Genomic DNA, 144,179 nt, shown 5'->3' with positions numbered 1-144,179 from the left:
TGCCCCATGGTATTTGCATGGGAGAATGATCTGTTTTCCTGGGTAAATCAATGGAGAAGAAAGAACAAATAGAAAATGTCATTGCACCACTGAATACTGTGGGCAGTTCTGCCCCCTCACCCAGCTCAAAAAGGATAGAAAAGGATGTCAGGGATGGGTGAAGTTATGAAACTGCTCCCATCTGAGGAGTCTCTAAATACTCAAAGACAAAGCTGGGGATGAGGAGGAAGGTATAATAGAGCTCTGTAAAGTCAGGAATAGTACAGAAAAGGTGCACACCAAGTGATTATGGAGCATCAAGTGAAATTCCCAGGTAGCATTCTGAATATGAACAAAAGGAAGAATTATTTCAGACAGCACATAGGAAACTGGAACTTATTGCCACAGGACATCGTGGTAGCTCAAAGTATAGATGGGTTCAAAAAGCGTTAAGAGAAGTTCCTAGAGAAAATGATCATCAAAGGCTGTTAAAGTCCTGGATACAACTCCGGCTCTAAAATGCCAGTGGACAAGACCAGGAGAATATACTAAGTATGCTTTGCACGCTTTAGTGAATCATGCTTATCATTGCTTGAGATTAGGTTATTGGGCTTTACATTTAAATTAGTAAAATCATTCCTATTTTCTATTCTCCAACAGAGTTAACTATGTAGTTAATTACAGAGTTAATTGTTAATTACTGCCAGGCCATAATTTGCATTGCCCGTTATATAATGACTTTCCACTGACTGTTTCATAAACTGTCGGTCTGTTTTAATGTGTGTTAATTAATGCAATTACAAATTGTAGTGCAAACACTATTTACATATTTGTCCCATGACTCAAAAATTTCCTCCTTAAACATGATTAATCAAAAATGTATGTGTCCAGTCTATAATATAATCATCTTAGTTAATTAATGTTCATTAAGTAGAGCTTAAACACTAATGAAAATTCAAGTTGGCCTTATCCAAAAAAATCTTTGGTTTGGATCTTTGCCTTACTTAAAGACAAATAACTTTGAGGAAGAATTGTAGCACTTCATCAGATACTGGTCTGCCAGATATCCAAGATGTGCAGTTGAATACTTGCTAGGGACAGGTTTAGAAGAACAGAGTAAAGCTTTCATGCCTGTTGTTAAAGGGATATATCATCATTACTGTAGCTCAGAGCTGGATTAACTTTGGATATACAAAAATAGCTTCAGCGGCTGTGTAAGGTGAGTTTTGACTTTGGAGATTAGTGTTTCACAGGAAGAAAAGATATTCTAACAAAGTCTCTACTCACAACCACGTCTCAGGAATTAATGAAGTCAGGCCAACTAAGCTGATGATTCACTTCAGTAACAACACTGAAAAAGCTTGACTTAACGTAGCTCTGGACCCTATTTCTGCTAAATTAGACCCTTAGTAAGTGAGTTACAGAAGAACGGGTATCAACATAGCTAGTTCTGGGCACACGACATCACACGAAGTTTATTTATTTAATATCCTGACAGACCTTAAAGCTGAGCAGAGAGAACAAGTCTGCCCTATTTCTTTCCATCTGTTCATCATACATACATTTTTCTTTTTTCATATTTCTCCTTCCTTCCTTCAAACCCTGGCAGAGCATACATGTTTCCGAGTCTGACAAGAAAAACACTACACTATCTAAAACTATACAAGGCAAAGGAGGCTTTTTTACTTCTTAACCACCTGAGAGCTTGGCCAGTGAGCTTGTGCAGATCTGTACTTTCTAAGTATTATCCCCTCTGTAGGATATAATTTTAAAGTAATATTGCTGTCAGCACAACCTTAGACTTAAAGGTTTACACCAACTCTCGGTCAGCTAGGCTTTATTGCCTCAACTTTCTTTTGAACTGATCTGTGCAATTACTGAATCCTCAGCCCACAACGGAATAGCCTGGGATGTAGGCATAGAGTTGTTACGATGTGTATTAGTGGAAGATACCTTGATGGAAAAAGTAATCTCCTGGTTAAAGAGAAAAAGAGTATCTTAAATGTAGTCCTATGAAATTTTGGGTTCCAAATATGGCACTAAAACTGTCCCTAGAAATGCTGGAATTGAGTCCTGCAGTTTATTCCATTCTTGAGCTCATTTGTATATTAATATCTTAAATAATCATGCTAGAAAAATATGTAATTATGTGCCCACAGGCGCTGAGAGCAATGCAATTTACCATCAGTGAGGTGGAAATGCTGGCTCATTCAGAGATGGGGGGGGAAAGAGTGGAACTGGCAAAATTGCCTGAGAAGACAACTAGCAGAGAGATATAAGAGGGCAGCAAGACAAGCACTTGAAAACGTGTAGACCTCCAAGCATATTGCCTTGACATCCTAAAGGCATTAAGTTTTCCATTCCCTTGCATCTCCCTCGCGCACATGCTGTTTTCTCCTCCCTTCTTGTTCCATGGTGTGTAAATCAGTAGCCATCCCTAAGTGCTTGTGTGTACTAGTGCAGGTGGTGAGCTCAACAGCACAAATGAATCTTCTCAAATAGGCGGTCAGGGAAGAGCTGTCTGTGCATAATTTTTCTTATCCTTTTTGTACCTCAAAGACCAAATTAAGAAGCCTTCTGGGTGGCACCTTGTAGATATATGAGTTTCTTGGGGGGGAACAGGTCTGAGGTGAGATACAGTTCAGCTGAGGAAGAAAACTCATCCTATACTTGGTATTTAAGTTATATGTTTTTCAATACTTTCCCACATAAGTCCAGATAATTGACAGGCTTAAATCCAGAGAAAATAATACAGGTTAAAATATTGTTTTTCTTTTCTGGATGATTTTTTGGTCTTACTTTTCAGCCAGGTCCATTAATGAAAGTTTCACTGGCCAACTGCACGAGCATAGGCTCTGGTGTAATGCAGGGAAAGATGTAAGCAGAAAACTTGGGAGTTTTGCTGATATGAATTTGAAAGTGAGCTTCCACACCAAATTAAAAAAAAAAAAGAATTATGAGTAAATTTCACCAAACCTCCAACCTTCTCTTATAAGTTCAAAAAACTTTTGAGGAGGCATTTTCTGTTTGGTTTTTATGAAGGAGAGCTGATGACTAGCTTCAAGAGTATGCAAAAATCTGACACTATAGAAAGCGCAAGAAAGCACTTTCACAGTTATGAAACATACTCCTGCTCACCAATTCCTTTCCTGTTGAAATTAACAATTTGGTAGTTGGAAAACCTAATTCCTGTAGTATTTTGATAGGTGAAACAGTTATCAGGCAACAGCAGAACAAAAAATTCTTTAACACTCTGTTTGAAGAAAAAAATAATTGAAGTTAGCATTGATCAGTGTCACAAAAGATGGAACAACGTCCTTAAAAGAGAAGGGTTGGTGGCATTTCCTACTCCAGATCATCCTCTTTTCTGGAAGTTTGCTCTATCTCTGTATCTCTTTGACAGAGAAAGTTTTGTCTCCAGCCCTTCCTTACTTCAACCACAGCTTTGAATTGCCCAAGAGGAGCACAGCTGTGCTGATACTTCAAAGGTCAGGACATAATCTGTAATGTAGGTCACATTTGACAGACGAATTGGTTCAGAAGTCAGTGGAACAATGGTACTTTACTCCATGAAAGTTTGCCTCTAACTACTTTGGTGTCTTTCATACACATAGCAAATGGTTGTCCCAAGTTTCATTTACTTTGTGCTCTGCTGTGGTCTTGTTTGAGGTTTAAAGAGGACAGGAGAGTTGGTCTGCTGCTAGACTCCTCCTGGTTAGGTAGAGTTTTTTGGATAAAAATGAATTGATTAGCAACCATTATGTAGTTTGCACATCACTCTCCTGATGGCCTGCTGGTTTTTCAAAGAGCAGACTTATTTGGCAAGTACCAGTGAAAGTCAGTAGAAAGTGTGTCCAGCTTCATTTAAGACAAAATGTAAGTAGGAAAGGGATAAAAGATTATTTAGTTTCTTCAGACTATGTTGAAGAAAGGCTCTTCACTTGCCTTGCTGAGTGCTGGGGTAGACATATTGGAAGGCTGAGACAATAGCAGCATTGTTTGATGGAGTCTCTGGAGAGAAGGGACAATTAGCTTTACACAAGATTTGGAGGATGTCAGGAGTGCCTTGGGGTGGGGGAGGAAGGGGGGAATAAGAAAGCAGCTTCATTTCAGAGTTTGATTTGCTCCCAGTCTACTTTCTTCTGTGTCAACAGGGATTCAACAGGAGCATTCATGCAGGAGAGAGCAGGTGACAGGACTGCTGGCTCTGGGAGAGGGCAGTACTGTCACATCTCCGACTGCCATTCCACATACTGCTCCCCACTGAACTCAATTTGTGGTGATGAAGTCATTTGTTAGTAAGATGTCAGTTCCTGTCTCAGGTCAGGCTCTACATTGCCTATTTGTTAAAATAATTTAAAAAAAAAAAGCCAGCCCACAAACACAAAACCAAAAAACCTGTGATTTTTCCCATGCTGTTCCTTGCACTTAGTAGGAGCTCTCTACTGCAAGGCCATTTCATTATCCTTTTTTAGATAGGTCCCTTACACTTCTTCCATGATGCCTGCAGAAAATATAAGTTAGATTACTGGTGTGCTGTGATCACTGTTATCTCATTGTCTCCTGATACCTTCTTATCAATCTTCATTCTTATTTTGAATTGTAAACTCTTTACTGAAGATACTGTCCTTTTTTTTCTCTATTTGCATGAACCCTTACACAAATAGACTTGACACTTAGACATCAGGTAGGAAAAAAAAACAAGCAAGAAAAAGAGTTCACCCCACATAATCTAATTCACCTATTCTCTGCCTGCTCCACTCACTTTGTAAGCTCTAGTCCCCTTAAATAAACAAAAGTTGTAGAAGACTTGCATGGCTACAGTTCAGCTTTCATGAACAGAGCCTGAAGGATGAATCAGTGCAGGAGGATGCAGGCTCAGTTGAAAATCTCTTCTGTTTTTAATAGACCTTTTTTTCCAGACCATAGAGATAATGAAGGGATAAAGCCCTTATCTCCTCCTTTCCTTATTTTTGCTATTTCCCCCCTCATAGTTGCTGACTGGTTAGTTAAACAAAATAAAAGAAAAAAAGGAATCCTTTTTTCTTCAGACTTCCAGCTGTGTTAGCATATCTGTTATTTAGATGTTCCCAGGTCTGGTGCAGCACAAAAGGATGGCTCTGCAGAGCTGTATGAGACTTGTCTCCCCTTATTAAGTGTCACTTTATGGTTGAATGGCAGAGGAATTTATAAGCAGAGTTAGATATCCAGACCTGGGAAGGGCTATAATGAAGGGCAGGAAGTGTTCTGTATCTATATCTGTTAAGGAGTTACAGAAAACTCCTCGTTGTGGTTTGGTTTCCATTTAATTTTCCTCTGAGGGTTCCACTATTAGCTGTTAAGTAGCACTCACAGCATGTCATCAAGCTGAAGTATGTGAATCCCAGTATTTGTCACTTATACTAAGAGAATGGCATGCTGAAGGAGACAGTTCTCTAGGCTTTCTTGACTCTTCCTCAGATTGGCAATTATTTTTCTAGAAAGGCAGTGAGAATTGTGGTTTACAAACTTTGTGAGAAATTCTTTTCTCTAAAGTCTTTCAGTAAGGGATGTTTTTATTCTCGTGCTATAAAAAGGGAACAGTGAGGGAATCCAATTCCCATGAGAGAGCGAATTTTTAACAGGCGGAATGGATTCCCCACATTCCGTTTGGGGATTCACTGAGTGATGCTGTACAATTTATTCTTTTATGTCTTAATTTCTGTATCCCTAGAGTGAGGCTAATATTTTTGTAAGTACCAAAAGTAACCCACTAGAAGGATGCTAAATGACAAACAGCACTGCTACATAGTGTAGTACGTACAATTAGGAGAACACTGATCTTATCTGATTATCACCTTAGAGCAGTAACCAATAAATAAAAAATAACTTCTTAAGCTATCAAAAAAAATTCTTCAGTCATTCAAGGACTCTTGAACTACTCTCATGAAGCACTCCCAATGTACACTTAATTGCCATGAACTTAGGGTAGTGAATTTACTTACATTTAGTAAGTAAAAGTAAGCGTATCTGTTATGTTACACCTAATCTATAACTTTGGAATACTTTCCTTTTTTAAAATTGACATTTTTCTTCAAAACTGGTCAAATATTCACCCCAATTTTCTTGATGTAGGGTATTTATTTCATGTAATTACAGTGATGTTCACTCCTGCTCACTGAAGACATCTTGTGTTTGATGTGTTTGTGTTTAATGCACTGTGAATTTTACAATTTTTTAAAATTTATATCATACTGTTGAGGGTTTTACCTCAAATCAGATCATAATCTGATGTTACAATATTCCTATAGAGAACTCAAAGAACTAGCATATGATGACTTAGTAAATCAGTGGTGTAGAAGTTATAACAAAATGTGTAAACATATGTACACATATTTTTTTTACCTGAAAGGTGATGAAAGCTGCAGAAACTTGTGCTTATTTTATCAGGTCAGATCTGCGATTCCCTTTGGCTTAATGCAAAGCTGAACACTTTCTTAAACATAAAATTCTACACATGTTGTGCTCAGATGTTCCCTCAGAGCAGCATTCAGAGTTGATGTTTTATTTATTCAGATCTCTGTGATCTATAGTAAATCTTTAAATGTTCAGTTGTTTCAGCTTTGCTAACGACCCAGTTAACCTCTTAATTTGTATAATCAAATTTAACTTGCTTAACTTTTTAAGGTTTTACTTCATAAATAAAAATAGCCTAATGAATAGGCTACTGGGCTAAAAATGAAGTGATAGTAGTTCGCTTTCCAACTCAGGCCTATAGCCATCAGCAACAACAAGAAAATACATCTTTTTAGTCTATATCTCCTATCTGTAGAATTAGAAGAATACTTCTTTTTCTTTCATGGCTGTCATAAGAAATAAAATTCATTAATGGCTATGAGGCATTCAGATACTGGGATGAGAAACATATGGATACACATACAGTAGTAAACTAAACAGAGCCAGAAGATGGGTCTGAACACAGAACTTACATACACAAACACTGAACCAATTAGCTCTTTTCTCAGGAATTTTAGGGCACAGCTCAGAAGTTAGCAAAGGGGGGACACCATTTCCAATTATGAGGTTATATCTGGCCACTATTTGAAATCTAGAGAGTTTAATAACACAGACCTTGGCTTGGCAACCCCAAGCCAACTGGCCAAGAGGCAGAGAAAGACATGGAGCCTGAGATGCATTGTTTTCTCTGTTCCGGTAGGACTTATCTGATGAATATATTTCCTGGTGACAAAATTAGATCTACATACCACAATATATGGTATATCACTTTTTTATGTGAGCAGATCTGAGGCAGAAAACAGTTTCCCATTCCATGACAATCAGTTTTTTGAAAGCTCTCTGCTCTGCACTGTGAAGAAAACAAAGGACTTTCCAATTTTCCTTTATTTTTTCAATTGAAAGACAGAGAACAAGATAGCCACGCTGGTTGCCTCAGCTCCCCAAAATATGTTTTAGAGACCAGTTTAAAACCATGGTCTGAATTTAGCAGACAATTCCTTACTTACTTGATCAGCTCCAATTTGCACAATGCACTTTAATTGCACTAATTCTGTATCATATTCCACCACTACAAACTCTAGTCAGACAGCACGGACTTACCCAAGTGGCTTGGCCAGATGAGTTCTTAACCTAAGTTAAGAAGAACTTAAGTTTTTCTCACTTGTCTTAATTTAGACACAGCCTTACCTGAGCACTGATCTTGTAAGCTGTTCCACCCAGATGAGCCCACGTGGCTACATAGAGCTCCAGCTGAGCTGCAGATATCTGCCTGGCTCTGTCTTCTCTCCTCCCCATCAGGTATTTATACTCATTGATCAGATCTCCTTGAGCCTTCTCTTCTGCAGGCTGAACAGTCCCAGCTCTCTCAGCCTCTACTCATACAGCAGATGCTCCAGTCCTTTAATCATCTACGTGGCCCATTGCTGGACTCACTCCAGCATGTCTCTCTTGTACTGGGAAGCCCAGAACCGGATCCAGCACTCCAGATGCTCTTCCTTAATGCAGCCCAGGATACCGTTGCCCCTCTTTGACACATTGACTCATGTTCAACTTGATGTCCACCTGGTCTCCCATCTCATTTACTGCCAAGCTGCTTTCCAGCTAGTCAGCCCCCAGCATGTGCTGGTGCATGGCGTTGTTCTTTCCCAGGTGTGGGACTTGTCACTTCTCTTTGTGGAACTTAGAGGATGCCTCTCAGCCCATTTCTCCAGCCCATCCAGGTCCCTCTGAATGGCAGTGTAACTATCTGATCCATCAACCACTCCTCCCAGTTTTGCACTAAGAGCAAATAAAAAGCTCTTGTAACACTCTCATATCTGAAATTCATCTTTACAAAGCCACTCATTTCTCTAAGACACTTTTTAGTCTTTGTGCAGGCTCTTTCTGGGGTTTGTCTCATAGAAAGAATAGAGCAGCCCAGGTCTCCCCCTGTGAAAGCCCGTATCAAAGCTAGCATGACTTCTAATGAGAAAAGGGATAGACATTTTTGTTGTTTTTTCTTTATGTCTGTCCCCTTTTGTAGAATGCATCCCAAGTTTACAACTCCCATCAATCCTGGGATATGCTCCTAGAAGGACCTGTTCTTCAAGCAAGATTGTTGCAAGCTATAAATCTGCCTTAAAGTGTCTTTCGTTGCACAGGGGAGCTAACTGATGCCAGGAAAAAAAGCCTTTTCTCTTAGTAACTCTCCTTTCCAAAGTAAAACTGCATCTTTGATAAAATCCTGCAGGTTCAAAGGAACTTGGTAGAGACCAAGATCTTGGAAGAGATATTTGCAGTGGTTTTTTTAGGTTCTCCTAGAAACAATCAGTGTTTGAAGAGAAGCTGGAAAAGGCAATACCCTAGTTACCTTCTATATATGGCAGGTTCTGAAGCAATGAAGGTTATCAGTGCATTTGAAACAGTAAGAAGAGCACTGCAAGCTGCTAAACAATGTCACATACTTGAAGTATGCAGTTAGACCAGGTGATTGTTACCTGGGAAAGGCATATGTTTCTAAAAAGTACTTGTCAGCTGTGACTATTCACTGTGATGTTATAGTCCTGTGTATCTATAGAATAAGGTGAGCAGGTCCCGCGATGGGTCACTAAGATGATTAAGGGATTGCAGCACCTATCATACAGGGAGAGGCTGAGAGCTGGGGTTGTTTAGCTTGGAGAAGGCTCTTCTCAGTGGTATCCAGTGACAGGACAAGAAGCAATGAGCACAGACTGAAATATAGCAAATTACATTTAAACACAAAAAACATTTTTACTGTGAGGGTGGTTGAATGCTGGCACAGGTTGCCTGGTGATGTTGCAGAGTTTCCATTCTTAGAGATATCAAAACCTGACTGGACATGGCCCTGAGCACCCTGCTGTAGGTGACCCTGCTTTGAGCAAAGGAAGTGGATTAGGTGACCTCCAGAGGTCCCTTCCAAACTCAACCATTCTGTGATCCTGTTGGGGGACTGTTTTGTTGAATGAGCACTGAAGAACAGGTATCCTAAAGACCTCTTCTCTTTAAGCTACTGAGCTAAACTGTCTTACTTGAAAGGGAAACTGAGTAGTAGCTGCATCATGACAGAATGAAGTAACAGATCTGCAACACTCTCTCACCCAAGCCTTTGTCTCATCATGCCGTTGTCACAGCTCAGAGCCTGCTATGTCCGCAGCAGCCTTCAATAGATCTGTTCCTGCCTTATGAACACAGCAAGTCAGGGACTAAATCAGACATGACAGGTGGGGTTGTTTTCCCCCTCTTCCCTTCCAACTCATCCTAGTTCACTTGCACAGTGAACCACAACCACAGGACTCATCTAGCTGAAAAAATCACCTCTCTGTAAAAAGCATGAAAAAAAATGGACTTCAGCCATGCCCATTCCCCAGGCCAGTTCCCAGTGAGGGATGGCACCATTTGTGCCAGAATCAGCTTGAGGCAGAATACTTTTTTCAGTGGCCCTTCCAGCTTAGTGAATGGCTCAAATTTTGATGCATGAGAAGCTGTCCTTATGAAAAGAGACTAGACCTGGGAAAAGAACAAAGACCTACCTCTGAGGCAAGTATCTTGTCATCTAGACTACACCCTCTTCCAAACTGTACTCTCATTTGTGAAAACAGATCGTCTAGGTCAGGACCAAAAGGTGTTGGTGTCTTGCAAGAACCCAGCTACTTCCCATGTTCAACTACTGTATATCTGATCATCTTTCAGAGGATTGTCAGTTTGTAATCTTTTATTGGTGTTACGCTTGATTATGCAAGGAAAAAACCAAAGCAAGTACAAACCCTATGCATACCAGCAAATATCTTCTGCTTTTTCCAAGAATGTCTTACCCACTACTTGCTTTGTATCTCTTCACTGTTTCAGGCTGAAGAGAGTTCAGTTTTCATCTCTCTCATGAATGCTTTATCTTTTTACTTCTTTCCAGGCTTGTTTGTTAGCTTTTCCCCTTTCTTCAGAAGAAAGCAAGCTTGATAGGTTTTTAATAATGATCAAATCATCTCCTCTCCACTAACTATAACGCACGTATAATTAACGATGGAAGCAAAAGGTTGAGTAAACCAAAGGTCATGGCAATTGAGGCTGATTTCATTAGACAGTGTTGGTATGTTATTGTTCCCAATGCAAAAATCTAGGTTTAAAGGAAGATAATGCATTCATGAAACTGGGCCACAGGAAATGATCATTCTTCCGTTACTTTTGGGTCACCTGCAACTATTACTTTAATTAGGGTCACAAGCAGCCATTGCTAATAACTAACCAGAAAATGATATATGAATGTGCTTTCATCAAAATAATTCACAAACAATTAGATTCTTCCACTTACTTCTTGGGTAAAATTTTCCAGTATGAATAATTAATCATATGTGTAAGGGTGGAAAAGTCTCTCCACTGATTTGTGTCACTCCCATTTTCATCTCTTGGTAATAAGAGAGGAACAGGAAACTCGGGTCCATGTGTTTTGATGAATTAAAATAGAGCTAGGATTAGGATGGGATACTTTATCACATGAAAACTGAAGCACAGTGCTTAAAGAAACACACAAAAAGAGCAGCTTTCAGCTCCTTAGATGAAGGATGTGTTGCTGAAATACAGAAAAACTGCTTGGGGAAAAGGATAGGGTTTAAAGCTAGAAGTTACACACTTGGCTACTTAGACACACATCAGTCTATATAAATTGCAGTACTGGTGGTCCAGAATAATTTCTTTGATACTTCCATTGCCTGCAGTGGAGTTTTTCTAGTAATGGCTTTAGCTCTGCACTTTAGTAGCCTATATTACTAAGCTTAATAACTTCAGAGTATCGATCAGATGATGCCAGTGCTCTGTTCCTGAGAGCGAAAAATGCCAGACACCTGGGTGTTCTTTATATATTCACAGTTCATCACCCAGCTTTCCAGCTGCTGCCTCCTTTCTTCCATGTCCACCTGGCTCTGGCATGGAGTCTTCTCTTCAGTGGCTTCATTAACCAGCCAAATATTGCTGGTACTCACACTACTCAGTCCTTCAGTGATGGTCAGATTTTTGACGCTCCAGTTTCTCTGCCCTCCTTTTCATCATCAGTAATTCTTCCCTGATTGCGCAGAGAATCTTTGCCTCCATTGCCATTCTGTAGCTAACCGATCTGTTCGCTTTATTTTGAGCCGCAGACATGCCTTTGTTATTTATACTCCAGAATCTGTTGGAAAAAATCCCGAGATCTTTCTGTTCCCACAGCAAGCTGATTCTCCACTTCCTAGCTCAGCTTTTACTTTGGCCAACGGGCACCTCTTTTGCTCTTTCCATTCTATGGTTTTTATCTCTTTTTTTTGCATATCTAAAAGGTTAAATAAGTAGGATTAGCTAAGATCTCCATTCCATGCTTCCTTCCCCACTCACATTTTGACTTGGACTCTGTCTGCCTAACTGTTTTCCAAATTAGTTCTGATAGCAAGTACAATGGGACTTAAACTATACTGACTTTTAAAGAAAGTCAGAAAATAACTCACAATCTATTAAAACACCATGCTTCTTTCCATTGTCTTTTCTTTTTAATTTATTTAAAAGGGTATGGGAAATATGAAGGGACACTCTCCTGTATGAAAGCAGTCTCCATTTGAATCAGCATAGCTTTCAATCGGTTCACCTTTTAGCAACGTGGTTTACTTCTGCAATTAATCTACAAGTGAATTCTGATTGACTCAAACTGAAGTGGCAGAGGTAAGCCAGGAGGAAAACAAAATCTTTTGAGACAATATTTTTGAGCACTTTAAGCCTTGCTTATCAGTTAAGGTTTCACTCTTAAAATTCCTGATTAACAATAACAGTGATGCTGAAAATGAATGTTTGGAAATTATTATTCTCGTTGCATATTATTCTAGTCCAGTTGAGATGCAGAGAAGCTCCTTCTAAATCATGTTAACTTCTCTACCTGTTTTTTCAGTACTCAACAGAATAGAGAAATGTTGACCCAAATGACTGTAATTAGTTCTTGTGATTGGAGTAATGGTAGATGAAGAAACAAAGCAAGTGTATAAACCAACTGTGGCTTACCACCCACGGATGCATGAGGCAGGCACTTTCTCACTCTACGCCCCCAACTCCAAATAATCATTTCCTTTCTTCACCACTGTATACTTTGAAAAATGTTCTGTAATTTTTTCTTACCAGCTAACAATTCAATTTTTTGAGCCTGCAGTTCCCCAAGGAAACTAGTTCAAACTCCTTAAATCAAGCTGCTATAAGGAGCCAGACAGTTTTAGCTGATGAAAACTGCATACACTGTAATGCAATAAAACCCACAGACCAGTCTCAGTCATAACAAAATAAAATTTATTCCTAATGTTAAGCTAACATTTTCTTATGGTTGTTATTCTTAAAGGCTATACACACTGATTTAAAAAGCATTAAAATGTTAATGGTTAACCAACTATATGTCGCTGAATTCCTAAAAAAGTATTTGAACATGAATGTGGTCCTTTTGAAATAATTGTTTAAGTCTGAAGTTCTTGTGCACTAATTCAGCTTTACCATAAATCCCTCATCCTGCACTACACTCTTTGCTGTTGCTGTTGCTTTTGATGAGCATTAGATGAAAAGCTACATATTATTTTTCCTTTTTAAAAAGTGCCATAACCACCACTGATTATTATTCTGTAGAGGAGCATGCTTAAACCTTTCTGTTTGAACTGGACCGAGCAGGAATCAGAATCCTGGGATCAGAAGTAGAATACATTTAAAATCTTGGCTGCAAACTACCACTTTGGGTAGTCAGCTGGACACAAGGAGACCTGAGCTCTTATTCCCTCCCTACTATCTCTTTTTCCTTCAGTGACTGTGTAATGTAAAATACAGAAGCAATTCAGACCAGCAACTACTTTTTGGAGCTGGCTTTTACAAAAGGGGTCCTCATAGTAGAGACCCCCTTTCCCCTCCTCCTACCAACCTCATTGTGGGGTCAAGACCTAAAGGCCATGTCTATACTAGTAAAAAAACAGCACAGGGCTCATTTTCTGACCCTGTGGCTAACTAGTCTGGCATATCTCACAACCGTACAAGGGTTTAAACCAGCTACCCCTGCCACTAGGTCAAAAGCAATCCGTGTATGAGGGCTTGGCTTTGACCCATGCTAGTTCGCCAACCACAGCCTGGCACCGATTGTTTTGGTGAGGCCTGGTTGGCACAAAAAGCACTTCATGGATGGTGCACAACCAGTGCTCTGGCATTTTCCCTGACCCTGTTCACTTTGCTAATTCAGATGTGGCCAAAGAGTCTTCATATGCCTGAACAGGCAAATGGGCGGTGAGGACCGCGGCGCAGGATTTTCCATCCATGAAACAAAACACGGTGGGGGGATCAGACAGATAGAGAGCAGTAGTCCAATATACTCTGTTTTGTCAGGAGCAAAATATTTGTCTTTTTCTGTGATGTAAAACCAACACCTGTGTGACACACACGTGGCGCACTCGTTCACATTAATAGGAAAGCCCAAGCCAACAACGCTTTTTCTGGAATTGCATGTGTAGCCTCGGTTTAGAAAGCAGCAAGCAGGATCTGCGCTGACTGAGGGGGTTCACAGCTTCCTCTTCGGTTTGGCCTTCCTGATCAACCCATCACCAGCTGATGCCATGGCAAGTTTCTAGATGCACACAACTCAGTTTCTGCATCAGCTTAAACAACGAGCATAACCTCAACTTTCAAATTAGTGTATTTGAGCCACTGAACAATGACAGAAATGATGAAGCATTTGAAGGCGGCAAAATAGCTACTGGTTTGGAATTAAATGTAGTCTTGTAAAGGTGGTAAATACTGGTTTAGAAAAGGCATGGAGAAGTCAACAGTTGAGGCTTGGCAGAGTGCTCTTAGTGTGCCTGAAATGCATTTGACTTGGCTGCAACTAAGCAAGTGTCTAAAAAGGCATTTGTGATAAAATACTTTTCTCTGATTACCATATTGAATGATCATGTGCTTAGATATCTGTCTAGGTTTGCAAATGGAACACTCCTGAGAATCTTTTATTAAAATTTAAAGCTTCATAAAATGCTGCATGATTTTCACAAGGCCACAAAATAACGCAGAACAGCGTATTTTGGCACAGCTTTTCCAAACTAACTTAAAAAAAATCACTTCCTTTCTTTGGCCCCACTGGCAAAAGCAAATAAAATAGGAGGAAGACAGAAGAAAAATAGGAAACTTCTCTGTTACTAACATTTTCATTGGGTCATTAAAAAATTAGAACAATCCCAAAGGGCAAAGAAGGAGACTAATGGCTAAAAGAAGAAAAGAGAAAGTTCTGTAACTGCATACAGCCATTGCCAGCTAAGAAACAGAGCACAGTTTGGACCTTCATGAGGCACAAGCAGTTCTGGGGGAAAGAAAACAGGAAACAGAAAACAAGACCCTCACCAGGGTCATTCTATAGCACATTTTATATCAGTTTTGCTGCCAACATGCAGGGAACACTCAGCTTTGCAACTGCAGTAATTTTCCTTTGGTTGAGTTTTACGGTATGGTACACTTGATGTGGTTTTGAAAAATAAATTAAAAAGGGGTTAAATGGATTATATGGTAGTCGTATGATTTTTCACCAGGCTTGAGACCATTTGCGTATATACCTGACATACACCTTCCAAAGCTGAAGGAGCAATCTTACTGCAATCTTACTACATTACTGCTCCTGAGACCACTGGTGAAACATGAAGTTGTAGGAGAAGGTTCACGGCAACTCTGCAGTGCCGGGGGCAGTGAGGGGAGGCTGCTCCACTGGGGAAGGGGAGCCAGGAGCCACAGGTGACAGCAGGGCCCGCAGGGGAGGGCCTTCACTGACAAGGGCGCAGAGCAGGTCTGTTGGTGGCAACCAAGGCCAGCCAAGAGTCCAGATGGCCAGACAAGCCCATGGGGATGAGGCAGGTCCGAGATCAAGCCTGTCACCCATCAGGGTCCAGATCAACAGGCATGGCCATGGCTGCAACACAGCTGCAATGGAGCTGAAGCCGAAAACAAGGGTGAGAGCCTCAGCTTAACAACAGCTCCTGGGCCAAGGAGCAGCAGGCCCTCACCGAGATTTCTTCTAGCATTTTCTTTCAAGGCTACCAGCTATACTATCTCTAAGCTGGCCCTGAGCCCAGGCAGCCACATACTCAGAAGGGGGGGATGCACACAGGGCTCCCCCCACCAGCCACGTATACTGTTTCCACTCTCAAGTATTTTCCATGTTTCTGTCCTGCCTTCGTCTACCACAGTTCCTTATCAAATCTATTTCAATACTCTTGTAACCCCCATTTTGCAGACAAGCATCTAAATCATTTTTTTCCTTCTCCACTGCATTCCCAGACCCTTTTTCTCTTCCTTGTTTTAGTGTATCCTATTCGCCCACTAACTTCCCATGCTTCCCCCTCGGTTTTGTAGTCAGCCTTCCCCACGCATACTCCCAGCTCCTGCCCCTCACAACTAATAGAAGAGATGCTGCTACTTCCCACAGATAGGTATGACAGCTCTTCCAGCCAGCAGTAACCCTGGTCTTTATTAACTCATACTTCACATATTGTGGATTACACTATGTTGGCAAATAAACATGCTGATATGAGGTGAAATGTTCTTGGGCAGTGAGTCTCTGCCTCCGCTCCCCAGTTTCTAGACTTAGCTTTTTGCCCCTTGAACAGTCCTGATCTCAGGAGACTCTTCCTCTTAATCTATTTTTTTTCCTCATCCTGGTCTGGCATTTGTCTTTTTTTCCATTTGACTCAGACAGCTTCTTCCTTCACGCTTCCAGGGTGTTAGCAGTAGGGTCACTAAAAGGACAAGAGAGAGAAATTCCTTGTTCTTAGTTCCCAAACAAGAACCTGTTTGGGAAAAGGAGCGGCTAAAAGCATCCATGGAAAGTTTTCCCTGAGATTCTGTAGCCCGGACAAGGAGGGGGAGTATGTATGTGAACTACCCATTTGCTGTAGAAGACCCAATGCACACAGGCTGCTCGGCGTTCAGTGTTGGAAGTGACTTGGGTTTTCGTTGGACCCAAGGCTTTGTAGACTTTAGCTGTTAAGAAAGTCTCTCAGTGTGTGCAAACTGTGGTTTGGCAAGGGGTTATAGCTCAGCCAGATCTGGACAGAGTACCCGCTCAAGCAACAAAAGGCATTTTCCTGCCATTACACCAGATTTGAAGTACCTGCTCTAAATGTTGGGACAGCTAGATCATTTTGAAGAAAATAATATCTTAGCATGGACCAAATATATATTTTTTAGTCTTCTTCCTGGAAATGACTGGGCAAAAATGTAAACAGCCTATAACAGGAGGCATGAAAAATTTCATACCAAAGAGCTAGTTTGCCAAAGATACAAGCAACTGGAAAACTGTCTTATAATGGGAAATTTTTAGACAATTTTAGTAATAGCTGACACAAACACACCCACTTATAACAATTAACAGTTCATAGAGATATTGCAGATAAACCTATACACAATCTCCAGAAGTGCCTACTCAGACCCTGGTTAAGCTGGCATAAAGCAAGTCTAATGAAGGGGCTGGCAACTGGGAGATAATACCGTCGGGCAAGAAAACATAGCATGATTGAAACAGAATGCCAAGACGATAAATGTGGAAGGACAAGAAACCTGAGGCAGCACAAAGCTGTGGGGGCAGAAGACTCTCTCCGCAGGGTAAAATGAGTAAATGTACTGTCTGGTCTGAGTAGCAGTGGGGGTGGAATCGGAGCAACCACTCTCGGTCTAAAACCTCTGGCTTCGGACTGGTTTCCGAAACCTGGAAATCTGCTGGAGAAGGTGTCACCTGGAACCTCAGAAATTCCCTCCCTACATTCAATGTCGCAGCTCCTTCTTTTCAAACATTCAACGAATATTTCCCACAGTTGGAGACAGCATTACAGAATGGAAAACAGCGCTGTTTACTGATTTTTTTTTTTTTAACTAAAGTGAAAAAGCTGTTGTAGACCTCACTAGAAAAATATTACATGTAATAATTTTATGACATATTTTCATGAACTATTCCAGAAACTATTTTTTACACCAGCACAGCACAAATAGACTAAATGTTTTGTTTTACTTTGGGTGAAGCATAGAGCATGAAAAATTAAAAGTGCTTTTTCAAGCACTAATTTTTTTTACAAAATATCTTCAGTGCTTTTTCTCTTTCACCAGGAATGGCAGGTCACTTTAACAGGTCACCTTAGGAAAAAATCCTGTACCTCATGAAAATGCCTAGAACTGCTTAATCTGCATAGAAAGAAAGAAATTTTTCACCAAGTTCTCAGGGGAAACCCTATGAACAAGCCCAGTGAAAAAAAGCTGAGAAATGGAAAGTAATAGAAAAGAATGTGCAGTGTTTTCACAGCCTTTCAAGCTGTTTGCAGTTCAGTTATTTATTGAAAGAGTTCAATTCTGCTTATGTTCCATATATAATTTGTTTTATACAAACTTGCTATAAAATTAGATTATGTCATATGCTGAGGGTACAAAAACAAAGCAGGTGGGTAGGTTTCTTTTTCTGCAAAAATATCTCAGCACAAATACCGGGGACCAGGAAGGAACTCTTCCTCATCTATCAGAAATGAATAAAAAATTAAGTGAGAAATCAAGTTCTGAGTGTGGTTTGGTTTTGTTTGTTTGTTTTTCAGAAAGGATCATGCGTTCTCAAACTATTAGCAAAATATAGCTACAGCTGTGTTAGGGTAATATAGCTACACCGTGGGCTAGACTTATATATATATATACACACACACACAGAGTGCACACTGAATTTTAGGTAATAGAGTCAAATATTAGGAGTACTAGCAAAATGTGGCTACTTAAATCTCATCTGGGAGACATGAATGAAGTAACCTTCTAGGGCTGCGCCTAGATATGTCTAAGTGGAACGGCGTCATTTGGTGACTCCCTGCACAAGACGCTCTCCTGTGAAAATATTTCTCTGTCCAACACAAAACCTTTCTCAGCTAAGTAAGACACGGTATTTGAAGGCTTGAGAGACTCCATAGCTTCTTTAATCACAGGCTAAGATCAAATAGCAAAACTCTGTAAAGCTTCTTTTGTGAAAAAGAAGACAAAAAGCTATGCCCGGTACGTATTTTAACACTGACTGGGCCCTTAATTGCACTTCAAACAGTGCTGATAAATTCTTGAAAGTCTTACTGGAGCCTCAAGAATTAAATCCACAAAGGAAAGGCCAGGTATGGGAAGTTGTGATCAAGGCAGGCATACTAATGCCTAATGATAGAAACCCATGTGAACTGGGCTCGCTACAGAGTAGGAAATCAGCGCTTCAAAAAGCTATCCTTTCCACGTGCCACATTTTCATCTTGGTCTCTTACAAAAACGCAACTGCATTCACTACCCATCTCTTTGCTCCCAAATAACTTTTGAACCCTTTTTACAATTTCAGCCAAATTCAACATAAGGGACCCCCAAAATACTAAGTGCCATGAAAATCAGCAGTCAGATAAAAGAGACTGCTAATCAGTGTCCCCACCAGAGGAAAGACGGTGTGACTTTGCCCGTTACCTACTGCTTGACTTACCAGTAGGCTGATCCTCAGCACAAGCGCCTGGTGAGCCTGCCAGCATACACACCGCCGGGAACCATCTCCATTTTGCTAGTGCACATGGGAGGTGGGGACTGCTGGAGCCTATGTGGAAGGGATGGGTAGAAAAAGGATGTGGAACATTAATCCATAGGTAACCAAGCTTTGTTAACCCTGCTATTTCTAGAACAATGTACTATGCACACTTGGGTGAAGTGTGTTCATGACGGTACATGAACTACCATTGGGGTATTCTGTGGGTAAGTCAGAACGAGCTAGAAAAACGGAACTTTGAGATTAATAGTCTCACGCGCCGGGAAAGGAACCCGATCGTGGTGCAAGACAACTGGGAACCAACAAGCTCTGGACAAGCCACTTGTACAGCTAGAAGCAGCGAGCCTGCTTCAGGGATGCGGACAGCACATCGTGAGACCCACCACCAGCAGGTCACGGCTGCAGCTGGTCAAGGCGGTGTTAAGCTGTGCAAGACCCTCCACACAAGAGCGAAGGCCCACCTGCCAGCGGCTGATTTGGGGGTAGACCGGACTGGACGCGCTGCAGCCGGGGAGTCCGGTCCTCGGGGTGGTGGAGCCAGACGCAATCACAGGCGCCGAACGGCCTCCACGAAGGGCAGCCGTGAGACGAGGAGGTGGTTGGTGGGATGCGGTGAGCAGGGCCCTCCGGGCTGGCTCCCAGAGGAAGAGGCCCTCGACCTCTGCGAGCGGGAGGCCGAAGGGCCGTGAGGTGACCCGGGCCAGCGCCGTACCGGCACGGCGGGAGCGGGTCGGAGGGGACGGGAAGAGGCCTGCGGAAAGACAAAGCCCAGCTTAGCCCGGCGCCCGGGGGTCGGCGCCGGAGCCGGGAAGGCGGGCGGGCGGCACCGGCGGGGCGGCGCTGACGGGGCTGCGCGCGGGCGCCGGGGCGCGGCGGGCGGCTCCCGGGGGGGGGGGGCGTGGGCGGCACCGCCCCGCCCCGCCCGCCGGCTCGCGCTGCCCTCGAGCGCCCCCGCGCGCAGCCGCCGGGCGCCCGCCCGCCCGCGGGGAGGGCGGCGGGCAGGTGCGCGGCGGCTGCGGCGGCGTGAGCCAGCGTTGGGGCCGCGTCCGCCCGCCACCGCCGCCCCTCCTCGCTGGCTGCTGCCGCCGCCGCCGCCGCCTTCCCGGCGCGAGCACCGGTTCCCTCCCGCCGCTGCGGCTCGCTTTCTCCTCCTCCTCCTCCGTTCCGTCCTCCCAGCAGCTCGGGAAGGCAAAAGCCCCCGGGGGTGCCCGTCGGTGGGTGCGTGCCCCCCCCCCAGCCCCTGCCCTCGCCTCCCCACCGCGGCAGCCGTCAGGCGCAGCCCCGCTTAGCCCGGCCACCATGGCGCGCGGGAGGTAAGCGAGCTCCCTTCACCTCTCCTTCGCGGCGGGGCCGCCGCCGGGTCTCGCCCTCCCGCCGGCGCCGCACCTGCCGGGGCGCGCGCGGGTCCGCCGCCCGCCGGCCCCGAGCGGCGCCGCGGGCGGCTGCGGGGAGGGGGCGGCAGGCGGGTTCTTCCGATGCCGGCGGAAAAGTTGCGCTCGGCGGAGGCGGAGTGGCTCCGCATTGTTGTGTTTGGGCGCGGGTGTTTCCCTGCGGGCGGCGGCGTGGCGGGTGTACTTCCGGGTTCGCACCTTTTTTCCTTCGCCGCCGCTCTGCGCCCCCTCCTCCGCCGGCTGCCGCTGCCCTCGAGCGGAGCCGGAGCCGTCGCCGCCGGCTCGGCTGTCAGCACCTGAGCCGCGGCTCCCCCCTCCAGGACGGGGAGGGGGGGGGCGGACAGGGGCGCCGGGCCGCCTCGCACGTCAAACACCGACGACGACGGCGGTCGCCGTAGAGGAAGGGTGAAGAGTCGCAGCCTCCCCCCGCCGCCCAGCGGGGCGCGGGGCGCAGCGCCCCGCCGAGAGCCGCCAGGGGCCGAGGGAACGGCCGGGCAGCGGCCGCGGGGACGCTGCGGCAGCCCGACGCCAGGGGGCGGCCCGCGCCCCGCCGCCGCGGCCGCCGGATGGCGGTGACCGCCCGGCGAGCAGCTGCGGCCGGTGGGGAGGGGGGGGCGGGCGGGGACCGGCGCGGGTCGCCCGCGGCCCGCCGGCCGGGGCGGAAGGGAAGGCCGGGGAGGAGAGCGGACGGACGGCGGCATGGGACCCGCCGGGCGGCGGAGGATGGGGCCGCGGCGGTGCGCCCCGAAGGGCGCGGGGTTTGGCCGCCCTGTGGTAACTACGGGCGGGGGCGAGGGGCCGGGGCGGGCGCCGCCGCCGGGTGTCACGCGCAGCGCCGTGTGCGCGGTGCGGGGGGTTTAAACGTGAGTGGTGGCGGGGCCGCCATTTTGAATGGTTCCCTGCCGCGCCGCAGGGAGCGCGGGGTCGCGGCCGGCCGCTGCCCGCCCTCGGCGGCGGCCGCCCCGCGGGGCTGCGGGGAGAGGGCCGGGGCGGTGTGGAGGTGCGGGGGCGCGTCCCCGCCGGCGGGGGGGGCCGGGCGGGCGGGCTGGCTTTCCAGGTAACGGTCACATGTAGCCTCACGGCTGGCTCCGACTCGGAGTTACCGGTGCCGACGGGACGCAGTGCGAGGGAGAACAAATAAAGTGCAGAAGTGCCTCCAAAACGCCTCGTTTCTCCTTGTCTGGTTTCCCGCCCGGGGGGAGAGGCGGCGGAGTCGGTTTGGCCGGTGGGCGTAGGCTGGGCGGGCCGCCCGCGGCGCTGGCCGCCACCGGCTGCCGCCGTGCCGGGAGGTACAATGGCATTTCCCCCCCCGCTCCGGGGCTCCGCCGGCGCTGAACCTCTTCTGGCCGTGCATCGGTGTGCGTTTGTGGCCGAACGCCGGCAGCTTCCCTCGGCTGCAGTGGCGCGACCGTAGCGCATCCTACGGTGAATCAGACAAACGGCTAGTAAATTAGAGATAAGCAAACAACAGCGATGCACGTAAGCGTTTTGCCCGAGCTCCTGCGAAATAAATTGGCGTATCTAAATAAATCTGAGAAGTCCAGGTTAATTTTAAATCTTTTTGCTCTAACGCGAGGGAATTACCCATTTTAATCTGATAAACATACTACCTAAAGGGATTTGATTCATTTACTTGTTTCTTTCTTACCAGTTGTTAGCTTGTTAGTGGTTGTGAGTAAATTATGTATGACGTTCTTACAGTGATGGGATGAAACAGTAGTACGCTCTGCCAGTTTGTTTACAGACTTCACGCCTTTTCCTTATATAACTGCACTTGCTGTTCTTTTTAAATAGGCCATATGCAGGGCTTGGTTTTTCTCCCCATCTAACAGCCTGTTTTGGAATTTCACGTCTTGCATGGAAACAGTATTAATAACTGCAAGGACAGAGGAATGTCCTGTTGTGAACAAGTCATCAGATACTAAGAAAATAATTATAGTTAAATTTGGTTGCAGTTCATTTAAATACAGCTGTGTATAGTTTTAGTGGTACCCGGATATAATATTCTACTGAAGTGCAATAGTGCGTGTTTACTCTTAGATCGATACCTTTATGCTGTGCTTTACAAAACTACAGGTCATTTATTTTTTAAAGCACGCTAAAAAAACCTTAAAGCTTCAGAGGAGGCAACACCGACAAGCTTGTTTGGAAAACTATTTATAAGATACGCAACTGAGCTATAGTTCCTTAAAGAGTGATGATTCCCCCCCCCCCCCCCCCCGGTATAGAGTAGTAAGAATCAATATTGAATTAAATTATGACCTTAATTATTAATATACCAGGAAGCCGAGTTTCCTTTTCTGTAGTGAAATGAATCATGTATGTAATGGCAAAAGTAGTGATTACAGCTGATGTTTGCCCCGTGTAGTAGTTACAAAAATGCAGCTGTAGTAAAAACTCTGCCCATGTGTGCATGACAAAAATAGCTGTCTTCTACTGTTTTTAAAATACGTTCTGTAAAGGGCATGTGCTGCCATCTCAGTTTTGGTAAAACTTCTTTTTCCTTTTTCTTTTTTTTTTTTTTCCGAATCTGCAAATTCATTAGCTGGCACGTATTAAAAATTTCAGAAGCGGCAAAACGGTGATCAATAAACGAAGACGGAAATCCCAAACCCTCTCCCTCCTGGGCCTGCACGGCTGCCGCCCAAGCCATTGCTAGGATGCAGTGGTGGGTCACGAGCAGTGTTTCAGATTGCACCCGCAACCACAGCAGTGAGGTTTAAAGCCCAAGCGGTGAAAACGCTTGTTCCTCCTCTTTTTCCTTTTTTTTTTTTTTTTTTTTTTTTCTCTAACGCCGTGGCGGCGTTTTGTCCGCCCCGCGGCGGACGCCCGCGGCAGGCAGGGCGAGGGCCGAGCGGGCGAGCGAGTCTCCCGCAGGCGCTGGGAGCAGGGCGCCGGGGCGGGAGGTGGTTTCCGAAGGAACCGCTTCTGCCTCGGCGCGGAGCCCCAGCGTTCTGGGGCCGGGGCCGGTGGGCGGCCCTGCGGCGTGAGGGGGTGCCGCTGACCGGCCGCGGCGGCGGCCCCTCCGCGGGCCGCTGGCCGGGGTGCTGAATGGCGCCAGCCATCTTGGTCCCGGCCGGCGGCCGCTGCCCGCCCGCCCGCCCTCCCGGGGCGGGTCAGGTGTCACGGGCACGGCTGCAGGTCGTGCTTCCCTCTTTTATTCGCCTCGTGTATTTTTTTGGCGTCGTTCTCAAGGGGTCACGGTAGGGAAATGCTTTCAGCGAAAGCCTGTATGTCATAGGCTGTGTCACTTCGGTGGTGAACGCTGGAAGTAAAATCAGGGACAGAAACGCTCTGGCGCTTTCTTCTTGAGAAAAGGAGCCTTCCCAGCGACAAAGATTTTTTGTAGCCAACTTGCGAAGCATAATGTTACCTGTATGAAATGGAAGTGCCGCTGAAACCAGCAACTAGACAGGAACTTGCTCTCTGCTATTTTTAACCACAGGTTCAGTTTATGAAAGGACGGTCTGAAAGCTAATATCAAAACAGCATGTCATCAGCGAGAACGAAATAACCACTGATAGTATGGGGAAGGTTCAAGAAAAAACAGGTATCCATTAGCAGCAGTACAAACACAGGCATGAGCTTTTTTGCTTTCTTCAAGAAAAAACAGTTAAATTTCTAAAGGCGTGCAATCCAGAAGATTTTTTTTTCTAAACTCACTTTAATGTGCTTCAGCATCTCTAGTACATTAACCACCAAAAAAAAAAAAAAAGAGGCTTTTTTTCACCACAGAGACAAGTGTTCATTTTCTGTAATTGCACACTGAGTGTTTCAAATGCACTTGCATAATAAAAAGCAAATATGCTACTCTGGTTTGATGCGTAGCAGCTAAAAAAAGACAAAAACAACCTGATGTGTTTCATATGGGAGGATAACAATTTTAAAAATATATAGACTTTTTAACATTCTGCTTCTAAAAATAGCGTGAATTGATATGCAGGGGCTTCAAATTAAAGGTCAGAGGTGACAAACCGGGACAAAGGTCATGCAGCTCATTTTCAAGCAATCAGTTTCTAGTTTTTTATGGTTGAACAAAAGCTTAATTATACAGAAAAGCGAGGACTGTAATATTTAACTAGTCAATTTTAACAGAGAAACAGAGGTAGTTTCACACAATTCCCTCTGTTCTTGAATGTGGCTGTAATATGGAATTATTTGTGCTACTGTTACTGATATAAAAATGGGTCTGTCTAAATTTAAACATTTAAATTCACTTCTTAATTTAACATTTAATCTAAAATCTATATTTAGTATTTGTGCTTGAGAACTAAGAGAAGAGAGTGTAGCAATTTTCTGCTTTTTCAGTGATCTCAGCGAGAAAAAAGAGGTCTATCCTGATGATACATACTACAATTTCAATAAAGTTAAATCACAGGTCCATGCGTTTTGGCATTTGTGCACATGCTTCTTATTTCTAGCAAAGCACTTTCCTTCCCAAATATCCTACTTCCAGACTGCAGCATTCTCTATGTCACTGTGCAGTAATTACACAGACCTAAAACCTGACCGTTTAACTGGTACATGTACGTGATTATCATTTTATTATATGCAGTGTAGTATTCTTTCACTAATTAAGATTCAGGGTTCTTAACAATTTGAAGAGATTGTTTCAATGTTTATATTAATAATACCACATTTACACTAAACCATCTTTTCATAAATATTGTATAGATATTTTAAAAATATTCTATAGGAAACATATGATACATATTTAGACCACATGCGGTATTGCAACACCTAAGGATAATGCCCACAAATTATACTGTTAAAATTTGTACGCTCACTAGTATTTCTGTATCGCATAGTAGGTTTTCACTTTTCTTTCAGACACTGTGTCTCCTGTACCTACTTCAAATACTGATGTGTGTACTGGTTTTAAAGATTTTCCTCTTTGACTTTAGAGATTGTGAATTTTTAGTTATATATCACTGACGTTCCTGTGTACTTTTTTGTGGTTTGAATTAATGACCTATCTGCACTAAAGTTTATAAAAAATGACAATTGCATTACTGTATTTGTTCAGTTGTTTTAAACAGTGACTTGGTCGGAAAGTATGATGTACAGGACTGCTGTCCACTTCAGTTAAAATGAGAAAAATGTCATACACCCTGTATTATCCATACTTCTAGGGAAGTAAATATTGGTGTTTAAAATACAGACACTAATCTGTTGTTTTAGTTTTATAACCCTTGGTTTGATTGTTTTAATCCACAATATCCATAGCAGTATTTGGTGAGTGTGTTATGAAATACAAATGATAAAAAATTTTCCATCTTTATTAACACTCTTGAGTGTTAATTCAGTGATAATTCAGTGATTTAGGGGGAAAAAAAAATCAAAACAAGAAAGAAGATTCTGTGTTTTGTAGGGAAATGGCTCGTACAAATAAAACAAAAATTCTGTGCAAAGGAAAGGATATGTGAAAGATGCATAGATTCCATGAAAACAAGTCTTAGATTAATGTAAAACATCTCAGAAAGGAGGTCTGAACAAAGCGTACTAAAGTTGGCATAAAACCAAATAAAAATCTATAGAATATATTTTTAAAAATAAAACTTGTTGTAGTGCCATCACTTTTGAGGGGATGATGTTAAAGTCTTAATTGGTTAGAGTATTTTTATAACCTAAATGAAAGTTGTTGTAAGTCATACCATTTGTTTATAGAACAGATTTAATCTTGGTTTAATAATGGTTTTACACTGAGGAAAAAGCATGTACAATTCTGGATTAAAAAAATGTAATGTCTCTACACTGAATGTGAACAATACACATTCAATTTAGTGTAACCAGGGAGAATGGAAAAAATTTTTCTTTAAACTAAAACCTTAAATATTGAATTCACTTTCTTGCCATAATGCCTCTTTCTTAATTTGGCCTTTAATATGTATCTTTTCAGGGCTTCGTTTGGCATTGTTTTGTTTGCAAATAGTTTTCAAGTGGGAAAATAAAATCTTACTCTCTTTCTTTATATATATAGTTTCTCATAGAAATAAGTACAAAATAAATTGTTGATCAAGCTCTGAAAAATATGTTGGTCTATCTATGATTTGAGAATTGTGGCTTTTAAAGGTTTTTTCCTTACAAAGTACAGATACTAATTAATTTAAAAAGTACAAAGAAAAATCCATCTGAAAACAAATGTAATAAGATCACAAGGTAGTTTTCTTATTGTTTCATTTGTTGTATAGCAAATCAATGTGTGGCAATTTCAATATGCGCATGCTAACATTAAACTGGGAACAAAATAGTTTAAATATGAAGGAAGTAGAAAAACAGTAGTAGAGGGTCATGTGTTTTATTTTTAGATTGTGTATTTTTAAAAGTTCATCTTTGAATCTTGCAAAATACTGTTTGAAACATACTTATTTTACATTGCTTTCTATTAAATAATTATCATAGTAGCTTAATATGTGTACATTCAAATGCAGACTAAATGAAATTGCAGCTTATACTAAATCAAATACACTAAATATGAGAATTGTATATACCTAATTTAAATCCTTAAAACAAAAATAATCTTGGTCAGCATGTTCCTTTAGTACGTATTATTGAAGTTTTAAGCTAAATAAATCCTAAATAGTTTTTGATGCCAAAATAATTGTTGATATTAATATAATAATAGTATTTCATTTTGAAGGGAAACTTTGATCCTATTTAAATAGTTAGCAGGCTTTCATTGCTCCGGTTCTGATACGGTGGACTTTATTACTCCTTTTGATCGCCCAAAAGAACCAGATTTGTAACAACGGTAGAAGTACATTTTATTTTTCTCTGTTCCTGTTCTTACTGTAGTCAAATGACTTTCTTACAAGTAGTTAAAAGGTGCATAACTGGATGTTTGATCTTCAAAAATATGTACTTCATTTCTTAAAAACTAATGTATGCTTAGCCTTTTTTTTATATCTGAGAAAAGCACAGCTGGACTATTGCCAAGCTATTTTATTTACTTCAGACTGTAATTACCCTCCTTCAGATCAGTGACAAAATTGGGTGAAATTAGTAAAGAAAGACTAAATTTTAATTTGCTAGTTGTTCAATTGATTTTCCTGAATCAGCCTTTTTAAAATGTTTCAGCATCTCACATGCACTTGCTTTTATCTTCACTTGCTAGAAAAATATTGTAATGGTGTAAGAAGAAAAGTATGGAGCAAAACCAAAGAAAATTATGGCTAGACTAAGTATAAAATTGTGAGAGCTTTCAGCTTTTTTTTTCTCCTGTAATGACATAAGGATGTTGACACCTGAGTGTACATTTTCAGGAAATTCTAATTTTTCTTATTTCTACATTTCAAACTAACTATATTTTACTGAATGAAACAAAAAGAGAGTTAAAACAATGAAAACATCTCAGGAGGAAATCCATTATTTAGAATTGTACATTAAGGAATCCATGTACATACTCTTAGAACAAGTTAATTCAGACTGTAAGACAACACTCATTTGTGATGTTTGAAATCAAAATACTCTGTGCATAGTGCTTCTACCAGCAGTCAAGAACTGCAAACGAGAATAAAGTGTTAGTTAATTTTTACTGACTGGTTCAAAAGATAGACAGCAGAGTTTGTTAATTAAAAAATGCATTTTCTAAGTTAATGTATCTGACCTCTGGGTGTGTGTATATGTATTTAAAAAGCTGATGGTTTATGCTTTTTCTGTGCTTGGGTTCTGTACATAGGAGTTTTAAAATTTTGTATATACTTTGCAGCATTCATCCATTTAAGTCTTCACTCCTGATGAGTTAACTAAAAGAGCTCCTTTAACATCAGAATGTTTTCTCCTGTTCCTTTGCATCACTTTCATACTTGTTTGTTACAAAATAAAGTATTTATGGGTTTTGTTTTCAAGTTCTTCTGCACTCCAATTGTACTTACAGTATCCAGCATTCTTTCAAAAAAATACTGCTGGCTTTGCTCTGTGGAAGAAATCAGTCCTCTGGCTGCCACTGACTGTGAAAGAAACAGGTTTAACATCTGAATTTTTCTTTTCAACTTATTTTTGGAAAGCATGTAACTTATGTAAATGTAGTAACTATGTCTGCTTTAATCGGAGCAACTTATGTTTCTGAATCTTTTGGCAGGAATCTTGCTTAAGCTAATGAATTCAAAACAATGCTTATCAAAGACAATTATTTTCTTTTTAAATAGGTAAAAACTTACTAGTATTTTCCACTGACCAATAAGTTGTCAAAAAATAAACTATATAAGCTCTCAAGTAAGTTGAATTACAGAATGGGCTACCTGTAAGGAAAGGTGGACCGCCTTTGTTGGATGTCTGTCAGTGTGTCTTTAACTGGTACTACTCCTTTAATGGTATTTCCTATCCTGCAATAATTCCATATGGTGTTCTGTTGCATTATTTTTTGTGCCTACTGTTACAGTATCCTTCCACATGCTGTGAATGCATAGTTAAAAGGACTGCTTTCAAAGCAAGTAACTTTTTCTCTAAAACCATCTTGCAGCCTAGTACATAATTCCTAAACAGCATTTGTTTGGTTATTTGCAGTTACAGAGTTCATGTAAATGCCAAGATAGTTTCAGAACTAAAATGCCGAAGTATTTTTCTGTTTTGTACAGCATAAGAAGGCATAGGAGAGTTCACCATGAGCCATTTCAGAGCCCAAACCTGCTTCCATTTAAGTCAGGGACTGATTTCTTATGGCTTTCAGTAGGATGCAGTAAAATACATGCCAAATAGTTTCTCATTTAAACTATCTGGTTTAAATGAGTTCATAGAATTGGAATGCCCAGGCTTTTCTACACTAACGTCCCTTGTGCCAAGTTTTGTGTGTCATATTGGGAAGCTTTTTATAATAACTATTAAAAAATTACATCTCCTTTTTTCTACTTAATAATCTGACATTATGTGACACTCTATGTGATGCTTACAAATGTGTTATGAAATGGTGATACTGGAAACAAGACTAACTTGAGCTTGTGCTGTTTTCTGGTACAATTTTTAAGAACTGTACTTTTCCCCTTTGAGTCCCGACACCACTCCCCCAAATATTTATTTTTAATCCCTTCCTAAACTGAAGCAGAGCACCTGCCAAAGCCAAGAACGGATCCTTTACTCTATGCTTGCATATTTCATTATGTTGCATAAATAATGCAAGTAAATCCGAAAGACACAAAAGCCACATAGCCACAGGTTGGCAGAACAAAGAACCAGACACAAGAGATTGGGCTTCAGTGCTTGAAGGTGTAAAAGCAGAGCTAGGCAAAAGTCCACACAATTCCAGCAGAAAAATTAGTTACTAGAAAAGAAGAGGAACCGAATCAGCTTGCCAGTGTTGTTGCACTGAAAAGAAAGATTGTACCATGCCCTTTCTGATCCCTGGTGTTGGAGACAACTCAGGATAACTGACTGTAGGGGAGAAGAAGTTAGAGAAATTTGATTCTTGTTTTGTCTTTGGTCATTCTTCTTCTGGCTTTGCTCATTCCTAGTAGAATATCCCATTTTTTTAGTAAGAGAGCAGGATAACTATCAGGATGTGCTCTTAAACTGGAAAAAGACAAACCTCAGATTTCTCTAAAAGAGAAGAGAATTGGTCTTGTATCTTAACAGGAGGATAATGCAATTCCTTGTTTGTTTTGGGTGGGTTTTAGTTAAAGTAGATTATTCAAAAGACAGTAGAGGGTGACAAGAGGACAGGCTTGTAGCAGGTGAGTTTGTGCATGCTCCTATCTAGTCATCTTTCCTTTATTAAACAAACTGGACAGCCTAAATAACAAGCTTGCTCCAAAACCGAGGTCTTTTCCTTCATGCTTCCTACCATCTGCGGTACTCATTTTCTGCGTGGTATTTTTGTTGGCATTATACAGAAGTAGCCAGGCCTTGCTCCACTAGATCAAAAATACACCTTTCATGTAGTTTCAATCAAGTCACATCTGTATTTTTATGACTAATTGTGTTGTTCAGATAGAGGCCTAGAATTGAATGTTATTATGTATTATGCTCTGCAGTTTTATAACTGACATAATTGAAAGCACTTTTCTGTTGATACACATAAATTGGCATCAAGTTAGAATTTTGACCATGAAAAAAATACCAAAGAATCATTTTTATTGTTTTTTTTAAATCATATACAAAGTATGGTTTAATTTCTACAATTTAAGCGTAGTAAAGACAACTCACTAGTTCTTAGGTTACCTATTGCAATTAAATATTGATAAAGGAAACAAACACCTTCCACTATCCTCCAAATCTGTGTCTTTTCCCTCTCTTGTCATCACCTGCATAGCTTTCATAGGAGACCAGTGAAAGGTGCAATGCCTTTATAGTTGCTTGAAAAAAAGAAAAAAAAGCAACAGGTGATTTTTATCTTATGCCCTGGTTATCTCATTGTGATTCTGATGAGCTAGGTAAGTCTCAAACAGTTAATAAGTTTACAGGTCACTTCACAGAGTCAATGCCCTGGCATTTTATGGCCTTCTAATGAGCCGTTAAACTGGAGAAGAGGTAATTAAATGTGGTACTCTGGTACAATGTACACAGTACTGACTCCAGCTCTCTGATTTTAGGTTCCTCAGAAGACGATGAGGTCATTCAAGAAGGTCTCCTCAGGCTCAGGTCAGTCTTCTCTAGCGTCTTACATGGCTGACTTAGTGTCTCTTATTGTTAAACTGAGGTGTCCCCCTGACTCTGATGAACTTAGTTCTTGGGGCGGGGGGAGAAATCATTAATTTTGTGCACAAGCCTCAGAGTTCTTGCTTGATGCAGTTTGAGTGTTCTGCTTCTGTAAGACAAATAAACAATTATATAAGGAAGGTTTATTTACAGTAACCCACCATCAGGTACCTGGAGTAAATCCTAGGCGCCCGCACGTCCCTAAGAACGCTGCTGGACTACCACCGCAGCGTACGCACCGATGGCCACGCACATCTCGGTTGCTGACTACAACTCCAACTCCTCGAGTAATTTCCATGCCGCTGTCACGTTACCCCCAGGCAGCCCCCACCCCGATCGCGACGCCGCTTCTCTCAGGGGCAGCCCAACCGGCAGCGGTGCCCGCCCGTCCCGGCCTCCCGCGGCGGCGGCGGCGCATGCGCGGGGCGGCGGGCAGGGGGCGCAGAGCTCCCCCGCGGAGCGGCGCTGCGTGCCCGCGGGATGGAGCCTGGCCGCGCTCCGCGCCCGGCGCTCGTCCCAGAGGCACTTGCAAGCCATCCGTGCCCCGGCTCCCCTACAACGGGAAGCGCTCGCTGCGGCGGTGGATAGCCCGGGGCTGGCGCTGGCAGGGGTCGGGTTTTACCTGCGTGCTGGGGCGGGAGGAGCTCCCCGTGTCACCGCCGGGCTGGCGCAGGCTGCCGTGCGGCGGGCGAGAGCGCCTGGGCGGTTTCGCGGCGGGGAGGATGCGCGCCCCGCCGGGACACGCACACCGAGCCCGGCGCGGCTGTCCCGGCTGAGGAGACGGGCTGGAGCGAGAGCGCCGGAGGCGCGGCGCCGCCCGCTCATCGTTCTCCTCCTCCTCCTGCGCCTGCACCGCGGGAGGGGAAGCGGCGAGACCGGGCCGCTGGCCGCCGGCGCGGTTACTTGGGGCGGGCAGGCGGTCCCTCCGGAAGGGCCGGTCTTCCCTGCGGGGTTTTAGCCCTGTCAGACGGTCTCCCACGACGACTGGCTAGAACCTCCTTAAATCCGCAGGGGAAGCGGTCGCTATCAGTTGCAAATCCACAGCTGAGAGACTGTTAATGTACGTGAGACCACATCCTGCGGCAGAGCTCTCCGGGTGGGTGCCCCCCGCGTCCTCCTGCCCTCGGATCACGCGCGGGATTAAGAGCAATTTCCAGTGTTTTATACACCACCACCACCCCCACCCGCAAGGCGCCGGCATTGCCAGCAGAGATCCACGGAAGGCAGGGCGCACCGCGCCAGAGGGCTGTGCGGCACCGGCGGCCGCCGCGTTTCATTTCAACAGAAAACGCCAGTAAACCCTCGTTGGAAACCACGCTCCGGCCGCCAATTAAAACAGCGGCGCCTGCAACCGGCGGCGGGATCCTTCGGTGAGGGCCGCCCCGTCCCCGTAACGGAGGCAGAGGCGGGCTCCGGGGAGCCGCCCGCGCCCGGCGCCTACCGCAGGCGTAACGGCTGAGGAGCGCCGGGGCAGCCGTTGCGGGGCTCCCGAAACGGAGCTGCAGTCGGCGGGCGGGGGGGTGAGGGGGAAAAACGGCGTTTCCCGAAAAGAGCCGTCGTTCGGGACGGGCGCGGTGCGAAGGCACCGTTACAAAACCGGTAACTTCATACCCCGCTGAGGGACGTCGAGCAAATCCCGTCCCTCATCGCCCCTAGCCACGGGAAGCGCGCAGCTGGGTCGGAGCTGTGTTTCGTTGAAAAGATATTTTTAAATAATAACCCCGCGGGAACAATACGGAGGGTAATAAGACCCAAGCAGGGAAAAGGGGAGAGCTGGGCGGTGGGTGGGCACGACCGACCCTGCTCTCCGAAATGCGCGGGAAGGCATGTCGCCACATTTCCCGGCGGAAAGAAACCGCGTCTTCTGGAAGCGTTAAAGCAAAAGCCCAAAGGCAAAGCCCCGCGCCGGGGGAGGGTTGCGGGGACAGAGCCGCCGCCGCCGCGCCCGCGGGCACTGACAGAGCGCGGCCGTTGGGCGCCGGAGCCCTCACGCCCGGGCGGACGCCCGACTTTCCTCGGCGTCCCGGCGGGCGACGAACGATTGGAAACGGCCGCCCCCCTCCCACCTACCCCTCCTCTTTCCAGAGCGAGACGGCCGCTGCCGAAAGGAAAGCCCGCCGGGTGGGTTGGCAACCCCCGCCCTCGACCCGAGCGCTTCACGGCGGCGGAAAGGGAAGGCGATTTTGGCGCCCAAACTGTAGGTGAGAGGGTTTTGGCGGGAAGAGCTTAGCACCGGCAGAGACCCTTGGCCTGGGGGTCGGTGCGGCCCCTCAGGGGCCGCACCGACCCCCAGGCCAAGGGTCTCTGCCCTGAGGAAGCGGCCGGAAAGCCCCCCCCCCGCCCTCGTTCGGAAGAACCGGTTTCGGTAGATAGGAAACACGACGGGCGTCTTACTCGATTAAAACATCAGCGGCAGCGTTGCGCGTGGGCCGGCGCTTAGTCGTGCGTGGGGCGGCCGCGGCGCAAAGTAACCGAGCCCACGAAGTGAAGAAGATGGGGGGGGGGGGGGGGTAGGGGCTTTCCGGCGCCTTTCCTGCTTTTCCTGCCTGCCCGTCGGCGAGAAATGTTGGCCGGGCTTTGAAATGGGAAGTGGTGGCAGCACCCCGAGCTCTGCTTTCAAGTGTAAACCACGCGTTTTGTTTCAGATGCACGCCGGTCGGTCGTTTGTTCGGCTGCCTTTTTTTTTTTCCCTGTTTTGTTTTTTGGAGGTGGGGTCTTTTTTGTTGTTTTGTGGAATAGGAGAAACCAGAGTTAGGACTTTAAAAGTTTTAGGTAGGTGACAAATTGGAAATCCAACACCACTGGTTTTGGTTACATAGTTTCAAGTGAGCTCTTATTGTGCGTTTAGAAAGACAAGGATTCCAGCTTTCTATAGTTGTCTTTACCAAAATTAGCATCTATTTAGCGAAATGTAAAGATAGAAATATCTTTTTTAATATGTGAACTATTACCATTAAACTATTTTTTCCACGAACTGGCTTGTTCTGTAGGGTTTCTTTTCCCCCCCTTTATCCTCTTGGCCCCCCCCTCCCCCCCCCCCGATTCTTTGCGAATGAATTTTGGAAGGGTGTTAGTGGCTTGGGTTCTTTTTTTTTTTTTTTTTTTTTTCCTCCTCCCCGAGAGTTCCCAGCTGGCAAGAGCTCTCTACCTTCCACGAAACCTGAAAGGCTGATGTCCCTTGCAGGAAATGAATGAGTCGATAACATCTGACACCAGTGACCAGTCCAGTGACCCCAACCTTAATTCCACTAATACTGGAGGCCTGAAAATCTCAGTAAAGACCCTTTGCAAATCCCCCCCCTCCATTTTAAAAAATCTGCATTTATTTTGCAATGTAAGAAATACTTTGCAGCAAGTATCTTTACGTTCATTTATTTACGTGGTTTTGTAGTCTTTCATTTATTCATCGAAGAACCTATAGTGAATTTACTTTTAACTAAAATTTGCTAACGAGACATTTTGTCCATTTAATGAACTCAGCCAACTCGTTTGTGTCTGTTTAACCAATATTCTAGCCTCTAAGGAATTTTTATACCAAGTGTCAGTAAAATAAATCAATCTGGAAAAAATAAAGACTTTTAAAACGGTATTAAACAGAAGACTTTCTGTCTTTTAGAAGGGAGGGGCAGAGAGAGCTCGTATTTTATAAATGTGCCATTCTGCTACAAGAAATGTAGTCTTGGGCACTTCAAGTAAGTGGTGTGAGCATTTTTTTTCTTCCAGTAACCTTAATTTCTTGTGCATAGCTGGGGTTTCACACGTGTTAAAATCTCGTACATTTATTATATATTAGACACCGTCCTGGTCATAAGATCCAAGCATATAAAATTACTGGTGATTTAATATTGTAAAATAATAGCTATTGTAAAGGGGGAAGGGAAGTTAGGAACAAAAAGAAGTGGTATGTTGCACGAATGCGTAAGGCAGGTCAGTGTAGGAAGTCGACCTCCACTGTTGAAATAACCTATAGGAAATTTACGGTTGAAGACTGCAAAGGAATTTCAGGATTTAAAGCTTCTGCTCCACTTGCCAAGCTGCTTGTATTTGTACACTTTTGCCCACCCTCCCTTCTCTCTAGCAAGCGATCAAACCGAGCACCTTGGTATTTCACACAGAAACGAGGCGCTAGCAGGGGAATTTACGCTTTCCTGAAAGGCAACAAAAGGAGTAAACAGGCCCATCGGGGCAAAGGCGTCCCCCTTAATTGGGCAGACTGATCGACGCCACTTCCCAAACAACAGCAAGTGCTTTGCAAACGCATAAACCCCTTGTATTCAGGTTCTGCACGGATCGGTTTGTTGCTTTGGCTTTTGTTTGTGTGTGTCCTTGGGATAAGAGAGGATGCCGGGGGGGGGGGGGGGGAGGAAGGGGTTTTAATAAGAAAGTAATTGAGCCCAGGTTTTAACAAGGCATAGGCAACGTTTAAAGGTTATACAATACTGGATGTAAAGTGAGGTTATACGTGAGTAGGTGGTGGCGAGGACTGAAGAGGCAAAATCTGATGTTTTCATACCTTCATCTGTACCTTTACGCTGAAGGAGACAGGACAGATGGAAAATAAAACGGAATCTCACTAATTGGGGGGGGGTTACGTTTCTAAAAAAATTTTTTTTTAAATAAGCGTTCGGCCATGAGTGCAGCAATAGCAAGGGCTTGCGAGCACGTTGGTAGCTGTGTACCTGCGGGAGCGAGGGGGAGTGCCTTTGTGAAGGGGTGCGCTCGGGCTGTTACCAAGCCCGTTACACGGAACACATTTCTTTTGCGAGTTGGATCCCCCCTCCCGCTGGCAGTGAGGACTTAGAACAGCAGTCCCCGGTCAGCGTTATTGCTCCCCTCTTTGTCTTCTTCCTCCGGCTTTTTTTTTTTTTTTTTCCTTCGCCTTCCTCCTCTCCAGCAAATCCTTTTCTCTACCAGTCCTCCTCCTCCTCCTCTCCCCCGCACTCCTGGGGAACAATCGCTGCTGATTGAGGTTCACTCCAATACTAGGCTTGAAAACTGGGCTCTTATTTAGGAAGTCATTAATCACATCCCCTCCCCCGGAAAGAGATGGCGGAGAAACCTGTGAAGTGCAATTCCTCGCCCCATCCCCCTCCAGAAATGTTTTGAAACGCTAAACCTCCGCACATTTTGGGCCATATTAAGGTGATATCGCCCTTCCGGCGCGCTCGTAGTTTGAATGCGAAGTGAGAAACGTGCAGCAAAGGCAGGAGCGGCGGCGGCGGCCGCCCGGGAGCCGCGGCACACGCACCCACACCCACGCACACCCACACACGCCCACGCACACGTAAGGAGAGGCAGATTTCCGCCGCCCCCCCCCGGGGCGCTGCGGGGGCTTTGGGCGGCTTTTCTTCAGGTGGAAACGGCGATCCGCTTATACACATGCCCGTATTTTGCGCAGACGGTAACACAGATGCCTCCCAACATACCTAGTGCATGTCTATACACGTGTGTGTGTCTCGTCTGTAAGCATCTTGCGTTCGTGCGTGTACGCGTACCCCACCTAGAGCGTGCACAGATACCCTAATAATCTCATCTGCACGTCCGCCTCTGCATATCTTTGTTGTTCTCTGGGCTGTATCTAGAAACACACGGATCTTCCTGCGTATTTGTGCATGCACGGCAGCGCAGAAACCCCAGAATAATACGTCATCTCGATTTCCCGTAAAGAAGCGTGCAGATTAGCTGTCGAAAAAAAGACGTGTTGGAAATTTCTTGTTCATTCATAAATTATTTTGGTGTGTCAGCCTAGTTGAAATGGCGATTGGCTACTCCTGCCTCCTGCCAACCCCTTAAGGATCCGATGTGAAATTAGTAGCAAGAAAGCATGTAATTGACCAAGTCACGTGTGCGCAGGGGGCCAGAAACGGAGCGAGAGAGAAGGGGAAAAATCAAAAGAGGGAAAGCACATTAGACCATGCGAGCTAAATTTGCGATCGTTCAAAATCAGGATGTTAGATTAATGCAGAAGACCACTTCGATCCACAGGGAAAGTTTTCATCTCACGAGTTTGGAGCAGAGGGCCCGTGGGGCAACATGGCCGAAGGTTAATTTTCTTTTTCTATTGTTTTACTATGATTTTCGCTCGCTCGCTCGCTCTCTCCCTCTCTCTCCCCCCCTCTCCCCCCACCCCCCTTTTAACCCAACTATGCATTACCCTTTTTTAGCAGCTCGCGCAAGGGGGCTTTCTCCAAACCCATTGTTACCCAGCTCAGAAACTGTTCCGTACCGCCCACACCGATTCACAACTTGAAAAGCTTTCAGGGGGCTATTGTTTGAATTGTTCCTGTTTGATTAAGCACAGTTGCAGTGGTGGGATGAGAAAACGGCCGTACACCTGTCCCAACTTTAATCGAAAGTTTATTCCAAGGAGGGATGGATACACGTTGGAAAATAGTGGTTTCGGCGCTGCATGTGCAATAACCAGTTGTGCAATCTACCCAATTTTGCTTATTCTCTCTCCTCCACCCCTCCGCGGCCGGCCTCCCCCCTCGCCCCTCGGTCCTGCGCCTTGCGAGGAGAGACTAATTGGGCTGAGAATTTCTGTTGAGAAATGGGATCGGTCTTAAACCAGCAATATTCAAGTAAAGTATCGCGTACCGTGCTGTAATGTGGCTGAAAGATGGAGTTAAATGGAAAAATACACGTATGTACAGAAACGTGGGCTGCCCTGGGCAAAGAGAGAGGGAGAGCCTCCGTACACAGTGTTTCCTCTCTGTAACCTCCGGTGATTTTAATTTTTTACGTATTTGGGGGAGAAGGTTGTTTATTTTAGGATTTATGGAAAAATAAGCTCTTTTCGCCGTTTGTTTTTTTACTTTGTTTTGTTCGCCTTTTTTGCCTGTTTCTTCTGTAGTAACTCCTTTATACAGTGGCAAAAGGATGTTACCAGAATTTAACTCTTTGCTTTGCATCTTGTCCCCCCCTTCCTTCTTTTTCTCCCCCCTTCACCCCCACTCATTACCCCCCACCCCCCACCCCCCCGCCTTTCCCTCTTCCTCAGCAGGGGCGAGTAAAGGTGGAGACGAGCCCGGGAAGTTGCCGGAGCAGGAAGAAGAGGAGGAATCCCAGGTTTTGCACGGAACCGGCCATTGCAAATGGTTCAATGTGAGAATGGGATTCGGGTTCATCTCCATGAGCAACCGAGAGGGAAGCCCCTTGGAGTCTCCAGTTGATGTCTTTGTACACCAAGTAAGACCCGTTTTTGTCTTCCATCTCAGCCTGCCACATTTGGTTGAGCTCAGTGGGACTCCGGTTTCATGTGAAGTAACCTATTTTTCCTAGGTATTTAGGTACATGTGTAATTAAAAAGTTGCCTTAGGTAGTGGTTTTGTTGGCAGCATACAATTTGAGTAAATAAGGTCGTTAGATTGCGTTTAGTCTCTGTGGCCGGAGATTTGTGCAAAGGGATAATGCTGTTTCTTCCTATCTTCCTCCTTGGTTAGAAACTTCTCCTGTGTGTTTTATTTATTTTCAAATGCCACACTTTTCTTTTTAACAAGGTTTATCATATGTCACCAGACTTGCTAGGAGCAGATATCCCTTTCCTTGGAGACTGATTAAAATTAAGCTCGGAAAAGGATAAATAAATGTCGGTTTTCATTCAGATAACGTTTGAATACTATTTTAAACGCTTTTCATGTAAACCTCGGGTTGCTTTTTAAAAGCTCATCTGAGATTAGTGAGTGAAATTAAGACATAATTATAGTGTTATTTTGCAGTAATTCAGATCTGAGAGTGTCCCTGTGGTGATACACTGAAGTATGCATGTGGGTTGGTCGGTTGATTTTTAAATATTCCTTCCTGGAAAAAAAAATGTTACGATTAAGGAATCGGACCAAAAGCAGCGTCTCTGTAAGGCTGGTGGGGACTGAGGGGGCGTGTGGCCGTTGTTTTATTTTTAAGCACAGCAGTGTGAACGGTGTTCGTTTTTTGAATGTGGAAGCTGGTATGAATGCCTTCACGCAAAGGAGTTTCAGATGGAAGATACGTACAGAGTGATAAAGTTAAGAGAACTTTTCCCAAGGTCTGTAGCGTGGTTTGTGAAGAAGGAGCATGTGTAGACCTTCCCTGGTCCTTCGGTTAGTCTCCAGTTGCAACGCTATTTTGAATTTCACCCGTCGTCTCTGTGATCAGAGAACAGAAGAGCGGTATCAGGTAAAGAGACCATTTTGGGTTTGGCTAGGGCCATGTTAGGAAGGCAAAAAGGCATCTTAACTTTTTATGTGGTTGTCCATTTTCTATGACGTTTGCAATGACGGGGCAGGGGGGTGTTCCATGATTCTGTAGTGATTCCCTTTTAATGTTCCATTTGACGGCCCGGCCTTATTTTGTGGTAACTTTCATCAGGCTTTTTTAAAGAATACACCTTTCATTAGGTTAATAAAAAGGTGTCTGAAACTTAGAAAGAATGCTGCTGCTGTGGCGTGTTGCCTTGCTCCTTGCGGTGCTGGAGTGGATTGCTGATCTTGCCGTCTTACATGTACCCTACGCCTAAGGGCCTGCATCAATATTAGCTGCTTCTATTTGGAATTATGTACAAAGTATAGAATCCAACAGTGAAGTTACTAAATTTTTACACTTCCTGCTTTGTACTGGCATATGAGGTGCCCTGCTCTTTGCTGCTGCCTTTTCTTTTTAGAACGGAATGAATGAAATACTTACCAAAGAAGGAGCAGTCTTCCTCCTGTTTTTTCCCCCTTTCTTCCCTTCTTTGTACCTTTTTAAGTCACGAAATTGCTCTTTACAGTTCTATAAATTTACTTTATAGATAAAACCCTTTTTTCTTCATCTAATTTTGTGTTAATACATGTCATTCTTTTTGCTTCTCAAATAATAGAAGACAAACATTTGAAGCATAGCAGTGGTGTTAATAAAAACCAGATTTGGAAACAAAGATATTCTTAGAGCTGTGGAAATAGAGAAGTGTAGAACTGCATGATAATGTGATACATTTAAGTAATACTAGACAAGGTGTGCTGTTCCATAATGGAAAGTAGTCACAGAAAATAATTAAAAAGTATGTGGTAAGTTTGGAAGTCGCTATTCAGTTGTGTCCCCTAAAGGAGGGGACAAGAAGGAAATGTTAGACATGTTTACTCTTTAATAATCTACAATTTGTCGATATCCTTAGGTTTCTAAGACATATCACAGTGTAAAATGCAGTGAAAAATAGCATGTTTCATTGCACATAAACTGTGCACCTCAGTCATTTTGGGTATTACTTAGAGATACATCTTACTGAGCAAAGCTGCTGGTATTCTGCAATGGATTGTTCTTGCAACAAAGAAAATACGTTTCTTACCTTTTTCTTTCTCATGAAATCTAGGATATACATAAACTTCATAGTGACATGAATCTTCTTTCCATCAGTCAAAAGCAGAATTTTTCTGTTTAATGTAATTTCATAGTACATTTTAGATAATTTATATTGCTATGTAGAATGCTCTGTGTTAGCTGACTAGCTGACCAGTGGTAACAGTAGCAGCCAGAGCATAAAAATGTCTTTAAATCAGTAATGTTATTTAACAGTGCTGCTAGTACAATGGAGGCTGTTGCCTGGACAGTGATTGGATGCTATTCCTATTAGTTTTATTAATTTGAAAAATTTAGTCATGTGAAAAGGTCTTTTCAAGGCAAAGATGTTAGTTTATTAATCTGTTGAAACAAAATATTGTGTTCAAAACTGCTTTGAAGACACTTCATTTATTTAAGTGTGTGCACATAGTGTTGCATGCATTCACTCATTCTGCAATGTTTGTAGCTACTAGTATCATTTTATAGAATCAGTCTAAGCAGAGGAAAGAAACTTCTATCTTATTTAGTCCAAGTCCTTTCAAAGCTAGCTTGAACCCTGCAACAATATTTTTACTTCCTTATCTTTTACCTTTTCTTGGTGAGGTTATGCCCAGTTTATGAGATCTTGCTATGAGCAACAACTTATTGGATGTCAAGTCAAAATTCCTGTAATAGTTTAAGCTCATTATACCTAGACTTTTGAGCTTGCAATAAATAATTTTGCTTTCTTCTTGGAGTTCCCCCTTGGTTGTGTGCAGATTGTAGTCAAGTTTTTATAAAGTCAGTGCTTAGCTAATTGTGTATATTGATATATTTTCAGAGGAAGATGCTTTTGTTTGGACTTCTCTTCCCCTTCACCCAGTGAAAGTTCTGTTCTGTTTGTGAAACAGCTGCAGTATTGAGTTTTTAACTCTACCTTTTAAGTTCTTCCTTCACTACTAATCAGCTTGATTGATCTTCTCTGAACTACCTTCAGGTTGTTGTTACCCTTCTGGTAATGAGGTACCTAGAGCTAGATGCATTATTTAAGGTAGAAACACGACAGCCATTATATATGTGCATCTGTGTGTGTGTACAATGTAAATAGGGTACACATACAAACATCTACGCTCTTGTCCTTTTTAGCTTTATTCTGATACAGCTTGTATGTTTAAGTCGTGTTTGAGTCATTCAGTCTCATAAAAATTACAAGTCCTAAGAACTACTTAATTTTTCCAAGACAAGCCATGCCCAATGCAGCAATGTGCCTAGTCCACTGTGTTTCTTTTACAAGAAAATGAAGAGTAGCGATGTTAGTCCTTTGTAACTCTGTTAAATCCAAGGAATGTGCACCTTACTGAATTTGGCTCAGTATTGTCATTTGGACTTTTAATAGGTTAGCATGGAATGAATAATAGAGCTTGCTTCTCTTTTATGGTGTGAATTCTGCACATAGTTATATGTGAACAGCTCTTGTTAAATTTTACAAAAAGATCTATTTGTCAAAGGGTAGAACAGACTGGAGAGATGGAGTGAAACCTTTTGTGGTGCACATGAAAAAAGGTCTTCATTGCTAAGAACTAAGAAGAGCTCAAGCTTTCATAAAATCGGAGAAAAGGATGATGTTTGTTAAAATTTTTTTGCATGTTCAAAATTGTACACAACACTCGGATACATACAACTTTTTTGGGTGCTGGCAGTAAGGCAAAAATGCTGCAGATTCTTCTTTGCACACGTTTTGTATGGACTGTGTTAGAAACATCTATTTTCCTTTGCTTAGTGTGAAGCGCAGATGTCACAGATGATAATGAAGGGTAGGGTGCTGGATGTAAATAGATGCAATTAAATACATGTTTGTAAATATCAAGGGTTATAATTTTACGTTCTGTTTCTGAGTAATCTGGTCTTTCGGGATGAGATAGATTGTTCACTTCAGAAGATGTTTGTTGGGACCTGGCTCTGTAGTCCAAAATTCTTACTGCGTTAAGGGATTGATACAGGATTTCTGAACTGGGACCTTAAACATGATCCTTCTTTGGGATCCTCTTTTATGAGATGGGGAGAGGAAGGAAGGGAGGAGCAGCATGCAGGAGTTGGTGTATTTTGTTTCCTCATTAAAAGGAACGTGGTTGGTCTGAAATTTTTCACTTTCATCTGAACTTTCTTACTGTTACTGCAAGTTACTGCTATTACAAGATTTGATAAAAACAGAAGAGAGCCTTTTTTCTTTTCTCATTGAGTCCTTCTGCACCACACTATCATTTGTATATTATAAATTTTGCTTTTATTGTTGCAAGTACCTATAACAAAAGAGGGAGGGAAAATTACTGAGACTAGTCAGTTATGACTGTAAACAGAAGAAGAAATGGAAAATTAGACATGTAAACAGCATCTGAAAAGTCTTTTCCCTTAATTTGACTGACCATCCTTTTTGATAATGAATCAGATGCCTATTCTTTAAATTCCTAGTATTTTAGCCACAGATTAACTACTTTTTCTAGAATAAAGTTGTGCATGGCATGATACACTGAATGTTGACTTTCTTATATTGTGATACATGTGAATCTGCTTTTGCAAGGATGCATTCATTCATCTAGCACATCTTTTCCATTTCTGCATTATTAGGAGCCTGTAAAAAGCTACTTAATTGCTCAGGGTAACTGGAAGTTCTGGGCAAGCAAGTGGGGTCAATATTATATTACTCCTTATTGTTAAATATGACATAGCAATGCCCATTTGAAGTACAGAAGTCTCCATGCAGAGTATGCTATTACAAACTTGTTATCTTTGACTTCTGCTGGGGACCAGGCAAGCCCAGTCCTAATCAAAACAAAAGTGGCTAGCAGGATTTAGAGAGGGAAGCTGAGGAAGGAAGCGAATGGGGAGTAAATGTGTGTCTGCAGTGAGCATATGTATCAGAGATCCGGCAGAGATCAGACCTGTGCTAAAGATGTGGGTGTCAAAGTCTGCTCAGCAGCCTCAATGCATGTAGAATTTGTAATGGGTAACTGTTGGAGATCTGGAGCCAAGCTTTGGCACTCGCCAGTTGTGTTGGAGCATACAGAGGAAATTGACTTTAAATTATGGGGACCGTGGATTTGTGGTGTGGAGCGATACAGCCTTGTTTGGGATTTTTTTTTTTTTTTTTAATTTATTTTGGCTACTAATTAGGCCCAATCCTGCATTTCAGGTCCTACCTATGGATGCACAGGCAGATGGCAAAATATTTCACTGAGGGCTTGATGGTTTAAGATGGTTGTCTGAAGAAACTTGCAATTTGGTATTTAAGTTATGGAGCCGCCATCTGTGGAAATACCTTCCAGATTTCATCTGTTTACATCTAAACCCAACATTACAGTGCATTTTTATCAATAGATGTATGTAGTGTTTAAGTGAATGGCAAGTCCCATTAAACCTAAATGGTGTTGAATCAGATCAGATTTTGCTGAAGAAGCTTAAACATTAAATGTTGACAAGCAACAATCACAAGCGGTCCAAAGACAGAGGCCTGCAATAGGACTATTTTGTCTTAAGAGAGATTTCCCTCTTTAGCAGAGCAGTAAGTACACCCTTTCCAGAGCATGCTATCCTCCTTTTCTCCAAGACTGAGGAAGCTGTGCATAGGGGTTGGGATACTGGAAGGAAGAGGTTATTTTGTCTGGGGCACAAACATAAGATACCAAAGCAGATATATGAACCAAAGCTAAAAGGAAATGAATTGTCAAATTAGGAAAAATGTTGTTATTGTTGCTTGTCCTGGTTTGCAACTACATTACTGAGGTAGTAAGTATATCTAGAGCCATCCAGAGTTTTGTTTCAGATTCTTTACAAAATATACTCCCATGTAAATATTGTTTAATTCATCTTCCCTGTGTAACCCATCTCAGTAAAGGCCTGTCGTCTTTCCCCACTGATTACCAACAGAAGCAAAATTAGGCCCATCAGTTTCTACAAAGGTGTATAAAAGTGACTGTAAAGGTATAATTTAAGTAAGATCCTAGGAACCTAGAAACCAGAGGGTGAAGGCTGTACATGGTGTTTCTTAAATGAACACAAAGAAATAAGGACATACCATTTTACATTTTTCATTCCCTGTATTTAAGGGTGCTTTTTTCCCCCCTTTTGTTAAATTGGCTGAAAGTTAGCATGACTGATAGAAAGGTATTATGTGATACTTAGCTTTTTCTAAGGGACAGTTACTCATGACAGGTCTGGACTAGCTTTTGCTTTGTGGATACCATTGGTGAAAGCAGTGAATCCTTAAATTGCTCTTACATTAGCAGAATATCAGTAATCACCTCTGCGTGGAAGGTGGGGAAGTGCTCCTGATTGCTCGAGCATATTTAGTTGAAGAAATTGGTGTCCAGGCTTTTCCTCAGATTATTCTGGCTGGTCCTGACTTAAAATGGGGGGTTAACTCCTTGGGAGATGGCTAGAGTGAATTCCAGATCCCCACTCCAGAGGTGGCTCAGCTGCTTGCAGAGCAGCTGTGGAAACTGCTGCAAGTTTTACAGTCTGCTGTATTAAGGAAAACTGGCACTGATTTTGATTTTTTTCCTAACATGCAAAGCTGTAACATGCAGCAGGTCAGCAGCTGCTCTGCAAGCAGCTGAGTTGGCTTTGCAGTAGCAGTGTGGTGAACAGGTGGAGGTTGAAACTCCTACAGCCACCCTTCTTGGTGGGAGTCCTATGGCCATGATTTTACTTTTATATTTGGCAGCAGTACCGCTGCTTAAGTAAGCTTCAAGAGCTTTTATAGCACTCTCCCTGTTGGGCTAGCATAAGTGCTTGTGAAGCTGCACAGCAAACCCAGCTGGGGAAATTTTGGGGTTTGTATCTGATTTTTATCATTTTTCATATCAGAGAAACCCCATGATCCCCACAAATAAGGGTGGGCAGTGTTGGCACCATGAAAGGGCGGCTGAGGATGCAAACAAGCAGCTGCCAGGGTGAGGTGAAGGTATGTATAGGAGGAAAGACAGCTGGAAGCTACTGTCGCAGATATGTGAATGAAACTGCAGTCTCCTCTGATGCAAAACAGCAGAATACTGGCATTACCTTCAGCTGGGGATGGAAAGACAATGAAGTGTTAGTGACTTTTCAAGAAAAAGGGCACTTGTGGGTATTGGAATGAGTACAAGCATCTAAGCTCTCCTTGGAAGTGGAATGTTTCAGGAATCTTTTTTGGGTCACACTTCAGTCTTATATGTTTCACTTTTTCTTGTTTTATTGATTACAATTAAGCTGCGGCATTGAAATATATTGAATTGCTGTTTTAAAACAGCACTATTTACAAAACAAAATGAAAAAAATTAAGAGGCATTTTCGATTCATGACAATAATGTGTGTTTCTTCTACAGAACAGAAGTAAGTATATTTACAGGGCATGTTCATAATAATTCGGATATATCTTTTTAGGAGATAGGTGAGAGAGCTTAGTGAAATTAGTTGATAATCTGAAAAGTATAGCTCCTTTATTATTCCATATGTATAACTTCAAAAATAAAATACATCAATATATTTGAAAAGTTATTTGTCTGAGAGTGTGTAGAATATCCTTGTTCTATTATCAGTGCAGGAGTTGAAAAAATCACACAGATACTTTCTATTCCAAAATTCTAATCCAGTGCTAGAATTACATTTTTTTGAAGGAGGGAAGCTGAAAGGTTTGTTTTGGTTTTGTTAGCATCACAGGTTAATATTTTCACCTGTTAAAATTGGTTAACAGGTAAAATCTGAGAGAATGCATATATAATCAACATTTGGAATATATGAATTTGCCTACAAAATAGAAGTAATATTCCATGACTACTACAGATCTTATGATGCTCTGTTAGAAAATGCTACTGTTGTTATTACATTCGTGTGTACTTCTCATGAACATAGCTGATAGTGGCTTTTCCATCAAAGATAATCTGTTCCCAGAGAGGCCCTCTTCTAATTAGTCATGGTAATTTATAGGTATGCAGCATTGAGGGATTTTTTTTTTCTAGACTGCTTTTATTGTAGTGCCACTTGAGGCTACTTTAACATTTGTGTTATAACTTTCTTTGTTTATGGTCATATAAATACATGCACCAAAATAATCCCTGGGCTGAAATTGAGAGTAAAAGCGATAGCCCTTGTGTACTTTCAGTAGACTAGAATAAGCATGAACTTGCCTTTTTTCAAAGTACAGGTGTCTTTAAAATCTCTTAATAGTGCACATGCGATATAATTTTAAAAATGTTTTATTTCATTTTACAACTGTGTTTTGCAAGCTAGTAATCAAAATCTTGGTTGGTTTTATGGGCTGTTTGTAATAATACAATCTTAGTGGAAATATGGGGTTTTAAAAAGCCTCTGCTGACCATGTGTAGTAATTTCTGAATATTCTTAGACTTGTTATATTGTAAATACTAGAAATACATAAAAGTTTTAATATGGGACGTACCTAATAGACCCAAGCTGGCTTCTGTAGACTTTGGATTACACCCCTAACTACTCCCTGTCTCTTACATGAATGCTCTTACTGGAAGTATGTAGTTTACATCCTTTTGGTTTTGTAAGTGTGTAAGTGTGCTTTTTGTGCTCGAAAACTTGAGGGCCGTATTGTGATCTGATTTGTCCCCTGTATAGTGCCTAAAATACAGAGTAGTCAGCTAGGGTTTGGGTCAGTGCTGCTAATTAAAAGTTAACTTAAAATGATACAACTTAACATAATGTGTATGCATGAACTTGACATTTATGTAACTTGTACATACTTTTCACAATATGCTACTTTTTTGTACTGTGAATATATAATATTCAATGTCTTACCTAAATTCACCTGACCACTAACCTGCCAGTCTGCTTTGATGCAAAGCTCTTGGGCTGATAATGATGTGGGTTTTTTCATCTTCCTGTTGAAAAATGGCTAAGTCCCAAATCATTCCCTCACAGGAGGAAAGGGTGGTAGAAGTAATATGTGAAATGCTCCCAATGTGAAAAAGACCCCTCACTGTGGAAGGGGACCCCTTCTGTTGAAGGGGACCCAAGCTCACCCTTGCAGTGAAAGCGCCTTGGGATCTTGAACAGCAGCTCTGCAGTGCTCTGGAGACAGTTAGGGCCACCTGTGCAGGGCCTTTCAGTTCTGGCAGGGGTGGTGGGAGGTATTGCGAAAACTTCTGAAGAACTTTGTAACTGCAGTACTATCTGTGGCGGTATTGTGTGTCTGTGCTCACAAGGGGAGGAGGGATGGGAATCCCCTGGCAGAGTCCTTCCCCACGTGCCTTTTTCCCAAGCCCCTGTGTTAGGGAGGTAGAGACCCTACCCAGATACAAGGGAGGTCACTGACTCGTGGGGAGGGGGAAGTAGCTGAACACTCCGTCCAGGCGGGAGCGGGGGGACAGTTTACAGATTTGGAGGCATAGTATGGTCCTCAAATATTTGTAAATGCGGTTAGTCAAAAAGTTTCCATTTCACTACAGCGTTTAATAGCTCTCCACTACAGTGATTAAATTCTCATTTGGCTGTGCCAAACCTGCTTGCTTTGTCTGCTTCATTGCTTGGTTTTGGGGGTTTGTGTGTGTCTTAATTAAAGAAAGCGTGTTACACTTGTAATAGCTGTTTTATATGAATCAAAATCACATTTGCTTAATGTCTTCGTGTAGCATGTTTTGCAAAAACCTGTTTAATGTATGGGAAATGTAGGGTAGAAGTTAACCCTGTAAGGAATGCATGGTTTCTTGTATAGGGGTCTGTGTGGCTGTAGCATGCACGCTGATTTTAACTAACAGGACATTCAGCAGGGCATCCTGTTCATTGTGTGTGATTCGGGTTTGGAAACTATTGCAACCTAGAAACAAAGAGAAAAGTAAAACAATTGTTTTTAATTGGCTTCAGGAATTAGTGATAATTGTTAAAGATAGACATTACTTGTAAGGTCATTGATCTGGTTGTGAAGCAGATGCATGAACAAGCAGTATCAGAAATGAAGTTTCTTTATAGAGAACTTCGCATGTCACCATCGACTTTAAAGGACTAGTCACAAAGAGGACTGTGGGATTGAACTGTAGATGATAAGAGAGCAAAAGATTTTAGAGGTGCGTTGTCAAGATGAAAATCATACTCAAGATTTTCACGCAGAAATATAGTACATCTGAAGATTAAATCATTGCTTAGACTAGTTGGAATAGGATTTTGTTAGTATTAATTCATGCTTTTGGAAACACTTAATGCAGCAGTAAATACCACATCTTTCACTAAGGAGTGCTTAATTCTCCTGGACTATAGTCTATTATCTACACTAAGAAAGCAGGCTATCAGATTCTCCTCTTAGCAATGCCTTCTCCTCCTCAAGAATTAAAAAATTCTACTAAACATTCCAAAATCTGATCTATCAGATTTGAAAATGTTTGAAATCATTTAAATTCAAAATACTCTGGTTGAGAAGGTTCCTTTAAATTTGATCTATGCCTACATTGTCTTCAGTAGAAATTAGCAAAGACCTTTGTAAAAAAATAAAAATGCTTTTTCCATTTTATAGGATGTATTTCCATTTAATGACTACATAACATTTTTGCAAGACAGCAAATACTTTTAAAAATTAATCTGCAGTCTGCTTTGAGCAACAAAATCACTTTATGTTTAATAATGCGATTGGTGGATTCAGTTCCCCCAAAGAATTTTTGCATGAATCTTCATTAATTTATTTTCATGAAGCAATTACATATTTTTTTTAAATGGGAGGTTATTTTATTTTTGTAATATAGTAGTTTCTTTATTGATAGTTTATTGGAAAGTGATAGCCCATTCCATGCTTAGGTGGGTTTATTGTTAATCTTCTTCACACAGATAGTACCTCTTCCTTGGATGATCATTTCTTTAACTGGTGACAACTGTAAATGGACCAAGATTAGACTGTTAAAATGGCTACAGTTGAAGCATTGTCCTTTTGCCAACGATTATTTTTAGTATTTATTATTTGATAGTATAATCAATGTTTAACATTTTCTGTGATCTCCTACATATTAATAGGTTTTTTTCATATAGGAATCAGTAATTTTTTAAAATTATATATAAAGCAGTACTATGCTTTTGTAGTTATATTTTGTTTTCCTTTTATCCATATGTAATTTTTTTCCATATGTAATTTAGTATTTATTCTTTATTAATAGTATGTCCATTACAAGGGAGCTAAACCAGCACTGACCACAACAGGTGTCATGAAATGCACCTACCGTATATTATATTCTCTTGAGAAGTATTGAGGTAATTGGCATAAAATGATTGATTTTGTTGTAATGTTTCTGTTTTTAGGATGATGAATATAACCTATTTGTTAAATTATTAAAAACTGGTAAACCTTAGCTTAGTTTCTGTTTTCTTCCTCCATTTGACTCGCATTTTAAAGGTACAGGATATTTTACCTACACTTCAAGGACTAAACGTTACCAAGAGATGAAATGTTGAGCCAGGTGAAATCAGTGAAATAGTTGTCAAGAAGTTTCAATAGGTATGCACAATTTCTCTCAAGGATTTTTTTCTGATAGAGTCATTTAGGAGCTTAGATATTTAAAACAGAAAAGTTTAAATAAATGCAAGGGGGTTTTGCATGTATAAGCTATCCTTCAGCGTGCATGTATAAACTATCATTCAGTGTGCTTGTTTTTACTGTTTGCGAGTGCTTCACAACCTTTAAAATGCCCCCAAAACTAATTATATAACAGTATTATTTGTATGAACTTATCATATTGAATGTTCGTCTAAATTTCTTGCAGCACATTCAGCTGTGCCACGTACATCAAGAGAAATGTGACTCCTCTTTACATCTTATGTGGCAGGAAATACTCCATTGGCTTCCTTTGTTCATTTTCACCAGGGTCTTCGTTAGTTTAAGTGTAGCTTTTCCATTTTGTGGACAAAGCTTTTGAAATTCCTGGCATTTCAGGTCTGAAAGAGGACTAACTTGGCAGATAATTATTTACTGATAATATGCAAGAGAATAGAAATGTGTACTGATCTGTGGCTTTCTCCACTTATCATGTAGAAAGTTTAGTATGGGGGGTTTTGTTGTTGTTTAATTCCAGTGGTTTAGCAAAGTTAATCTGAATTTGTATGTCTTGCTAGCAGATTGTTCTTCTAGGCACACTCGCATCTCTTTACCAAATTTTTAAAGATGATGGACAAAAAAAAGCTAATTATCTCCTTTTATTAAATCTGCATGGAACTAAGTTATCAAACAATAAGGGTACATGCTAAATACATATGAAAGACAGTAATCCTTGCTTCCTTTAAAAATTGGTTTGTTGAAAATTACTGATTACATTATTGTAAAATAATTGCGACACATGTATTAGACAAAATATCTTTGTGTCAAAAGCAGATGTGCAGATTTTGAAATGTCTGGTTTCCATGAATTTGACTGATTTTATAAAGAGCTTTCTGGTAACAGTGTTGCTATTAAAATGTTACCATTAAAAAGCTACATTCAAGCATTAAGAAATGAAATTAGCAAAATTAATTTAGATATTATGCAAAAAACCCACAACAAAATATTCATTATTAATTAATACAAGATCTCTTAAATATCTGCATACAAGCCTTGTTTTCATCTTCTACAGTGTTCACGCCTATTTCAGGAAAGACGTTTAACAATGTAGGTCAGTCTGGATTCTGCTGCATAAAGGAATGGCAGAGACCGATGCTAATTGTAACAGTGGTTTTTATATTTGTCAGTCCCCTTCTGGATCAGTGCATTGCAAATCCATATAATTAGTATCTAGAAGGGGCCAAAAGTAAAGATTCTGGGTCTTAATTTTTTCCGCTTGCCAAAAAGATTTGCCAGTCGGCTGTTGACTTCTCTGCTGTGCTACAGTTGGCATGGATGGAGGAAAACCTCTGGTCTTGCAAAGAATGAGCTATGATTTTTTTCTTGCATGGATGTTGTATTTATTGCGTGTTCAGTTGGCAATACTCAAGTAGGGCAGGTTGCTTCTAACACAAAAGTTGTCTTGGACTGCTGTGGTAATGAAGGGACTGTAGGATAAATGCTGTCAGTACCTCTCTCCCTTTAAAACGTGCGTGAAGGAAATCAGTGCAAATTGTTGTTGTTGTTGTTACGCCTATTTTTATCTACGATCATCACTGTGAACATAAACAACAGCAAAGCATTACCACGACAGGGAGCAAAACATCTGAAATCCGGTTCTCAGTTACAAATTTATAAAACGCGGGTTAATGGTTTGGCTGATGTAAAGACGGATGATTCAGCTCTGCTCCGTTTCGTGCCAGTGGCAGAGCAGGCGGGAAGCGTGGTGGTGGTGGAGGGGGGGTGATCTCTTTCTAACGCAGCGGTATAAACCCATCACCGGTTTTCACGCCTGGCTGAAGAACTGAGGTACATGAATTTAGGTAGGCGACGAGGTATTTGCAAGTGAGGTCTACTGCTGTTCCGGGGGTTTTCTTTCTCAGCAGGCCGTGTACCTGGGAGGCCGTAAGCCGGCCGGGCCCGAGGGCCGCGCTGAGGGGCCGCCGGGCGGGCGGGATCCTCCTTAAGGGCGGCAGGAATGCGCGGCCTCCCGGCTCAGGTTGCAGGCCCTCGATCCAACCGGGGAAGCCAGGGTCAGGGCTATTCATTGCCTATCGCTTCCTCGGGCCGTTTATAACCCAGTCCTCCCCTGGTGGTTAACTGCGGCCCAAGGAAGCGATTGATGTGAGAGAGTCAAAGATTTTCTCCTTGTTGCTCTCGTAATACGGTTTAAATTGTTTTTTTAAAAGCAAAGCTAAGGTAGCTCACAGCGCAGAGGCGTGGTTAGTATCTTTGAGAATCGGAGTGAGGATAGATGGAAACAGCCGTCGGAGGGTCACGGTTGTCGGAGGGGCAGCACCTCTGCCGCCACTGGACGTAACGCTGCGCCCCGTCTCTTCGGCAGTAACACCCGCGCTTGCCGCCCGCTGCAGTGCTGGCGCGGGGCAGCGGGGATGATCACCGCTTCCCGTGCCGGAGGAGCAATTTACCGTCAGCCACAGAGCGAATTAACACGCGGCAAATGCCAGTTAACGAACTGGCAAACGCACGGTGTTCGTGCCGGCGCTTGGCAGCATCTGTTCATACGGGGGGCTACCGAAGACACAAACACTGTTAAGCTGAGCCGGGGTTAAGGCGAGCGCCCGACGCTTTCTTGTATCTCGGCATCCCACGCAGGAGGCCCGGCCGGGCCCGCGGGGCCAGCGGTCCCCGCACCAGGCCCCGGGCCCGCAGGAGGCGCGGGGGCTGCCCATCAAGATGGCGGCGGGGCGGGCGCCCCACCTGCGGCCCCGGCGCAGGCACGGTCTCTCCTTACCACTACCCGCGTCCCGGGGCCGCTTTTCGGCCCGCAGGCCGCACCCCGGGAGGGCGGCGGGCGGCCGATGCTACCCTTTGTTCCGCGGCCGCGGGGTCCTGCCCCTTCCTCCGCCCCCCCGGGAGGAAAGCGCGCCCGCGGGCGGGCGGACGGACGGTAAGGCGGTGTCACACGTGGGCAGCCCGGGAGGCGGCCCGCAGCCAGGGCCCGGCCGCTCGAGGCACGGTGCCTCTCCCGCACCTCTCGTTTTAACGGGGCTGCGGGCATGCAAGTGCGGAGAAGATCGCCCTCCCCGTCCCCGTTCTGCGGCGCGGGGGGGGCGGGGGAACGGCGGCCTCTCCCGCCGGGTAGCCGGTCACCTCTGGGGCTCCTGAGGAGGCCCGGGCGGGGGGGAGCCGCCCGGCCAGCCCCTTCCCCGGCCTGGGAGCCCACCCCGCCGGGAGCAACGGGTTGTAACGGAGGGGCTGCAGAGCTTGGGGATGGGGGGCGGTGGGGTCTCCCCACCACCCCCCCCCCCCCCCTTCACATGAAAAACGACTTTGAAAAGAAATGCAGCCTCCTTTTAAGGAGCGTATGAAACCTGAGCTAAGTGTTGCATTTGTTGTTTGCTCCGTTGGTGCTTAGGGGAAAAAGAATACTGGACGAGGAATTAAATGTGGGCATGATAGAAAGTTAGACATCTAGTGACTTTCTTAGACCTCCCAGGAAACAGCTAGGCTTCCCCTCTCGATGACCAAGCCAAACACGCTACTAAATAACACGCTGTGTTGAAGTACTGGTATTTACAGAAATATCTGAAATTTTAAAGAGAATACATTTTTACCGGCAACAAGTATCTTTTCTTAAACTTGTTAGAGCTCTTCAGTGGCGTTTTACCTCGCGGCTTACAGTTTCTCTTTAACTTCGGAGTGTTGTAACGTGACAACACAAAGGCTTTGCAAAATATTCAGCAGAATTATCTGCTTTTGTTTGTTCTGAAGGAGAACACAGTCCTTCACGCTAAAAAGTAATTTGAAAAGATTAATGATTGTAGGATTCCGATCTTGCAAACACTTGTTCTTTAAAGTAAGAACTATTCATGTAAATAAAAGGTTTTAAGATTAGGACCTTAAATATGCGACTTCTATAACTATTCACCCCTTAAAAATTATATTCTGCTTTAGTCTGGCCTTGGGCAAAGTTCCGCATTGACTCGATGGGATTTTTTTTTTTTCTTGTGTAAGAACTATACTTTCACTACTTAAAATACTTCTTTTAACTGAGGAAAGGATAGGTAGTTTATTAGGTTTTTTTCTTCTTAATACCACAAAAAAGTATGTGCTCATATATATACTTTATATACTATATACGAAGTGTATGTATTTCTTCCACAACAGTTCTGCTGCAAAGGAAATAAAGCAATCTTTAATAGCGCGGGTCTCAGTATGTTGATTTTTCCATCTATGTGGGTGAGTTGTGTAAAACGGTTCTACAAGTTCTCTGACGGTAGTTTATAGTAGTATAATTAAGACCAATATTTTTTACATTTGAAAACATAAAATGCACTTCTACGCTGTGAATGGCGTGTAATGATTCACCCTTCTGGGATAGTCTTTCCTATGGGGATGAGGTTGGTGTAGTGCCATTGACTATGACACATTTGTGTCAGTTGCTCCTTCCTCCCCCATCAGCAGCCAGCTCGCTGGAATCTCATGTTTTTTTCTGATAACATTTTTACTTGCAAACCATTTTTTTAGATGCATACGTTATGAAGGGAATTTGTACTGACAGAACCCTAAGGTTGCTTTGGTTGTTTAAAAATAGTGCAGGGATTAAAGGCTGCTTTACTTGTATTGTTAGCTTCAGGTAGGTGACACATGCTTTTTGAAAGTGTTTGTCAAGCAGAAGTATTTCACACTTCAAGTACAGATAATTTTGTCTCAGGTTTTCTATAGTTTTAATTAATTAACGTGCTGTCTGGCTGCGGATTTTCAATTAAACATAGGGTTGTTTTACAAAATGTACAGGTTTCTTACTGTACGTGTCAGATAATTGGAATATTTAGATAATGTTTCCTTTGGGGTTGGCAACTTATTTTACCCTTTCTATGTAAATTTATTTGTCTCTTTTTAAGGTTAGTGTTAAATGTTGCTTTTAAAATTCTAAGTAGTAGAAATACTTTTCTAAAATCACAAATCTCAGAAAGCCCAATAATTGTCATTCCATTACACCAGTGCTTTAATGTCATTTTGGTTGATGCACACCAAACTTTTCATTGCTGTTCTTGTGAGCCCCAGAATTATGCTGCATGGTTATTTTTAAATTAAGTAAGCATCTCTATTAATCTTGTAGGAAAAGTTGTTTGCTGAAGATGTGATATCATGCTAGGCTTTTGTTTTTTCCCTGGACAAAATCCTTGCTTGTTACAACCCTGCAGTTTCATTATTGCCTTAAGCCACCTAACTAGACTTTTGCTGGAAGAGGCAATCCCACCCCTTCCTCCACCCTGGCCTCCTGTTCCCACCTGGACCCCCGTGTCAATTCTGCTGCCTTGTAGCTGCAGAAGGAATTACAACCCTTTGCTCTTTGAGCTGAAAACTAGTAATTTATTTTTTCATGTTTGAATTTCATTTGTATCAGCAAGCTCATACGACTTTGGTTTTGCTACATGAAAATTGGAGCTAATTTGAGGAAACCAGTGGAAGTGTGCAGCCTGAGGAAATGCAGAATATGACCACTCCGTTTGGTGTCAGGACAGTGGTAGAGTGTAATTTTCAAGGAACTGAGCCAAAATAAAATGGGAGGTCTTGTTCCCTGAACTTCTCTTCAATCTCATTGAATTAACTTGCTAGCTAGGAAAAAACATCAGAGTGAGATTTTGCACGACTGCATCTCGCAGAACCTTCATCTTTGTTGGCGTACGCGCATCATGACTGCACCTTGTATCAGTGCTGTGCTTGGTCTGGCATTCATTTCCTTAGAAAGAGATGTTAACAGTCCAGCCCTGCAAATCAAGGATATGATGTCTATTTCTGTAACTTCTTAAAAAATAGAAGTATTTGAGAGTGAGTTTCCCGTTGTCATTGTTGACATTTAATTTGTGACTGCCCTGCTGGTGTGTAACTAGCAGGTATAATTGAGATGTCTCCTTTACCAGGTACACCTTTTACTTAATATTACAGGATGATCACAAGTTAAGCTCCCTTGAAGAGTCTCCATGACTTAAACTTTCTTAGCAGATCCTACATAATGCATATTATCTGAACTCAGTGGCTACTTCAACTAAGGTTCAGGGCCAACCAGTGCTACATCAAATAAGCCCTAAACAGCTTCTCTCCTGGTGCCCAAGCTCTGCTTCGAAACAGGCTGTAGCAGTAATTTTTGTTTCTCTTTTAAGGACGCTTGAAAAATATTTTCACCAAAATAAACCACTGAAATGTTCTGAAGGAACTGAGAAGTGTTTTTAAAGAATACTTCTTTAGTACGTGGACCTGTATACCATTCATAGTATTAGTTCAGTGCTGCAAAGCACTTGTTACCTGTGCCATACCTACAGGCTTAAGAAGTCAATTGGACTTCATCGGACTTGGCTGATGATGATCGTGGTCCTGAACTGAACTCTGTGCAGGACTCCCTTGCGCAGCAAGTTGCAGGACGGGCTCTCAATTTGTCTGAGAGCAGGTAGGACTGAATTCTGTCTGTGCAGGGTCAATGAAATTATGCTGCATGCTGCATACACATAACCTGGGCAGATTTAGTAGATACATTGAGAATGTTGAGGTCTGGGTGCTGCTAATTTAACATAAAGTTAGAAGGATGTTGTAGCTAATAAAAAGCAAGAGTGATTATCTTCAGATAGTTTATTGACACAAGTTGTGCTGTGGCTGGCTCGGGTGTACCATACTACAGATACAGTACGTTGCTACTGTACATTAGAGTCCACCCTTCTCCCCGAGGGCTGTTTGGTGAGGAGGTAATACAGATGTACATAAATTGAAGAAGCCTTTATTTATATATGTATATTCTATATATATTATATATATAATTTCTGTCAGAGGTGAGTGGCCTGAGGCAGCCTAGGATGGACAGGGTAGGAGTGCGAGAGATCCAGCAGCTCTTCAGGGCACTGCTGACAATCTACACTGGGAAGGGTCAGCGTGGTTTGGGAGAAACTGCTTTGCTGTTTTTAATTGAGAAAATTAAAGCTGTTTTTAATTGAGAAAAATGTACCCCCGAAATTTTGGGAAATATTTCTCTTATACAGATAGATTGCCGCTGATGAATGGAGCCTATCCAGTAGCAAAGCTCTGTGTTTAACAGCATTTGATCAGGATCCTCACAATAAAGTTGTCTTTCATGTATAAAATTATACATGGTTTGAATTTGTAGCTGCTTTTCTTGTAAATGCATCTAGGTATTTATTTTAGGAAGAAAAATTGCCAAGTGCCACTAAAAAAATTCAGTTCAACTGCAACATGTAACTGTGAGGAAATCATTACACGTTTCAGTAACCTTCATTTATTGCATAGATTAATGGTTCATTAAAGTAACTTGGCACTTTGTCTTGCAAACAATAATTTGTGGACCTTGTGCACTGATATTACATACATGGTCTGAGTGGATCACGGCTATACACAGTTGCCTTAATGTAAGACTGACCAAAGTAGATATGGCTGTTTCTGGCACACAGATAAGAATAAGGAGGATCTGAATACTGGGTATATTCTAACAAATAGAATTATTTGGCACATTATTCTAGCAAAGACTGAGTTAAGTTAACAAAACAGCATTTATCTTTATTTGTAGGTTGTTCTTCGGGTCATTATTGATTTCCAAATTTCAGGTAGTTATAATAAGTTACCATGGTGACATTAACAGTAAGCAATTTATCTTTTTTTCCAGTGGTTGGGGGAGGGTATGTTGCAAACAAAAGGAAAATTTAATGTAAGAAAGAATAAGCTGCTGGTGAGAAAATATTTTTAAAGGGAGTATAAGCTGTGAAAGTAATATTTGAAATATTTACGACTATAAAATGTAAATTTAATTTCCATTTAAAGGTATTTGTATAGCACAGGATTTTCTTTATTTATTTTACAAAATGAAATGATATCTAGCTTTTCTGAGCAAAAATATATAAATCTCTAATTTCACAAAGAGGAAACTTCATAAACTTATTTTCTCTCTCCCATCAGCTTAGTGTTTGTGGGTCAGCATTTTACCATAAACTCTTGATTTCTTTACAAATAGGATATAACCTACAGTAAATGAATAATTTTAGAATTGCCCCTGGAAATGTGGGGAGGTTGACCAAGGAAGAGTTTTTCTTTAACATCTTTTTTTTTAATTCTCAAGTAGTGATAAGGAAACACTACTTCGGGAGAGCTGAGCAAAATGCAGTGTACGCTGTAGGCATTTCTGCTGGCTTTCCTTCATCTTCTGCGGGTGCCCCTCCTCCATTTTGTTTTCCTTTTTCACAAGTTTTCTGGTTGTGCTCTCTCTTGACCCCACTGTGTCAGCTTGTAGCCACACAGGACACTGGTAAGATCAGAGAATACTACTGTTGGATTAAAACAAGAGTGCATGAGTCAGGAAAAAGACTGGAAAGGCAGCAAAAGAAAACTGAAGGTCTACTGTTTTATCTATAAAATAATGCAGTAGTCTTAAGCCAGGGCTTGAGGTTTTGTACGGATTGTTTGACATCTAATATTGAAAGATAGCACAGCTATTTGTAAAAAATCCCTAAATAGATTTTGTTAACATCTGTTTTTCTTGTGATTTGTTATTGCAATTCAGAAAAACAAGAATAGTTAAAAGCACTCTCAGTCTAAAAAGGCAAGCAAGTGCCAAATAGAATGATGATTTCCTTTCCAGTTTTCTACATTTCAAACAAGTTTCCCCAAGATAAACCCTTGAAAACCATGTAACACCATTTAAATATTAATCGGTCCTTATGAATGAATGCCTTTTTATTTATTCCTAAGAAATGACACCTCTGATCCGTGCATAAATATACTTTTTCATTCAGAAGTTGACCTTAACTTAGTGTTTTGTAATAATGATATTTTAAAACCTTATATTAACATATTTAACCTATTTCTTAGCATTAGTATTCTAGGTTCAGTGTTCTGTAGAACAGTGCATTCATCTACAGAATATAAGCAGAAAATACTTGTACTTTTGTGATAAAGTATGTTTATACCTGGCTAGTTGAGTAGATGATGAAGCTATTTAAAAGCGTTTTAGAAAGTGCTTCTTTAGACAAACATAAGAAACCTACATTCCTCTTGTCCTTACGCCTCCAAAGTAATATCCATCTTTAGTTTGATTTTCATCTTTCCTTTGGTAGGGTTTTAGCACTACCATTTGTTAACCATGTCATACACCTGAACACCAGGGAACGTATTCTCCAGTCAGTATTACATTTCCATGTTTATCAGTCATCATACTCCACATACAATGAGGGGAGGCATTCACAAGTCTTGTGAAATAGGTACAGTATCTGATTATAGAATCTCCTGAATACTGTGTTCAGTAACTTTAAACAGTCTTTAAAGAGAAAATACGTGTTGCATTAGTTCGCTATTTTTCTGTACCTGTGGGTCTGCTTTTCACATGTCTGACTATGGATTGAGTTTCTTGGCAACTACTGTTTGATTATATTAAAAAGTTGTGCAGAGACTTCTGTCAGGATCTGGAGATGAGAGAGGACGGCTGCTGAGCTGTGCTCACAGATACCAGGGTACAGGTTCTTGCTTAAATTAAGGCATGGGCCAGCTTAAACATAATTGCTGCAAACACCTGCCTGATGAGTAGCAGAAAGTCTCCCTTACTAACCACACTGGTATTACTCACTTTGTGGGCTTTAAGACTGCATATAGTGATAAATAAACCAGGATCAGGAGCCAGCTGAAGCAGTGGAGTGTGATCCTCTGTGCAGTGTAAGAGGTAGCATGTTGTTCCCTATCGTTTTTTTCTCCCCACAGCAACTGCTACTGCATCTGGCACATCTGGCAGAAGGGTGCGTGCCTGGTGGCATCGCTCTGGTCAGCAGTCTGAGCACAGTAACCCTGTCTTTTGGGAATGGGGCAGAAATGGGAAAGGAAAGAATTTTGCCAGATGAATGCTAAATTATGCTGTGCCACCTTCCTTCAGAGCCAGGGAATGATGCCCGAGCTGTTTAATTAGCAACGTATATGTAGTCTGAGACACAGAGGGATGGAGAGGCAGGAGAGACTGAAATGGGTGCATATGTGGCTGCCAGCAGATGTAGTCAGGAGCCTATGAATCACAATGTTTGTGGTAACGGTAAAATTTTTGTAGCCCACACAGTTTTGTTGACTTTTTTTTTATTTATTATTTTTCATTTTCTCCTCACCTTTCTGTTTAATAATAACAGATTGCAAAGATGGGTATTTTTGTTCCCTTTCCAAAAGGATTAGGACATAGTAAATTTTAAGAGATGAGAGGTCCTACAGTGGGTAGGTAAACCCACACAGGGGTTAGTTTGTACCTGGTTAAGGACAGCTTTGCAATAGATCTACCCCGTGCAAGTGGGATGGAGGCATTTGGCAGCAGTGCGGTTTCGTGTTGGCTTGAACTACAGGTGAAAGTGTCCTGAGCTGCGTACTGTTTAATGTGATTGAGTGAACTACTTGTGCCATGTGGGAGGTAACAGCAATTCACTAAGCACACGTGCAAATGCCATGTGTGGATGCACTGACTCATGTTAATGTAATTACCTCACTGTAATTGAGTTAAGTACAATTGATTTAACAGTAGTGAAGATGAGCCCACAGTTACAGTCTAAAATGTGAGTTCATATTTGATTGTCAGGGTTACTGATTCTTGCAGGAGGCTGAAAATTTTCTTCATAATACAGTGAATGAAGAATATGCTTAACTTCAGCCACATCCACAGTCCAAGTAGAACTTACCCAGATTGGTAGTTTTTGTTTCCTTGCATATATTTTCCAAATACTATGTGAGCTATGGATAATACACCTTTTGCAGAGTGGGAGGGATCAGCACTTTGTGCACAGCACCGTTTTATTTGATTAGCTGTTCTGTAGGCTGAGTTCCGATACCGAGGTAGAATCGTCTTTTCTTGTCACTTAATTGCTTTTGGGGGGATCTTATGGCAATAATTTCTAAAGCCCTGTGGTTCATTCACTGCTCTGCAAGCTTGATCTTTTCTCAGAAATGTTTTTAATTCCTGCTTTATATTAGTTCCCAGTTACTAAGAGGCTTAGCTATTTACCCAGACTTACTCCAACAGTAGTTGCCATCTCTAATTCAGTATGTTAGCATTTACTAATCCATGATTTTGGAGGCAATGTATCTGTGAAGATGGTATGAGAAAGGAGTTGAAAAAAATTATCTTGATTGGCTCATCAGCTAATGAGCTTATCAGACATGAGTTGTATAGATTTGGTGTATTATGTTAATACAAATAGATCTGCTTCCCAGTGGTTTTTTCAATTCAGAATTTTTTTCTCTTTTGTGTAGAGGTCTGTACTGGTCTTTGTAGTTATTGATAGCAAGGTTTTGTTACAAATTCCAAATTTTCCATGAAGAGTTCATCTGTGTCCCTCTGAGTTCTGACCATAGTGTGTGACTACTTTAATGAAACATCCCACAAAGAAAAATATTTTGACATTACTATTATTTACTAAACTTTGTTTGTCTTTTAAAGGTTTAGGTGACTGGTACTCTCAGGGTCTGATTTGACATCGCAGTTTAGCCCACTTAGGTTAGCTGCATGGAAAGGAGCAGTCTTGCCTGCTTTGCTCTTTCTGCGCTGGCCCAGGCTACAACTTGAGTCAGTTCAGCAAGGTAAACCTGTTTTGAAAACAAACCAAACACACACACACACACACCCTGCCCCCCCCCCCCCCCCCCAAACCAAACCAAACCACCACCCTTTTTTTGTAGAATTAATTTTGTGCTGGCATTGCTACCTAAACTAGTGATGACCCAGATGAATGCCAAACCTGGTACATGAGGTGGAGGAAGGAATCTGCATCCGCAGCTGGGAGGAGCAGAAAAGAGCTGCTCCCTTTTCCTGAAAAGGCCATCGTTTAAATTAAAAATGACATTAATGAGTTTATATGAGTAATTCTAACATTTTAGTTTTGTTGTCATTCCAGAAGTACTCAGTTTCTGAAAAGAGGATACTCCGTATGTATCTACATAGAGATACCCATATCCCTGTCTTTGTCCACACATATTCTTTGGAATTTAGTAAGATATTGTAGATTCAAACTGCTGTTTAAAGAGCCAGGTATTTTTATTTTACTAACAGTTCATTCGTAATGTTTCGGTTGGTTGGTTTGTTTTGGTTTTAGGAACGAAAATGTCTTATTTGGCCAAAAAACTTGCCTGGATGGCTTCTCATATTAAGTGAAATGGAGCAGAAAACAACAGGGACAAAACCAAAATATTACATGCAATTGTGAGTACAGGTTGTTACAGCATAAAACACAGCGAGTATATGTTACAAATCTAAGCACATGATTAAGCATATATTACCATTTCTTTATTAGAAATTCCAGTTAAGCCCTGAAGTTGAAGCATGTTAAGGACGCTAAAAATATTCCTGATGTTCTGATAGCGTATGATTGAGTCAGAAGGTTTTCAAGACTTGGGGGCAGGCTGTATCAGGAACGATGCAGTATTACTATTTGATCTAGAAAAAGGAACACAAAACAGATGCAACAAATGTTTTTATATATAATGGGTCATTAATAATGCATCGGGGGGGGGAGAGTTTTTCAGATTTCAGAAAAACGTCATTGATGGCCATCTATCTAGTAGTGATAGTTTAAACTTTGAGATTTGGTGGGTGAAGCTCCTGTTGCCTCGGCTGAGTTTTACCCTGGTTGGAAGCAGGAGGCTTTTTGACCAGTGAAAAAATTAGCTATTCCTATGAAGTCAAGGGCTCAGACACCTATGGTTGTTCAAACATCAGCAACCGTAATTGAGACCAAGCCTTGTCTGAATCTTTGTATAGACAAACCCAATGTTTCTGCCTTTATGTCTTATTCTTGGGACAGGGTGGTATGAGGCAGAAACCCAAAGGGACCAGTGCAAGGAGGGGGACTCTGTGTGTTGAAATAAACTAGTGACATTTGCAGTGTAAGCAATCCAGACCTCTGGCAGGCAAGCTCTGGGCTCTGTATATACAGAAACTTTTAACAATACTCAAAACCCTGTCCTCCTAGCAAAATTCTTGCTCCCAAAACAAGGAAGCATCACGTGTTACAAGCACTGAGGCAAGCTGCCTTGCTAGCCCGCGCCAGCCTCTCCAGGCTGAAGCCACAACCCAGCTACCTCCTGGCCCCGAGTCATCCTTGTAAAAGGATCCTGCGATGCTCCTGCTCAGTGTCAATCCCAGCAAGTACAACTCGGCTTACAGGGTGCCATTTTATTCCCTTAAGAGCAGTGATGTGGTAATCAGTGACCAGAAAGTATAACGAACTTCAAACAGAAGTACAATTTTTATAGAACAAAAAGCAACAGAGAGAAAAGGATCTTAAAATCCATAAGCCAGAGAGCATGTGAATGAAGTGGTATGCTATGTAATTTCCTGGGCTAAGTAACGCCCAGTTTCTCTATATGGCTGTGGTGGAGTCCCTTTGGGCCAGTCCATCTTTCTAGTTTCTGAACAGTGACCCTGCCCTTTCCATTGAGAAGGGCCTTTCTAACTCTTCAGTGTCTGTAATTTCCAAGTGGAATATCCATGTTACTTCATCCTGGATCCTAGCATTTGTCCAGGTTGTTACTTGCTGCTTTGCTGGGCTGTTCTTATGTGGAGCACTGCTGGAAAGCTTTCTGTCACTGCCCTGGCCATGCGCTTATTTGACTGATCATATGTAGCTGGTTCTCTGTCCCTTTCACCAGACAACAAATGACTTTGCTACTGGTTTTGATTTTATATGTGATAGGCCTCCATTCTGTATCATATCAGGCAATGAAAAATGGATTGGATAAATCTGTTATTTCCCAGGTGAGATAACTGTGGCTTAGGTGTCTGCGAGTACATTCAAAGTATATGTTTTCTTTGATGAGAATAAAAGGTTTTAGATGCCCATTTTCCTTCTGCGCCCTTTGGAAGACAGGGCAGAGGGATTGTTAGTTTTTAAAAGCTGCATCCATGGGACAGAAGTCAATCCCCATTTCTACTCTCTAACAAAGCTTTTCATTCACTTTAGGTTATGTCATTTGAGAAAAAAAACAGGTCCTAAGCAGTGCTGGGGTATCTGTTTGGTGGTTTACATTTCTTTAACTCTCTTCTAAATCAACAGCTCAACTGAAAATACAAACATTTTACTGATACAAGACTAATTCTTGCATGTTCAGCTGTTCCTAGTTTTAGTTGCTTACAGGAGGGAAGCCTGAGGTCTTGAGGTCTGTGGAGAACCATGCATCTCCAAGCTCTGTATCTGTTTTTATGGTGTCTCTTTTCTATGCATTTAAATGTCCTAACTCTGCCAGGAGCTGTCCCCTCCCTCTCTTTCAAGTTTCTCATGCTTGTTGTTAGCCTCAGGGGCTTGATTCTTTGGAAACACCGAGGGGTGATTAATCAAGCTAATTCGTGTTGACTTTAAAAAAACCAAACAATCTGACTTTAATTTTGTGTCATCTTGACGTTCTGTTTTCTTGTTAACATTTTTTTTAAATTTCTTATCTCAAAAATATCTTGCTGGTCTACATAACAGACAATTTATACACCTGATTACTCTGAAGAATATTCCTGTGTCCACAGAACAAAGCCAGCCATAAGAAATCCCATATGGTATATGAACTGCAGAAACTTCACAGGTGACTAATCATGAACATAATCTTACGTTTTCCTTGCATTCTTAAAATAATTATTCACATGACATAGTGGTCATGTCTAAGTGGTTTGGGAGGTGCAGAAGTACTGTGTAGCTATAAAGATAAAAGCTGTTTTACTAATTTGTCCTTAAGATCCATTGAATTGAAGGGGTATGCGTTTAAGAAAGTGAGATAGATTATGTAGGATTGGCCTCAAAATGATTCACATCTGTTCACCTGAACAGATGTAGGAAAGTCTCCTAAGTTTTGGGTTGGTTGGTTTGTTGTTTTTTTTTTCCTGTGTCTCTGTCCATGAGCACATTTTGCTCATGAGCAGAATGTTTTGTTTACCAGGCCTGTGTGGTCCTGTCGACCATGTTACTTACCTGTATCTTGGAAGAGGCGGTTGTTCATCTGTCATAACTGCCCTATGGGAGTTTTTCCCTGGGGTGTGGAAGTGCACTTCAAGCTCATGGTGTCCAGTCTCCTGACCAGCTGTGATCGTGTCACGGTGCCTGCTCTGGGTATGTTGCTGCACAGCTTGCCAAGTTTTCATGCAGAACTTTATGCAGCCTCATATCCAGACTTGGATAATCATTGTGTCCTCTGACACTGAAAAGGTGGTCCAAAAGCTTTGTCATCTTCTCCCTGCTGCGTAAGGCGGTGATCAGCTTCTGGAATTAGTGCACTGCTTCTTTGTGGATACAGCCATTAGTAGTGTATTTTTTGAACCTGCAGAATACCAAACAAGCAGATTTATCAGGTGAAATTTGTCAGCATAGTGAACCAAAGTGCAAGAGCTCTATGACAGAACATTTTCTTAGACCATGCCTGTCTAATTAGAGACATATTTATTGCGTTATCCAAAATTGCTGGAACTTTTTTCCCCAGAGGAGGTCTTAGCCTCGCTTGGGTATCAATAACTTCTTTGTCCGTCCGTCAATTAAATTCTTATCTGCTCATCTATTTATGCCTTTAATCCTACATGTGTTTTATAAGAGAAAACGAGACTCTCCATTGTTCATGTTTCCATCTGGCCAAGGCAGGCAGGTCTGCTCCCCAGCTCATCCCTGTGCACCCACTGTACAACCCCAGGGCTCTTGGGCCTCCTCTCTCAGGGCAGGAGAGGGATGTGCAACCCAAATCTGTATTTCCTCCCTATCATTGTATGGAGCCTGGATGACTCTTAACAACCGGTAGATCCTGCTCGTCCCCTTTCTTATCTGTAGCAGTTTTGAGTCTCCACCTGAAGATGGAGATAGTTTTTGACTAAGTGAGCAAAATTTGACTCTGCTTTAGAAGTGAGCATGTTCTCCAGCTATCCAAGCCTGGTGGAAATAAAGCACAGCATCTACTCTGTCTTCTCACCACTGGTACTTACATTGTTTCTAATTCTATTGCAGTACTTTCAGGGGTCTAATTAAGGTGGAACATGAGTGGCCTTTCAGGTGGGACTGCCATTCGTGTTGATGATGGCCTGCTTGCTACTACTATATTTTTGGGACTGCAGAAGACAGTAGTAACAAATCTTCCCTGAGGATTCACTGTGTTCCTACTCAAGATTTTCAAGTTATTTCACATAACAATTTCATCTACCATCTTCCAAACACACATGTACCAAAAACTTGAGTCATTCCCACACATAGTTTTTCAGTTTTTCCTAGTAAGTTTACTTCACTGCATCTCCAACCTCACTGCATCTCCACAGCTATTTGTAGCTATAACTGAGAGTCAAGGACTGCCCAAATAGGTGTTGACCCATGCTCAGGTGAATCTACTGGTACTCAGTGGAGTTCATTTAACCAGAGCTTAAGCAATTGCTCAGTAGCCTTCCTTCTCCTGTGCCTCTGCTGAATTCTGCTCATTTGCTGTCCCAACGGGTAATCTCTGTGGAAGCTGCTGGTGCAAGAACTGCTGGGCATACGCATCCTGTGTAGGTAGTGCCTGGATTAAAAAAAGCCTTTGTGGTTAAATACTGCAAAATACCTGTTTCCCCCCGTAGCTTAACATCTACAAGAGGTGTTTGCAGAATTCAAGTTACTGGCAAGTAATTTTTTCAGTCAGCAAGGGCTTTCTAGCTAACCTTTTATTATACTTTGTAATGGGCACCTTGTGTGGCCTAGTGTTTAATTTGGCCTCTGATTTATCTATTTGATCAAGCTAGGTTTTGGAGTTGGCTTTAAATTACACGTGCATTTGCACATGCACACATATGCACATACACATGTGTATAAACTGATACGGGAAAATCAAGTTTGTACAGTCAAGGAGGAAAAAACTTAGAAAATACTGAAGCTGAAGTTCCAAGACTAACCCCTTTTTATTTCTCTCCTTTAACTTGTACTTACTTGATTTTATGATCACCTACTACCTCCCCTCCCATAAAGTGTTGTGCTTTCAGATACAAATGGCTGCATCTTACATAGTAGCCAGAAAATAAGTGTTGGTGTGAATATGGTCATAAGATATGTCACTGAAAGGAGTCTAAATAAAGAAACAATACACAGAATTTATTGTTTCCCACAACTCAGCTGTGTTTCTTGCATTATAGTTATTATGTGATGTACCTCTGATTTTAGCCTTTGGAGCTTACACTTTCAAACAGTCCAATAAAAACAGAGCCTGGAATTTGTTTACTTCTAGTATTAAAAGCAAATAGCTCAGGGAGCAGGCCGCTTTTATTGGACCTGTAAAGGAGTAATACAGATGGTAGAGATTTCGGACTGTATTTTGTTTATCATGGGTTTGAGTTTTTTGGGGGTACTGAGATGTTGGCGTGTGGAGGGTTGGCAGCTTTCACTGATGTTAGGCAGTCTGTGAGACCAGACCATTGCATTAATGCAGCAAAAAGACTGAGTGGAAACATAAATATGTAGTAGTGAAAAGACTTCAGTTTTTATACAGTTCTGGGTTTTGTCCCATATGAAGTGTAATGTTATGAGGAGGAAAAGTCTTTGGCCAGAACTGAGAGGAATAAAATCATTATGCAGAGGACTGTTTTAATGTTATTACAGATGGGTACAATAGAAATAAACTTCTTGGAAGTTAAGAAAACGTAACTACTGCAAAGCCAGTGTCCCTGGTCTTGCGATGCCTTTGCCTGGAAAGGGTATTTGGAAGAGAACATACTCACTTGTTGTTTGTGCTCCCTTTGACAGCCAGGATCTGTACCCTCGACAGGCAGAGGAAATCTGAGCATGCCACATATGCCTCCTGTGCCCTGTGAAACAATGTGCTTTTAGTATTGAAGGAAGGACAGGGGAGAGTCTACAGCTCAAGTCATGGTATTGAAAGGATATTACTAGGTGATGCAGCTAAACCATAAATATGTGTTTGGAAGGATTTCTCCTGTGGAATGTTTGCCTTATAACTGCATCAGAACTAGTCACCTGCCTGCATTTCTGAATGAGATGTGTCTCGCATGTCTGAGGTGTAACCAACCCACAAAAGCAAACTAATTCAGAATTAGCAGGCTGATACTTTCTGGGTCTGCTCTCCCCCATGAGTGTTGATGGGAGCTGTGTCAGCAGATTGTAAGAGGAAAGACTTGTCCTTAAGGAACCCCTTTGTGTCTTCCTGCTGCAGCTGGTCTGACCCTCTTTCAGGAGGCCTTGGGAAACATTTACATTCTTTGGCAGAGCATGCTAAAATTAGGGCATAAAAATGACAGATTCAATATTGGAGTCTTAAATAATATTTAAGTAGTCTTGCATTGTGTAATCTGAGCAGAAGTCAATGTTACTGTCATTTGATTAATGCAGTTGTATGTATGATATTCCAGTTTCACAATTACTTCCTCAATAAATATAATCATAACTATAGTAATAAGATACTATTTTAAAAGTAAAGTTTTTTCAAGCATTTCTGAGTACTTCCCCAATACCTGTGATAATAAATTTAAATAGTTTATCTTTTACAGTTAAAATCCTTTGTCCTCTTCCATAAAAATCACTGTAATCTGCCTGCCATTTACTTTAGAAGGGTTTTGCCTTAAATGCTGTTTTCTCATTTGTATCACTGTAAATTCAGAGGTGTTTCATTGAAACATGGGACGTGTCCTTTGTAACAGAATATAGCTTATGCTTTGATAACAGAAGTGGCTCTGAACCAACCATTTCTGTCAGCTTTTAAAATGCAGCTGTTTAGAGAACTAGTTCACAGTAAAGTTACAAATTAAATACTCTCCCAAATAATAATTTAAAGGTGCTGCTAAGTTCAAGTTACTTTTCCAATCATCAACGCTATCTCCTTCTACTGCTGTGTATTTCTAAAAAATAATTTAATTTGAAGTTACCCGCTCATTTCCTGTTGTCCAGACTGTGTTAGACAATTTTTTGTCTATTACTAGTTTCACTGCTTTCTAGTACCTTAACTGTCATGTATTTAGATGATCTGCCACTCCCTTCCCTCCAAAAAAAAGTGATAAAGGTTTGAAGTATAAAATAACCTTGTGCTCATTCTTCCTCCAAGACAAAAGTGTTCTTTTATTCAAATATCTGAATATCTAATCAATATTTTTAATTCTGATAAAATTGTATCTAATTAAGATATAGCTGACTATAACTTTAAGTTGGTAGAACTGATGGGATACTAGATTATCTAGTACTAGATTTAAAAACTTGAAAAATTAGTAAACATATAATCTGCTGTACAAGAATAGCTAAGGAAGATTAACCATAATAAAAAAAACATAGAAATACTAAAGAACTTGAATCATAAATCAGGAATTGTTAATACAGCATAAATGTTGCTGTTTAATTTTGCTCTTAAGGAAAAAGTGTTTTGGTTTTACAGTATAGATAATGTTGTGAAAATAACTACAACTTAAAAATAAACCAGCCCCAATAAAAAAATTCAGCCTATTTATCACTTCTTTGATTTACAAGCAATCACATTTGAACCCCACCAATTTTGTCAGATATTCTTGTCTTATTTTTGTGCGCGTGGTGACTTGGATTTTAGTAAACAAATATTCTAACCAGTATTTTATTTTTGTGTTTCACTTACATATTGGCATTTTAAATGAATTAAATTAAAAAATAAATAGTAAATGTAGGTTCTGACCGCCAAATGATTTAGCAGCATTGGTGTATTGCCTGTTGATAAACTATGCTTTCTTGTGTCATTTGTGCAGGACCTTGCACAGTGCAACGTGCCTGTACCATAAAAGTAAAAACAATATTTGCCCAAAAGTCTGAGAGTAGTTTGAGAGGTTCCTGTTTACAAGATAATGGATTTTTAACTTAGGATTGCTTAGGGCATAGTTACTCCCAGTTGGCTAAAATACCATCCGTGCTCACTTACTCCCTCACTCCCTGGCTCGCAGTAGCTTTCAAGCAGATAGCTTTCTTCTCTCTGAAGAATTAGAAGAGGTCATTGAAGCATGGAGAGGCTTTGCACTGATGCAGCTGATGGTAGTTCTCAGAAAGCATCCTCCGCAGAAGGGATCTGGCGTTTCTGAGGCGAGGACCCGTGAGGTTGCAGTGGTGGCACTGCGCTGGGCTGGCAGGCTCTGTTTCTCAGAGAGGTGGTGGTGGTGTGAGGACAGTTCTTCAGGCTCCAGCCTATAGGTAGCTGGGACTAACCGGAGGAGAAGGAGAAAGAAAAGGAGGTGGTGGCAGGGGTGGACTGCTAGCACAGTCCAAGTCAGGATTGGGCTGTAAACCCTCGTTCTGCTTCCAGGACTTGAGCTGCTCCTGTGCCTTTGCAGCCTGGGAAGAGAGGGGAGTTGGCTCTCCTGAGGCTTTGAGAGAACCGGTAGCCCCTTCTTTTCTACAGACCAGTTTTAGCTTGAATCGTCAGCCAGCCCATTGCCCCAGCCAGTTCCTTGTAGGCTACCACCCCTGGTCTTTCTGCATGGCCCAGCCCTTCCACCACCCTGTCCCCTGCCCCTTGAGAAGGTCAAGTTGCTAAGTTCCAGCACAATCCAACCACCATCCTCTCTCTTACCTCCATCCTTCGCACTCCACAGTCCTACCTCAACTAACTGCTCACAAGTAAGATCCTTTCTGTCCTGGGTATGTGTTAGACTGTATCAACCAACACAACCCTCTCACCAACCTGCTCTTCCCCTGTTGGTCTGCAGAGTTGTTGGTAGCTACCTCTTAGGTCACGCTTCAGGAAGAAAAGAGGCAGGTCAGTGTAATAGGGATATATTATGCCATGAGAATAGGGTGAGCTGAACTGTCTTAACAGGCTCAGGACTCCCTCTGTACTGCTGACTTGCTGAATCATTTTGTATGAAATACCTTTTTTCAGCGTCAGCCCGTGGCTTCTGTAGCTGCCCACAGTGTTAACCGTTCTTCTGTTTACCGGTGGGCTGGGATGCAAAAAGGTGGTTGAACTGCTTTCTCAGTTTTTTCCTGGTACTATTTTTCACTACTGGTGTCCAATTTAAAGCTTAAGAAGAGCTTCCCAGAGATGGATATTAAGGGTCTGCAGTAAGAAAACATGACTTTCTCTCAGGCCACTTTTATGCAAGGGAAGGGAAAGGTGCATGTGCAGAGAGAGATCCTGCTACACCTGAATTAGCAGAGCACAATCTGGGCCTAATTTCTTTTTAATTATATGCAGTCTCTTGAGATGGTAGGAGGTGGTGAGGGAGGTGGATAGGAAACCTTTATATAGCTAAAACGTCTCCTGGCATAGGGGATTGTCGTTCCTAAGCATGGGGGTGTATAGAGGAGCACAGAAACGAGGCTTATAGACATTGAAGGGCAGGTGTGGAAAATAGAGGTGCTGCAGTTGTTTCTGAAAATGTGGTTAACGACAGCAGAAAGGTGTAGTAAATCTGGAGGAAATTGTGGTTTAGTTTTAGGTGAAATATCTTTACCATTGAGTTAAGTCTGTGCTTTCTACTGGAGTACATTTTCAGTACTTGAAAAATGCAGCAAACTGTGTGGGTTGTACATTGCGCCTTCCTGTGCTTTCGCACTTCCACCTGTGTTTATGGGATGATCTACATTGAAATTGGCTGATTTTTAGATCTGCTAGAGAACTGTCTTCCAGTACTGTCAGTGTGCTTTTTAAAATGAGTGAATCGTAGCCATACTGTGTTCTGTCCTCACCATTAAACTCATAGGAGAGGTGCCAGACAAGAGACAGCTCAGCCACGTCTATCACGCAGGTTTCAGCGTATTTGTATCCCTTGTGGAAGAAATGAGACAACTGGACTGGGTGGCGTTCATGGATTTTTCTGGTGGCCCACGCTTTCTTTGGGTTTTTTTCCCTTTTTTTTTTCACTTTTTTCCAGAAGCGGCAAAAAAAAAAGGTCTAGGACTCTGTGTGGCACCTCCTTTCTTCAGGTAATAGTAGACAAGCTCCAAGAATGGCTTGTTTTGACCTCTGCTTTGGAGGTTTGGGTTTTAACAGAAAGGAGGCTTGAGAAATACTCTGTCTAGGTGGACACTACAAAAGTATACAGCTCACCGTTGTCATGAATTTTTCAGTGTACAGCATGTCGTCAGGGGAAGAGGTACACCGTGCCCACAGTCATGCTAGTTTTTTACCCTGTCGGGAAGTTTTGCACTTGATGCTTCACTAAAATGAAGTGAATGTCAGGGTGTCTTGGAGAGCCTGTTCACCTGGGCCTCAGGCCCTTGTCTCATTAAAGAAGAAAAAATGGGGGAAAAAGTGCCTCCTCCCAATGAAAACAGAGGATAATCTGCCCAATTTATTGACTGTGTAAAAGGTCATGTTTGTTTGTTCCTAATTTTTGTAGAAAGAGCTTTCGGGTTTCTGCAAAACTGTCTTACGGCAGATGAGTATTTGGAACAGAAAATGAGGTGGTTTCAAGCTTGCTGAAGTGACTGTGCTTGCCTGAGGGTGGAATAGCTTAGTGGCGAGTGAAGGAAAGGACGGGCCTCCATCCTGGGGGGATCTGTGGGGCTCCCAACGGCAGTGTGGTCAGGCAGCGAGGGAGCACGGAGGTGTTCGACCACGGGGAGACCACCAAGAGAAGAAGATGCTTCTCAGTGGGTGGACTTCAGAGGGTATTATAAACTGTGTCTGGGATTAACGGCATGGTTTCAGGAGATCACCGAGGCAGTGTTAAGTGGTAAGTTGGCAAGGTGCTGCACAGGACAGCCTTACCTGCCATGGCTGCACACTCGCGTGGCTTCTTTTGAGGTGTGCTGGTGGTTTTTTTGATTCTGCATGGACCTGATTCAGGGAGCAGAAACATAGCAGAAAATCTAACATTACCAAGAAGAGGTAAACGGTTTTCTTCCTGAGTCAATGTGAGACTGAGGTGGGGGAAGAGGAACCGTCCCTTTGAATTGACTGAACTGAGTCCTAAAATTCTATTGTGTGCCTAGAATGACCGATGAGAAAATACTTTAAGAAATGGGAGAAGAGGCTGGCTTGATTTTCACGCCTGGTATTAAAGCACAGAAGAAGGAAAATTGGGTAAATGAGAATTGCACATGCAGTAACACAAATGGTCTATGCAAAGCAGCAAAGGAAGGGTGAAAACCGGTAGTAGAAGACTAGTTGTGTAGGTGCTACACTAACAAAAAAATACACTTACTGTAGTGAGCAAAGACAGTAAGGTCAGGGAGGAAAAGCAAATGAGATGTTTATTATCCAGGCTCTTTTCATTAGTATACAAAGCTACAACAGCTGGTGCTGAATGTGTAACCAGATATAGAGGCAGCGGAAACATGGTCAAATAGAATAGCATTCATGGCTTGAACACAAATACTGAAAATTATGCAGAAAATTAGTAAGGTGTCGTGAATGAAGTGGCACCATGTAAAGAAACAAACAGTAGCACGGACACAGTAGAATCTGTTTTGTCAAAATCACTTTGGGAAGGAATTATGAAAGACCTGTTGTAGACCTCTAGCTTAGGATTTATATACAGACAGTGTAATAACAATATTCTGAGAGAGGAGTACGAGTAGGAATAATAACATTATAGGTAGGCTATATAGTAGGCCAGATCTGTAATTAAGCACAAATGATATTATAATCATGTGATATTTCTGTACATGACAGTCAATAGTTTTCTTACCAAAACAGTAATTCAGAATAGAACTTTTGTTATTTTGGACTAGGAAGGAATTGCTGACCTTATAGAAAACCTGATTGTGTAAAAAATGAAGACAAAACATGAACTGCGTTAATTTGGTTTAAGTTAAATGGGGTGATAAAAAGTCAGTAACAATTTTTTTTAAGGTGAAGATTTGTTAAATTAGGAGAACTGGTTAGAGAACATAGTGAGCTGAAGTACTCATGGAGTAAATGGAGTTAAATGGAGAGAAGGTTCAACTTGAATCCCAAGTAAAGGAAAAGGAGAATTGTGGGAAATTACCTAATCCTTCTAGCAGAGAACCTTCTCCTGGGAGGGTTATTGGTAGAGAAAAGGTAATGCAAAAGGAAGGAGGAGTAGATTATCAAAGGAAGTCACTTGGAAGTTGTGGTGGAACAAGAACTGAAAGTATTAAGCTGAGTTAGAATTTACTTGAAGTTCTTAAGAGTTAAATCAGTTAGTAAAAGTTTCTTTAGATATATAAATAAATTGATAAAGAAGAAATCCTTCTGTTATATAGGGAGGGTGGTTTTGAGTTAGAGAGTGCCTTTTGTTCAAAAGCTAAATAAATACCTTCTCAGTAAGAAGAGTAACAGTGTGGGGACAGCGACAGTATGATGAATGGAAACAAGGTTATGAACATGACTATGGCTGAAGTGGAAATTCAAGACAGAAACAAATTCCAAGTAAATAAGGATGTGGAATTGCAGTGTACCAGCTGCATTGCTGTTACTGCCTATGTACCAGTTCTTTCCCCACTGTAAAGTTACTTGCAATAGCTCACCCTAACTAATCAGTGTTGTATACAGGTAGCGTACATGGCTCTTCATTGCCTAAAAGCTGAAGCGCAAATCTTTGAGAAATAAAGTGGTTTATAGCTTTATTTTTAAAGTTAATTTGTATTATGTTGAGCTTTTAAAAAAAATTGTAACACTGTAGATTTTTCTTTTTTACATAAAATATTAAGGAACACATTCTCATCTCAAAAGTTGCCATTTCCAATGTGTGTGCCCTGGAGATCGTTGAACCTTTCTGTGAACAGACTTAGCTCACTAGAAAAACAAAAATCTATCCCCGTTTCCTCTTCCTCTTATCCCCCCCCCCTTTTAAAGTGAGTTTGTTTCCTGTCAGATTAGTGAGTTAAATTGGCTTATGGGGAGGACGGAGAAGTGCCAGATTGGGTGCAAGATAAGCCTCTAGGAGCAGGAAAAAGCCCTTGAGGTCAGCGGGAGCAATGGCAAGTTGTCTGTGGGTGCCTGGCCTTTGAATTCTGTGTTAGGGCAGCAGAGCTATGCATTGCTCTTGGAGAGGCTGTTGTTCATTGTAGTAGATTTTTTATTTGTTTTAGTATTCTGCCTGCAAAAATACATGATCTTCACAAAGCTCCTAAAGTGTACTTTTGGTGGACAGCAAAAGTCCTTGCAGCAGGACTTGTGTCATGGAACTGATACTCCTTTGCAGCGCTTCCCTTAACATTTGCAGTATACAACAGTTAAATTCTGTTTTTGACCTAATGCAGGTAAGCGCACTAGTACAGATCCAGTGTAAATTGTTTTACTTTTGTATCCTCTTACTCTGTACTCTTGCTTTACTCAAAGGTTGCTGGGTTTTGACAGAACTGCATGAGAGTGTTTTGGAGAGAATTTCTAATGATCTGTGCGGTTGAGCTTCAGGATATGCTTTCCTTCATGTCTGGATTTAATTGTAGATAATTTTGGACGGAAAACCATTTTCTTACTTTGGGAAACCTGGCATACTGGTGGCATCTGGTCATTGTACCGAGCAATCAATCAATCACTAGATAAAAAGGGGCAGAAATGAGAGATACAGAAAATAAACAATCTAAGCAGAACACCACTGAATAACTTCCCCCCCCTAAAGAATTTAATGTCTGTGACAGCCCCTCCTCTAAAGAATTTAATGTCTGTGACAGCAGTTGTTCACAGCCCTGACTAGAAATGGCAAAGTTGTGAGGTGGTGCTTACGGGGACCCTGTTGTCCCTTCCCATCCCACACGTTAATAAAAGTAATGCACGTGTATCAGAGGTGATCAGGCCCCTGTAATGAGCCTTAATTCCAAACTTCCTTTCTTTTGTAGAGCCCAGTGAGAGTTGCAAGCACTGCCTGACACTGCCCAGGAAATGGTACTTTTCTTTGGGACCATCTTGCTAATATAGTTTTTATTTGTTATGTTTCAAGTTTTGTTTCATAGTAGGGAATGCTTTCCAAGAACTTGTGATCATGGCTTTTTCCACTGTTATTTTTTGTTGTTGCTAATACTCTTACAAAATTGCCAACATTTTGGACCAAGCTGTTGCTTGTGACAGAGATGTGTGAGACTTTACATTATAGGCTGAAATACAAAGCAATAATAGGATACCTAAAAGAAAAAAGAAATGGCCTTGTCAAGTTAAAAAGAAAAAAGCACTAGTCTGAAATCACTGTATTGACTGCTGGTAAAAATAACAGCAGTCTCTGACAGCTGAAAAAGAGAGAAAGGAGGAAAAGCATGTTGCTTTTAAGTTTTTTCCCTTTGTTCATTGGCGGTGTGCCCATACACCCCATTCAGGGCTCTAGAAATGGTTCACTGACTTGAAACTTTGGCTGCTTTTAATTGTGTGGGTTTTATTTGTTTAAGTAATGTGAGGAAAATACTGAGCTAGGTCTTTCAACATTAAATTATCAACTTTACAGACATTTTTTGTCCAACTCTTCAGACAAGTTAAGAGGGATTCAGGTTTTAGATTTGTTTTGCTGGTTTCCAAATGCCATTTTTTCACTATGGTTTTGAATTGTTATTACACCCTCAGAGGATCTCACCATGAGCTGGCTGACAGCGTAGTATACATTTGCACAGTAAGTCAGACGGCACCAAATCCATCTATAACATTGAAAAGCTGTTGAGGTGTATTCAAGGAGAGTACTGTGCAAGTCATTTGGAGTGGGTTTTTTCAGCATTTTCTGTTGTTAAAAGTGCTTGAAAAAACAAACATGCAAAAAAATGTACACCTGCATAACGTGATTTATGAAAGCATAATTGTTCCATTACTTTGGCTTTTAAATACATTAAAAAATTCCTCTTGTAAATATAGTGCTTTGTTTGGAAATAAAAGTTCTGTTGCCAGAAGTTAAATGAGAAAAATAAAAACATTTTAGAGTACTAATAATGTCCTGGTTTAGATTGCGTTTTAAATAAGTATTTCTCTCGTTTGAAGTAAAGTAGAAGACATATTGTTATGTGCATATCAGATGTCAACCTTTTGGCATTTGTTTTATAACAGTGAAACTCAGAAAGGAAAAACGCATAAGTCTTGCTGAGACTTAACTATCTCTTCATTAAGTTGTAATTAAACAAAAAGACAAAAGCATCCATGCTGTGTTCAGTATTGCTGAGAAATAAGGGCTTATGTTTATCTGCTTGAGGTTCCCCTTGTGATTAGCACCTATCTGTGTTGTCATGATTGTCTAGTTTTGGAACATTTATGGAACTAATTTATTAATTAGTTTGGGACAAAATACATGTTGTTCAGTTCTTTCCTTTTAACAAGATTTTCCTTGGTGGCTGCTGAAGACTGAAGAGGTGAGGATGGACCTGGGGATGGATTCACGCCACAGGCAGAATCTGTTGTTTCAGTTAATGGGGGTGGTGTCGTCTTTGGATGTATTCTGAACTTGGATGTTTCTTCATTGTGACGAAGATCCCCTTGCTGCTATACAGACATTTCAAAGTGAAGGGCTTGCTTGAAATAATATTGCCTTACGGGGTGGTTTGTTTCATTGGTTTATATAGAATTACTGTCTTCCAGTTGTATTAGTGAGAAAATTTGCATATTTCTTTTTTCATACCTTATATTTTCATTTAAAAAAACAGCCAAGCTTATGATTCAGGGAACAGATATTATATATTTATTCTTTCATGTGTTGTGTGTGTGCCCCCATACTGTTGTCATCCTGTCCCGTCCCCCCCCTTTTTAAATAGTGCTCAACCTCTCACCTAGAAAGTCAACTGTTTGTCTCATGCTTCGCACTGTTACAACATTTGGTGGGAGAGCCATGTGTACTAGAGCTGCACAACTGGCTAAGCAAAAACAGCCTTCATCCTGACCAGTGGAGCCATGTTATTGCTTACTTTTGGCTGCTGGAAAAATCATAAGCAACTGAGTCCCTCGGTCAGACTGGCATCAGTAGTGTCTTGTTCATTATGAATGGTTGCTGCTGGGTAGACTGTGAGAACTCAGCTGGTCCGGTACTTGGGGTTTCTGGAAGCAGAGGTGTGAGTGCTCTCACACAGCTTCATTAAAATAAATATTCCCAATTATTTTATAATTTTTAACTTAGTCTGTTAGTGCTGTGGGAAATGGACTTTGCAGTGGTGTCCCTTTTTAGAAAGACAGGGAGAAGTTAAGTGACACAGGTCCCCCGAGGTAACTCTCCTGCAGAACCAGGAACTGGAATCCTGTTTTCCAGTCTCGCTGGGTGTGATTCAGTTCTGGATTAAGACAGCTGAAGCACAGAAAAGTCTAGGTTTGAATGGACTTCTGGAGATCGTCTAGTCCAACCTTTCACCAAAAACAGGGCCTTGGATTAGGTTGTTCAGTGCCCTGTTAAGCTGAGCATTAGCTATTTCCAGCAAAGGGAACTATACTGCTTCTCTGGGCTTCTCTGTTTAATTCTTATCATAGTGAGCAACTTCTCCTAGTGTCTGGATGGAGTTTCCCCTGAAGCAGCTCAAGCCTGTTGCCTCCTGTCCTGTTCTCCATGCATCCTTGTGAAGAGACCAGCTCCCTTTTTGTGTACAACTATGAACTCTGTAGGTGTCAGTTCTTGTGCTCTGCTAAAATAGTGTCTTGGTGCTGCAGACCTCCCATACCATGATTACAGGGAGCCCATATCGGGGATTGCCATCTGATTCGAACGTGTTCCCTGGTTGCACTTGTCGGGTAGTAGATGTGACTTACAGAGTTGAGTGTCGCTCGGCTCTTTTTGACATATGACTGCATGGGATGGCACCCGCAGTGAAGATTCCTGTCTTGACTCCATGGTTCTGCCAAATGAATGCTGGAGAACGGGGTAAGAATCAGTCAGGATACATTTTTCTCTTTGCTGTGAAGAGTTCATGAGCAAAGGAAGAAAACGTGTTTCATAACTCTTCTGCAAAAACTACAAGTGTTTGCAAATTGATGGGTTTTGTAATATTCTCTGTGAGTCCAACTGATCTCATTCATGTAATGTGTAACTTCTAAAATTAATGTTTAGTGCAACCAGTATCTAATATTTTATCTTCCCTCCCCCCAAAAAAGTCTCAGTTAACTTGATGATCATTTCATATAAGTTTGATTCATCAGATTTGTCCTGGGATATAGACTCAGTATTGTACATAATTTATTAGGAATTGAGACAAAAATTTTCATTGCATCAAAATCAATGGTGAGCTCCTGTTGACTTTAGCTTGTCGAAGCTTTTGCCGCTACAGTGTAATATCAAAAGATCTATCGGTATTTATTTCACTTGCCCTGGTGATAATAATTTCCTTTTCTGTGAATGAAAATACAAATCCATACCTAAATCATGCTAACTAGATAAGATTTTTGAGGTAGTGAACAGAAATTTAGCAGCTCACTAGGGATATTTGAATTGCGTATTTCAGTGGACTTTGTTCAGAGTTCCTTCCTCCTGCCTCTCATGCTCATTGTATCTTTGATTCATTTTCAGAGCAGAAGAGCCATGTCCCAGATACAAGGAATACAAAATATGATAATTTTGATCACAAACGAATTAGCTCTGAGGTGAACATTTGTTCTCTTTCCATTTTGTTAGAAAAGCCTTTCCAGTTCCTGATGCCTGTTAGACAGGGGGGTTAAGAATACAGCATTTTCTCTGCTTCTTACTCTATAGCATTCATCACAGAAAAGGAAAATGTTATTTCAGTTTTGCTGATACTGAAAAGAGGTTCTTGTTTAGTGTTGAATAGTGTTTTCAGTGTATCCAGGACTATAATTTGTAGTATCTTCTGCTATAGTTCATGCAGAGGAAACTGTTACTCAACCTGTATGTGTTCTAGGATAGTAGACAGGATAATTTGTCCTGTTGATTGTGAATGTAAATATTGTTTTTAAGGCAATGGTAACCAAGAATATTTTTCCTATTTACAGAGCAAGCTTTACATGGAAGGATTTAGAAGCCTAAAAGAAGGAGAACCAGTGGAATTTACTTTTAAGAAATCTTCCAAAGGCCTTGAATCAATACGGGTAACAGGCCCTGGTGGGAGCCCCTGTTTAGGAAGTGAAAGACGACCCAAAGGGAAGACAGTACAAAAAAGAAAACCAAAGGGAGATAGGTAATTACCTTACTTTGCTATTCCCCACCTTTTTTTTTCTTTGCAAGTTTTTCTTGAAATTATGTTTTCAGCATTTATTAATTTGTGAAAGGAAACCCTTCTATGTAAATTTGACTTTTACATGTAGCCCAGTAATTTGATTAAACTTACTAGGCTGTACCTATACAACTACATAAATTACCCACTTGATTGGTTTTACCTGATAAGATTTTATTGAATTAGAGGGAGCCTACAAAGGAATGTAATAGTATTTTTAAAATATTGCTATTAGACTGAGAGGTCAGTCTGAATGCAGGTGAAATAATGTCATGTTTAGGTGAGTATTGTGTATGCTAAAGAGACTATTGTGTGCAGTGGGGTTTTAAATTGTACATCAGTAGTTTTATGTAGAAGAAAGTGTAGGTGGTGCAGTCAGGGTTGAGATGTACATAATTTGATCAATTATATTTTTACTTAGTGAAGAGAGTATCAGGTGTTTCCAAAGGTTGTAATGCCTGGTGGTCTGAAGAACTGTTGTAATAATATTTTACAAATTTCAGGTTAGTCTTGAGAGCTGCACTTCTTTATACACATGTGCAGCAGTCTGACTTGCACTGTTTTACTTTACTTTCTGCCTCTGATGGCTTGAAGAAATTCTGTAATCCTCTTCACTGCAAAGCCACCTGTACCTAGTTCCCCAAGGACAGCCTTCCTGCCCAAAAGCTCTTGTACTTAGGTGAATCTCTCTTTTTTTCCTCATGGCATTGCCCAGCCCAGTAGCTGTAATGACTGAAATCAAGAGGAATACGTAGTTTGTGAAGGATCCTAGTAAGAATATCCAAATAGCCAAGTTTTACCTGCAGCATTTGATGTATGGCATGACTGAGAGGTGGCTCTCTTCCATTGCAAATTCTGAAGCAAAGAGTAGCTTGGGAAAGAGGGGGTCACCTGGAAAGGCAGTGTATCCCAGGGATCGGAAGCCTTTGCTGGCTATAGATGAACTCCACTTGTCCCCACCTCTGTTAAAAGGCTTTTTTTTTTTCCCCCTCTGTCTTTTTTTTCTTTTTTTTTAATTAAGGACTGGAGACAACATGATAGTTGTCCCTCTTTCACCTTCTTTGTAAAAGCTAAAGGCCATGAACAAAATTTATTGCTGCTGTAACAGATCAGAGTCCATCACCACAACAAGGAGAGACTTTGTAAGCCGGACAAAGCTTTCTTTTTGATTGCTCACCATATCTGGCCTTTCAGAGCTCTGTTGCATGCAATGGCTGTGAAAAATCTTGGGGTTTTTTTCTGGTTTGTTCGGGGTTTTTTTGAGCTAGGCTTCCAATATAGTTCTTATTTAAACCATTGGTTCTCCATGGACTGTAATTACTAATCTGTTTAGGGTATTAGCATTACCATTGTTATTGATGTTTCATACTATGGCAGAACATAAAGGCCAGTCATGCAGTCATGATACTGTTGTTCTGTTTGTTGCGAATGTATATGAAGGAAGACTTGCTTCAAAAACCTTGAAATTTAAAGGGACAGGTTGTAAGTAGACAGGAAAAACTTCATATTGAAGGAGGCAGGGATTTGAACAAATACAGATATCTACAGTGCACAGTGTAGTCAATGCAGAGGAAGCAGTACTTTCAGAGTGCAATTCATCTCATCCTAGGGAAGCATCTAAAATATTGGGGATGAATCTTGCCTTGTGGCTGTTTTTCTTCAGGGGCTACAAAGGGACCCTAGCTCCAATGCTGTAGATACTTCCCTTATAAGTCTCTAAATTTAGTTAGGTGAGATGAATCCTACTTTCAGTGATGTTTTTTCATAGCTAAAGCATAGAAAAAATTGAACAGATATACCCTGAAAAACAGTGTGGAGGGGTGATCTATGAGACAGTGTACTCTTTAATGTTCGCTTGCCTTTAAAGAAGGAAAAATTCAAAATTAAATTGAATTTGAATATGAAAATGTGGGCAAAAACATCTACCCACTTCTATCTCAAAATTCTTACGCTTAAGTCATAAGACACCAAAAAAGTCTGAAATTTGAAATGTTTGAAGTAGCATTGACATTACCACTCAGTGAGGAGCAGTGCCTTTCCTTGAAGGAAAATTAGTTTTGATTGAAGGCCTAGCCAATAAAAAAGTGCGTTTCCAACATGCGTAGTGGAAATTTTTTTAAAGATTGCTGTTGTACTGTGAGAACTGCCTCCATTTATGAAAGCTAATTCCAACTTCTTGTGTTCATCTCTTTTCTATGTTATTAGTGTAACAGTGTGAGGGCCCAGCCTCAGTGCATCTTTTACAAGGATCCCATTTCTCTATTAATGGTGTATTAAGGCAGAAGGAAAGACTGACAGAAGGAGTTAGAAATAGCAAAGGTGGGAAAAAGAAAGGGAAAAGCAGCAATATGTACAGAGAGGGAGAAAAAAAGTCATGACACTGAGGTTACCAATATTGATGCTTGTTGGTAGATTTTGTGGGGCTTCCACAATAGACTCAATGTCTCTGTAATTTGCAGAGTGTTGTTGCTGTGGGGACCTTGTTATGATAATATTTCCCCTTCAGCATTACTGTGGGCCACATTAATTTTATAACATAGGTGGGAAGCGTTTGTAATTGTTGTCAGTGATATTGGCCACTTCAGCATCTTTCTCAGCCAGCATGTTAGCGCATGCCAGTATGAGGAAGGGAAAGTCTTTTGTGGTCCATGTGAAATGAAGCTGTGGCTATAAGCAGCATGCAGGCTTTAGGTTCCCAGACCTTACTTAAAGCTATTGTAATATCCGTGTGTCTTATGTATGTATTTTTTCACAGTGTCTAGAGTAATGTGGGCTAGAGGGGAGGTTTCTAAATGAGTCTCAGCTGGGATTTGCATCTGACAAGTGCTGGGTTCAGAAGTGGTGTTTTATGGCAGAGATGCACTGGCAGGGCTGGTCTCTACCGCAGTAAACCAGGGGATAAATTTGCAACGCGTTACACTGCGGCAGGTTGCAGCTCCCTTCGTAGGAGCTCTTAACACATGCCGAACACAGTGTGTTTTGCTCAACTTTGACACTGAGCTGATGCAAAAGCATGCTATGCTGCTCTCTAGGAATGACCTCAGGGAGCTGATGCAGAAAAAGATAAAGTACTCTGAATTCACACCTTAATCATCTGCTCAGTAACTTGTAGACAAGTCTGTGAAATCTTGATTTAGAGTAGAATAAATGAAATCAGAACCTAGCCTACCATCTCAATGAAGTTTGGAGGAGGGAAAAGGAAGGAAAAAAAATTATGCGCCTTTTTTTTTTTTTTTTTTTTTAATTAAACACTCCCAGTGTTTGTATGTGACCTAAAATGAAACCGGGTAAAGGACCATTTTATCAGTTGTAATTTTTATTTAAGATTATTTTTATAAATTTATATAGCTGGGAAAATGTTCTTTAGTGCAGGGTATATTTAAATAAATTTGACCTACAGACCTTTGGCACAATATTAACAAAGAAGATGCGTGATGCTCACAGGACTAGAAGCTAGAGTTATCTTTGGGACCTAGATGTATTATCCAGTATCTGTAAATACTCCTAGTAGGGGCTCAAAGTTGGATACTTTTTCAGCAGAGTGTCTGTAGTGCTGCATCTGCTCATCTTGGCACTTGCTTCACATGGAACATTTCAGGGGGGATGGGGAGGATGACAATGGTTTTTTTTCTTTTTTGGTTTTGAAGTATTTACACCAAAATGGAAGCAATAAAGTAAAGCAAGAAGGAAGGGGCAAGGAAGAAATAATTAAGGGTACAGCTCCATCTCCCAGTTCTAATTTATGATATTTCAGTCCTATGCTACCCTCTGCTAACATCACACTTGTGGCAGGGAAGCCTTCTAGCACGGGTGACCTGTATCAGTAAGTGGTTTGGATTTAAACATGTAATAAATAAGCAGTATGTTGTGAGATTTTGGGTTTGACATGAAACTTTTCACTGACGTGGTTTATAGCACAGCCCTGCAAGTAAACTATGAGGGAGGGAGTTGGGAGCTGCTGGAAATGAGGGAGCTTAATGAAGCATTGCCACTGGATAAAGGGTGATGGTGAATTATGTCATGGGAATATGGCTAGTGAAATAGCTGTGTATTTCTAGCTCAGTTGGCTAAACAGTAATGAGCACTGCAGCATCGATGTAACACTTCAAAAACCTTTTTCCGATGTAGACATCTACGAAGGAGAGACAACTAGAAAAGAAGTGGTTTTGTGTTAAGATGTAATAAATGGTGTTTGCCAGTAACTCTTGGACATGGTCAAAAGAATAATTTTAAAATTAAGAAAAACATATTTCTAAACCACCAATTGGGTGGAAATACAGCCGCTTAGGGAAGGGGGGCTGTAATTAAATAATGTAATACTTCCCTGATGAACTGTCACTTAAAATTAGTTTGTGTCTGAGTCAGAAAAGTGCTTTAATATCTGGAGACATTCTACAGATGATCTGAAGTCAGACTATAATAAGAAAATCTTACAAGTCTTCTTTAAAAGCTCGTGATCTGCACAAACAGCCACTAAACTGGTGTGATGCAGGCAGAGATGATGGGATGGTGGAGTGCTGTGGAGGACATTTGGATTGAACTTAACAGGACTAGGAGAGCTAGTTTAGGACAGCAAAGTTACGTGATACAAAGTCACTTCAAAGTTGAGATTATATCAACTCCATCTCTACTGACTGAATTGCACTCAAATGTATAGTTGAATTTTCATAGGAAAGCCTCCTATGGCTCGAGCCGAGCAGATTTTTCTGAAGGAGACATGGATAATGGGAGTGGTACGGGCTGGGAAGGAGAAGCCCTGAAGTAGTACCGAAATGGGAGAAGCTCGTACGTGCTTAACAGACAGATGGGGTGGAGGTGGATGGAGAAAGCCTGTCAGAGTCCCTTCACGCAAGAGCTGGGAGGCAAAACCAGGCTAGTGGTCACCGCACACAGGTACGATGCAGGGGGCACGTCCGCTCCTGCCCTCAGCCAGCCCTGGGGACCTGCTTTGGGCAGGTGCTGAACAGCACCGGGGTGAAACAGGGGGGCAGACAAAGTGAGAGTGCCCAGCCGACCAGAGAAACAGATAAAAAGTTCGGGGAGTTGTAGCCTTTGGCACAAAATGGTGTCAGGATGTCACTGTCAAAGGGTTGAATTTTCCTACTCATCTCCAAGGTAGATCGCATTCACAGTTCTGCCATTTTCTAAAGAGGAAGCTGGCACAGAAGTAATGCAGAAGTTGCATGGCTTTTACACAGACTTCTTAAAAATACAGCCTTGCAAAAGGATGTTACTCAAGGGTGGTGTTTAAGAAATTAAAACGTGAACACCTCCTCCTTCTCCCTGACTCTTTCACCTGGTTTTAGATGGTAAGAATTCCTTTCTTTCCAGTTTTCATTCTTGCTTTTCCCATTTTTCAAGCATAGGGCATTTTCTTGGCTGTTGGCTTTTTTCCTGCTTCACAGTGATTCTGTTGGGTGTTCAGTTTCTCTTTCCAGTGATGTTTGAGACCCCTCTTAGGCTTACGCACTGCAAAGAACCATAGTTTTGTTCTCTTACATGAAAACTGCCATGTGAAATGAGGTCCCTCTGGCCTACTGTCCTCTTTCCAACAGGAGCATGTGTTTAAGGAGAGACTGTAAGAAATAGGGAGTTATAGCTTTCCATCTCTGGCAATTGGTGGTTTAGGCATTTCCTCAGTATCAACACTAATCTGCAAAAGGCAATTAGATGATGTGTTAAGTACTGAGTTGCTGGGTGCAACTTCCTCTTGGATCCTCAAGCAAAATTTGAGATTATTTGTGCAGAGTTTTATACAGTTAGTAATTTGCACACTTAGACAATGGGGATCAACACAGTCTGAGATGTGCTCTCTTACATGGTCTTATTATTGATATTTGCTGACTGTGCCATAAGAAGCCACTAAACTAGTATGAACTGTTCAAAACAGGAGCAGCAGAATGCTGCTACATTTAAAAAAAAAAAAGGCAGCAGCAAAAAAACAAAAAGCCTGAGAGCTTTGCACTACTTCAGTACTTCAAGAAGGTTCTGTCTTTGCTGGCCTGCAATTATTAGGGACAAAGTTTTCCACACTTGTTCTTTTTTTCTGACTGACAACTTCTTGGAAGGTTTAGCAACAGTTCAGGGTTTTCCAAGAGTGGGATAAAACCAGAGGGCTTTATTAATATGGTTAAAAAATAGGTAACTTAAAAATAGCTGCCACTTGGTGCTGTGGATCGGAGGCTTGAAAGCTGGCAAGCTGGCTTGGAGATGGATCTCTAGGGCAGCGGGTTAATCTTTCGTCGTCTTTGTGCAGACCCATCCAAGTCTATGTTAGAAGCCTCTGAAAAGTATTACTGCATATATTCATTAGACAGCCCTTGTTAAAATCTACATCATCCATCTGTGTTTAAGGGAGCTTAGCAGCCACAGCCTTCCTGCATACCAAACACATGGTGTGCTTCCAGGACTTGGTCTGTGCAGCCTGATGAGAATAGAATCAGATCTCCAAGACCAAGTATTTTCTTCACGAAAAGATGAAAGGAAGGTGTCTTAAGGGAGGAAAGACAAAACAACTGCCACTGACTGGTGTGTATAGTGCCCAATATCTATGGACCATACACTATTTGGCATGATTCCATCTCCAGCCTAGGGTGTAGCTAAACTTCAGTCTTCTGGAAATGCCAGGTATAGAGCTACGATAGAATAAGTGCCCCAGAGTGAGAGCACAAGCAGGAAAGCGTCACCTCTCAGAAGACAGCAAGCCATGGCTGGCCTAGCTTCTACCCCCAGATCCAGCCCACAGCATCGGGAGTTGCCTTCCTCAAGAGATAATGGATTTCTCTTCCTGCCTATTTCCATAGCTCTAACAGTCAGGAGCCAGGATGCAGAACTGAAAGATCAGTACTTGAATGTTGGAGCTAGGTATAGAAATGGTTACAGTTGTGCATAACAATATGTATATTATCAGAATAAAAGGTTTTGTCTTTCAGAAGACATGGAAGAAATCCCATTCCAAATTTTAAATGTAGAGAACATTGTTTAATTTGCAAAGCCGAGTGCCCATAGTTAGATGCAGGCTACAAAGCTCAATTTGATCCCATAACAGCTGCGCTGCTTCTGAAACCGAGGTCAGTTAGAGTTATTTTGGGGGTACCCCGGCACGCTGTAGTGTGCTGGGTGGTAATACAGGCAATTCCTCGTCCATTTGAAAGGCCGTTTTCTAGTTTTGCATGATTTAACTACCAATTTCATCACAAGGCAACTTGAAAGTAAGGGCTTTTTTCGGATCCTGTGTTGCTGGTGAATTTGCAAGACCGTGCGGTGTTTCAGCCTGCTCGCTCAGGTGCGGGCGGGAATTGGGCTTTGCACTTAGGTGTACAAATCAACAAAACACGCAAAACCGTGTGCTTCCTTTCCATCAGATGTGCCTTCTGATAGGGCTATTCATGTGCTTCAAGTGAATGCAAATTTCTGTGCTAAAGCAAGACCTGGGAAACTGCTGGCAGTGATACCACCAAGTGATATCCAAGCCTAATTTTCTTCATTACAAGCTTGTATTAAGAAGAGAGTAGAGCCTGAATAAAGTTGTCTTTGGTATCTGTTTATATGCGTGTACAGTTAAGAAGAGATAGGCCCCAAATTTTTCATAGTGTTTATAATAAATCCAAATTTGATGCTAAAGTAGATACAATTCTGAAAATGTACAAGGAACAGATGAAGTGAGTAGGAAGGTGTCGTTTTATGCAGCCTCATGTAAAGTAAAGCTGTCCCTGCACAGCAGATGGGTTTCTTAAGTAAATGCACTGGTTTTGGAATGCAGAATATTTTTCTTTAATCGGATGTCTTCTCGTGTTTTCTGAGCGTTTCACCCTCTCATCAAGGGATGAGCTCTCTCTCATTTACAGTAAAGTACCAGCATATATTCAGGCCTTTGCTATGGTGTAATGATTCCCCATATCTGAAGGAATTTAGAAGTAAGAAAGAATTGAGAACTTTGCTCAATTTAAGAGATTATGCATAACTTCAGTAGAGTGTATGTTAAAAGTATTTTAGTAAGTAATTTACAAAACACCATTTCTGTTTCTAAAAATCTTCCTAATATAACTGGCATCTTCTTTCTTAATTCAAATTTCTCCCTTGCTGTTTAATTTCTTACTACTATACTAATATACTACTTTGAAGGAGACAAGAATAAACAAAAATGTGCATACATTTTCAGGGCCCAACTCAATAAATACTTAAGCCCGTGCTTTGAAAGTAGTAGAGAAGAGGGGATTATTTGAAAATATTTCCCTGATCGTGGAAATTTCTTTTTAAGTTGATGTTGACCCTGACTACAGACTGTGCTGCTTTTTGCTCATGTGATGTGCTGTAGCTATCAATGAACTGGGAACAGAACTGCTCACAGGATGAACTGTCTTTTAAATAGATGCACACAGTCTGTGCTATATTTTACTACAAAAATATTCAGTGTGAATAATTAAACCCCAAATCCTTTTTATTTTAGGAAAACAGTTGCATTTCCTTGCTTTTCTTGATGTGTTGCACTCGAGCATCACCTAGCAAACATACTCAAAGCACATAATAAATATATAACACTAAGGAAAGATTATAATGGTGATTCCAGATGATGGAAAAACTTGCCATATATCTTGGCCTGTTGAAAAAGATACCAAGAACTTGAAAGTTGGAGAAAACTGAATTATAGCATAGCTGCTAAATCAGATATTCCCAAAATGTTGCCTTTGATTTATTGCTGTTGATGAATCTGAAGCTCTTCAGAAGGAATAAACGTTCTGGAGCCCTTTAACTTCAAATTAATAAAGTCTGTGCAGTAATATAATTCCAAATCACTACAGCTCTTTCTTTTATTAGCTGTGGCTTCATGTTTCTGTCCTTGACACTTAAAGATCAAACCTACTTAAATATGAATCATTTAAAAATCTGAATTTAATTCAATATCTTATTTTGTCAAGAAGCTCAGCAGCTCATTATATAAGAGGAATGTGTCACAGAGGTAGTCATCTCTGTAGTGGTGGTGCAGGCATGCTACTGCTATTCCCACTGTGCACACCCCACACCCCCCAAGCGCACCTACAGTGTGCTAGAGCACTTCTTAAGCAGGTAGTAAGACACAGGCTATGTTCTGAAAGAAATCATGGGTTTAAGGGCATATTTACGCCAGGAAAGGTAGTTTATTTTGGAAAAAAAGTACCTGTTTAAGCCACCCCTGCATAGCCATGTGGCATCCTCCATCCAGAAGTAGCAGGACTGAGTGGGACTTTGCAGTTGCTTCTTCTGGCTGTGGGAAGCTGTTCAGAGAAGAGACAGTGGAGCCTAAATAGAAATGGCCCTGTGATGTCCATGATCCCTCAGGCAGGGCGACAGGAAGATATTTCAAGGACGGTGGATAGGGAGAAGATTAGGAAGGAGCACAAATGTGAAAACACAAACACAGGGGAGATGAGGAAGGAGAGGGAAGAGAAGGGCTTGGGGAGGGGAGGACAGACCGTTAAAAATTATGTCAGTATGAGAAGCACAGAGTTTTCCCAATCTCCAAACGATCACCTCAAAGCTGGTAGTTCAGGCGCTCTTCAGGGAGTGCAGAGAAGCCTGAATCCTCTCAGGCACAACCAGGGATTGAATCAAAGTTTCCTCCATTTTGAAATGTTGCTGCAAGTCAAGAGCTAATGCACAAGGAGCTGAAGTGTAGGTGGGATGTAAGGTCCTGCTTTGCAGCCCTGTGAAGACTGAGGTGATTCTAGCGGATCTGGGAGGGTTGATCTGAAATGGGACTTTTTGCAGTACTTTGCTTATTGTGTGTTCCTCATTTACCAGGTGACAAACGTGACACACCTGGAGTTTATTTTGCAGAACCACCAAATGCTCCCAGCTGTAACAGTTGCTCAGTTTGAGCTTTGCCCTAAACGTATCGGGTGCTATAAAACAGTAAGTGCTCTATGGGCGCTAATATTTCAAACTGGGCACCTAGAATAAGGCTCCTCTGGAAAATTATTTTGGCTTTTTTCTTGTGCTCCAGAATACTATGCGTTTCATTGTGACCAATTAAACCACACAGTTTCATAGAGCCATTGCAAAGTAATTAATATTTGTTATGTATGAAGAGATCTTAGTGAGAGCCCCAAAGTCAGTACTTCTGTATTGTGTTCAAGATTTAGCTGGATTTAGTGGTGAGTCTAAGCATTGAATTGAGTAGGCTAAAAAAGAAGCATACAATAACTATCTTATATTTTGTGCAGCAAATGAGAAAAAGCCGTGTAGGAGAACTCACATGTTGGTTTGCAGGCTGTTACTACAGTGTAGATTGTTTCCTTCTCCTTTGAATGCTGAATTTGTAGGTAATGGGTAGAAGTTAGCCTGAACACCCCTCTGACTAGCAACTAGGCTTGGGGATTTGGACTGGTTTTTCTTTGAAACTGTACTGTGACGTTGTAGGATGATAATGAAGGGACTGGTTTCACAGAAGAAATTGCACATACATGTGCAAGAGAGAACAAAGGTGGCCGAGCTGAAGGAATAGTGAGCCGAGGCCAGCGTTATTGATGGAGTAGAGGGAGCTGGGTTTGCTCAGTAACAGACCCGTGGAATGGTGAAGGAGGAAAGAGTTGTGAAGGGTCACTATGAAATATGGGATTGAGCTAAACAATTTCTTTTCTTTGATCTCTGTTCATTTGTAATCTTATTGGTGTTGAGTCTCCTGGCACTAGAGCTTTTACAATGAATAGTTGAAAGTATAAAAATTGATTTAAATTGCGCTGGTCTTGTGCTGAATAGCTTTCTTTAGCCTAGAAGTTACTTGGACTTTTACTCTTTTAGCTGTTGGACAGTTTAAGTGCTAAGCATTTAATTTACGTCAGACAGCTCTGAAAACAATAGCAAACTACAGACTGCTCTTATTTCATTGTCTGCAATTAATGTTGCAACAGCCTTTGCATCAAAGTTTAACCAGAATGCTTTGATTTCCTCAATGATAAATGGATATCTTTAGACCAATATAAAAAGCTGAAATAGTTCAATGTTTCAAATTCAGCTTCAGATTTGCTAGTGTTTAAAATTAGTACCTCTTCCTTTTTGTTGTCCTAAACTAATAATGTAAAACAAAACAATAGAGTGTGTCAGTCTGTGTCTGCATAATGAGACGAGTTGTTCTATAAAATTATGCAGTGTTACTTCTTTCATCAATGGGAGGGAATCATCAGTAGTTGGCAATAGGATTAGAAATTGTATATAGCTCAGATGTAAGCCTATTTATTTACCTTTTTAAAGATTTAAATTTATTTACGTTCTTTTTCCTGAGTTAGTTGTAAATCACTTCTTTCTAGTAAGTATATAAAAAATCTTTAATATCCTGTTGATCAGGCTCATTTTTCCATGTTTTTGTGCTTTGATATATTTTTTGAGAATCATGGTTAGCTGCTCACATAATAATTGCTAGGAGTATGTGCCTACATCTCCTTTTAATAATTACTTAAATTGTGCTAAGCACTTTAGTTTTCTAAGTCAAAAAAGAATCCACGGAGTGTTTTAATTTACTTTTTGTTAAATAGTTCAAAGGGATTTTAAATGTTGTTAAATGTGGGACTGTCATTAGTCACTTCACTTTTAGAATTTTTTTCCTTATATACGTTGTGTGATGTACAAATTTTACTTGGAGCTCAGAAATAATTTTATCAAATGGTTCATTCTTGTTATCCCTCTATTTCTAACTCAGTGGAGCCTCATGAAGTTATCTTTCTCCTTTACAATCTATACATTTCATTTATGCATAGAAAAGAAACATCTGGCATTTTTTTAATGAGAGCTGTACGCTCATTGACCAAACAAGCAGCAAGGAATCTGTTGTATGGCTGATTATGGCAAGAAAATGAGGTAGTAGTCTCACTAGTAATCAGTAAAATTTGTATAAACTGGTGCTGCTTCATTTTCTGAGTTAGCTAATCTCATACTTTCACCCTTAACAAGAAAACAAATCATGTTTAAAAATGCCTGGTGTGGAGAAATGCTACTTTCAAATTTAGAGATTAGAAACATTTGAAACATACATATCTGTGGTTAAAGATGCCAACTCTTAATTCTCTCCTGTCTAGAGCTTTCCTTTTTTATCTTTGAAGTTCAGTCATTATTCCATGTTGATGCCATTGGTTTTATTTATTTTTGTATCCTACAGAAATTAATTCATGCTGTTTAGATCCAATCTTTTTCGAATATTTTTGAATGTAACGTATCAACAAGTTTATACTTTATGCAGCCTGTGGAGCTGGATTTTGGAATTTGCTTTTTTAGTGGTTCTTTTGTGGAAGAGAAATCTTTCAGGCATGAATTGATAGTCCAGATCTTTTGAGGTCTGTCTGTGCTAACCTATGACCTCTGTTCTTAGGAGGTCAACATCTGAGGGCAGGAGATTAAGGCAGTTAAAAGACTGGAATGGGAACTGGAATGGAAAAATTAGCCAGCACATTTTGGGTGGAAAACATCAAAGTCATCAAACAATTTGCTTATTTTAAACTCAGTTTAAGGGTAACAAGCTAATTGTACTGTGTTTGTTGATGCAAGCAATTTATATTATTTGAGGATATTAACACTGAAGAATTTTTTTTAATTGTAGAAACACAATCCCTGTTCAGTATAAACGCACTATGTATTTTGTATACTAAATGCTTTTGTGTAACATTTTTTAGGATAATAATTCAGAATCTGATCGTACAGTCTGTATGCACTTAATTAGCTCTGTTTCTTACAAACAGCAATAGTAAGTGTTGTGGAACCTGAATCTTGCTTGTGGTCTGCTGAAGATACCTTGCTCTCACTGGACAATACAGGTGCTCTCAGTACATGGGAAAAATTATTCCCATATTAAAATTTCCTGACTGTGATGCTTAAAAGCATTTGTAAGCCTCTCTTTTTGTTACAGCTTTTCAAATGTGAATTCCTTTCCAATGCAAACTTGTCACCAAGGAATGTTCTTTGATAGATTATAAGTTGATTTACAAGAAAACACAGCACTATCTGTTTGTTCTTGTCTGTCATAGTTCGAAATTCATTAGTAGGTGTTTTTAGAAGAATGAGGACTTCATCTTTTATCTGTAGAATTGATTTCAAAGATGATATAATCTAGAAAAAGACACCTTTCCACACTGAAAATTATGCAAGTTCAAGGATTTGTGTAAGCAATCACGTTTGTGTCTTGCTTGTTTAAAGTGCACATAAAGGTGGTTTCAGTACCACGTGCAAAAGCGAGACTAGTGTTTTCAGCATGCAAACACACCTAGCAGGAAATAAAAAGTTACGGATATCTCACAGCTCAGCCTCTGACTAACAGTGCATGGATTATGGTACTTCTCCTATAGGTATGGCTACTAATTAAATTAAAGTACTATAAAATACAGCTAAACTCAAGCAGACAGCCATCCGTAAGCCTCAGTCTAACCTCCATATGTTATTATTGTTCCTTTGATAGTGAAGGGTATGAGATTTAAACCCCTTTGCAAGCTTGTAACTTTCCAAACTATTCCTCTGAAGGCTAAAACCTTTTTGCAGCTTTTAGCCCTGACTTGCACCTGAGGGGAGATTGAGCAAAATGATCACCATTGTTTCTTCCCCCTTCATGGAAGGAAAAGAAGGGAGGGAAAGCAGGAGGAGCTGTTGTGGACTGCAGCAGCCCGTGGACCGTTCCCACGGACACAGCCATTGCTTTGTTTCCTTCCTGCCATTTCACTGGGGTGGCCGGAGAAAGGGAAGGGCTGCCAGGGCCGGCTGTGCCTTGTGACCCCGGCGGTGCTGCCATGAACCGGTGTGCCCTGCATCCCCGGCGGTGCTGCCACGGCCGGCTGTGGCCCACATCCCCGGGAGTACCCCAGGCGTAGGGGAAACAGGGAGCATTTGAAGGGGCAGGACCAACCCTGAAGGCTGTTGTGTCTTGGAGATCTGTTCCCCACTTGAATTCTTGGGATAAAATGGGGTAGCTTCTGATCAGCCATTTTGTGATTCTTGCTTGCCAGTCCTCTCTGTGGTTAAATAAATCGGTAGGATTGATGGATGGAGAGCTAATTCTGTTTTACAGAACGGCTTTGGTTACCCACTTGTGAGAACATGTGAATCATTGTGAAGGAACAGAGGACTTGTTAATTAATAAAGGAAAAAAGTTAAGCAACTACAAAGATAGTGTGCCTGACATGACTTAAGATAACTTTCTTGTTTGCCTAAGCCCTTTCTGTACCTTCCCTCTGTTCTGTCTGTTTAGATAGTAAACTATTCAATGCAGAATTGTTTTCCTTCTTGGTCCGTACAATACTTAAAATCACTGCTGTTTTTAATTACAATAGTAATTGTGATTCTTGGCTATTTGAAGAGCGGTGATACACACATTTTTTAATCTGGAAGACCTGCTCCCCAGGATTTGTGTTGGATGTGTGTATCCTGTTGTTTCATGATGTTTGATGATTTGAACATCCTGTCCACAAGCCTGCTTTTCTTAGCTATCTTTTGCCCACCCTTTAAAAGTAGTCTACAGATACTTGAGTTCTACGGATCAAAAAGCACTCTAGTGCAGAGCAGGGTGCTGGAGTTTTTTCATCCCTTAGTTACTGTTGCATTAGTTCTGAATGTAGGAAGAACTGCCTCCAAGTTTTCCGTGCAGCAGCTTGCAAGGCAGAGTGGACTGCTTGCTGAGTTTGCGGCTGGGGTAATTCAAAACTGAAATAAGTTATAATACAGTTTTTGAATGAATGAGAAATTATATTTGACTTTTTATGATGAAACCCTGCTTTGGTTTTGCTTGATCTGTGTGAGGAATAGGTAGAGAATATATCCTCAGTTCCCTCACATGTTCTTTTCACAACAAAAAATTGCTGCAGAGCTAGACAAAACTGGTTAGAATTACTGCAAGTAGTATTTTCAGGCTTATGTGCTTCTGAAGGTTGAAATTTCTGGCAGTACAGCTGTGCCAGATTTCTGACTGCAGCCCCCAGTGCTCTTGGAATCAGTGTCTCCAAATGAGCTTTGTAATTTGCCTCAGCTGAGTCACTTCCTTACCATGAACTGCCATAAAGAGATGATTTCTTCTGCTTTGCTTTCTAGGGTTTAGCCTGCACTGCCCCCCACCTTTTCAAAACAAGAACTCATCAGAAAATACCTTTTGTAGTAATGCAGTTGAGTTCAGAGAGTTTCAGAAACCTGGATTATTGGTGGCCTTTTTTGTTGAATGGACTACTGGGTTTTGTGTTCCTCATCTGTTTCTAGCTGCTAATTTGAATGAGAAGCCAGCAAATGCACATGTTGGTTTTCTTTGTAAGTAGTGGTTATAGTTGTTCCCAACTGCCAGGTGAACGTGCATGTCTATGAGATACTTTAGGTGATAGCTATCCATAAAATACTTTATATCTTAAATATCTAAGCTGTTATATCTCATTTTTCTTAATGACCCACATTTCTTGCTTAATTCTTGCATAAAAATACGAATGAGTCAAATCTGAAAGCTTTTGAATTTGGCAGATTAATAATAGTCTTTAGTGTAATGTTAAGATGCATTTTATAGAAGATTGACTCTAATTGTGAAGAGCCAAAAAAATTTTATTGAATCTTGTGTACATATGTGTTGTGTACACATATATAGTACACGCATAAATGAATACACAATAGATTTATGAAAGGTTGCCTCAGCTGTGTTGAAGAAAGTGGGTATCAAAAGGAAGATGACTTAATAAGAGATCAGTTTAGAATGAGATGTATGTGTTGATGACCTCATTGATAAAAAAAACCCAACCAAACAAAAAAAACAACAAACCAAATGTTTTTATAGTTGCAAGGTAAAACTGACAGGAACTGATTAGCACTTCTTTCTTATGCTGACAGTGATGCTCACTTTCTATTCCAAACTTCCACCAGGTAAGCTTGGTACAGGTAGTCATGTAACAAAGTGATGCTGTGGAACATGGCAGATCCTGGCTTTGTAACCCAGTTTAGTTTATTGCAGCCACTGGTAGCTAGGAGGCTGCATGACTGGATGCTTCTAAAAGATGCTGCATGTGTTGCATTAGTAGGACATCTTCCTCAGACCAGATGACAGTCCCCGGTCTATGTCTGTGTCGTCAGCATGGCCACAGGATGTGCTCCTTTCTCTGGGTTCTCTCTGCCGGTGCATCCTAGAGTGTGTTGTTTTACATTACTCCCCTTTTGCAGTATGAGGTATTAAATAAAATGAAGCTATACCAATAGAGCTGTGTTATCTTGCTCTCATTAGGCCAGGTAACGACAGAAGTAACAATGTCACGACATGCCCTTTTTGCATCTGCGGTGTTGCCCATGTAAGAAGGTCAGGTGAGAGTTTTCACAAACCTGCAAAAAATTCTTGAATTACAGATTATGGTTGAGACTGTAAGTGAAAAAGTATATGAATTGTAAGGTAGTATTAGTACTGGAAATTAATCATGACACTGTATGCACACTAATCACTGTAGTGGAAACATGCGGCTGCTATAATGAGATGCTGTGTTGGGAACAGGATACCACCATGTCCCCTTTCTGTGTTAGCAGGTGGTAAATTTGCTTAAGCTTGCATATTTTGTTACACTGTAGAGACTACAGTTTGTATGTGGCATATAAATCAATTTTCATTTAACTTGGAATTGTTTTCTTAAAGCAGATTCTCATTTAGTTAAAGAAAAAACAAGATTCCACAGGGACAGGTGTGTGAAGACTTGAAACAAAACTGTTTAAAAAAAAAAAAAAGGCAGTGCTTTATTAAATGATAGTTCAAGTTTGTCAGTTTAAAAATCCTTGTTTTCTTGAAGTATCCAACTGTGACCTCTGAAATAGTTCATGTGTATCAGTATGTAAAAGCTAAATGTGACGATTAGGAGCAGAATTGGGATGGAAGTGAAGATGGGGGTGTGAAGAACTGGAGATGAGGAGGAAATGTGATAAAAGGAATTGCTGGATATGAACGAGGTAGTTTGTGGGACTGGGGCTGACGGGATTAAAGAGAAGTGGTGGGTGGGCAGTGCTCACCTCTCCGCAGCAGACAGAGGCACGGCTGCTTTCGACCTGATGCTTTCTGTGGACTGATGATTTCCAGTGCCTGTAGACAGGTCTTCAGCATACTTCTGTCCCAAATGAGGCAGGCTATAGTGCTCACCTTTCTTTTGCCCCTATTTTCCCCCCAGAAAAGGTGAGGAATAGTTAGAGAAGCTTCTTTAATGGGCATATTTCACATAATTCAGAGGAAGTGGAGTGCCAAAATGGGTCAGCCGTGAGCTGACCAAGAGACAGAGAACACCACGGGTCATAGCTGTGTGCTTTGCACTCGTGGTCCAGGGTGCAAGACTGGCCAGGGCTCTGCCCGGCTGGGATACAGCTCTCTGCCAGTGCAGGCTGGGTGCTCACCCTGCTGTAGCTGCCCAGGGGCCCCAGGGACTCTGTGTGTGTGTGTGCATGGGGTGTGCATTATCTGCGAAAGCCAGCACAAATGAAGACGTGTGCCGCAGCTGCGGTTGCGCTGAAGTCTGTTGGGGGAATGGCTTGGTGTGCTGTGGCTGGTGTGTAGCCCTGGGGAGCGGGAGGGCTGGTTTTCCTGGCTGTGCATGGACCGTTTGAGGAAGGAGGCCAAGCGTGTGGCCTGAAGGTAGGGGTTCTGCTGCTGCCGTGTGGGATGTGGATGAGCAGGCTCGGGTGTCCCAGGGTGGCCCCTCCTGGGAGAGGAAGGGCTGCAGGGTGCTCGCTGTAAAAAGGCAGGCGCTTGTAAAATTCCCCTCTTGGTATTTCAGACAAGCAGTGCTCGTGACACTGCCAAATGCACCCACAGGCTGAGACTGCTGAGATGGTCAAGCAATGTGGCCAGGAGAGTTCTCCTGAGGATGCTGTAATAGATGCAGCCCTAGAGACCTGTTTGGCAGAACATGCCAATAACTTAATTCTGCCTATGCTGCAGTCTCTTTCTACAGAGGAAAAGAGCCTCTCTGGAGGAAAGATGAAGTCTGCAGTCTGGTCAGGTCAGCATTCCCCTACCAAGTGCAATTGGATTGGTATGTACTCCTCAGTGGATGGGTAAGGTACAGAGATGGCCTTGGCCCAACCCCAGGCTATACCCTTTCTCAGGAGGAATTCAGGACAGATTCCTTCAGATTTGGGGGTTAACTTAAAATTTCTTGCATGATTAATGGTGTTCTTAAATGCGCAGTACATGTGTACATTTACGTTATTGTCAATGTAGGCATTGAACCTTCCGAGATTTTTTTTTTTTTTTCCTTTTTATGTGCTTGTAAATCATATATGCCAAATATCAAGAGCATAAAGGCTGGTTCTGTATCTCATGCCTGTGTCCATTAAAACGTAGCCAGGTCTTGGGACTCTTCACACGCTGACATCTGGGGACACACAGCTAGTGTTCAACTACATCTGGTCCAGGCTTGCCAAAACTCTCCCCAACAATCGCCCCAAAACTCTTCAGCCAAAGACTCAGACAGCTGCGCTTCACAAGCCAACTGATTTTTTTTGTGTGTGTGTGGCTGACAAATGATGCCTTTCAGGGTGTTTTTCCTTGTTAGAGAGGCACTATTGAGTTGAAAATACTGTAAATTTCAGAAAGCGGTACTGCACTGGTTTTAAGTATAAAGCATACTAGGTTTTTCTGTTGTTGACCTTTTCTGCACTATGCTGTACAAGCTGAAGAAACAGGAATCTCCCAGGTACTGGACAGCATTAACAGATTGAATCCCCATTTGTTACTTCTCCTGTAGGGGAACTGTGACTTGAAAAGAAATGGATGCTGTCCCTGGCTCTGTAAGCCAGGTCTCTGCCAGGGTGCAATTTCACATTGTCGGGGGCCAGCTGGCTGCCGTGGCCCCCCGGCACCACCAGCCAGTGGTGTGGTCCTCTCCCCACAGGGTCGCTGGTGCTGATCTAATCCCACAGAGAGCCAGTTCAGGGAGCGTAACTGAGAGAAACTAATCCTGAAAAAAACCAAAAAGGTACCGGTGAGCAAACGGTTAGAGTGGTAGTGGAGTGGGGGATGCCTCTTGGTAACAGCTCCGCATTCGGTGAGTTTATCTGGAGTATGAAACCCTACGGGCAGCTCGACATGAAACATGCTGTGTTCTCCGCTTGGCGTGGCAGAGACGTTCCCCACAACGTGGCAGCGGCTTTGTGGCTCCAGTAGTAGGAGCGATGCAAGGTCTGCCCTTGTTGGTGGCAGGTGGTGATTTAAGAGCCCGTGGGGTTCACTGGAGGAAAGCGTCAGGAGCACAAAACCCAGCAGGGAGTTGGGTTTGGCCTCCAAAAGGCCAGAGGTGTAAATAGGCATCGGCAAAACCTCGCAAAGGGTTTGGAGGGTTGTCCCAGGCAAGTCCTTTTCTATTCGAGCTTCCCCTGTTGGACTGCCACACAGATCTGAAGTACCAGATCCCACTGCACACCAGTTCCCCACAAGAGCGATGGTCTGTGCTTTTAGCAGGGCTGCAGCTTGTGGTTTTCCTGGCCAGGGAAAGAAAAAAGGATGAGGAAAGCAAATCTTAGCTATTTTAGATGCTTTGGTGCCACCACACCATTAACTTGTCTATTAAACTGTACAGTACCAGGAAGTTGGCAACTGACTGGGAAGGTAAGCAGCATTCCTCAGCTCTGTGCCCGACATCCCTGTGGGGCTGAAAAGCAACCTTTAAAAGCTGCAGTGATCAGGCTTAATTCACTGTTAACTTCTAGTTTGGCATTTTAGTATAGCAGAGCAGCGCGTATGCAGTGGTCATTTCTCAGTTCCCTTCCTGCCTTTCAGCAGCTGCTCCTCAAAACTTGCAAAATGCGAGTGGTAGGCTTGGAGGAGTGCAGTGTGTGGTGTAATTACAGCTCTTCCTTCCCTGCCAGCTTCCTCTAAGCAATCTGTTTAATTTTTTTTCTGCTTCTGTTGCATTCGTTTGAACTGCTGTCAATGATGTGAAGACAATTGGAGAAGCATACTAAAACTAGCGTTTCCTATGTGCTATTTCACATTGATCATATTATCTTAAGTGTGTTACTGTTTCAGAGTTTTACGTTAGAACTTAAATGTACTAACCTGCCTTCTTCATGACAAGCAAAAAAATAACATAAATTTCACACACAGTAGCAGAAACCATATTCTTTCCATCTAATTTTACTACATGCATCAATTACAGAGTGTTTCTGTGTAATACACAAGAAGTTAATGTTTCAGGTTTCTTAATGACAGTTCTTCAAAGGATATTTTCTCACTGAATGGAAAAAGGATTATATAAAATCAGCGCTTAAAGCTAGTAGTACTGTAATGCTGAAAAGTACACATAAGTGTCAGTAACCTTGTGAAACTCAGTATATAATCCATTCAGTGTTGTGTTTTCCAGGCTTCCAAAAAAGGAAAACTTATATTCTCTGATATTTCCGGACATGCATATTTTCCTAGTCTTTGCTAGGAACCAGTGAGTTTTCAAAGCATTCATAAATACTGATCAAGTATAAAAGTATGTTATAAAATGCTAATTTGCAATGTTGAGATAGCAAACTAGTTTTACTGCAAACCTTTGCAATTACCCTCAGTTACCAGGAAAGTTAAACAAGTACCTTAACAAACAAACAAAAAACAACAAAAAAAAGCCCAGTTCATTTTTTAAAAATAATTTATGATAAAGCTTTACAGTGATATTAATGTTATTCAGAGTTCCTTTTGTACAAAGAGTGTGTTATTGGCACCTAAAGTCCTGATTTATTGGTGATTCCCCTTTCTATAAGACAGCTTAAGGTTTTCTTGTTGTCATCATCATCAGAGGAAAGTTACCAGCTGAACTAATTCATTCTACAAGATTTCATAGGGAAAATAATTTTGCAGCTATTTTTTCTAACTGATACACATGTGAGTTTAACTCTGGTGGCAAGAGGCAGGGTAAGGTATGGAAATGCAGACAGCTGCCTCTGAAAGAAACAAAGCTTCAAGGAAGCTTAACATGCTGAAATCAAGGGGGGCATATAATCTCCATCCTAGGGTGCTAAAGTACCGAGCGTCACATCAGTCCAGGGTTATTAACAGCTTTTGCTTTGGGATATGGGCTTAGGGCTAAAGAGTGCTCATGAAAGAAGGACATAAAAACTGCAGGTGACAGCAATCAAGCCAGTCCGATCTCAAAATATGCATGACAGCCTTGCATCCTACTAATAGAGAAGACCTGGAAAAATCAGAAAAAGTGGGTGAAGTGCAATGTTAGTTTATCAGTTGCAAATCATGCCTTGCCTTTATTATTGTACCTTACCTAGCATTTCTATTTTGTTAACTAGATTATTTTCTTAGACAATGGAAATGTACTAAAGGTAATCTGGCCTTCAAAAAGGATCTGTTACAGTGTGCAAGGGAAGATAATCAGTTAAAATAAGGTTTACCACATGAACTCTGAAATGGGTAAAAAATTGTTTACTGAGCCCAAGACCTTCATTTGTTTTTGAACCTCCCATGCTCCCCTGTGATTTATGGTTTGGAATTAGAAATGTTTTTAACAACGTAGTGAGTATAAAACTGCTGTGCCTTGTGCAGTGTATCGCACTGAGCCACCTCGTAGCATCTAGGCAGCCTTTAAGGACAACCATATTAGAGAATATTGAAGTTAAAAATAACTTTCTCAGTTGCACCCTACTATGTATGTAAAAGATAAAGGGGTGAGGGGCAGAATTTAAACTGACCTTCTTGCCGTGGGGAGAAAGTAGAGGTTATCATGTCCTGCCTTTCCTGCCAGCGTGTCCTTCCTGTGGTTCCCCAGTTCATTGGTCTTCCCCTTTGGTAGCCAGCCATAGTTGCCCCAGAGCTTTTACATCAGGTTATAGGAACCCCAGGAAGGAGTTTGGCTGGCATTTTTCTGCTTTTGGGGAGCATGTAGGAAGGGGGAAGCTGCTCTTCCCAATGGTGTCTAGAGCAGCTTGGGGAAAGAAAAGAAGAGAAACAATCAGGTCCTTGATTCCCTACTCCAGTTCACACTAGAGCAGGCTCAGCGCTGCTGAGCTTCAGGTGCCTCCTGGCTCCTCTTCCTAAAGGCACATAGGCCAGCTGGGAATGACAGGAATAGAATATATTTCAATGAGTAGTGCATCTCCTACGCCAGGTGAGGCACTGACCTGGGGATCTGGTAGTGGGATTTCCTTCCTTACTCTGCCAGTGTAGTGCAAGTCACTTTGAACAGGTCACGGAATTTGCTCTAAAGTATTGATTATGGTTTCTCAGCCCTTTTTAGTAACCTGATCAGCCCCAGTGTTGCAAAAGCCTCTGTGTAGTTTCTGTAACAACAGGTAATCTTTGGCAGCATCCCTCTAATATAATTCACAGGTTATGCTAACTGCATTGTCTTTAGGAGCAGCGTGTCCAAGTCCTCTCGCAGAGAGGCAGACACATTATTTGGGGCTTGGTGTGCAATTCAGTCATTTCAGGCTGCAATCTTCTTTTTGTGAGGTGCAGTTTGCTTTTCTGATGGCAGGCCCACTGGGGAGGAAGGGCTGGAGGGATGGCTTCGTGCTTTTCTCATCCCATTCAGAACAGTATGCACCACAGCTGGAGTAAATGGGGAGAATAGTACTCCCCTCTCCCAACCTTATGATATCTTGTACCACAACTGGAAATCTGCTAGGCAGCCAGCAGGAGTCTTGTGGGTTTTTCACTACCTCTGTTACATTGTGTGTTGCAGCTTTTCATCAGCAAATGTCTGACGTTGCTGCATCATGGCACAGGCGTTGTGAGATGTTATCTTCTACATCACAAGCATTGTACAGATGGGTCTTGGCGTGAAACAATTTGCAAGCTTCCCCTTATTTCTCAGCCTGAGGAGTCTGCTGTGGGCTATCTTTACTCAAAACTCCTCTTGCTTCCATTTTCATCTTAAAGGCACAAAAGATGTCAAGACAGGGAAATTTGACTAAATTTTCAGAAGGCAATGATCACTAACAAAAATTATACAGGCACAGGTTACCAGGGTTTGGTAGGAAAGAATTTATGACCTGACTGTTGATGAAGTCAGTGATGAGTATTTGTGTGATTAAGAACCACTGGGGCAGGGTCTGAGGCTGCAAGGGAGGGAGAATCTGAGACTTTTTGATGAATATTTAGGGTAATGAACCTACGGTAATGTATGATGTGCTACACAGGAGAGAGTTAAGGTTTGGTTTCACTCAAGAACCGACAGATCAGGATTTTAAGAAGGGCAGGGGAAGAATGGGGGAGTAGAATGGACCTGCTGCTGCTGCTAACAACCATTAAAAAAATACAAAGCCAGCTGCTCTCAGAGCAGAGCTTGATCCTTTCAGTGCCTTTAACAGCACAGTATATATTCAGAGGAGGGGAATTCATGAGGCCCTTTGGACCTACACCATGGCATTACACAAAAATGCAAACCCGAACAATGGGTGGCCTCAGCGGTTCCATCTGGCTCGCCATTAACAAGGTTAAAGTAAAGTGGGTTTCCTTGGCTGTGTCACACACAATTTACACTTCAGATGCTTTAACTTTGGAGCCAGACCGGAGGGAGGGAGCATCGCTCTAAACGCACGTGGCAAGGGTCTCCTAACATGTGTGGTAAGCGCATTTGGTATTGATGCTCTTTGAAAGATACATAGTAGTAGCATTTAGAGAATTTGTAGGTAGTATTTGGAAATTGCAGATCTTTTGGCTAAATCATTTAAAAAAAAAAAATTTCTGTCAACAAATAAGAATTACAGTCAAATATTGTTTACTCAAAATGTTTTAAGGACATTATAATATTAGTGGCCGGCTTCAGCTAACAGCAGAAATTATTAGAGGCCTGAGAAATGTCACCACCAGCATTTCTCATACGGTAACCTGAAAACTCCAAACCACTTTTAAGCTAAAAGAGATACTGATGCACAGAAATGTATTCTGTTGTAAAGCATGTTGCTTTCAGAGCCACCAAAATACTCTAGATAATAGCATAGTTAAACATGGCAAATAATGACCTTTAAAAAATTTTAGCTGTAGAGAGCCAGTGGTATATCAACAGGTATGTTGGCCTGTTAATTTCTATGCCATTGAGTGTAATAGAGCATTGGAATTATCACAGCGTTTTGCAAAAATCATGCTCTTTGTCTCAGCTTTGAGATGCTTCAAGGAAACCCGACTGTCCTACAGGCTGTCCCATTCTTGAATAAAAATTCAGTCGTTATTGAATTAATATCAAAGTTGGTAATTCAGTTGTGAAGCTGTTTTATGATCTATAAGACAAGCATTTGAGCAGTTAACTCTGTGGTAAAGATCTAGGGTAATTTCCAGAGAGAGAATACATCTATTGTTGCTGCAGAGGTGTTCGAGGCATTCCACAGAGCAGGGTGAGTGTTGCACTGGATGACAAATACTACAAGAAACCTAGCCATCTCAGCTGCCTTTGACCATAAATCATGAGTTCAATAATGGAGCAGAACTTTATACTCCTGAAGTTAAACAATTAAAATTGCATAGCATAAAACCAGCTGACGTTGTTGACTAACAGTTATCCCAGCGACATCGGTAGTCTTGCGTAGGAAGGCCCTGAGCAAGCATCCTGCCGCGCTGAGCTTCCTCCTTGGTGAGCTGTGCAGTATCACTGTAGCGGGGCACGCTTCCTCTCGAGCATGCTGCTGAAAGGTTCGTTTTGGCATCACCATCATTGAACAGCTCTGCAGTTGCTTCATGCCTTCCAGGCTTTGCCAGCAGGTGAGCCAGTGTTACTGATGATGGCTTCCATTACGTGCTATTAATAGAGGGGTTGGTGTGGATAGCCCTGTGCTTGTTTATCCCTTTTTCAGTTGTCTGTTGTCCAACTCTCTGACACACCCTCGTGGCTCCTCTGTGCTGCCCTTTCATATCTCTTACAAAGACAGGAATATCCTTAAACACTACACTTTAGTGTCTGACTGTATGCAGCAGTCCTGATTATTACAAGATGCCATTTGACAGGCATGTCAAAGTTGCCAAGCTCCTCTCAGAGGCTTCCTGCCCACTGCGTTTGAGGTAACCACAAGCAACGTAAATGGAGCTGAGAAGTCATCTCATGATTGGTCACAAACCTTTGACAATCCCTTCTCTTCTCCCTTTTTAGCTACCAGACTGCTCTCTGTCCATAAGCAGCAGCTTTTGACACAAGCCCTATCTTTGCAATAGCCTTAGAAAGAAAATAGTCAGAGAGCTATTCTTGCTGAGTCCTGACAGGTGGAATGCTTCCACACCAAGCGTTGCAGTGGAGGGGAAATGAAGAAAGAAGAATGCAGCAAGGCAGAACCTGTGGAGGTACGTTGGAATAGTCTGCCTGGGGAAGTGGTTGAGTCACCATCCCATCCCTGGAGGTATTCAAAAAGCAAATAGACGGGGTACTTCAGGACATGGTTTAGTGGGCATGGTTGATGGTTGGACTCGATGATCTTGAAGGTCTTTTCCAACCTAAATGATTCTATGAGGTTAGAAGGGAAATTGTCCAGCTGCAAGTAGCACTTGCGTGAGCATAAGGTGGGAAATGCCCCAGCTATGCTGTGCATGAGTAGAGGGAGAGTTCACAAAAAAAGGATTAGTTAACCTGAAATAGGGATGGTTGATTTTATGGGGAATATGTAAAAGAATGGTGTAAAGACATATTTACTTAGAGGAGGGAAAATACGCATCTCTGTCTGCTGTATCTAGCATGTATTTAGCTCAGAGCACACTTTGCAGCCAACTTGGCTACTTTTTTTGTCAGTTAAATTCTTTTCCAGCTCATTGTCTGTAACTGAAAAGGAATTCAGCCACAGCCACTCTGTTTACAAAACTTAAGTTCAGTATCTGCATCTTGTGCCTGGACTTCCAATGCTTGATTCTTCAATCCATCCTTCACATACACACTCCTACTGGTGTAGGTCAGATAAATGAAATACTATAATTGACATATTCATGAACCCGGGTAGAAATCCAGTAGATTTGTGTAGAGGCTGTGTGTGCGCTGTGACCAGGCATAAGTCCCAGATACAGGATGCGGTTCCACATTGCAGCTCATCTGGCAAGAGCGTTTGAGGACGATGGGAATCTCACCGCTTAATCTACTCCCTCCCACCTCCTGCCAGTGTTTATCACACCCACAGTTGTGCCAATGCAATGGTTTATGATTTTTGTCTCAAAACTGGAGGTGTGATGTGAACCAAGCTAAACAAACACTACAGACTGAAAAAAGTAGATGAATTAAGTGAAAACTTTTGCTGTTGAGAATTGGCGAGCAGTTTTAGTTACTGCATGGATCATCCTCGGGAGTTTTTTTGAAAGCAGATCATATGTCTTTGGAAGTATTCTTCTTGAAAAGGGGGCTTTTTACTGAATTATTATCTTCCATTTATTTTCACATTACCAAAGAAAAGCTATGAATGAAGTGCAAAGTAGTTGAGCTGGAGTCCTGGTCACTGCTTACGGTTCTGGATGGGTTGCAGCATTCAAGCAGGATCCCTGGCAGTTCCCTGCGTTCTGCCTGGCAGAGCATACTGTTGCTGGCTTGTTTCGCAGTACGGAGTGTGAAAACAGAAAGGCAACCCAGGAGCTGTCACTGATGCTGCCAAGACAGCAAGCAGCGGTGGCACTGGCTGTGCAAAGCTTCACAGGAAACGGGGATGAAAGCTAAGCACAGTAGTTTGTTGAAGACATTCTGGTTCAGACTTTTGCACCATGTAGAAAGCGTGTGTTTTCTGCATCTAATTCTTTTTTGTGCTTCCTGCCAACAGGGAATGAAAAAGACTTGTGGAGGGTTTTTCTGCGTTTGTGCAAAGTCCAGTTAAGCTTTCTCAATAGCCCTCATTTTCTGTGTAATGTTTGGATTGTAGACATAAGTGAAATAACTTTTCATAACACATCTATGACTTTTCATCCCAGTAGTTGGACAGCAGTGAAATAGCCATAACAAAGATGACAGTTTTAAAATCGGGTATTTCATGCATTGTCCAGGATGTGCTAGATTCCTGCTCTAGTTCAGTGAATGCCAATTAATTTGTGGCCTGACCACTGTACGGTTGTACTCTGTTGTACCATAACTTTTTTTTTTTCCTTGCTTTACCAGATAGAATCCCGAGGGGCACAGACTGAGATTCTCAAAGTTATGAGGATCTTGCTTGCCTCTGAAGTCAGTGGGACTTAGGCATTTAAATATCTGTAAATGTTTGATTATACACAACAGGGTCACACAGGCTGCCTGTGACAGAGAAAGAAAGTAATGCCACGCTCTCCATCACGAGCTTCTGAGCCTGGGAAGGGTAAGACTTTTCATGAGGGAAATTTGTGAGCTGTGCTTGAGGTCCAGGGTCCTGGGTGGGGGACACAGTCTCCCTCCACTCTGTGGTTATTTGGAATTGGGTATTTCCAGGTGTTTGGATATTTAGAATTAGAAGGTTTGTAAGGAGGAGGGCCAAAGGGATCTTGATTTAGGAGCAAAGCTGTCTGGCCTTCCAGGTTTTCAAGAGTGTGGTTTGTTCCTGGAAGTATCCAGGAGTAGTGTAGGAAGTGCCAGACTTTTAAAGGTCCGGGCCCTCATCTTCTATGGCTAGAACTGTTCAGGTGTTATGATTTTTGACCACACAGAAGGCGTTGGGTTCCTAGATTTAATGTTTGGGTCCTGCCAAGAGCCTCAAAACCCGAATTTTCTTGCTGTCTGTGTCTTGTATAAGTTGGGGTTTCTACTGGACAGCCAACAAGTCAGTGCTCTAGCTTACAGCTGAGCCCCACAAAATTATCAGGTTGGCTCCTGAGCCCTCCCCTTCACCTGTATGGCCCAAGCCAGTGAGCACACTTTAACCTACACGAAAGGTCCCCGAGAGTTCACCACATACCTCACTCGGCATGAAAGACGTGTTTGGATTCAAGTCTTCCCTCCATCAGGAGGTCGCTGTGATCTCCAGATGGTCGTTGTTCAGCCTTTTGAAGAAGGATTAGTAGATTGTAGGTAAGAGACAGGGCTTTCTCATCTTCGCCTTCTGGGGAGCAGGGGTCACTGACCAGCTGCGGGAGGATTACGCCCGGTGGTGGAAGCAGCACCACGAGGTGTGGGGGGAGACTGTGCCTGAAGAGGGCAGGCAGCGATGGAGGCTCTGGGCGGTACAGGGTGAAGAGTTCAGCTGAAAAGCGTGCGGCAGCTCCTAAGGCTGGTGGTGTGGTTTTTACGATGGTGCAGTAATACAGATACCTCACACTGACACCCGATACAATTTGTTATTGCACAGGTGGAGGGTTGTGGCACCCGTATGTCACCCCTCAGGAGTGGCTGTGAGGAAGGGTTCCCGCAAATGGAGGATGCTGACTGGGGGGTAGGAGTCCTGCTCCAGCCTGCTCCAGGGATGCTGGGCACCCGGGCTCCCTCGCTCTGCCTGCTGGCGAACTCCATGCTCCTTCTACCCAGCAATTGGCATTTATCCAGAATGGGAAAAAAATAGATCTGGTTCTCTGTCTAGCTGTGAGTTCAAATCCACTGCTCCACCTGGTTGAGCTGCAATATTTTAAGGTCTTGTGGGAGAAGGATACTCTCAGTTTTTCTTGTGGAAGATCTATCACTGGAATAATTAATTGCTCAATGAATAGTAAGAGTTGTCTCCATAACCTCATAGCAGTATGGCCAATAATCACTAAACCAGGAAGAAACTGGGTTTCAGTCAGGGCTAATGAAATCTTACGGATTCCTATGGATTTGACATGTTATATGTTCCATTCTTAGCCACTGCAGTATGTCTAGTCACCTTTCCGTGTCTTCTAACCTGCCCCCAGAGCCTGGGATCAGAGGAGAGCAGACAGGCTACTAGCATAACTGAGTATTCCTTTATTTTGCCAGAAGTCGGGATTTGCACTCCAAAACGGAAGAATTCATAACCATTCCCCCTACAGAAATTCAGTACCTTGCTGGCCTGTGCACACTTTGCTTAAGAGGCTGCAGAGACATACATGCCTTCTTCCACCCCAGCCAGAGGTCAGATTCATCCCTAGCAACTTCAGGGCTTGCATTAAAAATGTGTTGCCCTTTCTGCCTCCGTGTGCTTCCAGTCTTAACATACAGTCTTCCTGCCTTGCACAGTGAATGCTACTGATAACTGGAAGGTGGTTTGGTTTAGAGTATAGATGCATTGTTAAGGCACAGACACGATGCTGGCATTAATCACTCTTCTGGTTTCTGACTGCTTTCAAAATTGTAAATTCAGGGCTTCCATAATTGAAGTTGTGGCTTGGGTATGAATTTCTGATCAAAAGTACAGATAGCTGGTTGCGCTGTGCTCGGTGAGCATATCCGTAGCGTTTTTCTTTGGCCAGTGCACTCAGTGTCCGACTTGTAATCAGCTGTCCTCTTGCATTGATCACAACTGGGGTGCCCTTATCTGAATTATTCTTTGCTTTCAAATATTTTATTTAAGTCTAGGGTTCCTATTTTATCTAAATCTCCTGATGCAGATTTCATCAGTCATGCCAGGAAAATTGATCCTTGGCCTGTAAACATCCTTACTTCTGAAATCATTCATTCATTCTTTCTTAACGTGAAAGGCTGAGCATAAATGGGCAGAAGAATCAAACACATCACTCTTCCACCTTGGCTATAATTCTTTGGTTTTCTTTTTTCAACTTTGTGATTTATGGTGCGTTATGCTTTCAAGTGTTACATCAACCAGCAAACACAGATTTACAGGTGGAACTGAGGGGCTTTAGCCTGCATTGCTGCGTTGCCTCACAGCTTCTATCAGCCTGACCTCTGCAACTAGCCTTGGCTACTGCAATGTGACTTTTCAGTATTTATACACAGTGGGAAATTCTTTTCTCAATTACACTATTAAAGTTAATGGAGAATAAGCTCAGTGTAGTCATCAAAATTGCTCTGGATTTATACCCATGTGACTGAGAGCATAATTAAGACCATTAACTTGCTCTGTTTCTGGGAAGATGCAATTTTTTAAAAAAGTTTTATTAACTTTATTGTTACCATTGTACTGGAGTGATACCACTTAATCTACATAATCACAACCAAGAGGGATAAAGTGATCTACTTTACCACATACAGTGAAATGCTTTCAGTTATGTTTCATTATTTTTAATCGTACACAGAATTAACAGAATTCAGAGAAAGAAGTATTAAACTCAAACCTGTGCGTGAGATTTGCCATCCTGAGGCCAAACTAAGAAAAAGGAAACGCCAAATTTTGAATTCACAATGTTGGTTTTATGTGCACAAGTGTGTATTTGATGTACACAATTATAGAGAGAATTAACAACAAAGATACATCTGGTGGTGAGATAGGGCGGAATAGTAGAAAATGGCATTATTTCACTTTTAATTCTTAGGGATCAGGCAGTGTGGGACAACAGAAGTACCTGCCTCAGGTGGGAATTAAAAGCTTTAACATATGAGGCTTAATCCTGTTGCAGCTGAAATCCTCTTTTCGTGCTTTACTGTTGCTTCTGCATTTTGATGTGAAAAGTTTCAAAATTAATTTCTATCTTTAAGATGTTGAAAGCCTCTTAAAAATGTGTTATAGAAAATGCTGAACACAACCGTTTAGTAATAATGTCTATATATGGAGCTAGTCCGTTTTAGACAGCTTAAGATGGAAAAGTGAATTAGGAACTTACTGCTTGCTTTCTCAGTCAGTGCATCAGAGTGATACACATTTCCCTTTTCAGTAAAATGTGGCTATAGATCATCTGAATGGCTTAGTTGTTCTTGGAGGTATTGAACATGTGAACTTACGGGTATTTCAAGGAAAACCAACCACCATGTTTGATGTCCTTTTGTTACACAGTTGGGAAAGGAAGCCCTGCGTGTATTTCATGTAACATGACTTTATTAGTTCCATGAGCTCTGGAAGGAACCCCTATAGAGATAGCTGGCATGGCCTTCTCATAGTGAGCATGTCAGACAGTAACTGTCCCCTTATTTCTGATAAGCAAAATGAAGATGTGAGTTGCTGGTCAAATCCTGCAATCCTTAAGACTTGTGAAGCCTATATTCATGCAAGTCATCTAACTCAGCGAATGTAATAGGAAAATCCATTTCAAGGCTAGGATCTAAGTCAGTCCGTACTCCTGTCACCAGATATTTCTGAAACTTTGTGCATGATACCGATTTATAAGTGATACCTAAAGTCATATGACTCTAATATGGTACTTGGGGAAGAACAATAGGTTATGAACTTCTAGAGCAGCCACCCTCCTCCTCCTCCTCTTCCTCTACCACTACTTGCTTCAGTGCTCCAACCTACTGCCAGGATGCCATTTGCCGTTTCCTGCTGCTGTGATGAGTTGGTGTTACTTGTATTTGCTGCTAACATTAGTGATAAAATAAGGAACCAAAGGGAAGTGGCAATTTTAAACAACTAATTCCCAGTTACCTACTACCCTTTTATCTCATCTGTGGATTAGCTGATCGGTGGATGTAGAAACCCTGGAACCAGCTCTGCTAAGAGACAGATAAGGTCAGGCATGCCTCTCAGCTCATGAACAGCACCTCACTGACCCAGAAAGAGTTGAGCCGGTTTTATGCAGCATGCACCCTTACCCGCATGGCCGGGAGGCTCGAGCGACCTCTGTGAAGACTTCTGGTGTTACTGAACTATGCTGCTGTTAACAGGGGCACCGAGGAGTGATTTCAAACTCAGCCCGCCAAAGTCTACTTAGTTCTGGCCACCTCCACTCCTGCCCAGTGCTGCACGCCAGCTAACTTTGGCAATAGGCTGCAAGCGTGGGTACACACTGCAGTGATACCCAGAGCAAATCCATATGGCAGCCTTTCCACCAACGTGAACTACGGAAAATACTGTTTTTAAAAGTACTGCATATAGAACTGTTTTAATTTAAAATGCCTTTTCTTTTATTATTCCCACAGAAATTAAGGCTTACAAGGGAAATTTGTGGTTGAGAACACTTGTGTGTGTGGTTTCATAATGCAAAAAGATTAACAGTAGTAGACTTATTTGAAATCGCAGTATAACATTTCATGTTTGAAATGCATGATATACAACTGTTTAAAACATAACTTACTTAAACTGTCACTGATCTTGTATCTGCTCTATCTGGATGGGTTAAAGCCATTAAAATACACACATTCTTTCCACGCTATATTGATACTATTGGAGGAAAACCATCTTTCATGTTATTTAGAAAAAAGACCTTGCTTTGTAAATTGTTATTTCAGGAGTTCTTAACTCTCAATGTAAAGAAAACCCTTTTGTTGTAACAAATGAAAGTACATCCAAAGCATTCCTCTGTGAGGATGCATTTCATAAGGATTTTTATGTGATTATGTGAAAAATAATTTTCCTCCATGCCTGTAAAGAGGGCTGAGTGGATAGCAGAGATAAGGTTTCATGGAAAGGAAGAAAGAATGGAAATGACAACGTCGAGGTTATTTTTTAAGAGCTGCTGTCCGTGTAGTCCTTTCCATTTTTGTGCAGAAAAAGACTGCATTTTGTGTATTTTGAACCACCTTTCTGTTTCATTGTTGTTCTTGGTTCTCAAAAAAAAAAAAAAGAAAAAAAATCCACCTTCCCATAAAATCGTATTAGCAGATTTAAAGCAAATTCATTTCCTCACGAACTTAAGCTAAATTGTATCCCGACAGGCCTGATTTATCAGGCAAATGCCCCGCGTTGTTTGTCAGCTTCTTTGTTGGGGGGTGAGGGGGAGGGGAAACCCCAGCAACAAAAGACCGTAACCTTTTGATATTATTTCTGCAATACACCAGGGAAAATAGATTGATTTACAACTAACCACTGAAAACTAGTCGATCTGATGAGTTTACAATGGAGCATTTTTATTTATTTATTTGTAACAAGAGTAAACATCATCAATGTTCGACCCTGTGTTATTGGAAGCCTTGCAGACAGTGGGTTTGTGTCAGCGTGCTGGGGCTATCTGTAAGATGAAAGAAGGCAAGCTTAAAAAAATGAAGGGACCTTGTTTTTCTCAGGAAATTGAGTGTCTCCTATTTCTGGTACATTATCATGTGTTGTAGGATTTGGAGAAGCAGATAGATGAGCATTTTTATTTTATTTCATCTTTATTTCTTTAGGAAGTTATCTTTTTTCTTAGAAAATGATATTTCTGTTAATCTTAAAAAGCTAGTAAAGCACAGGAAATTTTCAAACTGAATTTTACTGAAGAACAACAGCCTGCAATTAACTTTCCCAGCATGTTGCCTCTGCACAGTGTTTTATATGAAGGAGGGGTTCAGGGTAGCAAACACTCACAGAATCAACACAAATCTAAATGTCGCCCTGATGTGCTGCTTTCTGAATTGGTGATACACCATTTTCCAACATAATTCGCTAAAAATAATTACAGTTTTAAAATTAAACTGATTTTTTCTTTTTTTAATGGATTGATAAATGAGGGTGCTAGTGAAGTTTTCTGCCTTAGTGTGACCCTGCTCACTGGACATGCCATAAATGCTCTGATGAAGATGCTAAATGCTCCATTCTCTATTTAACAAGATAATTTCACTTGACCTTAAATGATTTTTTCAGTATTATTTCAGTATTCAGTATTTTGAATACCAATACCTTATTAGAGCGTTTTCAAAGCTTCCTGTATTCGCTCCTGCATTTGGCTACAGCTTAAGAATTAAAGGTTGATAAACTAAATGGCATAAAACCCAGCAACATGCATGTGAGCAGAAACATTCCAGCAATTTCCCTCTCGGAGGGCATGGGCAGAGTGTGTACCGTGTCTCTTGTGTATGTCTCGTTGACTCACGGGTGGTTTTTGTCCTTTAAAAACAAAAAGCTGGGCCACGTTTCTGCGTGTTAATTCCCTGCTGGGTGCAGGGAGTGGGGCAGCTGTGGGGCACAGCTTAGCAGCGAGGGAGTGCAGTGAGGCTCCCTCCTGCACCCCATGATTTTTTAAAAAACACAAGCGGGCTTTATTTCTCCTGGGATTTAATGCTGCTTAAAAGGTTCTGGGGGAGGGAGAAATGTCCTGAAACAATGCCTGCAAGGGAATCCCCCTGTAAAAGCGGCAGAGGAAGAAGTGAAATGCCAGAGGAGCTGGTGACCAGTGCAGGGCTGCCAGTAGGCACTGGCTGCTGGTCAGGGTGCGCAGGGGTCCCCACCACCTCCCGCTCCTCCCTTGCCATGCACTCCTGTTCCTGCAGCTTGTAGCCCTGGCAGCTGACCAAACTTTTATTTTCCAAGGACAGTTGCTGCCTGTTTTGAAGTTGCAGTGACTGCGGCCTCATACTTAGTTTCAGCATTTCTTGCTCTAAAAGGATGAGGTCTGCATGTGCTATCTGTTTTAAGGCATAAGGGTAATGCCCTATTTCAAAAAATACTCAAACTGTTTTTTCGATTTTAAGTGTAGGCTTCTCAGCAAGAAGGATTTTGGTATTACACCGGTATTAAGTAAAAGTGATTAGTCCTTTTATAATACAGTAACATACAAGAGGTGTCTGTTTAGCAACAATCCCCTGTGGTCCTGTCAGTCTTTGGAGTGATGCTGTGACAGATTTGATATCCAGGATTTGGTTACTGGAATATTTAAGTAATCCGTTAAAATGTATTTTATCTCAAAGACAATTTTAAATTAGCAGATCCTCGACAGTCCAGAAGACTCTCAGTCCTGTGGAGGTGTTAGAGGTGTTTCTCACTCGTCCCAGGTGGTGCCTGAGCAAGCACATGCCTCCCCAAGCTTTTCTAGGTGTTCACATCCACCAGCAAGAATTGTCCCCTTGCACTGCCCCACGGCCTGATTCTCAAGACGAGTCACTGAAGCCCTTGAAGAGTAAAACATCTTAGTTTTGTCTAAGACCCATATTTCTGTTAGATCATGGATAGTTTGACCTCAGTTTACAGCAAAATAGGGTAGTTCAAGCAATCTGCTGCATGTTCTGTCTGCAAGAACTGGCCTTTCTTTAGGTACGTTGTGAAAGTAATTACTAAAAAAGACAGCACATTTAGGTACGATTCTAAACATTTCCTTTATGCTTTAACTGCTTAGTTGGCATTCAGTGTATTGTAAAAAATCTCACTTGCACATGCCATTTTTCAAAGCATTAATATTGCTAGATGGAGCGTTGTTAGCCAAGATGCAGTTTTTTGTTGTCTGATAGCATTCAAAAAGGAAAAACAAAGGAGGATTTGGTGTAGGGAATATATTGGTGAATTATTTTAGTCTTTCTGTGACTATACCCCCTTTCTTCCCTTTGCTGTCCCTGTTAGATGTTAACCCCTCTCCTTCCCTCCTCCAAGAAAAAGTCAGTCATCGGCGTAATTTTAAAGCTTTTTCTCTCAACAGATAATAGTGTGGAGCCACACAAATGATTCTCTACTTGTCATATATATTGGATTAGCATCTAAATCATATTATAAAGCAGCATGAAGAAGCAAGCAGTTGCACTTACCCTCCTTACAGCTTAGCTCAGTTGAGCTGTTACTGTGGCAAACGTCTTTGCAAGGCAGGGGTATTGTCATTTTAAAAGGGATAGGGATAGGGTGTGCTTCCTAAGTAGGAGTTGACTGCCAGGACAAGGAAAAAAGCTGAAAACTAGAGAGTATTTTATTCTGCATTTGCATTTGGTTGTGAAGTTGAGTATTTCTAATGAATTTCAGTCATCAGCTTATTGCAATTAATACAACATAGTTTATGTTGGAATCTGTATGCTTTTTGCTTTTTCGTGTTTCCTTTAATTTGTATAGTTCTGTGCAATCACAAATCCATAGTGAAGGAGAATTTAGAAGTGTTTTTTAACCTTGCTATATGCTCTCTTCTTTCTTCGTTAGCAGGTATTAATGTTACTGTTTTCTTGAGAATGTTGAAATACAATGCTAGACAAGTTCCTCAAGGTGTTCCTTTATTAAAATATTCACCTTTTTTATATTAAAAAAATCACCCTGATTCACCTCCTGTCAGTGCTGTAGTGAAGAAAGGATTCCCTGTTAGGATAATTGCTATCTCTTTATTTACTCTGTTCCATTATTTTCTGAGCCTGAAGCTACCTAGTAAATCATGGGAGCCTACTGTGAGAAAGACAGTCCTATTCTAACAAATCCTTCTTGCTGTTGCTTTTTTGTAAGGGTTACTTCTACTATAATTGCACTTTTAAGGGCTTTTTGTGGTTTATTCATCTCATGATGCAATTTACATATAAACTTTTATGTTGTGTTTAAGCTAACATACATTATTTCCATGGTGCTTCTGAAGTGAAGAAATGCTTGTTATGGTTGTACTAATCTAGAGTTTCTGAGAACATACTCAAATGAGAATTTCCTTATTTTCTTAGCACGAGCCAGCTTGTATATTGTTCTATATATTTAATGTATATAGAGATGTGGATGTATAAGCTTACGTGCACGTATCATACGCTATCAGGTTTCATTATGTTGTAAGTATATACAGCAGAGAGGAGCAAAGAGTTGAAGCGTTTTGGACAAAAGGGTTAATACCATACCTTAATACGTGTGGATGATGCCATGTGGTATCATTTGTGAGCTCTGAGGTGGCTGGCCATTTCCATTTTGGTGTAAATCCCTTGAGAAGGAAGGCATTTCAGAGCGGGGTGTGATCTGTTCTTCTGGTAAGAGTGATTGACAAGGAATGAATAAATAGTTAAAAGAACTGAATAAATACCACCCTCCTGTTTAAGTCCAGGCACACCCCGGCTGGCACTTATATATTCTAATGCGACACTTTAGCCAGATGCTTGAGTTGGTAACAAAAAACATTCCTGAAAAGCCAAATCATAGTTTAATCATAACTGCTTCTGATAGAGTTTTCTTTTATGGTGACATTTTAGAGGCGATTTGAATAAATGCAGGGAATTACAATATTTGCAAATAGGATGTATTGATAAATATATATGCAAAAGGTGATGGAGGCCTCTTCAGTGAAAGCAGGGGCCTTGACAGCAGGTTCTTGGTCAATTGGTGAGGTGAAATGGTTCACTGAATTGGATAACACAGTGCATACCATAGTGACTGATTAAATTGATTTGTCCATGGCTACTGCCTACCCTGCTACTGAGGGAGGCCCTTTAACCTATTTTCAAACTTTTTCTTTTTAACCATTCTAAATACATGAGGTATTAAGGGAAAGAAGCAAGTGCAAATGTATTCACAGCTATAAAATTCTGTATTCTTAATTAAGATAAAATGCACGACTCCCTGAATTTCTGCACACTCCCATGTTATACTGTATTATACTATACTTAGCCCAGGAACAAGTACGCTGCTAGAAGTCAATGAAGAGGATAATAATAAACATCGCTTCAATATAACATAAATTATAATAAATACCACATTTGTGAATTCTTAGATTGTATTTATTGGAGGGGGAGAAAGTAAAACACTTAAGGGTTTTTTGTTGTTGCTGTTCTTTTGTTTCTCTAAGTGCAAGTTTTACTTCCTTATTATTTTATCCAGAAGGTGTTTAGAAAGCTTGCCGGGGAAACATAGGTGAATACCAGTTAAGATGACTGAATGCTGCTGCTAAGTGGGGGTCAGTAATTTGAAAATACCTGCAATGATTTGGGAAAAAACAGTCAGAGGAATCTTGTTTAATAACTTACAACTTTTTTAAATTATAGGGAGATAAAAGCTTGGTGTTTTGGTTGTAGATCAGAACGTTTGTATTTTACAACACATTTAGTATGTCCTTTCCCTTCCTGTGCTAGGGAAATCAATACTAAATGACAGTGGGGCTTGTACATGTCATCTTTTTCTTGATTCAAAGGAAGTTTTATATTCTGTGTCTCTCCATGGGTTATTCTGTAGTATATGCAGACAGACTAGTGTAAACATAGTCTTAAAATTCCAGTAGTGACATAAAAATGGGACCAGTTCACCTAAAATACGTTATTGCAATTGTCATAGAAGTGCAGAGTTCAGTATAATGGGTTTGGTTTCTTATTAACTTTTAGGGAAGATGATACAACAATTTAATTATGATGTTTTCTGAAAGGATAATGAAGTTCTGTTCATCATTTAAGTTCTCTAAATTACAGGTCAGTCTTGTAGGGCATGCCATGGGCAACTTGGCTGTTTCTTCATTTGTCTGTTAAAGGTATGGTTAGTATCTTGCTAATAGCAAAGAAGAGATATGAAGAGGAAGGTGCTGAGACATTGTTTCTTGGAGTGGGTTTGCAAATGTTAAAAGCTATTTTGCAATCTTTTTAAAAATTACCCAGGTTTTATCAATAGCAATTCTTTGGACGGTAAAGTAAATTCTGTAGGTGAGATTCCAGCTGTACATACAGCTTTGCATGGACTAAACTTCTTGAGTTTGTATAGACTAGTAGTGATGACTAAATAGCAGCTAAAACAGTGCCTTGTTACTTTCCAGGAATCTGAAAATTTAAAATATTTTGATGTGGGCTCAAGCCAGAACATGTTGCACTATTTTGTACATATAGTTACTTATAGTTACAGTCTTTTTTAATCCTTCAGTTGACTCCACCAGCCCTAAGTATTTGTGCAGTTGTTTTTTAAATTAGTTGACAGTTAAGGGAAAGCAAAAAAAGTTATTGGTTTAGTTCTCTCCAGTAGCGTGTAAGATTATAATAAAGCAAATGTCTGTGCGTTCAGTGCAAGTTTTATAAAACAAAGAAACAGAAACCATAGAAAAATAGCCAAAATAGAAAGCTCAGTGGTGAACACAACCAGCATAGGGTCACCATGCCAAAGGCATGTAATTATTTCTTTGTATCGTGTTAGAATAATGTAATCCAAGGACTGGGCATTCCTGGCACGTGTTGCAAAGCGAGAGGATTCTGTAAGGAATTGCTGGAGATTTCCTCAGGACTCCGCTGGCTAACAAGGTTAATAGGAGAGTAACTGTGGGTTTTAGCCATTTTTGAGAACTGGGGAGGAGGCCTTGCCCGTGCAGCATGGAGGCGGCGTTCTGCGCCCATCAGCTCCTGGGCAGCCATGTCCTGGTGAAGATGGCACCCTGGGTCACAACCGCTTGCACGCAGCTTGGGAACTTCGAGAGAACAGAAGCAAAACCCTGTTTTATGACTCCTGCTGGGGCTTGCTTTATTTTCTTTTGAATTGAAACCATAAATGCCATTACAGACCCTCTGCACTGCAGAAGTTTGGCCCAGACCCTAGCCTCGCTGTGCTTCGGCTGAGCCGGCGGGGGCAAGGTGCCGGGCCCTGGGCGAGAGCCGGGCTAGTGACAGGGCACCGCGTCCCTCCTCCAGGTTCGTGTTTCCCTGGCTGAAAGCAGCGTGTCCATTAGGACTTGGTGACCCCTGAGGCCGAGTATCTCCTCAGCACGTTCCCTTACGGCCCCGGCCCGGCGACGGGCGCTCCCGGGGTGAAGGCGGCGCCTCAGGCTGCGGCAACCTCGCCCCCTCTCCTCGCCCCGCTTCGCGATGTCCGTCCTCTCAGGCGCTGAAGCACTGGCACTCGCAGGCGTTTAATGCTATAAATACCTGGGTAAAGGGAGGAGAATGCTGTAAATACCTGGGAGAGGAACGGAGAAGAACGCTGGGGACACCTGGGGAGCGAGACACGCTCGCGGCGGCGGCGGCGGGATGCTTGGCTGTCTGGCGCCCTCTAGCGGGGGCTGAGTGCCGGGGCCCTGCCCGGGAGGCGGCGGCCGCGCCCCGGCGACGGCCCCGTGAGGAGAGCCGCGCCGGCGGGCTGGGACCGCCGCTGCGGGTCCCGGCCACAAGCACGGGGTGGGTTGTGGCACCGGCGCGACAAAGGGGCACCTTCCCCGGGGCTTGGAAAGCAAAACCGAAAGGCGCCTCAGCCTGCGGCAGCGGGGTATGGGTGCCGAAGCCCCCGCTGTTTCACCGGCAGACCTCGTGCTCGCTCGCGCCCAGCTTACTGGGCGCGGAGAATCTTACCGCTTGACGCTGCGTTTTGTAACTAGCTGTCTCTCTTTGGTTTTAGATGCTACAACTGTGGTGGTCTCGACCACCACGCTAAAGAATGTAGTCTACCTCCGCAGCCAAAGAAGTGCCATTACTGTCAGAGCATCATGCACATGGTGGCTAACTGCCCCCATAAAACTGTCTCGCAGCAGCCCACTAGTTCTCAGGGAAGACACGAAGCTGAACCGCAGCCTTCCACTTCTGCTTTCCTGAGAGAAGGGGGAGGAACGCACGGCTACTCGTCTCCATCGTACTCTCAGGAGGGCAGGTCGGAGATCTCGGAGCGCTCGGGCAGGTCACCGCAGGAAGCTTCATCAAGTAAGTTGTCTGCATCGCCCGAAGAACCGAGCAGAAAGGGGCCTTCTGTTCAGAAGAGGAAAAAGACTTAAATCATTTGTCATAACTTTCCATTTTCTTTATCCTCTTGGGATGTCTACCTCATGCAAGTACAGGGGAAATAATTTCATTATCAGTAGCTGACCTGGAATTTTAACTACTGTTGAGGAACTGTGAATTTTTTTTCTTTAACAGACAAATCACTCCAAGCAAAATACATTTGAGCAGGGTGCATTACGTTTTACCTTCTGTATGTGTGTGTATGAGTGTGCACGCGCGTGTGTGTATGTGTACATATCTATAAATATATATTTTTTCTATCAGACCACTCTCCCGCAAGACATTACTGTGAAGCGGTAGGCGCAGTATCCACAAATGTTCCTGAACTCATTCCTAGAACCTGTTTCCAAACGTGTTTGAAAAACAAACAAGAAAACCCCCAAAAATCTCACTCGGAAACAAACCAAACCTGATAAACCACACACAGAACTGAGATCAAGACTGTTCTCTTGTGAACCAAAGGATACTTTCATATTTTAAAGCTGCCATATGGTACTAAAGATACTAAGACATCCCCCATAGCATCAATTTGAGTTATTTTCTTTCTCATCTCCAAACTAGCAAAAGCCCTCCCCTCCCCGTGCCAGTGCAGGGCAGTGTCATGACTCAACACAGCTCTCACTGCCACCATCCTTTGTTGGTGAGGAGTTTAATGCTCCAAAAAAGACAATGAATGTGTAGTTTCTGTGCTGGTTTCTCAAAACATTTTGTTAAATTAATATGGTTGTAACTGTAATTTACATGACTCTTGTATAGGGGAGAATGTATAAGTTGTTACGGAACAGACCCTTTTGAGTGGTATCAGGATACCATCCTGTTTAACCCTTTGTATTCTATGAACATTCAGGGGACCTTGGTGGTAGTATTAGCAGCAGCAGCAGCAACTTCTCTTGGTCCCAAGTAATGTCCCTCAATTTGAAGGGACTTCCCCCTTGTTTTCTTTTGAAATGCCATGGAAAGAACTCCCTAGGGATTTTTGTTGTTCGTGTCTGTTTTGGTTTTAAAGAAAACAAAATGCAAAGCTAATGAGATCCTGGGATAAATAAATAGTTTAAGAATAAAGGTAGGCGGGTACTTGCGGTTGCTCAGCCAGCCTCCCTTGCTGATGATACAGCATGTGTACAGTCAAGAAGGACAGGTGTCTGCTGCAGACAAGCCTGAGTGAAGGGACCTGCAAATTTGTCAGAAGCCCTGGCCATCATCTGCTTCTTGTGAACTGGAGACTGTTGCTGACCAGCCTTGGTCCAGAGTGCACTGGGACCACACACTTCTGCATTAAAGAGGAGAAAGATTGGTGGCCTCAGAGTGAGACTCCCTGGGCTGCAGCCCTTGCTCGGGGTTAATAGAGTTGGAGCCTATCAAAACTTCAAGTCGCTTTCCATTTGTAACTTCTGAATTACCAAGTCATACGTAAGATAACGTACTTTGACAAATCCCATTGCGGATGTAAGTTAATTAGAGAAACCTGTATAATCCTTAACATTGGCAATAAACACAGGCTGTTAACGCTTGAAAGAGTCGGGTAGGTTTAAGCTCGGATAATCAAACTAAAGAAACAGCCTGCATGAAAGGCTACAGCGAGCCAAAGTCCTACCCGTGGTAACTCTTTTGCAGCCGATGATAGTTACAACAGGTATGCAGCTGGCTCATTACGTTGCCTTCCCTTCCCACTTGTCCTGCCAGATGAGACTTTTACTGTTGCTGCTGCTGCTGCTGCTTCAGTAAACAGGTAGTAATCAAACACCTCAGTGAAGGGCACAATTTCAATAAAATTATTTTATGTGAATTCCTTGCCAGCGTTTGCGACGAATCTCAATGGTTTATACTGAAGTTCTCAGTGTGCTAATGCAAAGCTTACCTTTGACGATATTGAATGTGATATATCTATAGAGAAGAACTTCCTTGCCTTACGTAAGGATAGTAAACTTATTTAAATTATGTAGACAAATCAAAGTGGCATTGCTTAACCTTCTAGCCGGTGTAAAAACCAGGTTGAACAGCAAAGATGCAAAACTTAGGTCACTTTGAAAATTTAAACCAAAGTTCCTTATAGAAATAGGCAATTGTGGATTTGAAAACTGGTCATTCCCTGTTTATATGTAAGAAGTTCAGAGCTGAGATAAGGAAATATTTTCAACATGCAGATTTTTATTGGTGCTGTTTGAAATCACTGTGCGCACCAAAGTCAGACTGAACTGCTAAGAGCACATACCAAACCCTATCTTATTGTTGAAAGCTTAAGGTTTTATTTTTATATATTAGAATGTTATCACTATTACATAACATACTCAGGACAAAGAACTTTGCTCAGGGAATATACCATGTAATGTTGTTTTTTCTTTACAGAGTAGTCTACAGACCTGCTTACTCAGAACAAACCAAATAGTCTTAGACCTTTTTATCTCTATATAAGTATTATGTACTGATAATAGTAACTACCTCTGAGTTGACATAGACCTACATTTCTGATAATCAGATCTCAGCATTTTGTATTATAAGTTCCTGTGAAATGATAAAGTGGTATTCTGTACTGGTTGCTTATGTGAGCATTTGTGTCTTTACGTTCACAGGGTCTGAGTTTTTAGAGATGCTGGGCAACCACAGCTCCCACTGACTTCCAGTTGGAGTTACTGGTGCTTAGCTTTTCTAGGAGGGGAAGGATGGGGGACGGGGGGTGGCGGGGGAAGAATAAAAACACAAAAGCATCAAGCCCACTTTGTTTACATAGGTGACAATAAAATTATTATTCTGTTTACAGCAAAAGGCTACCTCATATTTACTGCATAAACACACCTTTGTGCTGCTCTAGCCTTAAAGGTGGCTGTTGATCTATGGTACATACTTTTTATCTGTACTAAATATGTAACTGATAGTTCACCACTGCATACGTGATGGCAAATACTTGTTTAAGATGAAGCATCCACTTGAAATTATGAGACGTTTCCAAACATTTCTTTGAAAGTTTTTATTTTTCTGTCTAAAGGATTATGGGCACTGTTGACGAAAATGAATACATCTCCAGAAGAGACAAAAATGTACATGCCTAAGTTAAAAATTCAGCAGCACAAGCTGCGGCAGGTAACTACTTAGCACTGGGCTGCAGTAGAAAAAAAAAAAATCTAGTTATACTCCTTCAATAGGCTGCTCCAAATAAGCAAAGAACCTTTTATAGGAGGAGGCACAGACTGAGTTTGGGATTCTTCCTCCATGTCTAAGGACATAATTAATATTCTGCAGCATTGGCTCAGCCTAGATTTCCCCTATTCACCAGCCTGTCCTTGCCAGAATGCTTCACAATAAAATTCATTTGAGTAGAAATAGTTCAAATATCTGCTCAGAGAAATGTATTTTTCTCCTAACAATAGTGGAAATAAGGTTAAACCTGGAACAAGGATATCTCTCTCTTCCATTCCCCCACCCCAAAATACTCAATTTGATTTAATCATAAGGGACCTTGTGAAGTATTTTTTTACTCTCCCCCAAGGAGAGGTCATGGTATTTATTTACAAGCTACAAAAGTTAGGCCATGAGGAAGACTCGTGTTTGGAGGAAGAGCCAAATAACTTTTTGCTGCAGTTGATGGTAAATCTGGCATTGGAATACCATCTGCAATATTTTGCTTTTAGCCAGCTTTCAGGGAGTGCCAAACACCACATTTGGATCCTACCTCTTCCCTTTGCAGGCCACCTTTTTCAGCCCAGTTTTACTCTGCACCAGTGTTACCCTGGAGTTCCTGCTTAGTCATACTTAGTTTTGTGAATAGAGCCCCATAAAAAGTGTTTATAGATCTTGTAACATTCTTTGTAAGAGGAATTATAAAAGAACATGGGAAATCTCATCGAGTCTTAAATTTAATTTAATTAATTTATCTGTAAGAAATGTTTATCATAAAAAAATATATATGTATTCCCCTGTGCTAGATATAAAAGTAATTGGGAAGATATGTACATGTGCAGATGCACTGATTTTAATTTTCTAGAAGTCTTAATGAGATTTGAGTATTGTTTTAGAAACAAGCAGAGCCTTGTTAAATGCATTGATCTTATTTTGCTTAGTATATCAACAGCCTCTTCTTTAAGATCCGTTGATGTGTTACCCCTGTTACAACTGTTGACTGATTACAAGAGGTTGATCTATGAACACATGCTTTTTTTTTTTTTTTTTAATACTAAACCGGTGCTGTATATTAGCAGCTTCGGCAGTGTCTTTATGAGAATGTTAAAAAGTACCAAGGTATTTGCTACCATTGTCACTGAAACAAACGTAAGAGCAACCATCTTTAACAAAGGATAATGGTTTTGACTACCTCTTGGATTACTAAGTTAAGCAACAACTGGCTGACAAACATCACCAGACTGGCTTAAACTAGTATGTGTTGCTTGTGGTAATAATAACAATAACCATACTAGAGACCAAAGTGAACACTGATTTCTATATGTCTTTAATACTGTGTCTTATCTAGTGTTTTTAAATTATCTTCTGTAGTATAGATTACCTCATTGTCCATTTTGACTTGTATGTTGTTTACAAGGTGAAATAAAAGAAAAATCACTTGAATTTTATGTTTTAAGAAAAAGACAGTGAGTTGAAGTTTTGAAGGTCATTTCACCTGTTTACTGTCTTGAGGGACTAAAGCACTGATTGCCTTTCTACATATCATGTATTTTATATTCTCATTTCATGCCTAATGTCTTTTTTTCCTGTCAGTCATGGATATTGTGAGGTTTAAAAGAATTACTTGATTAAAAATAAAACATATAACGCTGGCATTTACAGCAAGCCTTTGAGATTTTCTTTATTCGCATGATAAAAAAGCACCGTACAGTCACTGGGCAGACTTTTCACATGCACCTATGTTCACTTAGTTTTAGATTATTATCTTCAGAAAAGATAATTTTAGCTATATAAGCTGTTGTTGGGGGGAGGGAGGAAATAAATGAGTAACATGTACCTCGATCATACTAGCAATGCTGCAGAAATTGCACCCCAAACCCTATTCAGCTACTGAAATTAAACTGCAAGATTATAGCTTTTGGTACTTACTCTCTGAGAATACACTGGTTGTTAAAGTTATCAGACATTTGGGTTATTCTCTGGGATGAAAAGCTTTTGGTATCTAAGTCTCATCCCATCCCATCTTTATTACTTCTTCCATAATCTGTAAGCTTGTACATGTCTATTACATGCTAATTTAAAATTATTTGAAGAGTTGGTTCTTTTTTAGAAATGAAAGTGCTGTCATCTACCATTACCTGGAAATGCCATCTCTAAATTACATGAAGTGTATTAGTGAATTGGGTAGCATTAGCTCATCATTCTGTATTAAAATATTTGAGGGCTTGTATATGCTAGCTCCAGTGCCTCTGTTTCAATACAGGGCTCTACATATAGATGATTAATAGCAAAATTGAACAGTCTCTACTAAATACAAGCCAGAAGAGGGTTTGTACAAACAGAAAAAACGTCTGCATGAAGGGTTACCATCTACTCACTCCATCATCTAATCTTCTAGTCACAGAAAACTTTATTTACTGCCCCCCCAATTCACAGCCTCGGAAAAGAGTGAGCTACGAAGTTGTGTCCCAAACATGTGTCCCATCACACCCAGTCCTGTCCCTACCCCACTCCCAACCTGTAGCCAAATGGTTTCATCACTTTCCTGGAAAGAGGAAGAGGCGACTCTCAATCCCCTTGGCTATGACCTCCCGCACGTCCCACTTCTTGGGTCAGTCGCGAGGAGCAAGGCTTTCTTTAAAACATCTTGCACGTGTGTTCTTTGAAGAACGCAGTTCACACCAGGTTGTTACACATGGTCCTGGCCTGCCTGACCCCAGTGTTTTGGGGAATGGGAGGGGACACCCTGGGCATGTCACCGTCTAACTTCTGCACCACCCCGCAAGATGACCCAGGCAGGAGCAAGCCACCTTGGGGGGCTGTGAGCAGCTCTGGACACGCGCAGATGTAAGAAGCCCTTGGAACAAGTAAAACAGAAAAATCTCCCCTCCAGCGGTGCCTAATAGTGGCTGAAACCAAAGCGCCTGGAAGAGCAGCAACACCTAATTCTTCCCATCTAGTCTCTGACTTGTGCATGCCTCCCTCCCAGAGTGTCTAGAAGTCAGTGGTCTTTATCCTTTCAGCAGCTCCCCCAGGCAGTTAAGAACTATTATCTTCGTGTTAAAGGCAGGAAGTCATGTCTTGTGCACTAGGCAAAGAAAGACAGGTCATCCGGAGTACCTAAATCCACTGCTGCAAGCAAAACCCCCGTTCCTAACCTTGCAGAGAAGAGGTAACTGCCACATAACATTAGCAATATTAACAGCATGCCAACAAGAAGAAATTTTGGGGTTGAAGCTTCCGAATTAGTCAACAGAGTAACATCAAGATCACAGCAGCCCTTTGAAATAATTATAAAAGCAGCAGTTCATTTGCTTCCCTGTTCTGTGGATCTTAGGACACGTGCTTCCAAGCTATTTCCAGCCTTTCTGTAACCCTAAGTGCCAAAACAGATTTAGCCTTTTTTGAAAGAATTGTATTTTTCCTGCAATCTGTTGCAACCATGAGCTGCTTGCTTACACAAGCCAGTCATTTCAAAATTACTCTTAATTCATGAAAAGCTCCTTCCCTCCACACCAGTCGTCTTTTCCCCGATAATAAAAGTATCCCAGCTGCAGATAATTTCATGTACTTGCATGTTGCTCTATGTACTTAACACTCTCCTTTCCTGTATACTTGCACAGATGGAAACTCTGTGGTGAAGAGGAGGGAGTTCATTCTGTGGATGTCCTCCGCCCATTTATTAGTACCATTTAGGTGGTGGTGGCCTGATTAATTAATTTAAAGACCTTTTCAGCAAAGCACTCTGCTGTGCCCAGTGGCATCTGCTGCCTGCAATGCTGTTGACCTCCAGGACAACCAGTCCCCTCGAGAGCAGGTTACTCTGCACCCGTTATTTTTTTGCAAGCGTTGCCCACTGCATGATTGCAGAGTAGTTGCCATCAAGCCCCGGGCACATTTTCAGGCTGCTGATGCTCAGTTAACATGCAGCTGGTCAATTTTTGTTTCCTGACCGTTCAATATTTGGCCCTGGGTGTTACTTGCTGTGCAGCACTTCTAGCCTAGATATTTAGGGCTGGAGCAGCCAAACGGTTCATAAACCAAGACAGATGAACTGGTGTCATTACTCCCATTTTACCAGCCAGGAAAAGGTGAACTAGGCAGAAAGAGAAACAAGTACTGAGCTTAGGTATCCACCCAGCTTTAGATGCTTGTAACCCATTTTTTTCTAAATAATCCAAAATTCAAGGCCAGAAAGTATCAGTTGTTTATCTAGTTTGACCTGCTGCATGACACAGGCTATTAAATTCAGGGCGGCTACTATTGTATTGAATTTTAGCACTCAGCTTTAACTGGAGCCTTGTTTGCTTGGCTGCTTTAAGCATATTTTCCACTTGGGCTTCAGATCAGGCCTGAATGCTTTTGAGAAAAAAAGAGATGCTCTGCTCCATGACAGCTTGTTTTAATCACCTGCTGCTAACAAGTAGTGCCTCATTTCCAGTTCCTCTGGCCTCAACTTCCAGCTCTTTGTCTTTGTCCACTAGAGCAAAAAGTCCCTTTGGGCACCAGTAAGAAAATGCAAAACCCTTTCTTCTTTTAATATGACAGACAAGACCCAATATCTATTTTTTTATTGAGGAGTTGCCTCCTCCTTTATCATCATTTTGAGAAACTTGCTACTCTCCTCCTCCAGAGTCCTTCAACCTTGATGCTGGAATAGTGTGTCCAGCTCTGGCTTTAAAACCAGCCTCCTGTCTTTAGTCAGGCAGACTGATTCAAAGGCTGCGTTACCCAGAACAGACACTAGCCAAACAATGTAGCCCTACTAGCCTTGGCGATATGGCATTTACTGGGCCACTGCTGGAAGCTGAATACTGCCTTCCTCCCTGCAGGAGAAAGGCCAGATCCCAGGCGAGAAGTAAGTAAGTGGACATTTTCAGTAGTGGAGATAATTAACCAGCAGAACAATACACACACACACACACACACCCCCCCCAACGCATGGGGCAGACCGCATTGGACTACGATTTCTTTCATCTGATGACTTCAAGAGTAAATGTCTAGAGATGGTTTGTAGCTGAAAAGAACTGATGGAGTCATCTTGGCCATTGCTGAGTAAACACGTTACTGGCAGTACTACAGGAAAGTCAGTTTTTTCAGTCATTCTGGCCTACTGCACGGATTTATATGGCAGGTGGTTGCACTGCTACACTCTTGGTCTTCAATATTATAGAAGACCAGTTCTTTTGTCTTCCTTCCCTTTTAGAAATGTGCTGAATTATCATGCCCTAGGTTCTTTAAAGCAATTAGCTAAAAAAATCCCCCACCAAACCCAAACAAAACAACACAAAAATTAAAAACCCCTTTAGTTGGAGCATCCAGAATATTTGAGGCAATTAGACCAACTGGACATTTTGGAAAATACTAGCTGAAAGTTACTGGAGAAACAAAATAAGTTAAATTTGGAAGTATTTTGGAAGCTGCCTGTGAAAGAAAGCAGAAATGCTCCTTCTCCCCCAAGGCAGCACAGCAAGGGCAGGGGCTCGAAGCGCAGCAAGTTCCTTTCCATCCAGCCCCCATTTCTTTCATCTCTCCTTGACCTACGCTGACAGCTGTGACAAAAAGTCACACTCAAGCCTGCTGAACCGTAACTTCTGTGGAGTTTCAAGCCTGAGAGTTTCTGAAAAGCAGTTGTCTGGCACAAAGCTGTGCAGAGAAGAGCGGAGGCTCCCCTCACAGAGACAGCCGCAGCGTGGGAGGGTAAAGGGGCAGGCGCAAGTGCCACCCCAGCGTTCCCTGAGATCCCTTTCTGTGTTAGCAAAAGCCACGGGGAATTAAAGCAAAAGAACTGCAGGAATAGGCATATGGTTACAGCACCAGGTGATTTAAAAAAAAAAAAAAAAAAAGAAAAAGAAAAAAGAGGTTGAGGTTTTCTAGCCTTTCTGACCAAAGAATCTGGAAAAAATAGGATTACTGGCAGCTCCTGGAGTCTAGGAACAGCCTATGAGCGGCTTTCAAGGAGCAGCTATAGGCTCAGCTCCCCTTCCACCTGTTGCAGTAATGCTCCATTTCCAGACCAGGGATTGGGGTTGCTTCTCCAAATGACTCATGAAGAAGTGATGGCCCTGAACTGACCCCTATGCTAAAAGCTACAGCCTTGTTCCCCTGAAGTCATTTTAGCTGAGCTCTTAAGTCATTCTCAGCCAACACCAGAGAGTACCATTAACCATATTAGCAGATTTGGAAGTGACTTAACATACACACTTACATGCTAAAGAGAGCCCAGGTATCAGGACAAGCATTTAGACCATCTCCCTGAGGCGTTTCACCCATGTCTCCTGAAACCCCTGGACAGGATAGTTAGACTGCGGGAACTTTGCTGTGGGCAGGTACAGCTTCCGGAGTGATACAAATGTTTTTGCTAATGCATTTGGGAAGGGAAAAGCTGATTCTCCTTTCCACCAGCTTGGCTGTCGCCCTTTTGTTTTGGGGGGTTTTTTTTGGTTTTTTTTTGCTAGCATTTCTCAGCATGGCACTGTTGGATGAAACAGCAAAAAAAAAAAACCAAAAACCAACCCTGAAATGAGCAACAAATTTGCAGAAGAATTTGTCACACAATTAAGAAAATTTCATATAGATGTTAAAGCAAGCTACAAACTATGTTAGAAGCATCAGGTACATTGTTACCAATCAAATCTCACTGTTGTTATTGAAGAAGTCACCTCACTGTTCTGAGTGCTAACAAGACATAGGCACTTAGGACTGAAAATGTCTTTCCCTGTTGGGGCTAGCTCTATGGATTCAGGTCAACCCCACACCAGGCAGCAGTATGTACAAAGCAGAACACGTCCTGCTCTTTCTCTTAACACTCCCGTCAGCAGACATTTAGGTACCATGCATTCCCCCACGTGCAATTTCCTTCCCCACTTCCCTATATTCTGCTTAACTCTTTCCTTGGGAGCTTGAATGCTTTTCACATCACACCTGCCTTGGAGCATGTGCTGTAGGTGTTCCCTAGAGCACTTCACATTGCTAGGTTTTATTTTGCACCTTCGATGTCTATATATGTTGGACCCCTACCATGAGTACATGCACTGCCATGTGTACTACGCTGTATTTGCAGACCATTAACTAGAGCAGCTCCAAACCCAGGGAATACCATTGCCCACACTTTCCCCTGCAGAGCTGTGCAATTACTACCTACAAGGACAGAAGAGTGCCTACAGCTGAACTCGGACCGGACTAACCCACCTTGGCACAAAGAACAGACCCCATTATCTCCCCTGTGAAGGAGGAGATCTCTCTCCTCCTCTGAGAGCATGAAACCTGTGAAAGCCTCCCTCCCCTCCCAGTGGATCCACCAACATCTCTTTCTGACTTCATCTAGGCTTTGGTAAGAGCATCAAAGACAAGAGCATCTTTAAGATGCAGCTTTGGTAAGAGCAGCTGTGTCAGATTCCTGTTTGGGGCTATAAGGCAGCTGAAGGGCAGCTTAAAACCTATGAGCTTTTAGCACCAAAGCAGCAGGTGGGTTCTGTGCACCATCTGGTTTTATTTCAAAAGATTCTCCAGCATGTGTGGCTTCCAAATGGGTGAGCACAGCATCACATGCCAGCTGGTACCATGTGCTTTAGTACCAATAACTGATCCCTGCCCGTACTGGGTTTGCATGGCAAGGTTTTGGTAGCAAGGGAGGGCTACAGGGGCAGTTTCTGTGAGAAGCTGCTAGAAGCTTCCCCCATGTCCGACAGAGCCAATGCCAGCCGGCTCTGAGACGGACCCACCGCTGGCCAAGGCTGAGCCCATCAGCAATGGTGGCAGTGCCTCTGGGAGAACAGATTTAAGAAGGGGAAAAAGTTGCTGCAGCACAGAAACAGCAGCCGTAGAGAGGAGTGAGAATACGTGGGAGCAACAGTCCTGCAGGTCAGTGCAGAAGGAGGGGAGGAGGTGCTCCAGGCGCAGGAGCAGAGATTCCCCTGCAGCCCGTGGGGAAGACCATGGTGAGGCAGGCTGTCCCCCTGCAGCCCAGGGAGGTCCGCGGTGGAGCAGATATCCACCTGCAGCCCGAGGAGGACCCCACGCTGGAGCAGGGGGATGCCCGAAGGAGGCTGTGACCCCGTGGGAAGCCCGTGCTGGAGCAGGCTCCTGGCAGGATCTGTGGCCCCATGGAGACAGGAACCCACGCTGGAGCAGGTTTTCTGGCAGGACTTGTGACCCCGTGGGGGACCCACGCTGGAGCAGTCTGTGCCTGAAGGACTGCAGCCCATGGAAGAGACCCACGCTGGAGCAGTTTCTGGAGGACTGTCTCCCATGGGAGGGACCCCACGCTGGAACAGAGGAAGAGTGAGGAGTCCTCATCCTGAGGAAGAAGGAGCAGCAGCACCAACGTGTGATGAACTGACCCCAACCCCCATTCCCTGTCCCCCTGCACTGCTGGGGGGGGAAGAGGTAGACAATTTGGGAGTGAAGTTGTGCCTGGGAAGAAGGGAGGAGTGGGGGGAAGGTGTTTTAAGCTTTGGTTTTATTTCTCATTATCCTGTTTTGATTTGATTGGTAATAAATTAAACTAATTTTCCCCAAGGTGAGTCTGTTTTGCCTGTGACAGTAACTGGTGAGCGATCTCTCCCTGCCCTTATCTTGACCCACAAGCCTTTTGTTATATTTTCTCTCCCCTGTCCAGCTGAGGAGGCAAGCGATAGAGCAGCTTTGGTGGGATCCTGGCATCTGGCCAGGGTCAACCCACCACACTGCCAAAATCAAGAGAGGCTAAGAGTATTTCACCTTGAGCCAGGACTACTGAGCGACTGCCACCTCTGCAGAATACCCTTCTTCTGGGTGCTGTGCTCTGCATCAGAGCTCACCACTATGCCAGCTGGATAAAGGCCATGCATTGCAAAGAGGAAGGTAAAAACCTGTTCCTAGGATCCTCCCACAGATCCCAGAAAGCAGCAAGGGAGGGGTTGAAATTCCAGTTCCTGCCTCCAGCTAATAGACCAGACAGCAGCATCTCTACAGGTAATGACATAAAACCTCCCATATTTTATCTACTCGCAATCTCCTGCCATTCAACTTGACAAGGCGGCAAAGCTGGGCCTAGGGTTCTTCCCAATTTGGCTGCAATATAAACATTTTCTGAGCACTCTGGCAACTGGTAAGTTTTGGGGGCTGGGAATGACAGTAGGCTGATCTATCTCCGAGGCTTAAACAGGTGTTTTTCTCTACAAGCACAGGAAGTTCCTCAAATCAGTAGCATTGACAGTGCTTCCCAGAGCAGGGATTAGGACTGATTTCCAGGTGAAATATTCCAGAGAAAAAAAAAGCCTACCTGCCTCTTTTTACATGGGTACACAGATATGAGGAGCTACAGCTAGACAGTCTCACAACAGGAACGGGGAAGGTAACGGAGGAAAATACACTGATCAGCCCAGATCTTGAGCCCTTAAGTAGCACAAGGTATTTATTATCTTGCAGCTAAGAGCCTCAGGCAGTTACCAGAAAAACCTTGTCACCCCTGTGAGTCACACAAGAACATGCTATACTCGCTCAAAATAAAAACCAAAATCATCTATTTCCTGGAACACTACCACCACAAAGCGTAAGACAGAAAGTGAAGTGACAGGGTACGAGAAGAAAGGCCTGGCAGGAGAATAAAGAAGGTCAAGAGTCTCTTTCAATTGGTTTCCTCTGGCTGCAGACAGGCACCGGCAGGTCCCGAGGGCCACGGGGCTCCTGGGGTCACCCGGAGCCCCACCCCGAGCTTCCCAGGCCCGTGCCGGCACCACCAGGATCCACCCGCACTCATCACCCGGCACCACTTAAGTGTCCATCTAACCTATGCCAGTGGGGCTTCTGAGCCTGGTTTTGTCCCCACTGAGTCAAAGGGGGAAGGATTTGGGTCACTGTGAGCTTTTGTCAGAAAGGTTCCCTAAATTAGCTCCTCTGTTTGAGATAAAAGGAAGAAAGAGGTCCATCTTTATTTTCCCCATTCACCCGCCGTAATTACTCCGTCTCATCCCTGTCTGCTATTCACTGGCTCTCAGCAAGGCCCCGGCAGCCAGGTCACAGGTCAGCATGGAGGACAAGCCTCGCTTCCCTGAAAAGGATTGAAATGTCTGAAGTGCAGCTTCAGCAGCGTCCAGAAAGTGCCCATCCCTTATGAAAAAGTGGGCTTGGTGAACTGCACCAGCAGTGACATGGTGAGGAGACCAGGGGCCTGGAAATCACTGCTCCTGCACTTTGTTCTCTGGATATCGCTTGGTTTGTTCAGAGTCTCAGCAAGACAGTTATGTACCCCAAATGTCTTTGTAGTGCACTGCTTTATTCCTCCTGATTATATAGCAAGGTATTTCCTTGCAAATTTTCAGATCTACTCATCTGCCTCCTCTGTATCTTTATTTTTAATTCAATGCATAATTTTGCTGCTGTTATTAATGGTCACGGGGCAATTGTTCTTTTCTCTAAGAACTGGGAGAAGATCTTACCTGTACATTTCATATTAGAGCTAGTGCTTAACAGGTGTACAGATGTCTAAGAGCTCCTCTAACTTCTTATGATACGTGTTTTTCTATTGTAAAGTCTTTTACACAGAAAGGATTTCCTGAAACAACTAACTTTAACAATTATAAAAATACTTGGTCTTGAATTCATATATAGTAGTAGCTGCACCAGAAGCCCCAAATTATGCTCAGCCAGCCGAAAGGAACGTGTTTTATTATTCCTGCGTTGAGTCACCACCTCCGGGTTTGGATACCCACTGTGAAGAACCAGGAAAACCAGACTATCCACAGAAAGTATTTGCAACAAACTTTGCCAGTAGCCAACAAGTTTGGACACATCAAAACCAGGCTACCAAATGGTCCACAATAGAGGCGACATGTGAATCAACAGCTGAGAGCTGTTAACCCAGGTGTTCTTGGGACATAAGAAAGAACGGGAAATGTGTGGTTATCCCAGTGCCCGAGATGAGGGCTCTGGCAGAGAGAGGTGCCAACATCAGGGCTGCTCATCACCACCTCCGGCTAACAAGGTGGTGGGCCGGTGTCACCAGGACCGCAAACCAGAAGCGGAACAGACTTACCAAGCTGTTAAGCCACCTCTGCTCTTTGGACATCCACCTTGTCCCTTCCCCAAGGCAGTGGCTGCCCCCTCAACTCTCAGGTGGCAGCCGTAAACCTAAGCTTCACAGGGCTAGTCCAACTGCTGGTAGCAGCTAACTTTCCCTTGGCATTCTCACTCCTGCTGCCACCACCCTCACTATCTCCAAACATCAGCTTTCACACCTGCTGATTCTGTTTTGGAAACCCAGGAGGTGGTCTGCAGAAGGGCCCGGTGTTCAGAGCAGCACTTAAAGCTGCTGGGCATGCCTAGGACCACTGCCTGCAGGACTGGCACCACACAGCTTTGCCATGTTCACAGATGTTTACAAGTAATGGAGTTAGAAGGTCCCACTTGAAGTTCTCACACAGATCATCAGAAAAACTGCCTTGCATACACACAAATAGATATGGGGGGAATCTCAGCTAACCAAAAGAAAACGGCAATGGGGGTTTCCGAGTATAACGTATTACCCTTTAGCTTGTAAGGCTTGAGCCAGAATTCACTGAAGCAAAGAAAGCTCCTGGTGATGTTATTGGACAGCACAGATAAGGCCATATGAGAAAAGCATGACTTTGAACTATACATGACTGAAACTTTCAGAAATACCTGGGTGTACTCATGTCCTGTTTTTTTCCCCATTAAAAAAAAAAAAATTAAATAGGCAAAGAAAGCAGTGACATGATTCTTACTCAGACAGGAACAGGCTTCAGTCCTAACACAAGGCCATCTGCTCAAGGGAGATATTTTTTTATACATAGTTTAAGCTCAAAGCAAGAGGAGAATATCACCCTATCCAACCCCTGGCATGCACTTGCCTCACTCAGGATTTTGTGAGGCTCTGTTGAATTTATTCTATGTAAAACCTGTTTGCTGCCTTGTGCAAAGATGCTTATTTCGGACGTATGCCTCTACATACACCTCTAGACCCACCTTGCAGGATCCTGGGAGTGCGGGATGCCCACAGACCTTACGCAGCGCATTCAAAAGGAATCTGAGGACACACAGCCGCAGGTTGCCGTTATGAGCATTATTAATGCCGATCAGCAGCCCATACAAGTACATTTTGCTTACGTGAGGAATTGTCCCCAAAAAGAAGCATAACCCCCTGGATGGATGTTCCTGGGAAAGTATAAAGACTCATAACTTTAAGCTCAAGTAGAATTGGGACCACAAAGGTTATATGTTGCAAAATTACATCCCACATATGATTTTGAACAACTCCTCCCCAGCCTGTGAGACAATCTTACAATTCCCAGGGCTCCAAGTCAATTTTTGTCTGCCAGCACCAGCAGGATTATTTCCCTCCTTCCTGCGCCCAGCTTGCTCCTGCCAGACAGGAGCGTCTGACACTCCGAAACCTCTGCTGTTACTCTCATTGCCAGCTAAGACAAGACAAGCCCAGCTGCCTCAAGGCACAGCTCTATGAAAAGGCACGACGGGAAGATGTAAGCAACTTTCCCGGCTACCCCTGGCTGACTGCATTACACTGGTGCCAGAGCAAGTGCCCAGCCACTGCTCTCAGCCCTGTGCTTGTCAAGGCAATGCAGAGTTGCAGCTAATGTCCCCATAGGATAAGCTCTTATTATTTTTCTCTTCTTTCTACAGTGCCATCATCCTTATCTCTGCTGGAAATCAGCAATAGATGGAAGAGGAAAATCAGTGTTTTCCCTCATGTTTTCATGTAATTACTTATATTAGAAGTCCTGTATATTTTTGTATCACTCTTCCAGATAGCTCCTCTCTTGACCCATGTCCAGATAGATCTCCACATCAGTTGAAGTTCCGGATGTGTTTTCAGCAGCGAGGAGACTGGGGGGGGCCCCAGGAGTTGGGAGGGGACACAGCCGGGACAGCTGACCCCAACTGACCCAAGGGATATTCCAGACCATAGGACGTCATGCTCAGCGTATAGAGCTGGGGGAAGAAGAAGGAAGGGGGGACGTTCGGAGGGATGGTCTTTGTCTTCCCAAGTCACCGTTAGGCGTGCTGGAGCCCTGCTTTCCTGGAGATGGCTGAACACCTGCCTGCCCAGGGGAAGTGCTGAAGGAATTCCTTGTTTTGCTTTGCTTGTGCACGTGGCTTTTGCTTCACCTGTTAAACTGTCTTTATCTCAGCCCATGAGTTTTCTCACTTTTATCCTTCTGATTCTCTCACCCATCCCAAGTGGGGAAGGGGGGGGAGAAATGAGCGAGCAGCTGTGGGGGGCTGAGCTGCCGGCTGGGGTTAAACCATGACATGCCCTAATGGGGCTGAGTCTCACCTGCAGTAGTTACACCAGTGACCTTCCTCCTCTGAAAGGGAATCTCAAGCCACGGTCACAGGTCCGGCCCTGTTCAATGCTCTCAGCACCGAAGGGGAAATGGAAAGTGCCCTCAGATGGCAGGCAGCTAAAAGGGATGACTGCAGGCACTTTAGAGGACAGGGTTAGAGGAAAAACATACACATTTAGTGGGGTGGGTTTCAATAGTGCCAAGCAGGGTGCAGTACCTTTCTAAAGGACACAGTGTGCCTGTGGATTATTTGGCAGCACTGGAAGAAAAAACCAGAAAAATTGTGACAGGCCAGCTACTGAATGTGTATCAACAACACGTAATTGTTGCTGAAAGAAGTTTTTTTGAGAAGATACACATCAAAACATCATATAAGCAAACATCTGAGGGAATTCACTCCGTTCTGGCATCAGTGCTGAGGACCCAGCTGGAGCAGCTTTTCTAGTTGAAGGTACCACACCATAAGGTGACAGCTTCTGGTACAAGCAATAAATGCAAAGATGCCAGCTATGAGGGTAGGCTGAAAGAAGCAGATGTTGTCACCTCTCTTCTAGCAGCCTCCTTTTACAGGGAAAGCTGGATCAAAAGAACTAACAAACAGTTGTTCTCCAAGTCCAAAGGAGAGGGGGGAAAAAAACCCCAAAACACTAAACCCTGTTTGCTGTTGCAGCAGTTTTAAAGAGGTCAGCAGTAGGCAAGTACTGAACACGCACATATCTGACCTTACGAGGTGGGGATTCCCAGGTCGAGCAGAGAAGCCCAGGAGAAGCAGGTTCATCTCTCCTTCCCCCGCTCTATTCTGAAGGGGTAGGGGCCATCGGAGAAGTGGCAGAGCAGCTAGCTGGGATCTTGAATGCCTTAGGACTGCCACAGCATTAGCTGCTAAAATTAATCATCTGCTGCTTCTCTGCTATGCTGCACAACATACCAAAATCGTAACAAGGCAGGCTGTGACGAGAAATATCTCATTTACCTGGCCATGATGGCAACACTCACTCTGCAAGAGCCATACTGCAGATGCCAAAAATTCCTTTAATAACAGCTCAATAGATGTTATATTTTTCTCTTCATAGTACAAGCCAGAGCTGGGCTTGGATATTAGTGCATTAAAGTTAATATACATAGCATTCAGTCAACAGAGCGGGTAAGAAAAACAAAAAGAGAGTAAGGAAGCATATAGAAGTATTTGATTTTCCAAACTGAAGTTTAGTTTAGTGCTGGAAAGTGCCAGATGACAGTAGAAGTTCTTCAGAAACATTTCCCTCTTTGGAAAAGGAAAATAATTTTTTTCCCCACTCCAGAAGCCATTAAAATATTTCCTGTACTGTTTATGTACATCATCTCCTTTCTTCAGATTGACTCTATTGGGGATTTCCATTACTTTCAGTAGTCAGTGCTTTTTAGTGCCTCCAAATGCACTGTATAGCATGATAAATATGATGCTGGACAAGAGCAGAACTCGGATCCACTGCTTCAAGACACAAATAACTTAGTGATCATTCTTTCCATGACATGATTAAGTTACTACACAATTGATTTTTCCCTTGTCTTTCTTCAGTAGGCTCTACTGCATCTGACTCAGAGAGGTGGAGAAAGCATCTCCAAGTGGAAGACAGAAATCAGGAAGAGAGATGGGAGATTTAAATTGCACTGTTGCCTGTGGTGCACTGTTGTAGCTATGTGCTTCTTTAATGGGAATAGCTATCTGGTGAAGTTGTGCAGGGGCAGCCTACAGATCTACCAATTATCAAAACAATTCTGTTCATTTTAGTAGTTTTCCCCAAAAGTTTATGATCAGAACTATACTTATTCACCCCAGCCTAGAGAAATGTTACCTCCATCACCTACTTTGGGCACCATGAGACATACTGTAAGCTCATCTGGCTCATCACCAAGCCTGACGCTTGCCTGCACTTCCACAGTCTTTGCCAAATCAATGTCTTTCCAATTAACTGAATTTTTTCGGCTTCCTACTGATATCGACAGCATTTGCACAAAGCATGGGAGGTTTCTCCCCAGTAGAGGCTGCTGTTTGTCTGCATTCTTGTCTTGCAACACGAGCAATTTTTAGATTTCTCCTCTGCTGAGCAAACCAGCACAAGTTCCAGGGTGCTCTCACACATAACTCATTTCTGTTACAGCGTCTGACAGTCGATCAGAGCTCAGCTGCAGTCATGCCATCAGGCTGCAGCTGAGCACAATCTAGAAGTGGATTAGGAACAGGCTGGGCCATAGCACTGCCTCCCAGCTCCACCTTCCCTGACCAGGTACCTGCAGCAGAGGAGAGTTACCAATTCACTTCTCTTTGCTGCTTCCATTTTTAAGCTAACATTCAGAAAGCAATTGGTCTTCTGAGATACTTATGATGAGTAGAGATAAGATCTAAAATTTAGCAGAGTCTCCACCTATTAAGACAGTCAATATAAAAATAAACTGGTTTGAGCTGAATGCAATGTGCGCAACCTGTAGGCAAACTGTAATTAGCTCCAACTGACTGATTTAAATTAATATAACAGAAAAATTCCATGGATACATACCACCTATGTATTCACATGCCATTTAGGACAAACTAAATATGTTGAACCCAAACCGTTGTCTGTTCTGTGACAAAAACCAGGGTTCTCAGCCCACTAAAACAAAACATAAAAATAAACCCCGCTCATCTTGTTACAGGTTTGCTTTAAAAGGTTATTTAGGGGTCTTTATTTGTCTGTTGACTTTTCACCTGCAAAGGCTCAGACCCCCCATTTCTAGGACAAGGCAGCAGATGTCTGCTGCAGAGTATCGGGAAGAATCCCAAGTTCTCCAGGAATCACACACTAAAAATGCATTTTCTTGGTCTTTTACTTCTCCTGCCCTCCTCAAAAAGGAGCTCATAGTACTAGGTTTATATAATTAAAGGATGTCCGAGGCACACCAGGAGAGGGTTTTTTTTCAGGAAAAAACCCACCCAAAACTTTAAAACTCTACTTTTTTATATTGAGGTAATATGATTTCCCCTTTGACAGTTAAGTAAGGATATGCATTTAAACTTTCACATTCTGTAAGGTGTTTCACAACCCATGCGTGCAAAAAATATTTTCTATTCAATACACTTTAAGTCAAAAGAAGCAGTAATCTATTAGGCAGTTATTCCTCCAAATATAATGCTAACTTATGTCAACACAAGTTTTTTTTGCTGTTGCTAATTATACAGTTTAGTAGTGATCATATAAAGTCTACAAATGAGCATAATAAAGTTTCCTTTGATAACTGTCCCTACTTCCAGGTTTGGTTCAAAGAAGGAAAGAGGGAAGGGAACAGGAAACAGACAGGTAGCCAGACAAGCCCAACAAGACTTGTGTGAGCTTCATTTCTCTATAGGGTTTCCAGAAGAGCAACTCAAATTTCCCATCCTCACCACCAAGCATCTTTTGATTTTAGACAAAATTGTATCATTGCAATTCTTCCTTACAATTGCAAAGATGAAATACCAGCTCAAACACAGGACTAAATCTGGCCTTATTTCTAAGAAGGACAAACCCCTGTGGAGGCATAAGCTGCAGGGACTACACAGACTCTTTGTCCTGTGCTCAGGATCACTTACCTCTCCCCAGCCCACAGGTAACAACCACCACAGACGTGCACCACCGCAGCAGCAGTTTAAGCCTACCTCACAAACGCATCTTCAGTGGATTTTCCCAAGCACAGAGGATGATCCAGCTCAGCTCCAAGAAGACAGAGATCACCTCTACCACACCCATGTGCTGATTTGCTCCTGCTGCCTCGGCTCGCTCCTCTCTCCTCATACCCAGCCAAATGAATCAGCCATCTCCACCTGGGTTTCCCCATTGCTGCTGGTCCAGTGCAATCCCCACACTGAGATAAAAACCCTGTTTCCCTCAGCTCAGTCCCAGCTGTGCTTTGGCACAGGCCAACGGTTGTGTGCTCCAGGAAAAGGAAACAGTGGTGGAGATGTGATAGGAAAATGTCAACAGAACAATAATGCTGTGATTGTTACATTTAACTAATGTTTAAAAAGATCTCTTTAAAGTCCTGCCTCTGAGCAGTGCAAAGGGTTTCTGTCTCATTCCCCTGGAAGTGGCTGTATGCACCACACCTCCACGCTCGTCCTGAAGCCCTTAGAAATCAGGACAGTACCCCCTTCATATCCCATTTAGCCAGGAGCAGGTATGCTACCTGCCCTTTCTAAGTCTGAGCTAACTACTCAGCTGAAGACTAATGTCACCTGCCAGCTCTCCTGAGTACTCCTGCATGGAGAAGTAGCCTAAGGGAAGACGTTGTGGACTAGAAAATCAAATTTGCAGCCTTTTGAAAGGGATTCCCTCCTCCCTGTTTTGGGTTTGTGTGGCGGGGTTTTGGAAGCGGAGTAGGGGCTGCAGGGCCGGCTCCTGTGAGAAACTGCTAGAAGCTTCCCTGGCTCCAGGTCAGACCCACCTCTGGCCCAGGCCGAGCCCATCAGCGACGGTGGTAGCGCCTCTGGGAGAACAGATTTCAGAGGGAGAAACCTACAGCAGAGAGGAGATTGGAATGTGAGAGGAACCCCTCTGGAGATACTGAGGTCAGTGAGGAAGGAGGGGGAGGAGGAGCGGGGGAGGAGGTGGATGCCCCTGCAGCCCGTGGTGAGACGGCAGGCTGTCCCCCCCCAGCCCATGGAGGGGAGCGGGGGAGCAGATGCCCACCTGCAGCCTGGGGAGAGAGGAGCCCACGCCGGAGCAGGGGGATGGATGCCCCCCAAGATGGCTGGGACTCCATGGGAAAGCCCACGCTGGAGCAGCCTGGGACTGAAGGACTGCAGCCCGTGGAAGGGACCCGCGCTGGAGAAGTTCATGAAGGACTGTCTGCCATGGGAAGGACTCCACGCTGGAGCAGGGGAAGAGTGTGAGGAGTCCTCCTCTGAGGAGGAAGGAGCAGCAGAGACGTGTGATGAACTGACCCCAACCCCCATTCCCTGTCCCCCTGTGCTGCTGGGGGAGGAGGGAGAGAAGATTGGGAGTGAAGTGGAGCTGGGAAGGAGCGAGGGGTGGGGGGAAGGTGTTTTAAGATTTGAGTTTGCTTCTCAGTATCCTTATTTTTATTTGATCTGTAGTAAATTAAATTGATTTTGTTTTTTCCCCAGGTTGAGTCTGTCTTTTGCCCATGACTATAATTGGTGAGTGATCCCTCTCTGTCCTTGTCTGGACCCACAAGCTTTTCTTTATATTTTCTCATCATCATCCCACTGGGGTGGCGGGGGAGGTTTGAGCAAGCAGCTTCGTGGTGTTTTGTTACCGGCTGGGCTTAAAGCATGACATTCCCTTATCCCCTCTTCATAGTCCTGAGATGGCTTTTGAAAAATTATATGAGGAGGAAATGGTAGAGAGATAAACACAGATAGGTGTTTGGTTTTCTAAGTCAGCTTTCAGTAAGCAGTAGTCCTCAGAAAGTGTTCCTTGAAAGCCAAAGTAAGTATTTGCAGACACTTCTTTTTTATAGAAAAATCTTTTCATAATGATTTTTCTTGAAAAACTTTTCATAAAAACATTGCTTATGAAACCAAGCTGGAAAAGGAGTACAGAAAAGGTCTGGCTAAATGGTGAAAACAGATGAAAATGAGAAAAGGAATGAGATTACAGGAAAAACAATGAAAAAAGCATTGAAAGAGCCTGGCTCCATCTTCTTTATTCCCTCCCATCAGGTATTTATACATATTGATAAGATCCCCCTGAGCCTTTTCTTCTCCAGGCTGAACAGTCCCAGCTCTCTCAGCCTCTCCTTGTTGGACAGATGCTCCAGTCCCTTCATCGTCTTTGTGGTCCTTCACTGGACTTGGTCTGATATGCCCATATCTCTGTTGTACTGGGGAGCCCACAACTGGACCCAGCACTCCAAATGTGTCTCACCAGCACTAAGTAGAGGGGAAGGATCATCCCCACCTTGACCTGCTGGCAATACTCATTCTAAAGCAGCACAGGATACTGTTGCCCCTCTTTGCTGCAAGGGCACATTGCTGGCTCATGTTCAACTTGGTGTCCACCAGGACCCTCAGGTTCTTTTCTGCAAAGCTGCTTTCCAGCTGGTTGCCTCCCAGCATGTGCTGGTACATGGGATTATTCCTCCTCAGGTGCAGGACTTTGCACTTCTCTTTATGGAACTTAGGAGATCCCTGTTGGCCCATTTCTCCAGCCTGTGCAGGTTTCTCTGAACAGCAGCACAAACATCTGGTCTATTGGCTACCCCTTGCAATTTTGTATTGTCTGAAGGGTTGTTGAGGGTGCACACTGTCCCATCATCCAGGTCATTAATGAAGATGTTAAACGGTATTGACTCTGGCATTGACTCTAAGGTTACTCCACTAGTGACTGGCAACCATCACAACCCTTCTGAACCCGAGTTCAGATGGTTTTCAGTCCACCGCTGTCCACTTATGTAGCCCATATTTCATCAGCTTGTTTGTGATGATGTTACGGCAGACAGGGTCAACAGTCTTGCTAAAATCAAGATAAACAACACCTACTGCTCTTCCCTCATCCACTAAGCCAGTCCACTGTAGGCCATGAGGTTGGTCAAGAAGGATTTCCTTTTCATAAATCCATCTTGATCACTCCCAATCACATTCTTGTCCTTAATGTTTGGAAATTGTTTCCAGGATTATCCACTCCATCCCCTTCCCAGGAATTAAGCTGACGCTGATGAGTCTGGAGTTCCTCAGGTCCTCCTTCTTGTAGATAGGACTGACATTTGCGTTCTTCCACTCAGGAACCCATTGCCAGCAGGTTGAGGGAGGCGATCCTTCCCCTCCATTCAGCACTGCTGAGGCCACACGTGGAGTACTGTGCCCAGATCCGGGCTCCTCATTACAAGAGGGACATGGGACCTGTCTGCCTTGGCAGACTCTCCCCAGTGTCCTAGAGCTCAGCCCCCAGGAAGCAGGTCAGGCTGGCAGCTGAGGGTCTACTAGAAATAGAAATCCATGTTCTCAAACTATAGTGATTTTTTTGTGTAGCAAACACAAGTTAGTAAAGTGGGAAAAAAAAAAAAAGGAGGATTGGTTTGTGTTTAGCAACACCTGCATTAGGGCTGGTTCTCACCCTTTTGCCATTTACATGAACCTCTGCAGTAAATGAACCTGCCCAGTCTGAGCAAGTGCAATCAGATAGCTGCCCAGGTTTTCTTTTACTTCTATCTAGACAAACCTGTCATCTTAAGTCACCTCCACATGAATAGAATAAGAACAGAAATGTGTTTTTGTTGTGTTAGAGCATTTTATATACTATCAGTTTTGTTTCATCCCTTCACCATAAGCCATTTTGCCTGCTACTGTGTGTTTTACATCATTTGGAGAGAAGCCCAAGTACACTGAGCAATAAAAAAAGCACAATGTAAAACTCCAGAGGGTGGTGTGATCAGGGAAATTACTTTTAAAAAAATTGAAGAAGAGGATACTTTCTTCAGAATTTAAAAGCTTAGAATATCCATATTTCTTCACAGTATTTTGGCAGACAGTGTCTATACTATTATTAAATTCCTTAGTTTTCTGGAACAGAATAGAGCACTGAGTAGCAGTGAACACAACAGTATTGATGGAATAGCATACAAGTGGATGCATGTCAAGAGGCATTGCTTTTGATCTGTTCTTTGCTACAAAGGATGACGGGGAATTGTTATCCCAAAAGCACTTTGCACAGGAAATCAGGATGTGGCTGTAACAGATATTAATCCCCCAGGAGAAAGTTAAGGAGGAATTCAAGTATGGTAAATTGCAGTGGCTGGACAGTATTTGTTTGAGGTATCAGGT

General features: G+C 42.3%; 1 protein-coding gene across 1 annotated transcript; it reads left to right on the top strand.

Annotated features, from left to right (window-relative positions):
* The first annotated feature begins 30,511 nt into the window (after positions 1–30,511).
* LIN28B (lin-28 homolog B) lies at positions 30,512–122,617 on the top strand. The gene is made up of 4 exons (XM_052781429.1): positions 30,512–30,981; positions 38,042–38,226; positions 79,595–79,779; positions 119,605–122,617. The coding sequence occupies exons 1-4, from the start codon at positions 30,948–30,950 to the stop codon at positions 119,972–119,974; spliced, it is 774 nt and encodes a 257-aa protein (XP_052637389.1). The 5' UTR covers positions 30,512–30,947; the 3' UTR covers positions 119,975–122,617.
* The last annotated feature ends 21,562 nt before the right edge of the window (positions 122,618–144,179 follow it).

The sequence above is a fragment of the Harpia harpyja genome, chromosome 3 (assembly GCF_026419915.1).
Source record: "Harpia harpyja isolate bHarHar1 chromosome 3, bHarHar1 primary haplotype, whole genome shotgun sequence".
Classification (NCBI taxonomy): Eukaryota; Metazoa; Chordata; class Aves; order Accipitriformes; family Accipitridae; genus Harpia; species Harpia harpyja.
The sequence above is the reverse complement of the archived record's forward strand: the minus strand, read 5'-3'. Positions and strand labels throughout refer to the sequence as shown.

Bases quoted from the DNA above. Each gene is read 5' to 3' on its own strand.
- LIN28B (XM_052781429.1), top strand. From the start codon at position 30,948: ATGAGGTCATTCAAGAAGGTCTCCTCAGGCTCAG. The intron at 30,982-38,041 runs GTCAGTCTTCTC...CTTCCTCAGCAG, and splicing joins GAAGGTCTCCTCAGGCTCAG to GGGCGAGTAAAGGTGGAGAC. The intron at 38,227-79,594 runs GTAAGACCCGTT...TCCTATTTACAG, and splicing joins TTGATGTCTTTGTACACCAA to AGCAAGCTTTACATGGAAGG.